This window comes from Oncorhynchus masou, chromosome 33, assembly GCF_036934945.1.
Source record: "Oncorhynchus masou masou isolate Uvic2021 chromosome 33, UVic_Omas_1.1, whole genome shotgun sequence".
In the NCBI taxonomy this organism is placed as follows: Eukaryota; Metazoa; Chordata; class Actinopteri; order Salmoniformes; family Salmonidae; genus Oncorhynchus; species Oncorhynchus masou.
The window spans coordinates 32,384,810-32,528,385 of NC_088244.1; the positions used below are offsets into that span (position 1 = coordinate 32,384,810).

Genomic DNA, 143,576 nt, shown 5'->3' on the forward strand with positions numbered 1-143,576 from the left:
GGGTCCAGAGTAACGCCGAGGTCCTTCACAGTTTTATTTGAGATGACTGTACAACCATTAAGATTAATTGTCAGATTCAACAGAAGATCTCTTTGTTTCTTGGGACCTAGAACAAGCATCTCTGTTTTATCCGAGTTTAAAAGTAGAAAGTTTGCTGCCATCCACTTCCTTATGTCTGAAACACATGCTTCTAGCGAGGGCAATTTTGGGGCTTCACCATGTTTCATTGAAATTGAAATTGAAATTACAATGAAGGCCTACCCCTGCCTAACCCGGACGACGCTGGACCAATTGTGCACCACCCTATGGGACTCCCAATCACGGCCTGATGTGATACAGCCTGGATTCAAACCAGGGACTGTAGCGCATTAGACCACTGCACCACTCGGGAGCCCATGTCTCCTGGTACAGTCTGTAATTATACTGACACCTACTGGTGGCAGGGGCAGACTAGGTGATTTGGAGGCCCCAGGCAGAGGCCAGGCAGAGGCGGCTTTCCCATTCACCCTCTGAATGGCACACCATGTCTCAATTGGTTCAAGGCTTAAAAATCCTTCTTTAACCTGTCTCCGCCACTTCATCTACACTGATTGAAGTGAATTTAACAGGTGACATCAATAAGGGATTTTATCTGTCACTGGATTCACCTAGTCAGTCTATGTCAAGGAAAGAGTAAGTGTTCCTTAAGTTTTGTGCACTCAGTGTATGTATCCCAAGTATCTGATGCTGTACATGTCCTCTGCTTCGACAACAATGGCAGTATTATCAGCAGCACCTGTCTTTTTACTAAAGAAATGTGTAATTTTTCTGTTCAAATTAAATCTTTATTTTTCTTTTCTCTGCCCCGCTCTGAAAGCATCTCATTGCTGCAACTTAATTCCAATCAAAGTCACTTTTACAATCATATCGTATGAAACAATGCACGCAAACTCTTCAGGGTAGAATAGTATAATATTATAAACCAGTCCGTGGGTGATTCAATCGCAGACGGACATCAGGATATGCTGTGTCTCTTTTTACTGAGACATGGCTTACATACACTTGATTCTTCTATTCTGGTAAATCAGGGTGAGAGGCATGTTTTCTCATACAATTCCTGGTGTATCAAAGTTAAAAACATTGCAACTGCTGTTCGCCCAGCCTGGAGTTTCTTGATGTTAAAATGCAGAACCCACTATATGCAGAGGGAATGAATGTGTTATTATCATAACTGTGTACATACCGCTACAAGCAAACACCAAGGCGGCACTCAATGAACTTCAAGATTAGGCACACTGGGCCCACTCCAATTTGCCTACATACCCCAACCAAAACCCTTGGATAAACGGAGATATCTGTACAATGTTGAAAGCCCGTACTTCAGCATTTAATGTCAGCAGAATCAATCCAAATGATTATTATTGGCTCCACATCCAAATCACACATCTGCACAAGAGAAACACCTATGTGAGAATGCTGTTCATTGACTACAGTTCAGCATTCAACACTATTGTTGCCAAGCCCTGAGTCTGGACACATCCCTCTGCAACTGGATCCTGAACCTCCGAACGGGCAGACCACAGGCTGTGAGGATTGTGAACACTCTTAACACAGGGTTCCCCCAGGGGTGTGTCCTAAGTCCTCTACTCCCTATTCACCCACGACTGTGTGGCTTTGCACGACACCAACCCCATCATCAAGTTTGGTGATGACACAACGGTTGTAGGCCTGTTAACCAACGAGTCAGCCTATAGCGAGGAGGTAAGAGAACTGGCATTGTTGAATCATGACAACAACCTTTCCCTCAACGTCAGCAAACCAAGGAGTTGATAGTTGATTTCAGAAAGCCGAGGAGGGAACATGCCCCATTCCACATCAACGGAACTGCAGCAGATACACAAGTTCCTCGGAGTCCACATCACAGAGAACTTCTCATGGACCAACACCACCACCACTCACCAAGAATACACAGCAGCGTCTCTACTTCCTAAGGCCGCTGAAGAAATTTGGCATGCCGCCCCAGGTCAATCAATCAATCAATCAAATGTATTTATAAAGTCCTTCTTACATCAGCTGATGTCACAAAGTGCTGTACAGAAACCCAGCCTAAAACCCCAAACAGCAAGCAATGCAGGTGCAGAAGCACGGTCTTCCTCAAATACTATTGCTGCACAATCAAGAGCATCCTGACTGTCTAGTATGGGAATTGCTCCATCAATGTTGTCCTAATAAAACTTTAAACTTGTTTCTACTATTTTGAGAAAATATAATCACAGTTTAATATGAAATATATACATGGAGAAAAAAAGTGATCCATTCTGAATAATTATTCAGCTGATTGGATTAATTTACTTCTTTGGAGGCCTTTTTTGTCAACAATGTGGCCTCATTAACCTGGGCACAGTGGCCAGGTTAAACACCCTTCCTCCCCCATTTCCTTTGCAGCCTCCCACAAATTTAGCTGCTTTTGAAGCGAGAATAAGAGTGCCAAGCTGAGCAGCCCACGACAGCGGGTCGTTTGTTTGGGGGGGTTGTATTTGATTAACGTTTATTGAAAAAGTATGGATTTCTGCTAACAAAGGCATTCAACCACAGAGGACAAACATAGGTACAAGGTAAGCATTTCATAATTAAACATTTTTTAAGTATTGAGCTTGGGCGAATTGATGTAGTCGGAGCTGAATTCCACAAAGCCTGGAATCTGCTCAACCCCATTGGTGGAGTTCATCAGTAACTTCCTTCACCATGGAGTTGAGTTTAGTCAGCTCGGTCTGACATTTGACACAGCCGCGGAAGCGAACCCTGTTGCCGTTGCAGAACAATAACAGGTGACCTGTCTGCCTTTCCGCTCAGCAAGACTGGCACACACCCTGCACCTGCTTGGGTGGTTCCTCATAAGCCAAGTCGCAGGCCTTTTGCTGTGGCCACGTCTCATGTGGAGCCACTGCTGTTGCATTTCTCCAATTCCAGCATGTGAACATCTCGAGCTTGTCTGCTGCATCGGTCATTTTCTAGGATAAGTTATCAGGCTTTTAAATCATATCATTTAAAAAAAGGAAACTCTAAATCAGGCTAAAAATAATGGGCCTGAATTAGACAGGATGAACTGTGACGATTGGAGGCAACAGTTGGCACATCAGTAACGATGCGACATGGCTGTATTTCAGAAAGGCGAGCTGTCTCATTCTAATTCTATGCCAACAATCATTTAATGTTCCCGCAAAACACTAGAGACTTGCAACAGGCAACAATTCTTCACAACTATTGATTATCATCATGTATAGAGAAAATAAAATGCATTGACAAAAGATAATGAAAATGTACATTTTTTATCATTCATAAAAGCTGGAAAATCATTTGCGACAAGGTAACAAGACACAATAGAGTTGGTTTAGTACAACATATTTTCAACCTCAAGACAGAAATCAAGTCTCCTTATTTCCCCTATTCTATAAAACACACTCCCCACAGCTTCATTATTCAAAAAAACAAAACAAGAATATATTATGGGAAAGGCGAAAGCATTGCAGCTTCCCATATAAAACAAAGTCACTTAGTAAATATGTTATTTGATGAATACAACTTCTTAAAAGTAATAGGAGAAAGAAAACATGGAAGTTGATGCATTACTGTTGACACAATTAGTGCAGATGGGTAAGGTAATGAAAAGGGCCAATATTTACCATGATTTATTTTGCAAACATTTTGTCATTTTGAAATGAGCCAAAGATATGAAAATATCTGCAAACAAACAACCTAATTGTCCAAACCCACAATAAATTGCTTGGTAGTCTTCTTTGTTTTAAATTGTAATTTATAAACCAGGGGAAAGGGAAAACTCTTCATCACAAGGCTGTCCCATTGACAAAATTAAAAAGAGAGAAAAAGGTCTGGATTTCTTAACCATTACAAAGCAAAGAGTATCCATGAAGAATCCTCCATTAATATGTGGTGAAGTAGAGAATTACTTTTCTGCTATTGTCAAACATCTCCATTCGTTATTGAAAGGGCTTGAAATGCTGGCACGTTCCAACTGGGCACCAGTATTGTATTGCAGCTTCCTACAGGTAGAGACAGAGGACATGTTACTCCACAGGTACTTTTTTTATTCCTTTTTTCAGTTTATTCGGACAGAAAACAAATATATCAATGCAAGTACATTAGCTGGTGCCATACTCATGGGACGATGATAACATTAGACACAGATTCCATATCACCCATTGGATCCCATCTTAGCCCACTCACTTGGCTCAGAGCTGCTGTAAGGGGGAGCTTCAGAGCAGTGTGCAATTTGACTTCTTTTCCTTCTTCCTTTCTATCGGTGTTTTCCTATTGATCTGTCTGACCAGGTCATAGAAAATCTAAAGCAGACCAAAGGAGCCAGTAGTTAGAGATACATCTGTTATAAGCCCCAGATAATCACACTTGTTTACTTGATGAGATGTATATTCTTATTGCAATTCTCGTCAACTCTGAGACGTAACATACATTCATTCAGTTCAGGTGACTGGAAATGAAAGCGGTGGGCCTTACCTCATTAACGTTGATCTTTGATTTAGCTGAGGACTCTAGAAAGGCACAGTTGTTCCACTGTCTGGCCAGGTTCTGACCCTGCTCCTTGCCCACCACACGCTCATCCTCCAGGTCACACTTGTTGCCCACCAGGATCATGGGGACCTGATACAAAATAATGAGAAATAGATAGAAGACAATGAGAGACTATAGCTCTTTACCCTGTTGCTTTCCAAAGCAAAAACATAGGCCATATAAGTCTCCATAACGTGACAACAAATCACTAATGTACAAACTCTGCATGTGGCAGAAATAAGAGCTAAACTGAAATTGGCAAACATCTCTCATGACATTTCTACTTTGTTATTGCTGTGCTATTCCCGCACAGAGAATAACCTATTGAGAGAACCTATGGCTCTCAGAGCAGTAGGATTACAAGATAAGAGCCAACAGACTCCTTAATTTAAAACACCATTAAAATTGCATATAAATCATAAACGTATCATAGATTTCATAGCAGCTGTAATAAATGCATTGACAACGAGGCCCAAGTGTTGGAAGCATGTCAATGACAGTGACTGAGCCCTGATAAGCTACAATACTCACATCCTCAGTGTCCTTTACTCTCAGAATCTGTTCCCGAAGGTCCTGTAGATCATTAAATGTGGACTGCGCCGTGATGGAGTATACAAGAGCGAAGCCTTGACCGTTCTTCATGTACAAGTCCCTCATCGCTGTGAACTGCTCCTGTGGAACAGCAGTGGAAAGACTCCATGACACACTGGTCATATTTACTGTTAAAATATGTCACCATGGCAAACATGGACACATTCTACCTACTGTTCCAGCTGTGTCAAGGATTTCAAGCATGCACTGCTGCCCATCCACTTCAACTTGCTGTGGGAGAGAGGGAGTAACATTTAGTAGCATTTTGACATCAGTGGTGGCAATTGAAAAGTTGGTAACTATAGGGCAGCTTACCTTTCTGTAAGAGTCTTCTATTGTGGGGTCATATTTTTCCACAAAAATACCCTGTACAAATTGGACAGTCTGGAAGAGAAAAGGCAAGGGGAGGAGAACATGAATGTAGAGAGTGACTCGTACATTCTCCAAATCAAAACAGCAACTCAATCAGGGCTCTAAATTAAACATTTTCATTGGTAGCATAACATGTGCTTCAAAAATAAGTCATATTGGCCCAATAAAGGCTGTACCTAAATCGTATTTTCTGGAAAATAAGACACCAGAAAATAAGATTTTTTAATTGATTTAGATACAGCGTTCATTGAGCCTATATGACCTGTCAATATTTTTGAAGCACATGTTGTGCCCAGGAAACTAATCTGTTTCCAGGGTACAACATCTGTTTATTATAAAAGTTAAAAATGTGGATACAAATACCTGTCATTGAAATTACAAAGTAATTTGTGGAATATTAGGTTAGCTAACATTGTGAGCTGTATAATGCGGTAACATGACTGAACAAGTTGTTAACGGCCCACGACATGGTTTATGAATGGAAAATTTGGCCCGCGACATGGTTTATGAATGGAAAATATGGCCCGCGACATGGTTTATGAATGGAAAATACGGCCCGCCAATGGAGACGCATCCAGCTGCAGCGCCAATGGAGACGCATCCAGCTGCAGCGCCAATGGAGACGCATCCAGCTGCAGCGCCAATGGAGACGCATCCAGCTGCAGCGCCAATGGAGACGCATCCAGCTGCAGCGCCAATGGAGACGCATCCAGCTGCAGCGCCAATGGAGACGCATCCAGCTGCAGCGCCAATGGAGACGCATCCAGCTGCAGCGCCAATGGAGACGCATCCAGCTGCAGCGCCAATGCGCAATAGAAGGGGGAAAAATCGTAGTGCCGGTAATATGGTCACAACTTTTCAGCGGTTTGGGCTACAGACGAGCTGTTTTTTTCTCTAGGGCAGCTTAATCATTACAACAATTATTATCTGGCTGATTTTTTGTTCTAGGTGCACTGGTGCTCCCAAATAGCAATTCCAAGTCACAGAGCAAAATATTTAGGGGCATATGCGACCAAAATGGTCACACTTTAAAGCCCTGCACTCAATGCACCCAGAATGACTCAAAACAGAAACCTTTACTACTAACCAGTGCAGATTTGCCTACACCTCCTGAGCCTAAAACCACTAGCTTGTATTCACGCATGGTGGGGTTACTTCACTCGACGGCACAAAAGTCTGCAAGAGATGAGACAAGAGAGAGAACATTGGTTAGGCCTACTTACGTCACTATTTATATCATTTTACACATTGCAGGCCACACATGAGGAGAAGCCAATAATTCCCTTCGGTTTTCATCAGCTCTAGACGCCACATTGTGGGCGGTTCCCTTGGCTCGTCCATTATCGAACTACTTCAGTTATACATAGCCAAGCCTAAACATAACTGCCTTGTCGCGGTAATCCCCTTTGACAATACATATTCAGAAACTGAAACTCCCATCTGCCAAAAGAAGGATCTCTCTTTCCTACCCACTATCCAGGTACATCTGCCGGCATGACAAGGCCTTCTTTTCAAAAGAAGGAAACAAATAGAGCCAAGATGACCCAGAGAATTATTTCCCCCTTATAAAATGACACCCTATAACACTTGAGTGACAGTGAATTGATGCTAATTGTCAAACAGCTCAGTCTCTATGGAGACGGTAGGCAATAGCCATAGTGCCACAAATAGCTTAATCTAATTAGCATGCATAGGAGAAGGCCATGTGGGGTGAGGCGTCACCGCCTCTATCAGCTTGGCAAGGTGAGAAGTGAGGCTTGTTAAAATAGCACAACATTATGAAAAAAAACACATCCGTTTTTATGGCTTGATATTACAAAGCTATCCCATAATCGTTTCCTGTTCTGTCTTGGAGCCAGCCATGGAAACGTGAGGCACCTGCCAAGAGAAACTTTTCTCTACAGAATATTATCCCCATGACACCTTTGTTATTGTTTTGTCTGTATTCCAACGGGACCACGTTGAAAATAAGTGGGATCGCTTCAACGTGTTGTCATTGATTTATTGGAGGAAAAGATGCAATGTCTCTTTATGTCCAATAGGAATTACTAACAGGCATAGGCGAAAACTCCTCCATGAGAAAATACATTTTATGTGCTGTGCAGAGACACAATCCAAACCCACTATCATTATCTAGCTATGCAAACCTAACAAATTCCAAGCGGCAGCAGCATGAGAGTTGGGCGGTATGCGGGATGTTACAAAGGTCCATTCAATCCTCAGGCCATTGCGATACACCCCTTCCTCTGTGAAAATTATGTGCATATAGAAAAAAACAGAACAGAGATCATAGTAAGAGAATGACAATTGCTCTTCTTAAATAATGACCAGACCAAGAAAGGACACTTCTGTGTTTGTTTCTGATATTAGCCCATTTTTAGAAGCAGAAGTTAAACCTACAGCTGCAATAAGAATACGAAACAAAGTGTGTGTCACAAAGGTTTCAGAAAGACATTTCACTTTTATCTGATGACCTTTAGTTGACTGATTACAGGTGAAACATCTGGAGAAGCGCTTAAGCAAATACAGTGAGCTCCAAAAGTATTGGGACAGTCACACATTTGTTGATGTTTTGGCTCTGTACTCCAGCACTTTGGATTTGAAATGATACAATGGACAATGAGGTTAAAGTGCAGACTGTCAACTTTAATTTTAAGGTATTTTCATCCATATCAGGTGAACTGTTTAGAAATTGTACATAGTCCCCGCATTTTAGGGGACCAAAAGTATTGGGATAAATTCACTTATACAGTGGGGAGAATAAGTATTTGATACACTGCCGATTTTGCAGGTTTTCCTACTTACAAACAATGTAAAGGTCTGTAATTTTTTATCATAGGTACACTTCAACTGTGAGAGACGGAATCTAAAACAAAAATCCAGAAAATCACATTGTATGATTTTTAAGTAATTAATTTGCATTTTATTGCATACCATCAAATTAAAGGAGAAGTTATTTTTTACATCCAATTCTCTACTTTGTATGTCAATGGCATGTTATAGAAAGGTCCAGACAAATGTATTGTGATTTCACGTTTTTGAAATTGTCCTCATCCTCGTTGTGTACTATAGTGGCCCATAAAATGACATGAACAAAAGCTCCAAAAACACCCAGAGGCTCCAAAACACCCAAATACATCCTTTTCGAAACAGCAAAGCTCTCAGTATAGTGATGCAAGTCTTTAGATGTTGTACAAATGAAATTGTGTCAATCCAAACTTTACCCGCAATGTTATATTCCATTTTGTTGTGACTCGAGCAATACCCCTCTGTCTATTTTACAGACAAAATAAAGGAAACAGTAAATGAGAGATACAAAGTATATTAAAAGCATGGGGTGCTTCCACACAAGAAGTTCCAGACACTTGTAGAATCTATGCCAAGGTACATTGAAGCTGTTCTGGCAGCTCGTGGCAGCCCAACGCCCTATTAAGGCACTATATGTTGATGTTTCCTTTATTTTGGCAGTTACCTGTAGCAGCAGACTACACAGTAAATGGAACCACCCGAGACGGCTTGCAAAAGGGACTATAACATTGTCGATAAAGTTCGGATTGACAACTTCATGTGTACAACACCGAAAAACCTGCATCACTATACTGAGAGCTTTGCCATTTGTAAAAGGATGTTTTTTGGGTACGTTTTTAGATTTTTTTCAGGGCCCCCATACTACACAATAAGGATGAGGAAGTGATTTGCGGTTTGGGGTAAGTTTCTCTAAAACACGTCATCACAAAAAAATGTGTATGGACCCTTCCACAGTATAACATTCCATTTACACCAAAAATAGACATTTGGTTGTATATTTGTCTGCAATTTAACCTCAGTCATTGTACCATTTCAAATCTAAAATGCTGAAGAACAGAGCCCAAATAACAACAAAGTTTCCCTGTCCCCAATACTTTAGTAGATCACTGCAAATGCCTGTAGAACTTCACATGGTCAATCCCAATGTCAGTATTCCTGCAAAACACAGCTGATATGGTGAGTGTCTCCATGTTGACAGGCATTTGGCACATCCACCATGCCCACTGCACACCAGCACAGTGAGCACACTAGCCTCTTGATATGTTATAAGTCAGTGAGGGTTCAGAACCAGTATTCTCTTAACATAAGCCTACATGTTATTTTATGTTTTACTAATGCTCTGTGAGTGGTGTGTTCCCAGTCAGCATAGAACAGCCTAGTTTCTGCACTGAAACTCATTTTATAGCAAAAACACCCACTCTAAGGACATAACCTACTGTGCTCAAGGCTGGAAACGACAACTCCCCACTACATCTAGTGAGGGAAGGCTAGCAGTTCCCAGGACACACTGACATCTGTGGGCAGGTGTGGATGCTGTGTTGGGAGCCAAAGGAGCTAGGCTACTCCAAAGAATCCCCACAAAACTAGGAAAAAGACAGAAGAAATATATAAATTGCATTTAACTTTTTGTGAATAATCTTAGGCCTGCACTTTGACAGAGTTGGGAGTGGGACACACATTGCCAAACAGTAGGTGTACATTAGCCTGAAGCATCTACTCATCGGTAAGTATGTTTACATGCACACTAATAATTCAATATTAAACTGATTATGACAGAATGCCGAGTATGGCGTTAAGCAGAGTAAGGTGTTTACGTGACTATCTTAATTGGCGTAATGTCATAATCGAGGTAATCTTACGCCGATTAAAACACCTGGTTTTCTGAGCAATCTTTCAAATGATGAGGACATGGTAACAGCTTAATCATCACTCCAGCTGAATATTTGATTTGCACATTTGCCAGTGTGTGGTAGCGCAAGCATCCCTCTTATGTACGAGTGAAGTGAGTTCTGAAAAACTGAACGTATGCATCATCTTATAAATATTTTTCACATGCAAACTTTTCGTCAGAACTCAGAATCAAAAAGTCTTGTCAAAAATAAGTCAGTGGTAGAACGTTTATTTTGATTGGGTATTTCCTACATTGATCAAAAGTCCCATCAGTAGCCTGATTTCATGTGTCCATGTAAACGGGACTATTACATTAACCTGACTATCCACAATAATCACATTATTGTGTGCATGCTACCGTGCTGTGTTGGGGAAGCTTCTCTGAAAATGGAGTTTACCAAGCTACCAATTACTTCACATTGGAAGAAGTTACACTAGACTAAAGCTACTCTTAAGAAAACTATAGTTTACCTAACTAAAGTTACTTTGATGAGGTAGTTCATCCAAACTACGTTGTGAAAATGTGTCATCAGTAAATCTGTATTGTCAGACTACAAATTGCAAGAACAAATCACTTTGGGGTCATATGTTAACAGAATGTTAAACGGATTTATGGAATTTAGCCTATTAATTAAACCCCAAAATAGCTTCAAGTGAGAATTAGGCAAGTCCGATACCGAAAAAGTAAATTTTACAAAGTTGTGTAGTTCCAGTAGTTAGCCTAGCTACACGGCATAAAAGTAATTAACTACTGAAAACTGGACCTAGATTTTAATTTAGTTCAACTACCACCAGGCTACTGGAAAACGTAATGATTTACTAGCTAGTTGAACTACTGTACGTGTACACTGAATGTACAAAATATTACGAACTCCTGCTCTTTCCATGACAGACTGACCAGGTGAATGCTATGATCCCTTATTGATGTCACTTGTTAAATACACTTCAATTAGTGTAGAAGAAGGGGAGGAGACAGGTTAAAGAAGGATTTTTAAGCCTTGAGATGGATTGTGTATGTGTGCCATTCAGAGGGTGAATGGGCAAGGCAAAATATGTATGTACTAGAGGTCGACCGATTAATTAGGGCCGATTTCAAGTTTTGATAACAATCGGAAATCTGTATTTTTGAACACCGATTTGGCAGGTTTTTTTACACCTTTATTTATCCTTTATTTAACTAGGCAAGTCAGTTAAGAACACATTCTTATTTTCAATGACGGCCTACGAACGGTGGGTTAACTGCCTTGTTCAGGGGCAGAATGACAGATTTTTACCTTGTCAGCTCGGGGATTCAATCTTGCAACCTGACAGTTAACTAGTACGACGCTCTAACCACCTGATTACATTGCACTCCACGAGGAGACTGCCTGTTACGCGGATGCAGTAAGAAGCCAAGGTAAGTTGCTAGCTATCATTAAACTAGCAGAAAACAATCAATCAATCACTAGTTAACTACACATGGTTGATGATATTACTAGTTTATCTAGCGTGTCCTGCGTTGCATATAATAGATGCGGTACGTATTCACGAAAAAGGACTGTCTTGCTCCAATGTGTACCTAACCATAAACATCAATGCCTTTCCCAAAATCAATACACAAGTATATATTTTTTAAACCTGCATATTTAGTTAATATTGCCTGCTAACCTGGCTCGTTGCGAACTCTGAAGACTATTTCTTCCGTACAAAGACAGCCAACTTCGCCAAACGGGGGATGATTTAACAAATGCGCATTTGCGAAAAAAGCACAATCGTTGCACGACTGCACCTAACCATAATCATCAATGCCTTTCTTAAAATCAATACACAGAAGTAAATATTTTTAAACCTGCATATTTTGCTAAAAGAAATCCAGGTTAGCAGGCAATATTAGCTAGGTGAAAGTGTCACTTCTCTTTCGTACATTGCACGCAGAGTCAGTGTATATGCAACAGTTTGGGCTGCCTAATTTGCCAGAATTTTACATAATTATGACATAACATTGAAGGTTGTGCAATGAAACAGCAATATTTAGACTTATGGATGTCACCCGTTAGATAAAATACAGAACAGTTCCGTATTTCACTGAAAGAACAAAAGTCTTGTTTTCGAGATGATAGTTTTTGGATTCGACCATATTAATGACCTAAGGCTCGTATTTCTGTGTTATTATGTTATAAATAAGTATATGATTTGATATTTGATAGAGCAGTCTGACTGAGCGATGGTAAGCACCAGCAGGCTTGTAAGCATTCATTCAAACAGCACTTTCGTGCTTTTTGCCAGCAGCTCATCGCTGTGCTTCAAGCATTGAGCTGTTTATGACTTCAAGCCTATCAACTCCTGAGATTAGGCTGGTGTAACCGATGTGAAATGGCTAGCTAGTTAGCGGGGTCCGCGCTAATAGCGTTTCAAACGTCACTCACTCTGAGACTTGGAGTGGTTGTTCCCCTTGCTCTGCAAGGGACGCGTCTTTTGTGGAGCAATGGGTAACGCTGCATTGAGGGTGGCTGTTGTCGATGTGTTCCTGGTTCGAGCCCAGGTAGGGGCAAGGAGAGGGACAGAAGCTTTACTGTTACACTGGCAATACTAAAGTGCCTATAAGAACATCCAATAGTCAAAGGTATATGAAATACAAATCGTATAGAGAGAAATTGTCCTATAATAACTACAACCTAAAACTTCTTACCTGGGAATATTGAAGACTCCTGTTAAAAGGAGCCACCAGCTTTCATATGTTCTCATGTTCTGAGCAAGGAACTTAAACGTTACTTTTTTTACATGGCACATATTGCACTTTTACTTCTCCAACATTCTTTTTGCATTATTTAAACCAAATTGAACATGTTTCATTATTTATTTGAGACTAAATAGATTTTATTGATGTATTATATTAAGTTAAAATAGGTGTTCATTCAGTATTGTTGTAATTGTAATTATCACAAATACTTTTTTTTAAATTAAAAAAATATATTTTTTAAATCGTCATCGGCTTTTTTGGTCCTCCAAAAATCGGTATCGGTGTTGAAAAATCATAATCGGTCGACCTCTAGTATGTACTGTCTGTATAAATTGTCAAACGACCTAAAAAGAGTGACACAAATATGAGCATACTTTACATTTCAAAGTCATCGAATATTGAGTGTTCATTTGATGTTCAAAGCATTCTGAATTCATCTAACGTGGGCGTAGGCCTAAGCCATGTCAAAATACATAGAATTAGCTTTAAAACAGCACAAGTACCTTCCCCAGACGCCCGTCTTGGTCAAATAACCTGTGCGTAACAGAAGGGGGCCACTAGAAGTTTGATCCAACCGTAATGAAGCCGGTAAAACAGTGTACAATAAGTGTGTATTTTGCATTTGACAATCGATTCAATCGATTAGATGGCGTAATTTGGCAATGAAAATAACATGCAAGGAGCTTAGTTGGACCTAAAGGAGCAACGGTACAGTTAGGTTCCTTTAAGAGGACATATTGGGCTACACTCTTAAACTTGACATATGGTCTAAAAATCCTGACTTGAATGCATACAAAAGGAACACCTGATGGGAAATTGCTTTTATTGCACATGGGTGTGCTCCTGAATGTCAAATCACGTGTCAAATCTTACATTCTCAAAAGACAACACCAGCCACCCTTATTTACATAAATAAAGGTTGCATTTAGCAACTAGTTAACTAGGCAAGTCAGTTAAGAACAAATTCGTATTTACAATGACGGCCTAGGAAAAGTGTTAACTGCCTTACCAGGGGCAAAACAACAGATTTTTACCTTGTCAGCTCTGGGATTTATCCAGCAACCTTTCAGTAACTGGGCCAACGCTCTAACCACTAGGCTACCTGCCGCCCCTCAATCTATCCATCTCGATCAGCCTTTCCCCAACTCTGCGGTCCTCGGGATCCCACGTTTTGATTTTTGCCCCAACACTACAATGCGGATTCAAATGATCAAAACGTGATGATTCGTTGATTATTTGAATCAGCTGTGTAACGTTTATACTGTACTTAGGTCAAAAACCAGAACGTGCACCGAGTTTGGGAAACCTCGACTAGTTGGCTAACTAGCTAAATAATAGGAAACATAACTTGCAACTATGTGTCTGACATCACTTCGACAAAAGAACGTTTCAGTGTAACGTTAAAACTCAGAGGAAGGGATCAGCTGTACCTAGCCAGTCAAGTTAGATGGCGAAGTTTGCTAGCTAAGCTAACGTCCCCCCGGTCCGATTCAAAGTTATAGCTAACAACTAATGTAGCTAGGCGAGCCAACCGGGTAGTGCCTGGCTAAATTCTTAATAGTTAGTCAATTAATGTTCAACTAGCCAACACGGCTAGCTAACTAAGGCGTGTGAACCACTGGTGTGAACTAGCTCCAGACAACTCCCTTCGGCTTGTTGTGTTAGCTAGCTGCTTCGCTAACGTTAGCCTCCCTTAGACGTTCCATCCGGCCTGAACGTTAGCTTGTCCTACTTGGCCATCCGACACGTTTCTAACATTTTCACGACCTATATACATGTTCGAGCATTGGTTATCCCCAAACTGTTGCTATGACCAGAGATAATCGTTACTCACCGTGTTTTGTCTCCCCGTCACCTCACTGGAGTCGCTGACTTCAATGAACCTCCGCAAACGTCAATCCCTAGCTAGCTAGCCTCTCCCACCATAAATGGCAACGAACGGTGCACACTAGCTACTGTAGTTTCAAGGCAGCCTGACGATTCACAATGTTGTAGTTCATAAAACCATAATGGCTCATTTTAGTATCATGGCAACCATGCACTCACTGAAAGTGCAAATGTTATTAAATAAGATATTACAATTTTATTTCCATAGTATTCGCGTTATAAACTTGAGGACTGACAAAAACTATAAAGTAGGCTTACTGCCATACAAAATCTGTTTGGATAATGTGGGCATGCAGAATACTGTAGTCGTGTATGCAATTAGAAAGCATACTTTCCACTTGAAGTCCCAGAAATAAGCCATCTCAAACATATCAGAGGAAACAGTCAAACAGATGCAAGGAAACAGCAAGGGTCTTCAACTTCAAGCCAAACACACACACGCACACACACACAAACACACACACACACACACACACACACACACACACACACACACACACACACACACACACACACACACACACACACACACACACACACACAAATAAAGGGAACACTAAAATAACACATCCTAGATCTGAATGAAATATTCTTATTAAATACTTTTTTCTTTACATAGTTGAATGTGCTGACAACAAAATCACACAAATATTATCCATGGAAATCAAATTTATCAACACATGGAGGTCTGGATTTGGAGTCACACTCAAAATTAAAGTGGAAACCACACTACAGGCTGATCCAACTTTGATGTAATGTCCTTAAAAAAGTCCAAATGAGGCTCAGTAGTGTGTGTGGCCTCCACGTGCCTGTATGACCTCCCTACAGCGCCTGGGCATGCTCCTGGACAGTCTGTGGTGCAACGTGGCGTTAGTGGATGGAGCGAGACATGATGTCCCAGATGTGCTCAATTTGATTCAGGTCTGGGGAACGGGTGGGCCAGTCCATAGCATCAATGCCTTCCTCTTGCAGGAACTGCTGACACACTCCAGCCACATGAGGTCTAGCATTGTCTTGCATTAGGAGGAGCCCAGGGCCAGCCGCACCAGCATATGGTCTCACGAGGGGTCTGAGGATCTCATCTCGGTACCTAATGGCATTCAGGCTACCTCTGGCGAGCACATGGAGGGCTGTGCGGCCCCCCAAAGAAATGCCACCCTACACCATGACTGACCCACCGCCAAACCGATCATGCTGGAGGATGTTGCAGGCAGCAGAACGTTCTCCACGGCGTCTCCAGACTCTGTCACATGTGCTCAGTGTGAACCTGCTTTCATCTGTGAAGAGCACAGGGCACCAGTGGTGAATTTGCCAATCTTGGTGTTCTCTGGCAAATGCCAAACGTCCTGCACGGTGTTGGGCTGTAGGCACAACCCCCACCTGTGGATGTAGCACCCTCATGGAGTCTGTTTCTGACCGTTTGAGCAGACACATGCACATTTGTGGCCTGTTGGTGGTCATTTTGCAGGGCTCTGGCAGTGCTCCTCCGGCTCCTCCTTGCACAAAGGCGGAGGTAGCGGTCCTGCTGCTGAGTTGTTGCCCTCCTACGGCCCCCTCCACGTCTCCTGATGTACTGGCCTGTCTCCTGGTAGTGCCTCCATGCTCTGGACACGACGCTGACAGACACAGCAAACCTTCTTGCCACAGCTCGCATTGATGTGCCATCCTGGATGAGCTGCACTACCTGAGCCACTTGTGTGGGTTGTAGACTCCGTCTCATGCTACCACTAGAGTGAAAGCACCGCCAGCATTCAAAAGTGACCAAAACATCAGCCAGGAAGCATAGGAACTGAGAAGTGGTCTGTGGTCACCACCTGCAGAACCACTCCTTTATTTGGGGTGTCTTGCTAAATGCCTATAATTTCCACCTGTTGTCTATACCATTTGCGCAACAGCATGTGAAATTTATTGTCAGTGTTGCTTCCTAAGTGGACAGTTTGATTTCACAGAAGTGTGATTGACTTGGAGTTACATTGTGTTGTTTAAGTGTTCCCTTTATTTTTTTGAGCAGTGTATATATATATATATATATACACAAAACAATAGCAATATTTATTGCCAACCCAAAGCTTCTAGATACTGTACATATGTACACTATCAACAGCTTGCAGTGTTGTGAGAATGCCCTCTATAAACTAAAGATTTGTGACTCTTACTGAGGTCCTTGTAGCTTTAGTGTCAGGAGAGAGTAGAGAGCATTGTCATCTATTTTCAGTGGGGGTTCTCCTAAATGTGCGGTGCAGTACAAGTCACTGTCTTCCTGGGGAAGAATGTTGGAGCTTTTCATAATTATCTCATCATACACATGACAAGTGTCCTCTTCACCCTGAGAGAGAGGAAGAGAACAAGAGAGAGCGGGAATTGGGTAGAGTTTATTTGTTGACCGAGTTGGTGCAGAATGACGGCTGTCTGATGAGGACATGCAAAATCTTATTCAAACTATGATAAAGCATAAAACAAGATCCAATTCACCTGTGCAATGGCTACAGGAGCTGATACTTTAGATGCTGGAAATGCTGAGGGACACAAATTAGAGGCTTCAACATATCATAAACAAATAATATTATCGTACCTGCATTATATGTAGGTAAGATATCAAAGAAAGGGAACTTGGTCTTACTCAGTGAGCACGGCATTGATCGGCATTTTCTAAAGAATACACAAAGTGCAACCACAGTGCAACACATCAACAGTCCGACAGCTCCCACAACAACATGGACACGTACAAAACCTAAAGGAAAGAAAGAGAATAATTCAACAAAATCTCAATCAAACCCATTTTCCAGTGTTTCTAGAACAAAATAGAGTAGCCTAAAGTTAAATTACCTGTGCTGTCAATCAGAATGGATGAGGATGTTGGTGCGACATCCCAATCTGCAACCGGTAACTTTTTGCATGGCACCATTAAAGTGACATAACAAAAGCATACAGAAGATAAATGGAACATTTATTAGAATAAAAAAATAATTGTACAATAGGAGCTTATTTTTTAAGCTATTTAAAGTTATATCAACCTGCGTAAATGTGGGGACCTCTGGGGACACATATCTGTATGTTTGTGTGGTGTCCTTCCTATCAGGTGTAAACAGTGAAGTGACCAATGGAGCTGTGGGTAGAAACAGTAGAGGGTAGACCGAGTATGATTTTTGTGCATTCAAAGACAATCAAATGGGATAAAAGCAAAACAATATGCGTACCTTTACTCACAGAGACATCTACTTTTGTTAAAACATCTCTTCCCCACTGACCAAGTCCACAATAGTAAAGTCCAGAGTCCTGTAATTTCAGGTTTTTGATGGTGGCAATGAAAGTATGTCCATGGACATTGTCATACACAGAAAATCTTCCTACGGTGACAAATGTGTCCGCTTTCACACTTCTGATGAGAACGTCACTGTAGGAACAGGGGTGGCGACACAAATATTTGGGCTTATATTGATATCCATCTGGATATGAACACTTAATGTCTAAAGATCCACCTTCATTTCCATGCTCTCCAATTTTGCTCCTTTTTGCATAACAGCTTAAAACTTGATAAAAGAGAAGACAATGTTATTCTTTATCATAATAACAAATAATAGTTGAAACGTGAAATAAACAAAAACTATGTGGAATTGTTCGGCAAAAGTATATTCTATACAATTTGCACTATGCAGGAGTCTCTTTCACAAAGAAAATAATCAACAACAAAAATGGTCTGCAATTGTAATCAACAACAACAACAAATCAACAACAACAAAAATTGTTTGTGTTAAAACTCACCTGGCAAGTAAAGGAGAATCATCAGATAGAATTTCATGTTTAAATGTTTTTCTTATTTCACCAGATCCCTTTTTCTCTCAAATGATCCTACTGTCACTATATCAGTCTCTACCCAGCAGCATCACTTGCAGTGGCTTTGGGCTGTTTTTGCCTTATTACAGGAAGTGAAAAAATAAACTGCTTGCAATGTTTCAGGAAGGAAGTGCTACAGACAAATGCTACTTTTGTTAAATCAAAAGCCTATGAGGCAGACGGAGACATCAAAGACAGACGAAATATCCCATAATTGTTCATCTGGAGGAATTAAATGACCTGGTTATTAGCTATTAGATGCACTCTCGAAACCAGACATATGAATGTGTTTTGTTTGGTTCTGTAAATACATTTTATAATTTGCACTTGAACACAATAGGTAACACCTGTGGCCTGACCGGTCAACCGCAGTGCTTTACTGTCCTCTACTAGTAGTTAAAAATCTTTACTTGTCTTGGTATATTTTAATGTCATAAAACATCTGTATAATACAGTATGTACCCTTCATGAGTCAATTCTAAACAACACAACATTCTCAAAAGCATTCTCTAAATATATTCTCTCCCTCTCAGGACACAATCTATCACAGTGAAATGTTTGCAAAGGTCAAGGGGTCTCCTGCCATCTATAGGGAAGTCCTCATACTTTCATGTTGTAAGCAACTGCCATCCCGAAAGACAACTAATAGCGATTAACTGCTATTATATTACACATTGACTAGATTAAGAACCTACGCACACTTCAGATACAAGTTGTGTGTTGCATACTAGCTATGTGTTTGGTTAAATGTTTTATTTAGCTATACTGAACAAAAATATAAACACAACATGTAAAGTGTTGGTCTAATGTTTCATGAGCTGAAATAAAAGATCCCAGAATTTTTTTCCATATGCACAAAAAGCATATTTCTCTCAAACGTTGTGCAGAAATGAGTTTATATCACTGTTAGTGAGCCTTTCTCATTTGCCAAGATAATCCATCCACCTGACAGATGTGGCATATCAAGAGGCTAATGAAACAGCATGATAATTACACAGGTGCACCTTGTGCTGGGAACAATAAAAGGACACTCTAAAATGTGCAGTTTTTCACACAACTCTCTCGGCCTTGTCCTCTTCTGAGTCCGTAGGGGAGTTGCAGCGATGGGATAAGACTAACTACCAATTGAATATCACAAAATTAAGGAGAAAAGGGGGTAATATTTTTTTTATTTTTTATTAATTGTTGCATGTTGGGTTTATAGTTTTGTTCTGTATATAATATCCTTTAATCGTGACACTGGAAAATGATCTTTAAAAAAAAACATTTAAAAAATGTCTTTGTTCATTCCTCTTACGGCTACTTAACTGTCTAAAAATACAAAAAAATATGGTGACTTGCAATGTGTAAGCCTTTCCTTTCAGTTGTTTTCCCCTTTGAACTTTTCTGTTTCCACTGTGCAACTCCCCCATTCTCCCCATCTCTTAGCTGGACAAAGCCTCACATGAAAGAGCAGAACATCCAACTGACCATCCAGTAATTAAAAAATAATTAGAAATGATTCTTACGTCATACTGTGTCTTCAATGCAATGACCAAATATGAACATCTAAGGAGAAAAGGAGGGAGAGATTCAACTGAGGGAGATGGAAGTCAACAGGCCTAACAGTGTAGCCTAAGGTGGTTTCACCAACACCACATTCTGACTCACAGTACCCACTGCATTAGATATCTCTCCATATCTCAGCAGCAACAACGGAAGCAAGGCTTCACCCCAGGTACTACTATAAGACAAAAGCAGTTCTGTTTCTGTATCAAGTCCAACTTCTTCCTGTGATCCCCTGCCCATTACTGAAGCAGCTCTGGAACATCAACCTGTAAGAGGGTAAAAGATTTAGATTAGATTTATTCACCAATATTCTCCCTGAATGTAAATTCAAGTGGGGAGAACAAGTATTTGATACACTGCCAATACACTGCCAATTTTGCAGGTTTTCCTACTTACAAAGCATATAGAGGTCTGTAATGTTTTATCATAGGTACACTCAACTGTGAGAGACGGAATCTAAAACAAAAATCCAGAAAATCACATTGTATGATTTTTAAGTGATTAATTTGCATTTTATTGCATGACATAAGTATTTGATACATCAGAAAAGCAGAACTTAATATTTGTTACAGAAACCTTTGTTTGCAATTACAGAGATCATACGCTGCAAGTCCATGTTCCGACTCAGGATGTCGTTCATGGTCATCCTTGGGCCGGCCAGCTCAAAGCCGTAGCCCAGCTTCATCAACCTGGTGTTGTTTCTCAACGCATTGGCCATCTCCGTCTCTGTCTTGTCTCCACAGATGTGCCGCTGGTTGTGGAAGCGCAGCTCAGTGACGGTTATATTTTTCTCTAAGGCATGTACTACAGCCAAAATTCCCTTGCCAGTGAGGTGGTTGGAGTCAAGGATTACGCTGGTCAGAGATGTGCTGTTCCACAGAGTTCCGGCAATGGCATAAGCCTCATGGTCGTCAGTCCAGGTGTTGGCTCAAGCAAACATCTTGACGTGTGTTGCGTTGTAGTGCTTCTGCAAATTGGATGAGAGTGTGGGTCTTGATGACATCTGAGTTGTTGACATTGAGCTCCGTCATTAAAGGGTAATCTTTTCTGACCTGCTCAAGGAGCTCATCAAACATACTGACCTCCTCGTCTCCCTCCATGACTTCACCAGCCAGGCGTTCATCCCTACTGCTGTTCTCTAGGTTTACAGTGTTGACCTTACTGTATTTACTAGGATTCCTTTGTTTCCTTTTCACTGTCGCTCTGTCTTATCCTGGACACTACTTGGTTTCCTGAGGGATTGGGTGTTTTCTCTCTCTTTGTCCTTCTCATCATTCCTCTTTTTCTTTGTCTCAGTACCTCTGAGTTCTTTTTGCTTTTCCTCTACTTTAGAGAACATTCCTCTTATCTTGCTATCCTTCCTTTTTTGAGAGTTCTCTTTCTTATCTTTCTCCTTACTATCGTCTTTCTCAGCTTGCCCTCGAAGCTTTGAAATCAGGTCCTTGGTTTTAGAGTCTGTCTTTGTTCTGTTTTTTTCCTCCTTTTCTTTCATATCCTCTTTTTTTGTTTGCAATTTTGAGATAAGGTGAAGGGTTTTGTTACTACACTTATCCTTTTTGTCCTTTACTTTAACCTGTACTTCACTGCTATTTTCAACAATCTTATCTTCCTTTTTTTTCCACTGTCTTTGTCCTTATCTCCTCCTAACCTACTATGTGCTCTTTCCTCATTTTCCTCTCTACTCCCTCCCTCACCCTTCAAGTTCTTGCTCTCTGGTTTTTCCTCTTTGTCCTTGGATATGTCCTCCTTCGTGGTCTCCACAGCAGAGAAGTTTAGGTCTATGACATCCTGGTCATCCGGGTCATCTGACTTGAAGTAGAAGAAACGAGCACAGCTCTTCCCCATCTTCTTCAGGCGTTCCCATTTCACTCTGTCAGTTGTTGGCTCCTTAAGTATGAAGTATTTAAGAAAAGATAGTTGCATGAATCATACAAGTATGAAATGCAGTATTAGATGAATCATTATTTAATAATGTACTGTATGTTCATTTCATATATTTTCTGAATGCTTCTGGAATGTCCATAAGTCAGGACACAGCCTATGTAAAACCTATGAAACTTTGCCTCTACGAGCACCCTCTGTAAAACTGTATATCTTGCATATAGCAATCAGGATATTTTCATCCCTTACAGGGCGATGCGTCGGTAAGGATCTGCGAGCCACTGTGTAAGTAACTCTGGCAGATGTTTCCTTAAAAGGCAGTATGGGGTCAGAGCGTTCTGCTCTGGAATTTCATTCGTCTAAGAATTGGAACCAGCATTAAACCAGACTCATTATTCCATGAGCCTGTATTTTATCTTGTTCATCAAAAACTTTTCCAGATCTCAAGGGTCTTTGTGAAAACAAGACAACATGCAAACACCCTACAGATGGCCAAGTACAGCTTTGTAGGATGGAAATTAAGTATTGATAACTATACTACTGCTACATAATTGGTTAACATTTGAATACAGTGTGAATCACATATCCTGCTATTTATACATGTTCTCTTTATGGCTCAGGGGTTCATTTCTTAAGGATTTAAAAAGAAAAAAATGGGGCTGCCTAGCAACTCCTCAGATTTATGATGCCCCAGTGTGTAGGTGACATTTTGCCCGTTCACAAGACTTCTCTATAGTCTCTCTACACGCAGCTGTTTCAACATAGCTCACAATTCCTTACTTGCAACCTGTTGGAGCCTTTATCCAACAGCCGAGTGTCAACATACTCTGGGTCTCTAAAGATAAAGAGAAGCTTAGACAGTGGGCTTATTAATCATTAGGATATTATTGTATCATCTGAAAAAATAAAGTTAATTTACAAAATAGGACACTGGTATCGTCACAGTCAAGATCTGAGACTTGTGTAATATGTCATATTTATATTTTACACTAATACAATTGCTCAGAGAAAGATTGATTAACAAGTAATTTTTTTTCTCATAAAAATAGGTAGGGTTCAAAATGACTGTTTTCAATGCCTTTCACCTTGCGAGGATAACGGCACTGAGCCTTTAAAAAGTGTTTTATGAGTTGGGAGGGATCTTAGACCATTCCTCCATACAGAATCCTTTCTAGATCATTGATATCATTAGTCTGCACTTATGGGCTGCACTCTTCAATTCAACCCACAGGTTTTCAATGGGGTTCAAGTCCGGAGACTGATAGCCATTGCAAAATTTAGATTTTGTGGCCAATTAACAATTTCTGAGGATTTTGATGTGTGCTTGGGGTTATTGTCTTGTTGGAAGATCTACTTGTGGCCACGTTTCAGCCTCCTGGCAGAGGCAACCAGGTTTTGGGCAAAAATGTCCTGGTACTGGGTAAAGTTCATGATGCTGTTGACCTTAACAAGGACCAGTGGATTCAAAATAGCCCCATCAAAGACCCACCACCATATTTTACATTAGGTATGGGGTTCTTTTCTATTTATGCACTCATTTTGACACCAAACCCACCAATGGTGTGCTTGGCCAAGGATCTGGAAGGATTCTGTATGGAGGAATGGCCTACGATCCCTCCCAATGTGTTCTCAAATGCATTTTAGGAAAAGGCTCAGTGCAGTTACCTTCACAAGGTGAGGTATTGAAAACAGCGGTGTCAATAATTTTGACCCCTACCTTTTTGAGAAAAACAAAATATTACTTGTTAAGCAAAATGTTCTTCTCTAAGCAATTTAATTAGTATAAAATATAATTCCCCTTTTTGGGGGGTTGCGTACAATACAGCTCAGTATTTCAGTAAACTATTTTATAGTCATTTTTGCTAATCTTAGCAAGGGTGTCAATCATTTTGGGACCCCACTTTATGTCTGTATTCCTATTTCTGTCAAACGCCAAACAATTATAGATTTATTTCTAGTAGAGACACTAACAGCAGCTATATTTGAAGTTAGTGGGTGAAATATTGCCCACAAAAGTATTCATCATCCCTGGTCTTGAATCCTGAAATTACTACACAATGTCTGGAATCCAGGGTTGACAGGGTGAGGGTCCTGATATACTTGGGCACTTGAATAAGGTGTCAAATTGGTAGGCCAACTTAAAGTACTCAATTGACAGCTGTTCATACATCTAGGATACACTATTACTACTGTAATAACACCATTTCAGAGTTCAACCAGCAAAAACAACTTCTAACTATTGTATTTTTTATTGGTTACAAGCTGTCCTTTACGCAAAACTAACGACATTGGCATCATACCTCAAAGGACAGCTCCCTTTGAATGAGTGTCTTGGTTTCGCGCTCACAGTAGTCAAGCATCGCCCCCCTATTGTATTTTATTGACGGCTGCTTGTCTGTCTGGTTCCTCAGCCGGAGCCCGACTGGCACAGTTGGATCCGGGTCAATAACGGTCAGTTCGCGCTGCAGCTCATCCACCTCGGCGGATGTCAGAGCTGCTAACAGTTTGTCAATATCGGAATCCTCCTCGCTCACCACGGGGCATTGATTCTGCACTTTCCACATTATTTCCCACGAAAATGTCCTGTTACGCAAACCGGTGCGTAATTGGTACGTCCGGTCTCCAAAAGTCCTTTGATAATAATAGTTGTATTGGAACACTAATCTCAGGTTCATTGACCTCTCCAGTCTCTCTTTGAAATGGTCTTTTAGTGCAATTGAAATAAGTCAGTACCATCTCCTTGTCCAAACTCTCAGGAGGACTGCCTGGGCCGCCTCTCGAATAACTGTTTAGCTCAAAGCCCAATTTGAGATCAGCGCACTGGAGCTGGACTGGAGTCATATGACAACACAAGGAAAAATGCAAATTGATAGCTATTAAATCATCTATATTTTGTATGGGGCTATTATAAGTTTGTGCATGATGTCATCAAGAGATTTATACTTTTGTAGCCTATTATGGCCATTTAATTCAAGGTTCTTTTGACTAACACCAATAATCCTTATGCATTCATCACGCAAGAAACCTGCTTCTAGGATAGTGGTACAACACAAGTGTTGATATTACGACATCTAGTGGACCAAATTAAAAGATGAAAACCGTCCCTTTGATATTAGGAGAAAATGTTTTTATTCCACAATATAAACTGCAATGTCTCAAACTACCTCTCTCCATTCCTTCCCAAAGTGACCCACCCAAGCACATACACTACATGACCAAAAGTATGTGGACAACTGCTCGTCAAACATCTCATTCCAAAATCATGGGCATTGATATGGAGTTGGTCCCCCCCTTGCTGCTATAACAGCCCCCACTCTTCTAGGAAGGCTTTCCACTAGATGTTGGAACATTGCTGTGGGGACTTGCTTCCATTCAGCCACAAGAGCATTAGTGAGGTCGGCACTGATGTTGGCCGATTAAGCCTGGCTTATAGTCAATTCATCCAAAAGGTGTTCGATGGGGTTGAGGTCAGGGCTCTGTGCAGGCCAGTCAAGTTCTTCCACACAATTTCGACAAGCAATTTCAGTATGGACCTCGCTTTCTGCACGGGGGCATTGTCATGCTGAAAAAGGAAAGGACCTTCCCCAAACTGTTGCCACAAAGTTGAATGCACAGAATTGCCCAGAATGTCATTGTATGCTGCAGTGTTAAGATTTCCCTTCACTAGAACTAAGGGGCCGAGCCCGAACCATGAAAAACAACCCTAGACGACTATTCCTCCACCAAAATAAACAGGTGGCACTATGTATTTGGGATCGGTAGCATTCTCCTGGCATCAGCCAAACCCATATTTGTCAGTCAGACTGCCAGGTGGTGAAGCGTGATTCATCACTCCAGAGCAATGTGTTTCCACTGCTCCAAAGTCCAATGGCGGGGAGCTTCACACCACTCCAGTTGACGCTTAGCATAGCGCATGGTGATCTTAGGTTTGTGTGCGGCCGCTCAGCCATGGAGACCCATTTCATGAAGCTCCCAAACAGCAGTTATTGTGCTGACGTTGCTTCCAGAAGCAGTTTTGAACCCTGTCGCGAATGTTGCAGCCGAGTACCGACAATTCTGACACACTATGTGCTTCAACGGTACCTTTCTGTGAGCTTGTGTGGTCTACCACTTCACGGCTGAGCCGTTGTTGCTCCTAGATGTTTCCACTTCACAAGAACAGCACTTATAGTTGACCGGGGCATCTCTAGGTAGAAATTTTACGTACTGGCATGTTGAAAGTCATTGAGCTCTTCACTAAGGCCATTCGACTGCCAAAGTTTGTCTACGGAAATTTCATGGCTGTGTGCTCGATTTTATACAGCTGTCAGGAACGGGTGTGGCTGAAATACCCGAATCCACTAATTTGAAGGTGTCCACATACTTCGGTATGTAAAAGAGCCTTCGGAAAGTATTCAGACCGCTAGACTTTTTCCATGTTTTGTTAGGTTACAACCTTATTAATACACACATATACATACATATATATTAATAAAAATTCTACACATAAATATCACATTTATATAAGTATTCAAACCCTTTACTCAGTACTTTGTTGAAGCACCTTTGGCAGCAATTACAGCCTCGAGCCGCCTTGGGTATGACACTAGAAGCTTGGCACAACTGTATTTGGAGAGTTTCTCCCATTCTTCTCTGCAGATCCTCTCAAGCTCTGTCAGGTTGGATGGAGAGCATTTCTGCACAGCTATTTTCAGGTCTCTCCAGAGATGTTCGATCGGGTTCAAGTACGGGCCACTCAAGGACATTGAGACTTGTTCCGAAGCCAGTCCTGCATTGAACCTTCGCCCCAGAGCAGGTTTTCATCAAGGATCTCCGTACTTTGCTCCATTCATCTTTCCCTCCAGTCCCAGCCGCTGAAAACCATCCCCACAGCATGATGCTGCCACCACCATGCTTCACCGCAGGGATAGTGCCAGGTTTCCTCCAGATGTGACGCTTGGCATTCAGGCCAAAGAGTTTCATTAGACCAGAGAATCTTGTTTCTCATGGTCAGAATCTGCCTTTTAACAAACTCCCAAGTGGGCTGTCATGTGCCTTTTACTGAGGAGTGGCTTCCATCTGGTCACTCTACCATAAAAGGCCTGATTTGGTGGAGTGCTTTAAAGATGGTTGTCATTCTGGAAGGTTCTCCCATCTCCACGAGGAACTCTGGAGTTCTGACAGAGTGACAATCGGGTTAGTGGTCACCTCCCTAACCAAGACCCTTCTCCCTCGTTTGCTTAGTTTGGCCGTGCAGCCAGCTCTAGGTAGAGTCTTGGTGGGTCCAAACTTCTTCCATTTAGGAATGATGGAGCCCACTGTGTTCTTGGGGACCTTCAAATGCTGCATACATTCTTTGGTACCCTTCCCCATACCTGCGCCGCCACAATCCTGTCTGAGCTCTACGGACAATTCCTTCGACCTCATGACTTGGTTTTTGCTCTGACAACTGCGGAAGCTTATACAGACAGGTGTGTGCCTTTCCAAATCATGTCCAATCAATTGAATTTACCACAGGTAGACTGCAATCAAGTTGTAGAAACATCAAGGATGATCAATGGAAACAGGATGCACCTGAGCTCAATTTCAAGTCTCATAGCAAAGGGTCTGAAGTCTTATGTATTTTTTTAATACATTTGCTAAAATTTCCCAAAACAGGTTTTTGCTTTGCCATTATGTGATATTGTGTGTAGATTTGAGGATTTGTATTTATTTAACCCATTTTAGAATAAGGCTATAATGTAACAAAATGTGGATAAAGTCAAGGGGTTTGAATACTTTCCAAAGGCACTGTATAGTGTGTGGCAGTTGATCCAGGTCCTTCTGTCTGCTACATTGCTAGTCTACAACTGTAACTTACCCCAGTCGATACGCTTTCTGTTCTGTACATCAAACCATTGCTGAAGCATCAACACGTAGTTCAGAGGAGACCAATCCATTGAATTCAATTGAGACAAACATTATTGCTCAGATAAAATAAACTTAGTCTACTGATATAAGTCAGTATGATGGAAGTACTAAGTATTGGGTTTCCCAGAAAATACAGTTCTCTCCATCACATGATTTATTACGGGGAAGGAGGGGACCTTAACCATCTGTCTCTGGTTTTGCATGCAAGGAAGTTCAAGATACCCTTGGATCTTTAGAGTGCCTTATTGTTTGACTCCTTTGCACCACCCATTATATGGAAACCCATGCAGCACACTGACTCCACATCATGTCACAACCACAAACAGTTCAAAGGAGGAAAGAAAAATATGTAAAAAATACAAAAAAAAGTAACAAACAGTATAGTTCTGGACAACAACCCAATAAAGAGGAGGAGATAGCACCGTTGTCACAAAGGGGATGAGGACAAGGGAGGGCTAGGTCTGTGACATCCTGACTTGTGTGGCCAGGTTGCTAACGGAGTAGGCCGAACACCGTCAGACTTTCCTTCCAAAACTCCATCCATTCTCTCCTCAAATCCTCAGCGGCCATCGCTTATTGTACAGCTGACACACACATAGTCCTCTTTCTCAGCCAACTCGGCTGTCACACCCACACAGACCTGGTGGAACCACTGGTTACAGCTGCCGTCACACTGGACCCAGTCCACCTGAAATTAAGTCAAAAACACCAAATAAAGAAAACTCAAGTGACATAAGACAGACAAGGAACTGAACATTCAGTACATTTGACAATTTCTACTACTAACAAACTGCTAGGCATTCTGTCCCTCTCTCCTTTATTTGAACTCCAACACTAGCAGCCAGTCAATCAGGTTTTTCGCAATTAATAAAATATTACTCATTATTTCATGTTTTCTTATCAGTGAGTGATTTATTTGACCTCATCTCCTTCTGGCTGCTGGCATCCCTCTGCTGGACACATGGCCATCTCCTCTTCAGAGTCTTCTGACTGGGAGAAGTCGGAACGAGGAGATGAGGAGGTCGAGGCTGCCCTGCGTTCCAGGTTCTTCTCCTTGTTCATTTTCTGTCTCTTGTTTTGGAGCTTCTTGGCCTTGTCCCTGCGCTCTGTCTCCAGAGCCTCCCTCTCCAGGCGTCGCTTGGCCTTCTTCTCTGCTCCGTTAACTACTTCCTTTTTCAGGCCATCCTGAAGAGATAAATAACACAACATCTTAAAGTAAGTAAACTTTATTATTTTCATCAGTGATGATACGGTAACAGTAATAAACTAAATGCTTTTATAGGCCAATAATAAAAATACATACAATTTAATTTAATGTATTTGTATGAAAGGCTGTGGAGAAATGGTAGTCATCAAAGTCGAATAGATAGAAGTTGGTCATATCAGAGCTGTAGCTCCGCCCACCAGTGAAATGGAGAAAAACATGCTGGGCAATTCCAGCTCAGAGAAGTCAAGTGAGAGAAAGTTCCAGCCAATCTGTGGTTTTCCACAAGTTAGCTTCATTGTGTTAGCCAAGGCCAGTGTGCATCCTTGTTGATATGCAAGTACATATTTAATATCCTTCAGGTGTTTGTCTAAAGACGCAATTGGGGACAATATTGTCGTTTTATGGATACGCTAATTATGCGTTTCTACTGCGAGCCATCAAGAGCTAGCAACTGTAACAAAGCTTGCTTGCTAGCTCCATCTCGCCGATCATATTATTTCTGACATTTATCCTAGAATTTGTATTGTGTAATGTTCCTTAGTGCCTTTTTTACATACCCTGTATAGATGTCCAGAAGATGGCACCGACAGACATGGAAGCTCTGCTTCTAGCTCCTAAGCAACTTTTCAGTATTTCGTTTTTTTTGTGTCATTTCTTACATTATTAGCCCAGAACGTTTGTGTTGTTACATACAGCCGGAAATAACTTTTGGATATCAGAGCGGCGGTAACTCACCAACATTACGATCAGAAATACGACTTTCTCGAATTTGAATCCTTTGTTCATACCCCACAAGGCAATTTTATTTATTCCTGATGCTGCTCCAAGATGCCACCGGCGGAGGAGAGGTATTCTGAGTAGACATCTTTTCCGACTCAGGAGGCGTGAACACCATCCACCACTTCCGAGTATATTACTCGATAATGTTCCGTCGCTGGACAAAAAAGTAGACGAGCTCTGGGCAAGGATCTCCTTTCAGAGAGATATCAGGGACGGAATCATGGCTCTCTCTGGATATACTGTCCCCGTCCATTCAGCCACCTGGGTTCTCAGTACACAGTGCAGATATGAATAAAGAACTCTCCGGGAAGAAGGCGGAGGGCAATTTGAACTTATTCCAGAGGCTGCTCAAAGACGCCGCCGGCAGAGAAGAGGTATTCAGAGTGGACTTTGAGTCCATCCACCACTTCAGAGTATTTTACTCGCTAATGTTCGGTCCTTGGACAATAAAGTAGACGAGCTTAGGGCAAGGATCTCAGGAACTGTAACATACTGTTTCACAAAATCATGGCTCTCTCCAGGTATACTATCCCCATCCATACAGCCAGCTGGGTTCTCAGTACATCGCGCAGACAGGAATAAAGAACTCTCTGGGAAGAAGAAAGGCGGGGGTGTATGTTTCATGATTAACTACACATGGTGTGATTGTGATAATGTACAGGAACTCAAGTCCTTTTGTTCACCCAACCTAGAATATCTTAATCAAATGTCGACAGTATTAACTTCCAAGATAATTAACTTTGGTTATAGTAAGAGCTGTGAAAATTCCTCTCAAGCCGATACCAGGACAGCCGTCAAGGAACTACACTGGACTTTTCTGCAAACTGGAAATCACATATCCTGAGGCCGCACTTATTGTAGGTGGGGATTTAAAACAAAACGGAATTTGAGAACACACTACCGAAATTCCATCAACACATTGCCTATAGTACCCGTGCTACAAAATCTCTCGACCATTGTTACTCCCCCTTCCGGGACGGCTTCAAGGCCCTCCCCCACTCTCCCTTCAGCAAATCAGATCGACTCTATTTTGCACCTTCCTTCCTATATGCAGAAAGTCAAAATAGGAAGTACGCGTGCTAAGGTCTATTCAACGCTGGTCTGACCAATCGGAATCCATGGTTCAAGATTGTTTAGATCACGGCGACTGGGATATGTTCCGGGTTGCCTCTGAGAATAACATTGACATATACACGGACACGGTGACTGAGTTCATCAGGAAGTGTATAGGGGATGTTGTTCCCACTGACTTAACACCTACCCAAACCAAAAACCGCAGATAGATGGTAGCATTCGCGCAAAACAGAAAGCAACCACCACGGCAAGGTAACTGGGAATATGCACGAATATAAACAGTGTAATTATTCCCTCCGTAAGGCAATCAAACAGGCAAAACGTGGAGTCGCAATTCAACAGCTCAGACCCGAGACGTATGTGGCAGGGTCTACAGACAACCACAGACTACAAAGAGAAAACCAGCCACGTCGTAGAGACGGAAGTCTTGCTCCTGGATTAGCTAAACACCGTCGCCCGCTTTAAGGATAACACAGTGGCACTGACGCGGCCTGACCCCAAGGACTGTGGGCTCTCATTCTCTGTGGCCGATGTGAGTAAGACATTTAAGAGTGTTAACCCTCGCAAGGCTGCCGGCCCAGACGGCATACCTAGCCGCGTACTCTGAGCATGCGCAGACCAGCTGTCTGGAGTGTTTACGGACAATCTCTCCTTATCCCAGTCTGCTGTCCTCACTTGCTTCAAGATGTCCACTATGGTTCCTGTACCCAAGAAATGGTAACTGAAGTAAATTACTATCGCACCGTAGCACTCACTTCCGTCATCATGAAGTGCTTTGAGAGGCTAGTTAAGGATCATATCACCTCCATCTTACCTGATACTCTAGACCCACTTCAGTTTGCATACCGCCCCAATAGATCCACAGATGACGCAATCGCCATTGCACTGCACACTGCCCTATCCCATCTGGACAAGAGGAATACCTATGTAAGAACATTATTCATTGACCATAGCTCAGCCTTCAACACCATAGTACCCTCAAAGCTCATCATTAAGCTTGGGGCCCTGGGTCTGAACCTTAGTGGGGTCATGTTGCATGGCTCCGTCTTGCCTTGTATAGCATTAAGCCATTATAACCACGTTATTATTACAATGCATATTGTTTATAGTATCGTGAACTAGAGATTGTATTATATATACACTCTACATCTGGCATTCAATATTGCATCTTTATTTCTCTCTTTACTTGCAGACCACGTACACACTTCTTGCAAGGTGCCATACCACTAAGTGCCTTGGCCCATCCATGCTACATACACGGTGCTGTTCCGTGCCCGTACTGTGAATCTTCAGCCTCATTAAACCACCTAGACCGCACTCCTCCGTCTTGTCATCTGTGCCCTTATCATCACACGAGAGCGAACATAAAGTAGAATATACAGTCCACCAAGTACTCCGTTACAGTACTTGATAGTTAGCAGGGTGACACACACACACCTCTTTTTGTGGAGAGCTTCTTCCCTGAGAGTTGCACTGCTTGCGTTTGTCACAGTCCGAGGGGTCGTCCTCTTGCTGTGACGTGCGTCCGTGGGTGTGATGCGTTCCCAGCCCATTCAGTAACACGTGGTAGAGCTGTGTGATCTCTGGCAGAGACACCTGTAGCAGGAGCCCTTCCACCATCAGCTCCTCCAGCTCCACACTCAGACCTGCAGCAGCACAGCACACATCAGGTTATTGTAAAAGACAAATGTTCTCAATCAACTACCGTGCTGGTTAAATAAATAATCAGTAGTCATCAGTAGAGCGCTAATCAATATAATGATGTTGTCAAAAAGTCCAGCTGGTAATAAGAAAGACAAATGATTCTACAACACTGCTTTGTAACACAGAACTGACCCTGCAGAGGAATGCATCGTTGCTCGGTGTAGAAGACCATCTGATCATGACTTGTCCTGTTCCACTCTGGAGTCAAACATGGTGGCTGTTTATATATATATAACAAACAAAAAAATATATATATATATATCAAATTCATTACTAATCTGGTCATTAACATAACTCTGAATTATATCACTTTAAAATGGATAGATAACTACATTTCAGAGAAGGGGTGTGACTGACCTTTCCAACCGCAGATGGTGAAGTTCTAAAGCTCTCCTCCAGGTCTGGAAGGCCGCAGGAGGCAGAGACCTGTCGCGCTCGCTGTTGCCAGCTGACTGTTCTCTCAACCAAATAGTGAAGTGCATCGCCTTCCGGTAGACGCACCTGGATACGCTGCAGCGACGCCAGCAAGGACAGGACCTTGTCCAGGGAGGGCTTCTCCGAGCGTCGGCAGTCTGGACACAGCCAGGCCTGGGTTGAACGGGAGTCTGAGGGAGCCCTAACACACACGCTGTGGAAGGCGTCCCGGCAGAGCTCACACTGTAACATGGCTCCCATGGGGGGATTCTGACACACACACACCTTCAGGTCCATGCAGTCTGCCGTGGGGAGGAGCTTGGACTCGTTAGCTGCCCGGAGGGAGGAGATGGCCCACATCTCCCGTAACCGCACTTCCCCGAGAGTTGCCAGCTGGTAAATAAACGTAAAATCATTTCAATTTATAGAATTTGAATGCAAGTTAATGTCCAACATGCATTGAGATACAATACATATCCAGTACTAGAAAGAAGTAGAGAAAGCCAAGGTCCGCATTTTGAACTGAGTTGAAAAATAAAATATGTATTCAGTTTGAGACATGGCCATTGTCGGTGTACTTACAGCTGAGGTAGTGTCCTTGGTCTCTAAGAGGGCTTTTTCCACATCACTGAGACAGTCTAGCTTCACCACCTTCTTCTTACTGCAGTCCTTAGCTTTTTTCGACTTCCTTTTCGGAGACCCTGCTCCAACCTCAAATCTTGGACACAGAACCTGTGGACAAGAACAAAATTGTGAATTCTGGTGAATGAAGCCCTGGGAAATAAACTGCTTTATATTGTACATCACTCATGGAACATTCATAGGTGGTGCATTGCAGCCGATTACCTCAAGCAGAGTGAAGTGAGAGTTTTTCATGAGGAAGGTTTTAGCTGCAGACTCTTTCCAGGCCTGCAGCTCTGTTACCAGAAACTCCAGATGCTTTAGAGGGTCCAGCTGGACTGGGATGGCTTGTCCTCGTAGAACCATATCAGAGAGCTTGTCAAACAATGGAATGGACTCTCCATCCTAGAAAAGTACACAGAATAGAGGTTTTCTATACATAAATGGTTCCACTTTTACATGTCAACCTGGGAGCATTGTTTCTATAAAAATCATGTATAACACCATTGTGAAAACGTGGAGTTTTATTCTTCCGTACCTGAAATGCCTCTGCTTCCTGAAGCCACTGCCTGGCCCTACTGATGGAGTCCTTCAGCATCAGACAATTGGGGAGGTAAGCAGGTATACCCACCACCTTCTCAGCTGCTTCAGAGAGGACTTCTATAGATGGGGGGGGCCTGGTGGAGAAGAAAACAGTTAGGTCAAAAGACTGGTCAGTCACCAGCACACGGGGGGCCCAGTTATCCGGCTGACAGGAAGCATACATTATCATATTTATCCATCTGTATGGACTATGGAGAAATGTCCTCAGGTGTGTGTCAATCATAAAAATATGAATATACTATCATGAAAAAAAACCTTTGACAATTCCTAAGACATTTCACTTCCCTTGTTGTTCAATATTTGTTGCTATTCACTCCGTCTTTCATAAACGGTCAATTCAAGATCTTTCTGATGTAAGCAGACATCACTGTTGTGAGGGTTGTGAACCATGCAACGTTTTTCCTCTGACGGCTGATGGATTGTTTAGTGTTAGTAGCTTTACATCGGCATCTATACTGACCCCTTGCAACCATGATACACTTTCAAACCATTGGTGACATATACAGTTACCGTGGTCTGGGCTGTGCACAATTCTATAATAAAGAAAATGTTCAACATACTGATAAAGTCATAAAGAAACAAACTATCCATCCGTCCTTGAGGAGATAAAAAGAAAAGACACTTCTCACTATACTAAGCACTAAAATGACAGAACATTTGAATGAGAACTCTAGCTCTAGAAAGATGCAGACAATTAAAACTGGACTGAAAAAGACTGCTAAAACCGTGGATATGTGGCGCGCACAGAATAGATGCACATTCCTTGGAGAGCCATGCCATTAAAAAAAAAGCTGTTTTGAAAAAAAATGCCGGTGACAGTGATTATTAAAATGCACTGGGTACCAAATGGGATGAAAGCAGAACTAGATATGCATGCTCACTTGTTGTAGATCTTGTTGAATATTCTAGCAGCAGCATTTTTGCACTAGCTGGAATTAAAATGAAGCAAAATCAGGGACACTGACATACTGTAGTTCTGCTAATGTACAAATCAGTAATCCCGTATGTTTGTACATTCGTTAAAGAGAAACCTCACTAGCTTTAATATAAGTGCCATAACCACATGGCTCATTTTGGCTAAGAGTAGAGAATGTTCAAATTCAAGACCCAGAGTTGAATCTCTGAGGACACAATTATTGTAATTCAGGTCTAAATGATCCAGAATAACAAAGCCCAGAAGATGACCTATTGTTAAAATCCACTCATCTAAAATGTTGGCCTGTCTTCTTTGACATCGGATTCCTAAAAAAAAACAACAACCCTGAAATACCTGGTTTACAGTTTAAGATTACAGATGTAAACGAGAAATCTTCGGTGTGTGCGACCTTCACCTGGCCTTGAGGAGGATGCTGGTCTTTTCCTCCCAATGTTCAGACACCGTGAGCAGCTCCTGCAGATGAGCCATGCCCTTCTCCACGGAGGGGTGAGGGGTCAGGCCCACGCCCTGGTCTATCAGCCTCCGCATGGTCTCCAGGGTGAGGGTGGAGGGCTGGGCGCTGGTCTGCTGCACACCCTCCAGCCAACGGGCTTGTGCCAGCCTCTCCCGTAGTATTGGAAGTTCAGGCAGCTCCACATCAAAGTCAAAGCTAACGTCTAGAAGACTCTGGATCACGGCTGTGCTGGTGGCTTCATCCATCAGAACTTTCTCACTGTGCTGCTGGAAGTCTTCGATGCAATTCAAGAGATCCTAAGGAAATAAACGTCATTCATATCATTATGAATACGATTCTACAATGATTGAGGATTCAGATGGGTTTTATTTGGGTTTATGCTTTAACCTTGAGAGGAATACTTTCTGATTAGGGATGTTAACGGTTAACATTTGATCGGTCATGCACATCGGTCAAAAGGTTAATTTGAATAATGTAATGAAATTAAATTGGCGCATGTGTTTTTGTTAGTCGTCATGCATTTTATTTATCACACTCGCACAGCATACAGACCCTAGTTTGAGTGGAATATCACCTGTCGAACAGCGCGAGAGCTGCAGCTGCTCCTCAAACAGCTAGTTTCTGCTGGAGTGAAAAGCCCAGTCATTGCGCAACAATTCTAAACGCAATCACGTGTTGAAAAACAAAGTTTTGATGGCCACGATTAAAAATAGGGGCCCCAGCTTTTCATTGATACTATTTTACTTCCTCAACTCGTAATTGAAGCGCACTTCCCATTCAAGTGCATAGGATTAGGCAACGGTAGGCAGGCTATTAAGCGCATCACCCACCACTTTGCAATCGGAGCTGGAGGCTCTATGCAATTTGGTAAAATATACTTCATTTATTGAAACCTGAATATTTTACTTCCTATTATGAGGCATGTCTGACCTTGCTTCAAAGTAGCCGAGCCAAAATCCGACCATAGAAACATGGAATTTATTTTCCATGTCAACTTTCTTTCGTTGTCCAGAAGCCAAAGGCACCATCCCACTCATATTAGCAACCCATCATAGTTGTTGCTATTGGATTCCCTCTCTTTCCATGTTTCTAACAGAAATGTTGATCTCTGTCATATGGAACCGCTCACATCAGGTGTGCTGTTAAGAACTGTGTTTGACAGACTTACATTCTGGTGAAAGTGTGAAAATGTTGTTTTATTAGCTGCTTCATTACAATAGTTGCATGTTAAATATAGCCTTTTGGCTGTGAGCCAAATGTCTGTTCCTTGTATGCATGCATAACATTTTCTGTGTCATGTCATTTTACTGTTGGGATTTATTTTTGCAGTTGGTTAACTGGTTAATGAGGGTCGGTTAAAATTGGCAGGAAAATTGACCGAAATTTGCATTCCATCTCTGACCAATCGCGTTAAACATAGTTCCACAGTCATCTTAGTTAGGTCTAATCAATTCCAATGACATTTCCTAATGGCTGCAATATCATGGCATTTAGATATTGAACTTCCTCATTGCATGGCATGTAGTATCTATTGGACCTTTAATTTGGGGGCTTGAGGAAGGCTGCAAGGGATGTTGTAAAGCTGCCTGACAAATGACCTCAGCTCCTGCACGGTCAGCTGGCTCTGGGTCTTCCCCCCACCACACCGATACCTGAGAGAGAATTATCACAACAATTGAATCAAACTGCATCATGCAAACCCTTGAATCAAACTGGTAATGAAATTTAAATAAACAGTTGGTTGGTTGAGGAATTGAATATTCAAGACATAGTTGATCATGTGTGGGCAGGGGAGGGAAATGATCCAGTGCTGATACTCCTGTTACATCTGACTGTGTTAGTGGTACCTAGTCTGCCTTTTGCCGTTGAGTAGCTGCTGGGCCACTGAGAAGCACTTCTCTGCATCCTGTGTGACTAAACGGAGCTGACGCAAGAGGTCATTGTCAGGGAACATCTTGGACTCTGATTCGTTAATGAGGGAGCGGAAGACTGACAAGCCTGGGGAGAGAAGGTCAACATTTCAACCAATAGGTTATGTGAGGCCTGATTCACAACTATACGGAACAAAAATATAAACATCACATGTAAAGTGTTGGTCCAATGTTTCATGAGCTGAAATATAAGATCCCAGAAATGTTCCATCCACACAAAAGCTCCTCTCAAATGTTGTGCACAAATTTGTTTACATCCCTGTTAGTGAGCATTTTTGCTCTGCCAAGATAATCCATCCACCTGACAGGTGTGGCATGTCAATATGATGATTAAACAGCATGATCATTAACAGATGCACCTTGTGCAGGGACAATAAAATGTCACTCTAAAATGTGCAGTTTTGTCACACAACACGATGTCCCAAGTTGAGGGATCGTGCAATTAGCATACTGGCTGCAAGAATGTCCACCAGAGATGTTGCCAAAGAATTGAAAGTTAATTTCTGTACTATAAGGTGGCTCTAACTTAATTTGAGAGAATTTGGCATTGGGTTTGCAAAACCTAATCATTTCTGCGTGCTCGTCGTCCTCACCAGGGTCTTGACCTAACTGCAGTTCGGCATTGTAAACGACGCCAGTGGGCAAATATTAACTTTCGATGGCCACTGGTACACTGGAGAAGTGTGCTCGTCACGGATTAATCCCGGTTTCAACTGTACCGGGCAGATAGCAGAAGTTGGGGCAAACGGTTTGCTGATGTCAACGTTGTGAACAGAGTGCCCCCTGGTGGCGGTGGGGTTAGGGAATAGGCAGACAGAAGCCACGGATAACGTATACATTTGTATTTTATCGATGGCAAATTTGAATGCACACAGATAACGTGATGAGATCCTGAGGCACATTGTCGTGCCATTCGTTCTCCGCCATCACCTCTGTATCACATCCAGCTGTCATTGGGAGTCCCATAGGGCGGCGCACAATTGGCCCAGCGTTGTCCGGGTTTGGGCGGGGGAGGCCATCTTTGTAAATAAGAATTTGTTCAATTTAAATAAAGGTTAAATAAAAAATCGAAATGGTTCAGCATGATAATGCATGGCTCCATGTCGCAAGGATCTGTACACAATTCCTGGAAGCTGAAAATGTCCCAATTCTTCCATGGCCTGCATACTCACCAGACATGTCACCCATTGAGGATGTTTGACAGCACGTTCCAGTTCCCACCAACATCCAGCAGCTTCGCACAGCCATTGAAGAAGAGTGGGACAACATTCCACAGGCCACAATCAACAGCCTGATTAACTCTTTTCAAAGGAGGTGAGTTGCGCTGCATGAGGCAAATGGTGGTCACACCAGATACTAACTGGTTTTCTGCTACACGCCCCTACCTTGTTTTGTAAATTATCTGCGACCAACCGATGCATTTCCGTATTCCCAAATCATGTGAAATCGATAGATTAGGGCATAACGAATTCATGTGAATTGACTGATTTCCTTATATGAACTGTAACTCAGTAAAACCTCAGAAATTGTTGCACGTTGCATTTATATTTTTGTTCAGAGTGAATACAGTTCAACTCTAAGGGGCGGTTTTCCAAACCCAGATTAAGGTTCATATAGACAAGCGGAATTTGTCTCTCACTTTTTTTCTTGTCCAACTTAGCCTCCAGAGTCTCCGTCACGCGGGATGCCCACTCGTCGTAGGTCTCAGCTCGCTGCTTCACCACGTTCATCATGGGGTACAGATCATCCAGTGTAAATCTATAACTGAAAGTGGAAAAGGGAACAATATCAGTAGAGGTCAAAGCCAGAGCAGATGAGCCATCTGAGGACACCGGGGACTACAGATATGTAATTAAAGGAGCTGATGTGCCTCCTTATTCTACATGTCAGAGGCATGTTTGTTCTACACAACTTACACTACATGAACAAACGTATGTGGACACCTGTTCGTCGAACATCTCATTTGCATTAATATGGAGTTGGTCCCCCCTTTGCTGCTATAAACAGCCTCCACTGTTCTGGGAAGGCTTTCTACTAGATGTTGGAACATTGCTGCGGGGACTTGCTTCCATTCAGCCACAAGAGCATTAGTGAGGTAAGGCGATTAGGCTCGTAGTCAGCATACCAATTCATCCCAAAGGTGTTCGATGCCGTTGAGGTCAGGACTCTGTGCAGGCCAGTCAAGTTCTTCAACACCGATCTGGACAAACCATTTCTGTACGGACCTCACTTTGTGCACGGGGGCATTGACATGCTAAAACAGGAAAGGGCCTTTCCCAAACTGTTGCCACAAAGTTGGAAGCACAAAATCTTCTAGAATGTCATTGTATGGTGTAGTGTTAAGATTTCCCTTCACTGGAACTAAGTGGCCTAGCCTGAACCATGAAAAACAGCCCCAGACCCTTATCCCTCCACCAAACATTACAGTTGGCACTATGCATTCGGGACAGGTAGTGTTGTCCTGGCATCTGCCAAACCCAGATTTGTCTGTCGGACTGCCAGGTGTTAAAGTGTGACTCATCACTTCAGAGAACGTGTTTCCACTCCTCCAGAGTCCAATGGCGCCGGAGCTTTACACCACTCCAGCCAATGCTTGGAATTGAGCATGATGATCTTAGGCTTGTGTGCGGCAGCTCTGCCATGGAAACCCATTTCATGGAGCTCTCGATGAGCAGTTATTGTGCTGACTTTGCTTCCAGAGGCAGTTTGGAACTCTGTAGTGAGTGTTGCAACTGAGGACAGATGATTTCTACATTCTTCAGCACTCTGCAGACAAACTGACTTGTTGGAAAGGTGGCATCCTATGATGGTGCCATGTTAAAAGTGAGTCTTCATTCAGTAAGGCCATTCTACTGCCAATGTTTGTCTATGGAGATTGAATGGCTGTGTGCTCAATTTTATACACCTGTTAGCAACGGGTGTGGCTGAAATAGCTGAATCCACTACTTTGAACACATGTTTTTATTTATATAGAGTATTTCTATTTGAACGTTTGACAACATTGTGCCCTGTTGAATGCACCCCGGGACTCACTTCAGTGTGCAAAAGGGAAAAAAATCTGTGGAGATTAAAGCCAAACGGGTGTGGATAGACTAGATGCGTCGGTGGACAGGACATGAGACATGACTCACTTCAGTGTGTAGTTGGTGAGGGGACAGGAGCAGAGGTCCTGGATGTGGTGGAGACAGACCAGCTGGCCGGGGCTGCAGGGGCAGGTGATGGCAGACAGGAAACAGGTGGTCCTACATTTGGCACACTGCCGCTCATCATCCTGCAGGAGATCGTACTCCGCCTGCTCACAACGCAACACCCCCTTGGGGAGAAAGACACAGACCCAATCATGTTATAAACGAAGACCCGAGAGACGGGGGAACCAGACAGCTGTTCTCCTTAATTGGAGTGAACAATATATCATTAGTGTTTGATAAGCCTCTAAAAATGCAGACATCAAAATGATCTGTTTAGGTCTCGTTTCCCTGCCTATCAAAATAATATATTGTGATATATTATGACCTGAAAAATACAGAAATATAAAGCAATGATATAATAATATTGCTTATTACTCACTTATTTTTTAGAAGAAAAAAAATACTTTAATTGATTTGAAAAGTGAAAAATGTCTGTTGTAGGTGCACTTTACCATCTTGCGGACTTTATCTCGTAGGTCCTGTTCCTCTCTGACCATATCCTTCATATCCTTCTGGACAGCCGACGCCAGGACCACGTCCAGACTGTTGGCCTTGGAGGCCATCTGGCAGATCATCTCGTCGTGGGAGAAAACACAGTACCGATGCAGTAGTCTGTAGTGGTCAACGCATTGGCGGCCTAATGCCATCTGAGATGAACCAAAGAGAGACTATATTAGTAAACAGTCCACTTCACATAAACTAACCCCTGCAATATCAATGAGGAAGACAATGAGTATCTTACCCAGTCCACAGTACAGAAGTTGACAGCCTCAGCGAAGTTAAAACCTTGGTTAAAACCACTGTGATAGGCTCTGGGGAACGTGATGACAAACTCACCAGCACACTGATTGGTTCTGTAAATCTGGGGACACAGAAAATATCGCTTTCAAGATGATGTCTCAGTTACTGAAATGATATAGTATTCTATGGAAATACGTGGGTGTAAGTCTAGTTACATTGAGGGAGACACTTACCGGAACCCCGTAGGACATGAGGGTGTTAGGGTTCATGATGGTGACCAGCTGGTGGAGGAGATCTGGCTGAATCTGAAACAGCTCTGGAGCTAGTTTCTTCATCACAGCCTCCAGCTGTTCCGCAGCAAAGCCAGGTGCTCCATACCATGTCTTTGGCTCCCCCCTTTCAAAAACAAAAAACTTGATTCTTGAACATCATGCAAATAAGGTATCCAAGGTGATATTAATAGCTTGAAAATATTGTCCTGACTCCAAACAGAAAATGTGGAAAACTAAAAATCCCTGATCATAAGCTAAAGGGCACTTTGTGTTATGATTGTACCATGTTACTAATTACTTAGTTTCAACATCCCTAAATAAAGAGTGGTTGGACAACATCAGTACCAGTGCAGGTAGTTGATGGAGTAGCTCCAGTGGTCCTCGATGTGCCAGCAGAAGGAGGAGAAGCACATGCCTACATAGAGCCAAGGTAGAGTCATCCCACAGATGTCTGCTGTGACATGAGTCAACACTGACGGGTCCATCATCGCCATGTTGTTCAGGTTCCAGCCACACTTCAGGTACTTCTGTAAGAGATCATGAGAAAGAGTGTAGCCATTTTTTAAATCTATTTTTATTCCAATTCAAAATGGTACATTGGCAAGACATTAAAATTGAAAGACACGTTTTTTCCATTATATCGTGAGTCTACTGTGTGATATACTGAATTGGTTTGGTTACCCATTAATTTGAATACAGCTGCCTACCTCATCCTTTTCTGAAACCTTAAATCTTCCATTCTTGATGGGGAATCCGCTCCCAAACTCCTTGGAGGCTATATCTGCTCCGTACTCCACTGTGACGTCCTCTTCGATGGTGCTCACCAAGCGCCAGAACTCTTTTTCCACCAACTCTGTGGGAACCATCTGAAACAAACAATACAAATTTTTAAAAATGCCATTTCATGACAGTTGTGAATCAATTTACAACAGGTTAAAATTGTAAGACCTTCCTTAATGGATTAGACACATTCTACTTACATGAACTGGCATGTTGAAGTAATCAGATTTGAAGGAGTCTGCCATTTCACCAAAAGCCCGCAAAGAGTAGTCCCTGTATGCCTGCTCAAAGCCAAATGCCTCCTGAGGTTTGCTGCACTCCTGTTCAAAAGAAGAAGAAGAAAAAAGGGTAGAAATCACACCTTAATAACAGTTTTCTTTTCACAGACAAACACATTCCGCATAGAGCTTTTAAATGGCTTTTTGAGGAGGAGTGGAAGTGAAACACTGGAATGCAAAGAACTTGCATTTGTAAACAACAGCTGTTACGTTGTGGCTGCATGGATAGCAAGGTTAGCAGCAGGTGACGCGAGGATGATGTATAGCACACGGTTAAGTTGTTTATCACGGCGGTCTATCCTACATAGGATAGACAGCCATCAAATATATAGATTTTTTTAAATGACACAAAAGTTAGCTTGACCTGCTAAAAACAACATTAGCTACCCAAATAGTAGCTAAGCTAGCTAGCTAATGAATAGATTTCCAGTCCCAAAGAGAGAACTATGATAATACAAAAACACAATTGCAATGAAACATATCATATTTTATATCACTTGAGAATAACAAAGAAAGCCGTAGTCTAAATGTCCATGTTTCCTAACCTCAGATACAGAGATCAGTGAAAGCTACTAAACCCAGTCTGCAGATGAAAGTCCCAAAGGAAGTCCCAAGTCCTGGAGAGACTGAAGGGTCTCCAATGGGTAACAGATGCTACTGGTTTACTGTTAGAATTGGTTGTAGGACTACAAATATACTATTTAAAGTAACAATGCGTAGACCTAGAACATGTACGGCCAACCTTGCGCCTAGAGATCCAGCTACTGGGTGTGCAGGTTTCTGTTCCAGCCCAGCCCTGACATTCTGCTTATTATTTGTATTCGACACTTTTCAAATGACTATTCTGTTGTTTTGGAGTAAGATGAATGTCTAATCCCACTAACCATTTACATAGGCGTTCTTTGTACGATATGAAATAAAGTGTTGATTCTTTGAATGAAGCATAGTGTATTTTTGGGTCATTAAACATTCCGTTTGTCGGTTTTATTTCGTTGTCACTTACTCTCTCACTTTGTCTGATGATATTGCACAGATTTGCAGCGGATGTCCTTGATCACTGGCGTGGGTGTAACAATCCCTGTATGGCTGACATAGGACACAACCCCTGTCCATAACAGCACTTCATACCCACAAAGTAACATCCATTATCCTACCAAAACCATGATCTTGGTTGGGCTAGAAGTGGTTCCCAACCTTTTTTTTGTTGGTTACTGCACCACCAAGTATATTTTGCTCTGCCCGGAGTACCCCCGAAGTACTCCCTCATGTCCATTTTTACCAGTAAGCCTATGCTCTCAGGAGTCTTCTCATGTACCCCCTGTGGATAGGCCAAGCACCCCCCCACGAGTCCTATTAACCCTGGTTGGGAAACACTGGGATAGAATAACAGTACTTTAGGTCTCAGAGCAGGTGACATCACCACACTATGCCTACTAGGGCTTTGTCTCACTTTGTTTTTCCTTGATTAGTCGTGTGACTGTAGCAGAGGTGAGCTCGAGTGGCAACTGTGATGTGATCCCCTTGAGACTCGAAGAGGTGTCTCCTCCAGTCTATCATAAATATATCTATATTTTAATACCGTAAGCATCTCAGCTGCGGGAGGATCTCCTCCTGCAATTTTGGGCCAATTTGCTCCATTCTGCTACACTCACTGTCCTCCTCCTCCTGTGGTTGACATACTAGCTTCAAGTGTAATTGAATTAGGGTTTACGTCCCGGCACCGGGCAGCCATATGAGGACGAAACTCATACATTACATGGCTACTTTGCAGCTCATATAAAAAAAAAAAAGTGGCCCTTCAGGGTATTTCTCTCTTGCCTCCACTATCCGCTCTACCCTTTTGGTTACAGCAGATGTGAGATTATTTATTGCATGCATGCCCAATGCAGACTTATGATGGGATTAGTATTAGCCTCGTGGGTATGTCTAATGTACTTGTACATGTGACTTGTCATTTCTACACTGAAACAAGATCAGCAAACCCTCACGCATTGTTTACATTTTGTCGAGACGCTTTCTCCATTTTAAATGATACTATTAGAAAAGCACTCACATCCGAGAATTTGTATGTGGGAATAATTTGCTAATAATTTACTCATACTGGCAAGATCAGTGTGTGGGTTTTTCTTTTTCATTAGACAATTAATGAGTCTAACCATGCTGAAGGTTACCAGATTTGATTTATACTGCTACTGTATATGCCGTCATGAAATGGGTTAGTGCGAGCCCTACCCTTGTAATGAAAGTAGGCCATAAGGATAACATACAGGAGAGAGACATTATTCGCAAATATCACTATCATGTGGGTGTGCAGAAAGTTATATTTTATGGTTCATTTGGTTTAATTAAAATACATCTTGCTTGAAATAAAGTTGAAATTTGTGTGCTTCATGGGTCGGCAGGTAGCCTAGTGGTTAGAGCGTTGGACTAGTAACCGAAAGGTTGCGAGATCGAATCCCCCAGCTAACAAGGTAAAAAAAAATCTGTCCTCCTGCCCCTGAATAAGGCAGTTAACACACTGTTCCTAGGCCGTCATCGAAAATAAGAATTTGTTCTTAACTGATTTGCCTAGTTAAATAAAAGGTTAAAAAAAGTAATATCCTGGTGTAATTAATATGCAGTTCAACATTATCACCACAAGATGTCAGCGCTAGCATTTGTTATATAGTTTAGCCTTACTACTACAAGGTCGCGTAACGTGAAGTGAATACAGTACGTTTCTTAACTGAAACAAACTGGGTAAAATATAGTTGTATTTTGGGGACGAAGCAAACGAAGGGGGGGGGGGGGAGGCTGATAGTAGGGTAATTGCTGCTGCTAGCTAACTTCTGATGTAAACAATGCGGTCGTCAATAATAGCTACATTTAGTTGGCTGTTGTGAGAGAAATTCATATATCTAGCTGGTTAACAAGGTAAGCGGATCTTTCTCTACCAACACATCACACTAGTTCTGTGGTTATGTGCTGTGCTAGCCAAATGTAGCCAACACCACCAGAGCAAATGGAAAATAAACAGGAAATAAATGTCTGATATTTTTTAGTGGATCTGGTAGCAACAAGTCACTGTTTGTTCCGTTTTTTGGTAGGTTCAAGAACAACGATCTTGTCATTTTGTACAATTATGGCATGCTGCAGCGCCGGCTGTTTATTGGGGAACCCCTTGGTTGCGTGTGCATATGAATGTGTTATTGACAGTTGAAAAGGTCTATAGCTAACACATATAGGTACCACTAACAACTTTGGTACTCTGTGTAAGTAACAGCGCTGAACACATTCATATTATACACTCACAGGAGCCAGTACAGAAGCCAGTACAGACTTTGAACTGTGAATGTGGTTATTTATTCTGTCTTCTATACATTTATTATGGGGTAGATCAGCTTTATTATTGCAGATAGATTGTGGCTTCCATCAATGTAATTGTCTGCATAATTTCCAATCCCCCAAACATGTTTTTTGTAAATATAGACAATATATACAGTGCATTCCGAAAGTTTGTCCCCCCCAATCTACACATAATATCCCATCATGACAAAACCTGTTTTTGCATTGAAATGTACACATTTATTTTAAAAAGGAAATATTACATTTACGTAAGTATTCAGACCCTTTACTCAGCGATTACAGCCTTGAGTCTTCTTGGGTATGATGCTACAAGCTTGACACACCTGTATTTGGGGAGTTCCTCCCATTCTTCTCGGCAGATCCTCTCAAGCTCTGTCAGGTTGGATGGGAGCGTCGCGTCACAGCTATTTTCAGGTCTCTCCAGAGATGTTTGATCGGGGTCAAGTCCGGGCTCTGGCTGGGCCACTCAAGTACATTCAGAGACTTGTCGTGAAGCCACTCCTGGGTTGTCTTGACTGTGTGCTTAGGGTCATTGTACTGTTGGAAGGTGAACCTTCAACCCAGTCTGAAGTCCTGAGCGCTCTGGAGCAGGTTTTTCATCAAGGATCTCTCTGTACTTTGCTCTGTTCATCTTTCCCTTGATCCTGACTAGTCTCCCAGTCCCTGCCACTGAAAAACATCCCCACAGCATGATGCTGCCACCACCATGCTTGACCGTAGGGATGGTGCCAGGTTTCCTCCAGACGTGACGCTTAGCATTCAGGCCAAAGAGTTCCATCTTGGTTTAATCAGTCCAGAGAATCTTGTTTCTCATGGTCAGAGTCCTTTGGGTGTATTTTGGCAAACTCCAAGCGGTCTGTCAAATGCCTTTTACTTAGGCATGACTTCCGTCTGGCCACTCTACCATACAGGCCTGATTGATGGATTGCTGCAGAGATGGGAGAACCTTCCAGAAGGACAACCATCTTAACAGAGGAACTCTGGAGCTCTGTCAGAGTGACCATTGGGTTCTTGGTCACCTCCCTGACCAAGGCCCTTCTCCCCCGATTGCTCAGTTTGGCTGGGCGGCCAGCTCTAGGAAGGGGCTTGGTGGTTCCAAACTTCTTCCATTTAAGAATGATGGAGGCCACTGTGTTCTTGGGGACCTTCAATGCTGCATAATTTTTTGGGTACCCTTTCCCAGATCTGTGCCTCAATCTAATCCAGTCCCGGACCTCTACAAACAATTCCTTTGACATCATGGCTTGGTTTTTGCTCTGACGTGCACTGTCAACTGTGGGTCCTTATATAGACAGATGTGTACCTTTCCAAATCATGTCCAATCAATTGAATTTACCACAGATGGACTCGAATCAAGTTGTAGAAACATCAAGGATGATCAATGGAAACAGGATGCACCTGAGCTCAATTGTGTCTCATAGCAACGGGTCTGAACACTTACGGAAATAAGGTATTTCCGTTTTTTTAATACATTTGCTACAATTTCTTAACCTTTTTTCACTTTGTCAATATGGGGTATTTTGTGTAGATTGATGACGAGAAATAGATATTTTTTACAGACATTTTTTACATTAGTTATTTTTAGTCCCGTCCTTCAGCTCCACTCATCCCCTCCCATCCATCTCTGAACATCATCCAGTTTGGATTTCTACTTGCCATATATTTTTCAATTGTGCAGTTTCACAAAAGTTCTGAACCTTTCTATTCTCATTTTCTCCAGATTTTATTTTTTATTTTTTTGCTAGGAGTATTATACTGAACCAAAATATAAAACGCAACAAGCAACGATTTCATTGACTTTACTGAGTTACAGTTCATATGAGGAAATCAGTCATTTGAAATAAATTCATTAGTCCCTAATCTATGGATTTCACGACTGAGAATACAGATATGCATCTGTTGGTCACAGATGGGCCTCACAATGGCCCTTGGGATCTCTTCATGGAATTTTAGTGCATTCGAATTGCCATCGATAAAATGCAATTGTGTCCGTTGTCCGTAGCTTATGCCTGCCCATATCATACCCCAACCATGGGGCACTCTGTTCACAACGCTGACATCAGCAAACCGCTCCCCCACACAACGTCATACACGTGCTCTGCTGTTGTGAGGCCGGTTGGATGTACTGGATGCCAAATTCTCTAAAACAACGGAGGAGGCTTATGGTAGAGAAATTAACTTTCAATTCTCTGGCAAAAGCTCTGGTGGACATTCCTGCAATCAGCATGCCAATTGCACACTCCCTCAAAACACAAGACATCTGTGGCATTGTGTTGTGTGACAAAAATGCAGATGTTAGTGGCCTTTTATTGTCCACAGCACAAGGTGCACCTTTGTTGAGATCATGCTGTTTAATCAGCTTCTAGATATGCCACACCTGTCAGGTAGGTGGATGGATTATCTTGACAAAGGATCAAATGCTCACTAACAGGGATGTAAACTAATTTGTGCTAAGAAAATGTAGATACGCTTTTGGTGCGTATGGAAAATGTCTGGGATGTTTTATTTTAGCTCATGTAACATGGGACCAACACTTTACATATTGCGTTTATATTTTTGCTCTGTATATATTATTGATCGGTTGATCAGTGCTAATTTGCAGAGTTAGCTCCAGGTAAATGTTGCAATTCTTCAGCCATTCCTGAACCTGCGACCAAAATCCTGCTTCTTACAGACAGTACCAAAACAAATGATTGAATGATTGTCTCTTCGCAGCAAAATCTGCAGCGCTGGGATGGTTGTATCCCTTATATACTGTATATAACATTCTATTGGTCGCAACAAAGTTGACGCAATCTATATGGCAATATTTTTTGGTTCTTAAACTGGTTTTCTTTTTTATTTATCACAATTTTCTTTAACCAATTTTGTTCTTTAATGCAAGGCCAACAGACAAGTTCCTTACTTTCTCCCCCTTCCACTTGAATGTGGTTATTGGTGTGATGAGGTAACTCGACATCACTACTCACTTGAGCCAGGCACTTGGGGCACCTCCAGTCTCCTTTGGGGATGTCGTGCAGAGGGGGTATGAGACAGAAGGTGTGGTAACTGGCGTCACAGCCATCACACAACAGAAGACGATCCTCGTCACTCCCGCTGCCACACACCAGACACATATACAGGTCCACCTACAGAACAGAGGGAAGAAAGTTGTTTAATATAAAACTAATGAATAACCAAAGGGAAAAACCAAGGGTTTTTCTTAATTTTTGTATTATTTTCTACATTGTAGAATAATAGAAGACAAACTATGAAATAACACATATGGAATCATGTAGTGACCCAAATAATTGTTAAACAAATCCAAATCTTTTATATATTTTAGATTCTTCAAAATAATCACCCTTTGCCTTTAACAGCTTTGCACACTCTTGGCATTCTCTCAACCAGCTTCACCTGGAATGCTTTTCCAACAGTATTGAAGGAGTTCCCACATATGCTAAGGACTTGTTGGCTGCTTTTCCTTCACTCTGCGGTCCTACTCATCCCAAACCATCTCAATTTGGTTGAGGTCAGGTGATTGTGGAGGACAGGTCATCTGATGCAGCACTCCATCACTCTCCTTCTTGGTAGAATTGCCCTTACACAGCCTGTAGGTGTATTGGGTCATTGTCCTGTTGTAAAACAAATTATAGTCCCACTAAGGACAAACCATATGGGATGGTATGTCGATGCAGAATGCTGTGGTAGCCATGCTGGTTAAGTGTGCCTTGAATTCTAAATGAATCAGTGTCACCAGCAAAGTACTCCCACACCATAACACCTCCTCCTCCATGCTTTATGGTGGAAAATACACATGCAGAGATCACCCATTCACCCACACCGCGTCTCACAAAGACACAGTGGTTGGAACCAAAAATCTCCAACTTGGACTCCAGACCAAAGGACAAAATTCCACCGGTCTAAAGTCCATTGCTCATGTTTCTTGGCCCAAGCAAGTCTCTTCTTATTGGGGTCCTTTAGTAGTGGTTTCTTTGCAGCAATTCGACCATGAAGGCCTGATTCACACAGTCTCCTCTGAACAGTTAATGTTGAGATATGTCTGTTATTTGAACTCTGAAGCATTTATTTGGCCTGCAATTTCCGAGGCTGGTAACTCTAATTTATCCTCTGCAGCAGAGGCAACTCTGGGTCTTCCATTCCTGTGGCGGTCCTCATGAGGGTCAGTTTCATCATAGCGCTTGATGGTTTTTGCGACTGCACTTGAAGAAATGTTCAAAGTTATTGAAATGTTCCGTATTGACTGACCTTCATGTCTTAAAGTAATGATGGACTATCATTTCTCTTTGCTTATTTGAGCTGTTCTTGCCATAATATGGACTTGGTCTTTTACCAACTATGGCCATCTTCTGTATACCCCCCTACCTTGTCACAACACAACTGATTGGCTCAAACGCATTAAGGAAAGAAATTCCACAAATTAACTTTTAATAAGGCACACCTGTTAATTGAAATGTATTCCAGGTGACTACCTCATGAAGCTGGTTGAGAGAATGCAAAGAGTGTGCAAAGCTGTCATCAAGGCAAAGGCTTGCTACTTTAAAGAATCTAACTTGTAAAATATATTTTGATTTGATTAACACTTTTTTTGGTTACTACATGATTCCATGTCTTATTTCATAGTTTTGATGTCTTCACTACTATTCTACAATGTAGAAAATAGTAAAAATAAAGAAAAACCCTTGAATGAGTAGGTATTCTAAAACTTTTGACCGGTAGTGTATGTTAGTAAAAATGTTTTCAATGTGTTCTGGTGTAAATACATTATACTGTTGATAATCAATTTAATTGTATTCTCTCTCAAAGGAATGGATTAAATAAAACCACACTTACTACACTCACTGCAGGAGGTGGGGCATCAATACTTGTTTTTTTCTTATATCGAGACTTGTTTTTGTCTGCCTCGCTCACCGGCTCGATGGGTTCTTGTTTCACTAGAATGGGAATGTCTTTTTATGTAAAGAAAAATGAGATATGATGAGCATAATGAGGAACATCAGAGGATTTAACTAATGAATTACCCACGGTGTATCTTACACCCTCGCCTGAACATCATTCATTAACTTCCAATATTCACTCTTAATGCATGGCCCAATACATGGATTGAGTAGTATACAAGTGTGTAGATATTGACACAATATGTGTGATCGGTGCCAACTCTTCTGTGGTTAAAGTAAAGCCTCGTCAGTACTGACCTGGCTCGGGCTTGGCAACAAAAGAGCCCATCCTCCTCCTCAGATTTGGTCTGTTGTTTTCACAAGGTTCCGTTCCTGGTTCTGTCTTCACACAACCCGACTGTGGGTGGAGAAATAGAGTTCTACTTAACTACAGTAAATACCACTAATGATCTTAACGTTTATATGCAATAGAGAGAAATGTGCCAATGCATTCATGAATAATTGAGAACACCCATAAGGCTTTAGGCAAATCACATTCAAATTGGCTTTCTTATGCAACTCCTCCATTTTGTGACTTAAGGATTTGAAGGGGATAGAGTAAAGTAGATGGATACAGGGTAGTTGTACAATCTGAATTACTGGTTTTAAGAGGAGTTCTTCTGACAAGTGTGTGTGGCTCTGTGCGACAAGGGCATCCACCTCAGCTCTCATCCGCTTTGCTCTGTGGGCGCTGTTGCAGCAGGACTCGGTTGGCTCAACAAAGTGCTGCCTCTCGGTCAGCACAGGGGGTTTACACTCCTTGTCACTCGTGTCAACTGGCAGGGTTGGCTCCCGGACAAACTGCAGGCATATACAATGTAATGTTATACAATATATAGTTAATCCATTACAAAATGTAGAATAAACGTACAACCAACAACAAATCAAAAGACATGGCACACATCTATGGCAGCAAGGACACCCAGACTATGGCAGTGGTGCACAGACAAAGCACTATGAGACCATTTTAAACAAAGAATGTTTGTATTGCAGTCTAACATGTCTGTGTAACCAAAAATGTGCTATCTGTTAATTATTAGATAATAACCATGAGGCAGACATACCGTGTCAAGTTCAGGAGCAGACACTAAGCGCATCAGCTTGGACGCAAGCTCTGGTGCCTAAAGCAAGAGAGAGCTTCCAAAGTTAACAACAACTACCCAATCTATGTTCACTCTGTATGCTTTCTCTACAGTGTTCAATAAATGTATTCAAAATTGAAAACGATCCTCACTGGACATTAGACAAACATACTTCCCGCATAACAGCAGTAAAACTGTTGTTGAACAGTGCTCAACTTGCCTACAGATGAGCCAACCAAGTGCTTAATAAAGCATAAGCTGATTCATAAAGCTCTGAGTGCAATGCGAATAGACACAGACAGATTAACCATGAGTGTTACGCAGGGGTTGGAACCGATTCAGGGAACAGAACCGAAAACCAGAAAAGAATGACATTTTCTGAGGAACAGAACAGAGAACAAAAGTGATCTATACTGTTCTGGAACAGAAACGTTAATTTAAAAGCATGTGAACCGGTTAATAACGTTCTGGCCCTTTTTTCCCCGCACAGTCCCACAAAAAAAAATAATAATCGCAACTCAAACTTTTTCCAGTGTTTGCCTGCCAGCTGAAAATGTTTGGCAGTGTGTGTGTATATGCTACCTTCCCCTCCCTCTGAAGCATGCATAGTCTACTGTAGCTACTGACATTAGAAGCGTGATTCAGAAATAAATGCTAGTTAAGGATACTAGTCTTCCTGTTTCACAATGGATGTATTAACTACAAAAAGACGTATTTTTAATTTGTTGCCGCTCTGCACACACAAGCTTGTTAGCTAGCTCTGGTCTAGCTCTTGAAACCTCTAGGCAGCATTATGTGTAATGTAATTGAACCAAGATTCATGACCAAGGGCACACTACACTTGTCTGTCCAATGCATGTACATAGCTTGCCCGCTCCATAGAAAGCTGCTCTATCCATTGGTCAACTAATTTAAAGTCGAGTGAAATGTAAAAAAATAACAATATAAACTGTTACTTTTTGGGGGGTTTGAATCAATTCAGAACTTTATTTTGCTGGTCGGAAACAGTGGAATGGAACGTAAAAATATAATGATTATGTTCATAACAAAACCATTGGAAAATAATTGGTGTTGGGGCATCTGTCCAACTTACCAGGAGGTTGGCTCCGCTCTGGAAGAGGTTGTATGGGTAGAGAAGTCTCTCATAGTGTGACCGTAAGTGAGAGCCAACAGCCTTGCCAGGAGCAAAGCCCATCTTAAGCGCAATCGCCGTCCATCGTCTATCGCGACACACAATATCAAATCCGCCCTCATCTGCAACATTCTGAAATAAAATGTGTAAAAGTTAGGTAGAGTCAGTGGATTCTGTGCAATGCTATTTAAGATGGAATAAATGTATAGTAGTTTGAAACAACGCTAAACACTAGTGATGGATAAACAAAGCTTCTTGAAACATTAAGGCTTTCCAGCCAATTGTGTCGAAAATAGTTTCATTACTCAAGGCTTTGGTCAACACAGCGTACACTAGTGGTACCTTCTGTTCAAAAGAATTTAGAGCAGCCAAATGATTACACATATAACGTCCCACATGCAATAGCGTGTGCGCAGGGTAGCCTTTATGTCTTCTACCGAAACCGTTGCAAAGCCAATTAGGTAGTTGTTTGATGAAACAAAGCTTCAGACATTGACCATGTGATCATTGATCCTGATAAAATGATAATCGGCACACTGCTTTGAAGAAAACTGCTTAACGATTTTGACCCATGCCTCGGAGCTCTGGTATCAAATCTATCACTACTAAACACCCAACCTTGTTGAGTTGATACAGGTCCAATATCTTCCTTTCCACATGAGGAATCTTCAGAGAACACCCCTGCAACTCCCAGAACTTTGCAATCTGGTCCAAGAAGTTAAGCTTAACTCTGGTCTGTGCCTAGGAAAGGGAAAGGAGGGTGATATATTAGTCACTGAAAATTAAATGTTTCTGCTGACCGGCTCCTGCGCAAGCAACCTTTGCCTTTCCTTTCACCAAAGTTTCTGAAGGGGGTGATTAATAAATGGTTGGCAGTAGGCACAATAGAAAACCTTTAGTGCCATGTCAACGAGACAACTGCATTGACAGGGACCCTGACCGATCAGTTTAATTCCCCTTTATAGGCCAAGGTGTCAAAGTGGTGCACATCTTCAAGGGTATTGTTTATTAAACTAAAATGTAGGCTACACATCATGCAAAGTGACTTCCTTACCAATTTTCCCTCTAACCAGCGCGAGTTTGTGGGCCCGCAGAAGAAATATCAGCCCGCACAGAGAAGCACGAGATTGATAGTGTTAACTAAGGGGGAAAAGTTCAATGTTTCCCTTTACTCTGGGAATTGTGATCGAATCAACGCAATATTAGCTACCTTCAATGCAACATACCGCAATAAAACAAACTGAGCAAGACTTAGTATGTAAAACTAACTATGCAAGAGATTTTGTTGTAGGCAGAACACATCGGATTAGGATTCTATTGCATTGACATGCAAGACTCTACACAGCCAGTACTCTACACAGACCGGTGCAGCATAACCAATCAGAGCTGCAGTAGGCCTATATGCAAATAGACCATTGCCATATATGGATCTGTGCAATTCACTTTGATATGGACTGTGTTTACAGCATGAGGTTGTAAGTTTTTAATTTAACTAGTAAATTACAAATTCCTATTTATAATGATGGCTTAGGAACAGTGGGTTAACTGCCTTGTTCAGGGGCAGAACGATAGATTTTAACCTTGTCAGCTCGGGGATTCGTTTTTGCAACCTTCCAGTTACTAGTCCAACACTAACCACCTTCCTTACATTGCACTCCACGAGGAGCCTGCATGGCAGGCTGACTACCTGTTACCTTGGCTTCTTGCTGCCCTCGCGTAAGTTGCTAGCTAGCATTAAACTTATCTTGTAAAAAGAAAAAATAATCTTAACATAATCACTAGTTAATTACACATGGTTGATGATATTACTAGTTTATCTAGCGTGTCCTGCTTTGCATATAATCGATGCGGTGCCTGTTAATTTCTCATCAAATCACAGCCTACTTCGACAAACGTGTTATGATTTAACAAGCGCATTTGCGAAAAAAAGCAATGTCGTTGCACCAATGGACCTAACCATAAACATCAATGCCTTTCTTTAAAATCAGTATACAAGTATATATTTTTAAACCTGCATATTTAGTTAATATTGCCTGCTAACGTGAATTTCTTATAACTAGGGAAATTGTGTCACTTCTCTTGCGTTCCGTGCAAGCAGTCAGGGTATATGCAGCAGTTTGGGCCGTCTGGCTCATTGCGAACTGTGTTAAGTCCATTTATTCCTAACAAAGGCCGTAATTCATTTGCAAGAATTGTACATATTTATAACATAACATTGAAGGATGTGCAATGTAACAGCAATATTTAGACTTTGGGATGCCACCCGTTAGATAAAAATACGTAACGGTTCAGTATTTCACTGAAAGAATAAACGTTTTGTTTTCGAAATGATAGTTTCTGGATTCGACCATATTAATGACCAAAGGCTCGTATTTCTGTGTGTTATTATGTTATAATTAAGTCTGATTTGATATTTGATAGAGCAGTCTGACTGAGCAATGGTAGGCAGCAGCAGGCTCGTACCATTCAAACAGCATTTAGTGCGTTTGCCAGCAGCTCTTCGCAATTCTTCAAGCATTGCGCTGTTATGACTTCAAGCCTATCAACTCCCGAGATTAAGCTGGTGTAACCTATGTGAAATGGCTAGCTAGTTAGCGGGGTGCGCGCTAATAGCGTTTCAAATGTCACTCGCTCTGAGACTTGGAGTGGTTGTTCCCCTTGCTCTGCATGGGTAACGCTGCTAACTTAAACGTTAGCTTCTTTAAAATAAGTGTACATTCAGTATTGTTGTAATTGTCATTATTACAAATAAAAATGTGGTTTATTACTAAAACATTTTTTTTTAAATAGTCTGATTAATCGGTATCAGCTTTTTTTTGTCCTCCAATAAATCGGTATCAGCGTTGAAAAATCATAATCGGTAGACCTCTACTAGCAACATTTCGGTTACTGGCCCAACGCTCTAACCACTAGGCTACCTGCCACTCCAGGTAGATACGCTTGTTTTGAGATCAAAGTGAGAGCTGCATGTAGCAACCTTTGCACATTTTGTCATCATTTGCTAGTTAGTCCTAGTGAGCCCAGTTATAGATCATTTGTAGTCAGCAATGGGGGAGTGATTGCTTCCTTCAAGAGCACAAACCTGTGCATTTCGAAACAACATTGAAAAGCGAGGCAGGTGAAGAGCTTTTTTTTTTTTTACTTTAAAGGCGCAGTGTTGTATTTTGAGACAGGCTTTTTTTGAAACCTTTAATTAACTTGGCAAGTCAGTTAAGAACAGATTCTTATTTTCAATGACGGCCTAGGAACAGTGGGTTAACTGCCTGTTTAGGAGCAGAACGACAGGTTTGTACCTTGACAGCTCTCGGGTTTGAACTTACAACCTTTCGGTTGCTCGTCCAATGCTCTAACCACGAGGCTACCCTGCCTCCCCTGCTTGAATAAGCTAAGGAGCCTATAGGCAGAGGGTAGCATAATCTGTCTGATTCTCTGTAATAATGGTATGGGAATCACACCACAAAAACATTTCCAGTCACCTTGTCTGAAGGACAAGTGGATAAACAGGTTAATGTCAAGCCCTGCATGTTTTTTTTCAAAGGTCTCATGGAATGTAGGCCTACATTGAACACCACACGTTGGCTGCTACTGTAGGCTGAATGATAGATCAGCTATTTCCATGGTAAAATGTTATGGGATGCATTTTGGTAGGCCTACATTATGATCAAATAGCCACAGTAGCCTACTTGACCACTGTCTGAAACTAACTTAAAGCAGGTACAGCCTCAGTGTTCATAGTAAACGCAAGCAGGAAGTTGCACATAATTTCCACAACGTTCAAGTTTGCGCTCAGCAGACCTGAAATTTGCTCAGTGCTGAAAACATTGAGGGAAAATTGCTCCCTACCTCCAGTTCATTTAGCCTCTGTATCCGAGGAGTGAAGTGCAGTCTGTCAACATCACATGCAAATGGAGGCTGCCAGTCCTATGAGGACACAATAAAATATTATTATTAGAATGACTTAAATATTACACATAATATCATAATAAGTAGGTATATCGCACAGCTGAAAAGATTATTCAAAGAACCACATAACACCCAGCAGTAGGGAGGCAAAATACAATAAACCAGTCCTTGCCATGTATGGGACACTGATCAGTAACAGATGTTTAGCCTACAACTCTAAGTCTTATCTATTTGTCTACCGTGGTCATGGAGTTACAGTTGAAGTCGGAGGTTTACATACACCATAGCCAACTACATTTAAACTCCGTTTTTCACAATTGCTGATATTTAATCCTAGTAAAAATTCCCCGTTTTAGGAATACCGCTTTATTTTAAGAATGTGAAGTGTCAGGATAATAGTAGAGTGATTTATTTAAGCTTTTATTTCTTTCATCACATTCCCAGTGGGTCAGAAGTTTACATACACTCAATTGGTATTTGGTAGCATTGCCTTTAAATTGTTTAACTTGGGTCAAACATTTTGGGTAGCCTTCCACAAGCATCCCACAATAAGTTGGTTGAATTTTGGCCCATTCCTCCTGACAGAGCTGGTGTAACTGAGTCAGGTTTGTAGGTCTCCTTGCTCGCACATGCTTTTTCAGTTCTGCCCACAAATGTTCTATAGGATGGAGGTCAGGGCTTTGTGATGACCACTCCAATACCAAGACTTGTTGTTCTTAAGCCATTTTGCCACATCTTTGGGTGTATGCTTAGGGTCATTGTCCATTTGCAAGACCCATTTGCAACCAAGCTTTAACTTCCTGACTGATGTCTTGAGATGTTGTTTCAATATATCCACAATTTTACTTCCTCCTAATGCCATCTATTTTGTGAAGTGCACCAGTCCCTCTTGCAGCAAAGCACCCACACAACATGATGCTGCCACCCCCGTGCTTCACGGTTGGGATGGTGTTCTTCGGCTTGCAAGCCTCCACCTTTTTCCTCCAAACATAACCATGGTCATTATGCCCAAACAGTTCTATTTTTGTTTCATCAGACCAGAGGACATTTCTCCAAAAAGTACGATCTTTGTCCCCACGTGCAGTTGCAAACTGTAGTCTGGCTTTTTTATGGCAGTTTGGAGCAGTGGCTTCTTCCTTGCTGAGCGGCCTTTCAGGTTATATCGATAAAGGACTTGTTTTACTGTGGATATAGATACTTTTGTACCGGTTTCCTCCAGCATCTTCACAGGGACCTTTGCTGTTGTTCTGGCACTGTTGTTCTGGCACTTTTCGCACCAATGTACGTTCATCTCTAAGAGACAGAACGCCTCTCCTTCCTGAGCGGTATGACGGCTGTGTGGTCCCATGGTGTTAATACTTGCATACTATTGTTTGTACAGATGAACGTGGTACATTCAGGCATTTGAAAATTGCTCCCACGGATGAACCAGACTTGTGGGGTCTACAATTTTATTCTGAGGTATTGGCTTATTTCTTTTGATTTTCCCATGATGTCAAGCAAAGAGGCACTGAGTTTGAAGGTAGGCCTTGAAATACATCCACAGGTACACCTCCAATTGACTCAAATGATCTCAATTAGCATATCAGAAGCTTCTAAAGCCATGACAATTTTCTGGAATTTTCCAAGCTGTTTAAAGGCACAGTCAACTTAGTATATGTAAACTTCCAACCCACTGGAATTGTGATAAATTATATAATCTGTCTGTAAAGAATTGTTGGAAAAATTACTTGTCATGCACAAAGTAGATGTCCTAACCGACTTGCCAAAACTATAGTTTGTTAACAAGAAATTTGTGGAGTGGTTGAAAAACGAGTTATAATGATTCCAACCTAAGTGTATGTTAAACGTCCAACTTCCACTGTACATCATTACTTTTTTCTCAATACAATTTTCTAGTCATTTTAGGGCTACAACATGAGCATTGTAGAGCATACAGCACGATTGATTCCTTATCTTAAACCCACTAGCCTAACTAACATCACCTAAAGACCAACAAAATGGCTAGATGGAATTCAACAGCCAAGAAATGGTCAGGGCTACTGAGTTAACATTCCATTCCACCAGGATATTTACATCCATCAATGAAATTACTTATCACTAATTTTAGACTACATCCAATTTTGATGGATAGTTATAACCAATACTTGTCTCTTCTTTTTTTTTTTTTAACTGTACTGTTGGAGCTCGGCGCATAAGAATTTCAGTGTACCCTAGGATTACATCTGCAATCCTGTGCATGTGACTAATATACTACTATCTAATAATATATATGTTATTTGACTGATGCCTATTATTTATTTATGGATTCCATCTTTTTGGGTTCAGGGGGCCTTTTTATTTCAGTTTCCAAAAAGGTCACAGTTATAAATAAGTTTAGGCTACACCAAACTGGAGACTAATAAATACAGGTGATCCTTAGTTGTGGGAAGTTAGAAGTTTGTCTGAATTACATTAAAGACATAATTCATAGTAACTAATCAACCAACATTACCCATCTCTGTAAAGTTACAGCTCTTTGGCATTACCAGTGACTGGGGTTGCAAAATTCTAAGCACTTTCAATAAATTCCCTGGTTTTAACAAACCCCTGGTTGGACAAATTATTAATCAGTAACCAGGATTTCTAAAAAACCTGGAAATGTATTGAAAGTTCACAGAAATGTTGAAACCCTACCAGTGACTATGGTCCGATAATATCAAAAGGTTGCCTATTATTTTTTAATCTACCAAGCTAATCAATTAAAGACAAAAGTTTCCAGAAGATACCGACCCTAATGTTACGCTTGTTTACATCGAGCTGCACTGGGGTGAAATGAAGACACCGTGGAGGCAACATGAGGTATGGGTCAGAAAATGTACCTCAATGCAGGGATGTGTTATGCCACTGTACTCCAAATTATACCTTTATCCACACTGATACATCAACTGGAAGATTGAAATACGTATAGTTCTCTCAGAAAACTGCTCTTTTCATCCTCATCACATGCTAGCTTGCAGTAGCCATTCTGGAATGGCAATGTCAGCCAATCAACTCCGTATGCCATTCCATAATGGCTGCTGTTATCTTGCATGAAAACAAAAAGGGCAGTTTTCTGGGGGGAGAAAACAGTATTTCAATCTTCTCAATGGGGAAGTGTGTTTATAGGTACAATTTGGAGTACAGTGGCATATCCCATCCCTGCATTGAGCTAAGTTATCCGACCCATATTTCATGCTGGCTCCACAGTGTATTAATGTAGCCATGATTGCGTTCAGATCCCAATGCAGCTCAGTGTAAACAAGCATAACGGTAGGGTCGGTATCTTCTGCCAAAAACAAATGGTGTATGCGTGTGTATTGTTTTCTCGCCTGATGACAAAACTACGCTGATCAGTCTTGGTAGCAAGCGGCCCAGCTGTAAATCTCCACGTAAATTCAATTGACATAGCGAGCTTTTTTGTTTATTGAATGCTGTTTGTTTTAAGTAACGTTAACTAGCTAACGTTAGCTTTTACTACTAACGTTGGCTGATTTGTCGTTTTACACTGAACTGACAGACTTCACTGTCGGTCATCGCACTAGCTAGTTTAACATCAGTCGTTAACGAAAGGATAATCTCACGATTTGTTAGTCAGCTAACGTTAGCTAGCTAGCTCAATTAGCTAGCACGACGATTTCAGTGATTGAAGAAGCAGTCAACATTGTCTTAGCAGGTTACGTTAGCAAGCTATTTTCATTAACGTTGCCTGCTGCAGTTACACAATGCCACTAACGTCAATTCAGCTGGTCAGGTAGCTAACGTTAGCTATTAAAACTAGCTTGATTATGTAGTTAGCTAGCTATATAAACATTAATGATACACAATAATCAGCAGAACCTTCATCCGCCATGTTGAAAAGGTCCCTTTAACCCCCGTGTTTGTGGTTGTCAGTTTTGTTAAAACGGTTTTAAAGAATCTGTTCAACCATTCAGCAGCTCGACCACACTTACCGGAGGCGGGCGGACCTTACAAATACCCGTTTTTTCCGCAATTGGACGAATCTTATTTATATAAGCAAAAGGATCGGCAAATTCCTCCCAGCTTGGTTCGAAGACTGGGCACTCCTGAGGCGGCTTGAACTCGTCCGGCCGAGGCTGGGTCATGGTCTTGATCCAATCTTAGAGCTCAGACAACACAGGTAGCCTAGTCACAACAGTGTGTCACCTAACTTATGGTCTGTCCGGAGGTATATCCTTCTAATTTCCAATGTCAGGGTCTCTCGAAGTCAATCGGGATCAACAATACAAGGCAGCTCAGCCAAACACACATACACACACAGTGAAACGAATGTTCTAAGGCAGTGACTACGTCCGCCTAAAAAAGTAGATACCATATAATTTTTCTAAAACCTCTTATGTTTGCAAACTCATTCTCTGACCTTAGACATCAATCGTACTGCATGTTAAACATCGTAAATCAATATAAATTATAGGCTTTTATTACATGGATTGTGATTATTGTCGATTTCACCAATATATTTCTAAAATTATTCCTAAATATTTCGATTGTTAATCACATACATACATACATGAATATGTCAATATACAAATACCCGTTTGTTTTGACACACCATTGTCGTGTTGAATTTAGTGTAATTTACACCGAATTATGTTGGAAAAGATGGAGTATAAACTACGCATAAATTACTATTTTCTTTAGTAAGACTAATCCATTTTTTTAAAACTAAATTGTAATGAAACGTATATAGGCTATGTAGAGGCCTATTATTAAGTCACAAGATTGAATGCACCCGACTGATGTGCTCCGTGAAGTACTGTAGCACACAGTGCATTTGAAGCCTATGCTACATCCAAACCAGCATCTTCATTATAGTGTCAAATATTGTTCGTCTAACAAAACATCGTCTTATTGACAAGTTGAATATACGTAATTGTGCACCATTTTGATTGGTAAAATTTGATTTCAGAGAATTCATTCTTGAAAATGCTTTTCATTGTATCCTCACTGGCTACTGTTTATTATTGCGGAGGGATATTTTCAGGTGACACCTTCACCGCTGCCGGATCTTGTTCTTTAAATAGCCCCGATGGGAGTATTTTGATTGGATGTATCTGCTTTGCAGGGGGCGAGCATTGATGAGTTTTAATATGTAACACAGTTTGAGGCTAGTCGCAAATTACATCGACGCGCTCCACAATAATGATCCAGAGACCATAGCCCAGTAGCAACAGTAATCAGCTCACTGAATGCAACCAGCAATGGGTTACAACTGGTTATTACATAATTAAAAAATATGTATACATCTATAGACTCATAATATACTGTTAGTAACCTAAATATAAATCCTCAATACATTATTACTGAAACAGAACATGACAACAGAACGTGGGTAAGGTTCTTCAATCTACTCCTGGTTGAGTTTGGCCCTACCTGTAACATGCTAGGGCCAAACAAAAAATATATTTTGCAATGTTGTACTCAAGACCGATTTTATTCAGAAGCTGAAAACTATTGCAATTGCAAAACATGGCACTTTGAAACATACCGATTAACAAGGTGTTAATAAACCACAAAAAAAGTGCATCTGGCTGTTTATACAACTTCAGATGTTTTTGTTCAGGGCAGGCAGAAACAACAATATATTGTTACAAGAAAGAATACAAAGACAGAATATTACATTTTTAATAGACAGATTGGACATCATGGTTATTTGGTTCTTAATATTCCTCACCCGCTTCATCATCATCAGATTCTGTGCTTGTTCTGCCCAGCTCTTCATAATCCTTCTCCAGGCAAGCCATGTCTTCTCTGGCCTCAGAGAACTCTCCCTCCTCCATGCCCTCACCTACATACCAGTGCACAAAGGCACGTTTGGCATACATGAGGTCAAACTTGTGGTCCAAACGGGCCCAGGCTTCAGCAATGGCAGTGGTGTTGCTCAGCATGCACACAGCCCTCTGGACTTTAGCTAGATCACCTCCAGGTACGGCAGTCGGGGGCTGATAGTTGATCCCAACCTGGTGAGATAGAAATAAAATAAACGAATGACCCCTTATGCCGCGAAATAAATATGGTGTTCATCTCAAATCGCAATATAAACCATATACAGGAGGCAATCATGTTACTTACCTTGAAACCGGTGGGGCACCAATCCACAAACTGGATGGAACGTTTGGTCTTGATATTTTGAATGGCAGCGTTCACATCTTTGGGCACCACATCGCCACGGTACAGCATACAGCAGGCTATGTACATGCCATGGCGAGGGTCACACTTGACCATCTGATTGGCTGGCTCGAAGCAGGCAGTGGTGATCTCAGAGATGGTTAGCTGCTCATGGTAGGCCTTCTCAGCGGAGATAATGGGCGCGTAGGTGACCAGGGGGAAATGAATGCGGGGGAATGGGACTAAATTGGTCTGGAACTCTGTGAGGTCAACATTCAAGGCACCATCAAAGCGTAGGGAGGCAGTGATGGAGGAAACGATCTGACCGATCAATCTGTTGAGGTTGGTGTAGGATGGGCGCTCAACATCAAGGTTGCGGCGACAGATGTCGTAGATGGCCTCATTGTCCACCATGAAGGCACAGTCAGAGTGATCCAGGGTGGTGTGGGTGGTCAGAATGGAATTATATGGCTCTACCACAGCTGTGGACACTTGGGGAGCTGGGTAGATGGCAAACTCCAGCTTGGACTTCTTACCGTAGTCAACAGACAGGCGCTCCATCAGCAGAGAGGTGAAACCAGAGCCAGTGCCTCCTCCGAAGCTGTGGAAGATGAGGAATCCTTGTAGCCCTGTGCACTGGTCAGTCTAGGGAGAAAAACAATTGACCAACACCAGTGATGCACATATATATTGGCCTTAGCCTATATTATTACTACATTATGACTCAAATCCTTCCTTTGACTGTATGACCAAGATCTGGTCTTAATGTGATACTTACCATTTTACGGACACGCTCCAGAACCCCGTCAATGATCTCCTTACCCACGGTGTAGTGTCCACGGGCATAGTTATTGGCTGCATCCTCCTTTCCAGAGATGAGCTGCTCAGGATGGTAGAGCTGCCTGTACATTCCCGTCCTGACCTCATCTGCAGGGAAAACAATCACTCATCAACAAATATAGGACATCAACTGGAAATGTCACCTAAATTACCACAGTAGTATCAATTAATTGTTGATTTGCTCTTGGTTGGCAGTCCTGTGCATTGATATTATGTAGCCTATAAAGCTGTACTTACATCCACCCACAGTGTAATGTAGATTCACAATTTGAACAATCAGATTTTTTTGCATTTATTAATGTGCAGTAGTAACACTTCTAGAACTGCTACAGTAGTGTTAGTGTTTTGATTAATGCACACTACTTAACATACATACTGCAGTTCATTAGAAGTAACCTTGCATTTTATTCATTATTACTTGGCAAGGGCTACTTGTGTGTACTTTGGAGCAGCATATGCTGTGTGTGGGCTTTCTTTATTCATTCATTGTTTTGTTGTTGGCCCAGTTGTTATTGTTGTGAAAGTTTGGGATGTGTATCACTAATAAACCCCTCATTTATTCAACATTTAATTATTTTACCATCTCTTCTTCTTTGTATCAATATTCTACACCACCACTTACCAATTACATCTGGCTAGGTCCACAAATTACAGCCCTTTGTACAAGCTTTCCTGAGCCACGCTCATTGAAGAAAGTGTAAAAGGGGTCATCACCGCCACCACCAATGGTCTTGTCTCTTGGATACCATGCTCCATCCAGCACAGGTCCCCGCATGCATTCCCAATTAGCACTCCTGCCTGGCCCATGAGGATGGATATGCATTTACACTACACATGTGCAATCACACACACAAACATGAATGATGGGTGGAGAGAAACAAAATGTTACAAATGAAATTGCTTACCGACCACTGTTGGCTCCAGGTCCACAAATATGGCCCTGGGAACATGGCGGCCAGAACTTCCTGTGTTAAAAAAGGTGTTGAAGGGGTCAGTCCGTGAATTAGGCCCCTGGTCCTCTTCATTGAACACCCCGTCTGGCCCCACACCGTGTTCCAAGCAGAAGAGTTCCCAGCATGCATTGCCAGTCTGAACTCCCGCCTGGCCCACGTGGATGGAGATACACTCTCTCTGTTGGCAAAAAACGACAGTATGACTACTTCCTGTTCCTCAAACCATCCGGCTGAAGTGGAAAATACATAAACAGCAAAGCCCATCTGATACACAGATACTGTAAATCGGACTATATTAACACACAATGAATTAAACTATGCTGACATCTAGGATTTACTAATAACATTTGTGTATGTTATCTTTTCTGCTTTGGCTGGTTGTTTACACCTCAGTAAGCACTTTCAACTGAAGAGGCCAAAATTAAAAGTTGATAGAAAAGCAAAACCGGATATAGAAAAAATCAAGAAATACATTACCACGTGGTTCAAGTATTTAAATATAATGCCAAAAGTAGAGAGCATTATGGTAGCTCCATATTTAAAGTAACTATGTCAACTCTAAATAATGATCCCCAAAGATCCTGAACTTAAATCTGGTCAAATAAAAATGATTTATTCCTTTGATAGACAGTTTCCCAGACACAGATTGACCTTAGTCCTGGACTTGAAATCTGGGTGCTTTTTTTTTGTCCAGAACTTTTTTGTCCAGAACTAGGCCTAATCTGACTCTGTGAAACTGTACCTTTAAAGAATATATTTTAGGCAGACTGCCAGACACATGTTTCAGCAGGTCCAGATTCTTAGTCTTGGCACTTGATCTCAGGGGGAGTGAATTCTAGGTTCTCACAAGGTGGTAATAAACTGACATTTGAAAAGGAAATGGCATCTGGAAAAATGTAAAACTAAAATGCTGTGTAATATGCATGATACAATAAGTCACAAAGACAAATATTACTCCTAAATCAGGAATACAAAGTAACTTATTGTATGATGACTTGAAAGGGGCTTGGCATGCTTGTTATATTTTTTTAATGGCTGATTCTTTAAAAAGCACAAGGTATCATAGGCCCATAGGCTATGTACTAGACTACATGTTTCGTTGATGTACACAACTGATATTGGAAGTTACTGTACCACAGTACATTACTTTCTTAGACTCCTGCCTAAATACAGGTATAGTAAGCTAATATTTTAACAGATGTATTTATCATTTGAAAGTTGAAAACCTCATGAAAGTTTGTCAAGCAAGTGACTCAATCTGCTGCGTCTGCCCCCTACCAGAGACGGAAGACAACTCGCTTTTTTGTTGTTGTTGTGGATCAATGAACTAAGTAGACCAGACTCAGCTGCTATTGCATTGGTGTCTTTAGGACACCCAGTAAAGTAGACCGGAACTGACTCTTTTTTAAATGGTAAAAGGCCTGAGTGAACTATCTTCATTTGTCCACCATCTTTGCCCACACTATACCACTTTCCGCTTCCGCACACAGGCTCAACAGATTCATTGGATTCCACTCTTTCAGACACAGACAGTATACATTCCCACGCATACAGTATTACCACAGTTTCTAAATCCAGAAGCCCAACAGCGCAAGACTTCCGCATACGCATGCCGATCTACAGTTTCAGTGTTTAATTGCTATATTGTAATTACTTCGCCACCATGGCCTATTTATTTCCTTAACTTACCTCAGTTGCACTCACTGTATATAGACTTTTTGTTTTCTTTTGTTATACTGTATTATTGACTGTATGTTTAGTTTGTTCCATGTGTAGCTCTCTGTTGTTGTATGTGTCGAATTTCTACGCTTTATCTTGGCCAGGTCGCAGTTGCAAATGAGAACTAGTTCTCAACTAGCCTACCTGGTTAAATAAAGGTGAAATAAAATAAAAAACAAAGCAGACCAGGCCAGGGTTTGAGAAGTCAATGAGAGAGAGTTCAAAAAATATTCCCTATTTCTTAATTTTCAAAAAATCTAAAGGCACAAGCTAGATTCGAGACAATGTCTTAAGTAGTTGAACATGTTATTGGTCCAACATCGTGAAAGTCACACGTTTTCATTTTCCTAAAAATCAACTACATATCGAAGGAGTGCGGTCCGCACATGCGCAGTTCGGTGCGAGACGACCGTTTGACATGACATATTTCTGCGCAGGAGTTTAGCTTGCCGAAGTCGCCATGACATCGCCTTCAAGTGTGATTGGGAATTTCTATTGGAGAAGCAGTTTCTGCCTATCTTCATACTATAGGCTACTCACTGTCTTTTGTATTACATTGTTGTAAGAACGTAGTAACAAAGTATCAACTTTCATACTAATGGATGCATTCAATGGATAGGGGTAGGGCCCTACGCACAGCCGAGGCTATATGCATAAGGCAATAACAACTTTGGTTCAAATGAAACATCTGAAATAGTTGAGTGGTCCACATTTTCAGACTGCATGAACAATACATTTGCCTTTGAGGGTGGCAAATATTAATAATAACACTGAAAATTGGGGGAAATGCACTAACCCCATTTAGAATTTCAATGCAAAAAGATAAAAATTAAATAGTTATGTATAGTGCGGGCATACCATTTCCTCCTGTCAAGATTCGGATGATTGAAGACGCGTAAAAAAGGGTATGAAAATTAATACAGTAAAAGGCGCAAAAAGTTTTGCTACAGCTCCGTCGACAATGGTCACAGCCAACACAGGAATGTGGACGGGGTCTGCGCTGCACTTTGAGCACACCGCCTTGCACACTACTAAAATACCTGAGCACTCCAGTCGAATTGTCATTGGATCCCAGTGGTGACGGTGTAGGTATGATGATGTTTCAAAAATGGATTTACATACAACCTAAAATATGTGATTTGGTTCATACTCCATCTACATGTAGATATTGTTGTGATTTTGGGAGGTAGCCAGGTTGGAACTGAACCAGGCTCTGGCCTTGGGTCAGTCTGCTCTCAACAAGGATCACAAGATGACACCCTTATTTGATAAACTGACTACAGTATTGATGTTTGAACAACATAAACAAATATTTACATATACAGTATATGTGATTTGGTTCATACTCCATCTACATGTAGATATTGTTGTGAATTTGGGGGGTAGCCCGGTTGGAACTGAACCAGGCTCTCGCATTGGGGCAGTCTGTCATAAAGCTCTTATCAAGGATCACAAGACCACCCTCTCTTATGGGAAACACATCCCTGCCCCTCCAAACATCCATCCGCACCCCTGATAGTCCCACAGTGGTGTCATCCCACTTCTGACTATTCAGTTCAGGGATTAGCCCAACCTGGACTCAAACCCAGGTCCCTGCGAGTGCGACTGTCAGTCCAACACCTTAGCCATGATACCAAGAGGTCCGAACCCCTTGACAAAATCACTAGGCTTGTACTAAAGGTCACCACAGTACACATCAGCATAACATTCTGAATTGCCTTCATAACTGAATACAAATATAAAAGTGCTAAATTATCACAATGTTTATTCACTTTGCAAGTAACAACAAAAGACTAGTCAGTATTTTGTACTTGCCCTGGAGAATAGGAGTCAAGTTTTTTTCTTGTCCAAACAAATCCACTGTGTATAAATGCATGCACCATACACACATCAAAAAAATGCGTTTTGCTCTTTTGCTTTATTGGCAGTGTTCTTCAGTCTGTTGCTGGGGGACAAAGTGATTTTGACAAGATGACAGAACAGCAAAAGAGCAAGGAATCATGTGCGATTATGAACCGCTTTCCCTAAAATGTAATTCATTTCAAAATGTCTTTGATACATTGAAAATAATGACTGTGTCAGGCAAATACCAATTATTCAAAAAGTGATTTGTTTCTAAAAGCACTTTATACATAATTACAAAATCTACAAAGGGTTTTCTAATTGATAACCTGGCAAAAGCTAAATAATCATCATACTTGATGGTATGACAACAATCATCACAGTCCTAATGAGGCATCATGGTTGTTAGGTTCAATGTGGGCCACAGGGGCATAAGGCATATAGCAGCAGCAAACTGGAGTCTCCTGTGTTTCTTCTGCTCCATGGTTCATAACAGAAGTAGGGACATATATTACACTTTAAAAGATGAGTCAAAATGTACCTCACTGGTAACCACTACAACGGGAACCACTAAAAGAGTGTCATGCGATCGAGTGGGTTGGGATGGATGTCTTCTTGGATGCCACAACTGTTGATGAGGAGACTGAAATAACTCATCTCTGTTATACACCCCCTGTCCCTTATCCATTGAATGCCAAGGGTTTTCCCATAGAAGTAACCAAACTCAGATGAGAAAGTCTGATAAATAATCAATCAAGAGACTTCGGGGAGGGCATATAGCACACTGGCTGCAAGTGAGTGATCCCTGTGTCACTCCATAGTTGTGGCACATAAATATCAAATTCAGGTTCAGGACTAGCTGCCTGCCCTCTTCCGCTTCATCCAACTTTTCTGAGGTAAATCTCACTTCTCTCGCAGGACACACACTCCTGCATCGCAGCGCTGTGTGGCCATGGAGGTGACCACCTCCCAGTTGTCAATCACTGGGTCGTAACACTCGATACTGCTCAGAAGGGAGTTTCCATCATACCTGGAGAGAGGACAAAAGAGCACAGGGGAGAATGAACAACATCATATAAATGGCTGTGTTCAGTCACATCCTCATAATCGAAGACTGGACCATAAGAGAGGTTACTTTTATGATTCAGATATTACAATGTTATCTAAGCAAGAAGAATATAAATCAATGAAAAGAGTTGTCATACATAATTTATATGAATAATCCCAACCAAAATGCATCTATATCTCTGTCAATACTGAAGTTGGGTACAGAGTCGTGGTCGGATGGTAACACTCCTGGCTCTATGCACATGTACAACTCTCAGCCGGAGACCGGGGTTCAATCCCTGTGTCCTCCCTTGACTCTGTATCTCCTCTTCACCTGTCTCCCCCATTTGTTTCTCATCTGTCTGTCATTAAAAGCAATAAACATATGAAAGGACAGTGAATTTCCACTCCTTTGAAATATTGGATATTTTAAATATATTAAAGTCGGAGAGGGGTTGGGATGTTTAGGCTTACCCAGCTATGGCGTAGAGTCGTCCCCGGAGGACAGTAGCTCCCACGTAGCAGCGGGGAGTGGTCATACTGGCTACCGTGGTCCAATAGTCTGTCCTAATGTTGTAAAACTCCACAGAGTCAAGATGCGCTGTTCCATCAAAGCCTCCCACCACATAGATGTGGTCGTTGAGCAAGGCTACACTGGCCCCTGCAACAAAGATTATAGGCCCTTTAGACATACTAACCATAGCCATATGTAGAGAGAGCCATACTGTATATAGTCTATATACAGCCCTGATACTATTATATTGTCATAGTCTGGAGTACTGACCTGAGCGTTTGGTAGCCATGGGGGTAACATTAGTCCAATGTCCTGTGTGAGGGTCATACCGTTCCACTGAATTGAGGATGTTCAATCCGTCGTACCCACCTGCAACAAATTACATACATCCTTACTAAGGTCAGGGGGAAAACAGATGGTATTTTACATATTTATACATCAACACCATTACAAACTTAAATAAAACATCTTTAATACCCACCTAGACAGTATATGAGTCCACTAGCCACCACCAGGCCAGCCCCTTCCCTGGCTGTCTGCATGTCCCCCAGCATACTCCACTGGTCAATATTGGGGTCATATCGTTCCATGCTGGTGTGACGGCGACTACCATCAAAGCCTCCAGCAACATAGATCATATCTGTGGGCAGAAAAGTGAGAAAATAAACATTCCAACAACGTTTTGGAAGTCTGCTTTAGATAACACTTACAGGGTTTTGTAACACCCGAGGACAGTCATTCTCTTCAGTGCTATTTGCTTTTGTAAACCCCGTGACAATGAGGACTGTCAATCAGACAAGATCCTTTACCTCCGAGTGTTGTCGCCCCGGCAAGGCCCCGCCGTACATTCATAGTGGCGACGTTGTACCAGACACCATCCTCGTCTGCCGTGTAGTCCAAGCACTCCACCGAGCTAAGCCGCGACCGACCATCGTAGCCGCCAATCACATACACGCGGTCATTGAGGGACACGGTAGCCACGTAACGCCTTTTCCGAGCAATGTTCTTTAAAAATATGCTTGGGATAAGTTAACCATGATCAGAGAATAGTCAAAATGTCTAATAAAAAAAAATGCTACTTACAGGTAAAAAGCTCCACTCCTGAGTTTTAGGATCATACTTCTCAACAATATCTATAGGGGATTGTTGACTGCCGAATCCTCCAATAACGAGCAGGACCTCCTTGGCACCTTGAAGGACACATCAATAACAAGGTGGCAACTCCCACTAAGCTTGTATTGTATCCCTATTATTAGGACAAGAAAAGCACCTCAAAAAAGGGAGGGCAGTGCTGTACCTAATCTGGCTTGGGTGCGTCGCCCCTGCATCTCACTCCTCAGCTCAGGTCTAAGGTGAAATTTCTTGGCCTCATCCACAAGGTCTCGACAGGGAAGACTGCATCGAATGAGGGGCTGGAACACGTCAGAACATATACAGTACTTTATCCAGACATTAATAACACATAAAACACCACAAAATGTTATTCCCCTGCTCAACACTTGCAGCCTGTTTTCCAGGCTCACACTATTAATCATTCTCAATGGAGAATCTTTATTGAAAGTGGATTTTAGGCCAGGATTAGGCTTAATTTATGTACGGGAAACTGGCCGTTGATGTATTACTGCCTCACCTCTGAGTCGATAACGTCTGTGATATAGCGCGGAGTGAGCAAAGGCATCCGCACATGCTCCAGCATCTCCGATAAATACGTCTCCCTCTCTTTCCTATTGTGTTTAACCCAATTCAACACTGCCTCGAATACAGGCTCCTCTGAGTCCACCTGCAAATAGAGAAAATATGTATTGACAACCACACCCTGACAATAAAACCAAACATGCTTGTTGTAAAAATGGTAATCCTCGAGTATAACCACCCAAGGTCAAACATACATTCAATCACCCTGATTTCTTCACAGTAAATTCTCCAGTTTTAAATCAACACGGTATTACATTTAGTAGTGTTCCAGTGTCTATAAGTGTCCATACTTTTCAGTTATAATTAACACACTGCCCAGTGTAAAGCCTTATTTGCATATTTCCCAGTGTTCCTTGCCTTTCTAGTGAATTGTGTTTCAAGACCGTATTTGTTAGTGACAGACACACATGGTTGTTGCATTCATTCATTTTCAGTTCTGTGGCCTTCACCCAGTGAGATTCTAAGCGAAAATGCTTTCATAATACATTTTTTTGACAATACAATAGGTATTTCATAAGGCCTTATACTGAGGGCCTGGTTTTACCCTAATACAGTGGTATGAAATTCACAGTTTACAGGCCATATCATGCCTTCAAGTCCACTTGTCCTGGCTTGCAAAGTGATATGTAATTCCAATTGGAAGAGTGGGGATATTCAACATTTGGAATTCTTATTCACCCACAACCTGCATTCAGAATGACTGCCAGGGTTGGGAAGACTAAGATATGAGACTTCCTAAAGCATATAAACTTTAAAAACCATTTCAGTAACGTGTGCAATGAGTCCAAGTAACAGATTGGATTAGTTTAGAAACATTTGTTATTTATATTTAAGTGGCATAAGATTAATTAATCAATAAATCAACGTACATGCAAAACATAGATATTGAAACAAACAATTCTAAAAATCTACCTGAAATAGAGCATTCTGGGAAATATGATAATGATGGGCGTGGTTTTGGTTCAACTCTGATTATTAATAGTGAAGGGAAACTGAGGCTTTCTGAAATTGTTAATTACTCTGCGCTTCGACTATCTGTTCACAATGCTCATTAGTGACATCAACCGGTCAGCAATAAATAGCAGCATGTGATTATCAGATATACATTTTTACTCCACTGTTTTCATTAAAACTCTGTGGTGCAGCGGTAAGTTGTTAGCTTTAGTAGCCTATAATCAGTTGGAATACCAGATTTGAACCTTTATATCATACTTCCCTTTTTTGCTTTCCAGTTTACTTTTTTTCAAAAACTGAATCTATGGCATCATTTAGGATGCTTAAAACATAAGCTTTTACTATACTAAATAAAACAAAAATTAAATCAAACAAAAATTTGAACAACAATGCAGAAAGTGTGGTTTCACATAAAACTATTTTCAAAACAGTAGGTCTTCAACGGGATTCGACCTCATAACCTCACACCTTCACATCCCTGAATGTTCCATACTCTACTTGCTAAGCTACTGGTCAGGTGAACATTTTTGTACAAAAAAACTATAAAGTAAGTATGGTGTCCAGTAGAGGTCGGTGTTTGAAAGCCACTTAGAATCTAAGAAAGCACCGAAACCACAGCCAAATCAGTGGGATCTCGCAACATGTTTTGAAAAAGCACATGATCAAATGAAGCTTCGGCATCATTGATGTTTTGATTTGACTTCTGATAAAGTGATGTACGCATCGACACACACATTCCTCTGAGCTCCTGTATCAAATGTAACATCACTAGTTATTAACACCAACACTGGAGTTATTTTATACCAATAACTGTTCATTTAACACAGAGTTCATTTAACTCATTTAAATCAACACTATACATTTTAGAACGAAAAATCAACACTAGGTAACACTGGCCAATTTTCTGTGTCCAAATAACTGAGATCAACTTCACTTCAAGAGAAAAGTCAAAGTCAGGTTTTCATTTATGATGTAGATACAGTCAACTAGGGCACAGTTACAAAAATAACAGGAAATTGTGCCTGATTTAACTAAGTGTACAGTGCATTCAGAAAGTGTTCAGACCCCTTCCCTTTTTCCACATTTTGTTACGTTACAGCCTTATTCTAAAATGGATGAAATAAAAAAATGCCCTCTTCAATCTACACACAATACCCCATGACAGTGAAAACAGGTTTTAGACATTTTTGCAAATGTATTACAAATAAAAAACAAACACCTTATTTACATAAGTATTCAGACCCTATGCTATGAGACTCGAAATTGAGATCAGGTGCATCCTGTTTCCATTGATCATGCTTGATGATTCTACAACTTGATTGCAGTCTACCTGTGGTAAATTCAATTGATTGGACATTCTTTGTAAAGGCACACACAGCTGTCTACAGTATATAAGGTCCCACAATTGACAGTGCATGTCAGAGCAAAAACCAAGTCATGAGGTCAAAGGAATTGTCTGTAGAGCTCCGAGACAGTATTGTGTCGAGGCAGAGATCTGGAGAAGGGTACCAAAACATTTCTTCAGCATTGAAGGTCCCCAAGAACACAGTGGCCTCCATCATTCTTAAATGGAAGAAGTTTGGAACCATCAAGACTCTTCCTAGAGCTGGCAGCCCAGCCAAACTGAGCAATCGAGGGAGAAGGGCCTTGTTCAGGGATGTGACCAAGAACCCAATGATCACTGTGACAGAGCTCCAGAGTTCCTCTGTGGAGATGGGATAACCTTCTAGAAGAACAACCATCTATGCAGCACTCCACCAATCAGGCCTTTATGGTAGATTGGCCAGACAGAAGCCACTCCTCAGTAAAAGGCACATGACAGCCCGATTGGAGTTTGCCAAAAGGCATCAAAAGAACTCTCAGACCATGAGAGGCAAGATTCTCTGGTCTGACAAAACCAAGATTGAACTCTGGCCTGAATGCCAAGCATCGCGTATGGAGGAAACCAGGCACCATCCCTACGGAGAAGCATGGTGGTGGCAGCATCATGCTGTGGGGATGTTTTTCAGCGGCCGGGACTGGGAGATTAGGCAGGATTGAGGGAAAGGTGAACGGAGCAAAGTACAGAGAGATCCTTTATGAAAACCTGCTCCAGAGCACTCAGGACCTCAGACTGGGGTGAAGGTTCAACTTCCAACAGGATAACAACCCTAAGTACACAGCCAAGACAACCCAGGAGTGACTTCGGGACAAGTCTCTGAATGTCCTTGAGTGGCCCAGCCAGAGCCCAGACATGCACCCGATTGAACATCTCTGGGGAGACCTGAAAATAGCTGTGCAGCAAGGCTCCCCATCCAACCTGACAGAGCTTGAGAGGATATGCAGAGATGAATGGGAGAAACTCCCAAAATACAGCTGTGCCAAGCTTCTAGCGCCATACCCAAGAAGTCTTGAGGCTGTAATCGCCTCCAAACGTGCTTCAACAAAGTACTGAGGAAAGTGTCTGAATACTTGTGTTAATGTAATATTTCTGTTTTTTTATATACATTTCTAAAAACAGTTTTTGTCTTTGTTATTCTGGGGTATTGTGTGTAGATTGATGAGGGGGTGAAATTATTTAATCCATTTTAGAATAAGGCTGTAACGTAACATTTACATTACATTTAAGTCATTTAGCAGACGCTCAAAATGTGGAAAAGGTCAAGGGGTCTGAATACTTTCCAAATGCACCGTATATTACAGACATTTGATCACGAAAATCATGACAAACAAACATACTTTGAATTCATAGGTAAACTATAAATAAAGTCCCATGGTTATAATTATGTTTTTATAAAGGAAGATATGCGCTGTGCAGTTAAAGACAGGAATTTTCAGAGCACAAAAGCATACTTAAATCAAATTGTCTTCCCTATAATTTCAGAGCCAGGAAAATCTGCACAGGGGGCCCCATTAATGGAGATTATTGCAAGTCTACACTTGCACTGTTCCTTTCCAATTTGAAACTTGGGAAAAGTGACCCCACGCTTTCAAAGACGACCCTGAATGGAGATCAGAAATGCACCCGAGGCAGCATGACTGTGTGCTATCTGAATTCACAAACAAATTCAGTACACTATTCAACTTTGGTAGCACTTTACATCAAGTTTCTCTTATAGCTAAGTAACATCATAATTACACCAGTAACAACATTGTATTAACATGTTGTTACTTAGTTCTTCAGTAATTGTAGTTTAATTGCATAGAACTTGAGTTGTAATTACAAAAGAGGAACAGTGACTTTTCCTATTACAAAAACCATTCAACTCCATTAATTCGCATTTACAAAGGCTACCTAATGGCTACCTAATTTACAAAGGCTACAATGTAACAACAACAATATTACAATCCAATTAGAGCTTTAAAACACAGGTATAATACCTCATCAAATCCACCTTTGTTTACCTGGATTTCATCGCATTTAACTAGTTTTTCAACCTCGTTCTGGCAGAGCAGCATAAACTCCTCATGTTGAACAACCTCAGGGAAGTGCTTCTGAGAGAAGAGCTCAGCGGCCTGCATCAGGTCAAGGCAATTGTGGGTCTCAGCAAAGTCCCGAATGCCCAGGCAGTTTGTGGGATCAAGCTGACTATCCAGAAAGTCACAACATGCTCTTTTCACTCCTGAGGAATACAAAGAAGTGCAGGACATTAATTTGTGAAATAATGTTGAAATATTTAAAACTGCAATATGTAACTTTTTGGGCAACCTGACAAAATTCAAATAGAAATGTGTGTTATATTTCTGTCATTCTTATTAAAAGCAAGTCTAAGAAATGGTAGATATGTTCTATTTGTGTCATTTCTTTGCTTCCCGTTGTTTTTGTGTCTTTCACTTTTGGTTTTGTACACCAGCTTCAAACAACTGAAAATACAATATTTTTGGTTATAGAAAATATATTTCACAGCGGTGTAGATGGTACAATGATTCTCTACACTATACCTGCTTGGTTTTTTCACAAACTGAAATTTGTACTGTAGCAACCTGGAAATGGCAGAGCGATTTCTGCCAAGTGCATCTTTATTTTGCTAAAAAACTTGAGATAAATTAACAATATTTCAACTATATTATCAAATTAGCAACACATTAGTCAATCATATTGCACAAACTTGATAAGGGGTGCTGATGGGTGTGCATTACCTTTTACAAAGGAGCAGATTTAGATTTAACTGTCATACAGCTGTTTTGAAAGCCAAGAACAAAAAAATCCAAATTGAGTACAATACAATGATATATTTTACTTTATTGGGACAGAACGCTTAGTTAAGGCTGCCAAGCTTGCTAGGACAGAACAAATACAACAAAGGCCAAAGCCTTTGAGCCCAACAATGGCAGGAGTCTCTCACAGCCTACCCCACCCAAATCGAGGCCTTTGAAGCCCCCTCCCACTGTTCAGTCCATCCACTGGCATTTTGTACCAGAAATCTGCCTCCAGAAAAAAGCTTCTCCCAAGTGGGTGTGACATCTACTATCAGTCTCCCCCTGTCTGGTACAGATACCCTCGCTACACTCCCCCCTCTCTCCCGAGCTATCGCTCGCCTTCAGCACACACGCATTGTTGTGGCGAGTGACTCTGAACTTACAGTGGCTAGCCCCAAGTCATTATCCTCTACGGGATCAGTGTCCCTTCACCGGGATGATTGAGCTAACATGTGCTAATGTGATTAGCATGATGTTGTAAGTAACAAGAACATTTCACAGGACATAGACTTGTCTTATATGGGCAGAAAACTTAAATTATTGTTCATCTCACTGCACTGTCCAATTTACAGTAGCTATTACAGTGAAAAAATACCATGCTATTGTTTGAGGAGAGTGTACAACAACAAAAATCTTATTACGGCAACTGGTTTGTACATTCACCTCTGAAGGTAAATAATGTACTTACATTCAGTAATATTGCTCTTATTTGTCATCCTGAGGGTCCCAGAGATACAATGTAGCATAGTTTTGTTTGCTAAAATCTAATTTTATATTCAAATGTAGGAACTGGGTTCTAAAGTTTCTGTGACTGCACTTGTGAAGGTGGTAAATGACCTTTTAATGGCATCAGACCGAGGCTCTGCATCTGTCCTCGTGCTCCTAGACCTCGGTGCTGCTTTTGATACCATCGATCACCGCATTCTTTTGAAGAGATTGGAAATCCAAATTGGTCTACACGGACAAGTTCTGGCATGGTTTAGATCTTATCTGTCAGAAAGATATCAGTTTGTCTCTGTGAATGGTTTGTCCTCTGACAAATCAACTGTAAATTTCAGTGTTCCTCAAGGTTCCCTTTTAGGACCACTATTGTTTTCACTATATATTTTACCTCTTGGGGATGTCAATCGAAAAACATAATGCTAACTTTCACTGCTATGCGGATGACACACAGCTGTACATTTCAATGAAACATAGTGAAGCCCCAAAATTGCCCTCGCTAGAAGCCTGTGTTTCAGACATAAGGAAGTGGATGGTTGCAAACTTTCCACTTTTAAACTCGGACAAAACAGAGATGCTTGTTCTAGGTCCCAAGAAACAAAGAGATCTTCTGTTAAATCTGACAATTAATCTTGATGGTTGTACAGTCATCTCAAATAAAACTGGACCTCGGCTTTACTCTGGACCCTGATCTCTCTTTTGACTAACATATCAAGACTGTTTCAAGGACAGATTTTTTCCATCTACGTAAACATTGCAAAAATCAGAAACTTTCTGTACAATAATGATAAAGCAAAATTCATCCATGCTTTTGTTACTTCTAGGTTAGACTACTGCAATGCTCTACTTTCCGGCTACCCGGATAAAGCACTAAATAAACTTCAGTTAGTGCTTAATACGGCTGCTAGAATCCTGACTAGAACCAAAACATTTGATCATATTACTCCAGTGCTAGCCTCCTACACTGGCTTCCTGTTAAAGCCAAGGGCTGATTTCAAGGTTTTACTGCTAACCTACAAAGCATTACAGGGGCTTGCTCCTATCTATCTTTCCGATTTGGTCCTGCCGTACATACCTACACGTACTCTACGGTCACAAGACGCAGGCCTCCTAATTGTCCCTAGAATTTCTAAGCAAACAGCTAGAGGCAGGGCTTTCTCCTTTAGAGCTCCATTTTTATGGAACGGTCTGCCTACCCATGTGAGAGACGCAGACTCTGTCTCAACCTTTAAGTCTTTACTGAAGACTCATCTCTTCAGTACGTCATATGATTGAGTGTAGTCTGGCCAGGGAGTGTGAAGGTGAACGGAAAGGCTCTGGAGTAACGAACCGCCCTTGCTGTCTCTGCCTTGCCGGTTCCCCTCTCTCCACTGGGATTCTCTGCCTCTGACCCTATTACAGGGGCTGAGTCACTGGCTTACTGGTCCTCTTCCATGCCATCCCTAGCAGGGGTGCGTCACTTGAGTGGGTTGAGTCACTGACGTGATCTTCCTATCTGGGTTGGCGCCTCCCATTGGGTTGTGCCGTGGTGGAGATCTTTGTGGGCTATACTCGGCCTTGTCTCAGGATGGTAAGATGGTGGTTGAAGATATCCCTCTAGTGGTGTGGGCACTGTACTTTGGCAAAGTGGGTGGGGTTATATCCTGCCTGTTTTGCCCTGTCCAGGGGTATCATCGGATGGGACCACAGTTTCTCCTGACCCCTCCTATCTCAGCCTCCATTATTTATGCTGCAGTAGTTCATGTGTTGGGGGGGCTAGGGTCAGTCTGTTATTTCTGGAGTACTTTTCCTGTCTTATCCGGTGTCCTGTGTGAATTTAAGTATGCTCTCTCTCTCTCTCTCTCTCTCTCTCTCTCTCAGAGGACCTGAGCCCTAGGACCATGCCTGAGGACTATCTGGCATGATGACTCCTTGCTGTCCCCAGTCCACCTGGCCGGACTGCTGCTCCAGTTTCAACTGTTCTGCCTGCGGCTATGGAACCCTGACCTGTGCACCGGACGTGCTACCTGTCCCAGACCTGCTGTTTTCAACTCTCTAGAGACAGCAGGAGTGGTAGAGATACTCTTAATGATCGACTATGAAAAGCCAACTGACATTTACTACTGAGGTACTGATTTGTTGCACCCTCAACAACTACCCTAATTATTATTATTTGACCCTGCTGGTCATTTATGAACATTTGAACATCTTGGCCATGTTCTGTTATAATCTCCACCCGGCACAGCCATAGCCTGGTTCCTCTCTAGGTTTCTTCCTAGGTTTTGGCCTTTCTAGGGAGTTTTTCCTAGCCACCGTGCTTCTACACCTGCATTGCTTGCTGTTTGGGGTTTTAGGCTGGGTTTCTGTACAGCACTTTGAGATATCAGCTGATGTAAGAAGGGCTATATAAATACATTTGATTTGATTCAAAGTTTGAACCCCTGCTGTTTCTGGATTTGGGTACATCATTTTAGGCAAAAATTGAAAAAAAAGCGTCCATTCCTTAATCTTGTTCTGCACACCTCCACAACTAAGGTCATGTGGTTTGGTAAGAAGAATGCCCTTCTCCCCACCGGTATGATTACTACCTCCTGAGGGTTTAGAGCTTGAGGTAGTCACCTCATACAAGTACTTGTGAGTATGGCTAGATGGTACACTGTCCTTCTCTCAGCACATATCAAAGCTACAGGCTAAAGTTAAATCTAGACTTGGTTTCCTCTATCGTAATCGCTCCTCTTTCACCCCAGCTGCCAAACTATCCCTTATTCAGATGACCATCCTACCCATGTTCGATTACGGAGATGTAATTTATAGATCGGCAGGTAAGGGTGCTCTCGGGTGGCTAGATGTTCTTTACCATTCTGCCATCAGATTTGCCACCAATGCTCCTTATAGGACACATCATTGCACTCTATACTCCTCTATAAACTGGTCAACTCTGTATACCCGTTGCAAGACCCACTGGTTGATGCTTATTTATAAAACCCTCTCAGGCCTCACTCCCCCCTATCTGAGCTATCTACTGCAGCGCTCATTCTCCACATACAACACCCGTTCCACCAGTCACATTCTGTTAAAGGTGTGCTCCCTCTCCAGCCTCTAGGTCACCAGGCTGCTCATTATGGTGCACACCTGTCACCATCATTACGCGCACCTACGAGTCATCAGACTCACCTGGACTCCATCACTTCCCTGATTACCTTCCCTATATATGTCACTCCCTTTGGTTCCTTCCCCAGGCGTTATTGTTTCTATTTCATGACTGTGCGTTGTTCATGTTTCTTGTTTTGTATTATGTTGCGTTTATTTATTAAAACACTCACTCCCTGAACTTGCTTCCCGACTCTCAGCGCACATTGTCAAAAAAGGTCGCCAAAGCACACACATCCCTGGATCGCTCGTCTTTTTTCATTTTAATGGCAGCTAGCGACTGAAATGAGCCACAATAAACACTCAAACTGGACAGTTTTATCTCAATTTCTTCATTCAAAGACTCAATTATGGACACTCTTACTGAGAGTTGTGGTTGCTTCACATTATGTATTGTTGTGTCTACCTTCTTGCCCTTTGTGCTGTTGTCTGTGCCCAATAATGTTTGCACAATGTTTTGTGCTGCTACCATGTTGTTGTCATGTTGTGTTGCTGTCATGCTGTGTTATCATGTGTTGCTGCCATGGTATGTTGTTGTCTTAGGTCTCTCTTTATCTAGTGTTGTGGTGTCTCTCTTATTGTGATGTGTGTTTTGTCCTATTATAGATATATATATATATATATAAATTACTTTTAATCCCAGCTCCCGTCCCCGCAGGATGCCTTTTGGTTGGCCGTCATTGTAAGTAAGAATTTGTTCTGACTTTCCTTGTTAAATTTTTTTTAAATGTAAAACAAAATGGTACTTTATTCCGCAGAGTACATACCGTGGATGTAAAGTATAGTGCACATAGCACACCCTGTCCAAGGGTTGTCATATTATTTTTTGACTTCTCAATTTACCTTTGAGCTGCAGCAGACAGGCAGCAGGAAGCAGTTCCTGGACATTCTCCACTGTGACCAGAACTGTCTCTGTGTAAACAAAGTCCAGCAGGATCTCCATGGTGGACGCAGTCAACCCCTGAATGTCTACGAAGGATTTCCCTTTCTCTGACAGCTGCAAAAGAACAACAGCAAAGACAGACACGTCAGCTTAAATGACTAGTTACTAGTAGTACTAGTTAGTAGTCTCTCTCGCCAGACCCTGGATGCTCCGCACGCTCCATCTGGCTGTGAGAAGAGACTAGACTAAAGGGGAATACGTCACACAAAAAATATCAATTGTTTATTATTTGTCATACATGTGTAGGAAGCAGTGAATTATAGTCAGCTTTGTTAGTAAAAGAGCAATGCTCACCTGATGATTCATAGAGAGCTAAAAATGTTAAAGGAAAGAAACTAGGTCAACTGAGCTGTAGAGAAATAATTAGCATTGGACTATTTCTGCTATGCACTTTCATGGCTTTTTCGTGGTTGTGAATATGATCCATGCAATTTAGTTCAAGTTTTTATTAAATGAATAACCAGATGGCAGTCCGATAAGACACCGAAAGACATATTTCTCAAAAAATGAATAGCAGTTTAATTTCAGCCTACACAAATCTTAGCTGGGTTCTAAGCACAAGGGATATGTAGAAACTATTTTGGTAATGTCAACCTCAGAATCAGTTAATCAATTATTCCCTGTCCCTTTCTGCATATAAAGAGAACCACCAGCAAAATAATTTAGAAAGTTATTATTGCTGATGACACTGGTGATCAGTCTGGTTAGGATTAGATTTCCGGGCAACCTTTTTTTGTCCTGGTTTTGTGAGGAGTCACCTCTACATTATCGGCAGTCTTGTGCTTACAGTTACCTCGCTGGTGAACATGGCGCAGAAGTAGTCACTGCAGGCTGCCAGGACAATGCGGTGCACAGGAAAGTCAGTATTCTTCACTCTCAAAGTGATGTCACAGAGTGTGTTGCTCTTACGAAGTGTGTTCATGGCATTGAGGATGGATTTGGCATGGGAGTTGGTCATGATGTCTTTGGGAGCCATGGTACTGTACTTGACAAGAGGGCCTCAAGTTTCAAGAATCTCAACGTGCTGCAATATCTGGCAAAAACAGAAAAGCGCGATTGAACATAGTTTGCAGGCAAAGATGACAAATGATGATACATTACATGAGACCTCGACCACTGAGGTTCACAGCTGTTTAATGTGCAGGCAAAATACATGTTTTTATTTCACCTTTATTTTACCAGGTAGGCTAGTTGAGAACAAGTTCTCATTTGCAACTGCAACCTGGCCAAGATAAAGCAAAGCAGTTTGACACATACAACAACACAGTTACACATGGACAAACATACAAGAGAGCAAACATACAATCAATAATACAGCAGAAAAAGTCTATATACAGCATGTGCAAATGAGGTAGGATAAGGGAGGTAAGGCAATAAATAGGCCATGGTGGCAAAGTAATTACAATATAGCAATTAATAAACACTGGAATGGTGGAATGTGCAGAAGATGAATGTGCAAGGAGAGATACTGGGGTGCAAAGGAGCAAGATAAATAAATAAATACAGTATGGGGATGAGGTAGTTGGATGGTCTATTTAGAGATAGGCTACGTACAAGTGCGGTGATTTGTGAGCTGCTGACAGCTGGTGCTTAAAGCTTGTGAGGGAGATATGAAATTGTGTGCCAACATAATGTGTAACGTAACTTATATGAAAAGTAATTACTTATATGTTGCACCATTTTCTTCAAACCTGAAAATGCTGTGAAGGCACACCCATTTTCTGAAGAATTGCATTATGGGCCCTCAAAGCACGGCAATCCACTGCTTTTTTAGGATTTTAATTTTTGTATTATTATTATTTTATTTTACATAGGGGAACACAAGTACATATAAAGAATATGCAAAGGACAATTGGGCTAGGGGGTACACAAGGACCTCAAGGGACATACATACATTTATAATTCTAATAGCTGTTTTGTTGGTAGAGTATTTAATTGTATTTAAAATATAGTTCAATTTATTTTTGTAAGGTAAGAAAATGTGTTTTATTTGTAAATTTACATTTATAAATAATAATTTTGGCCAAAAGAATAATTACCTAAATTAAAATTACGAAAACATTGTTTCAACTTATTTCTATCATAGGTAAAGAACCAGTGTAAATCTTCATAAATGTGTTAATTATAAATCTACTGATGTCTTGCCACAGATTTCTTACATGAATACAATGCCAATAAATATTCAACACTGTTTCTGGGTGATCACTACAATATATATTTTTTTTAACATTTTTTTTTTACTAATTCATATAGTGAAAAAAAAGAAGAAACTTCCTTCATTTTGTTAATAAGTATGTATGTGTGGCAACATCCAGCCTTTTTTCCAACCGATATTATCAATAAAACCATTCCAATAAAGCATGACATAAAGTATAGATACAACAACCTGTTGAAAAAAGGCTTGTATAGCTCTATTGTTGTTGAATGGACCAAAAGAAAAACAAATCTTTCCTACCAATGAGTCAACAGGGTTAATCATAGGTATGTTTTTATTTAACCTTCATTTAACTAGGCAAGTAAGTTAATAACACATTCTTATTTACAATGACGGCCTACCAAAAGGCAAAAGCCCTACTGCGGGGACGGGGGGTTAAGGTCATGTTCTGAGGATCAGGTCTTGACATTTTCCTGAATAATAAAGCAACACCTGAGGGAATGGCATCTTAAACAATTGTAAAATCTTTAGGCGTGACAGGGATCTTGTAAAGTATACTTTTATGAACTGGGTGGTTTGAGCCCTGAATTCTGATTGGCGCTGAAAGTCATGGCGTATCAGACAGTATACCACAGGTATGACAAAACATTTAGTTGTACTGCTCTAATTATGTTGGTAATCAGTTTACAATAGTAATAAGGCTCCTCGGGGGTTTGTGGTATATGGCCATGGTCAATATACCACAGCTAAGGGCAGTTTCCAGGCACTCCGCATTGCGTTGTGCATGGAACAGCCCTAGCCGGCATATATTGGCCATATACCACACCTCATCGGACCTTAATGCTTAAGAATACTTGTATTTTGGCGAATGTAGTATGACATCCGGGAACTTTTGGCATACTAACTATATCCATACTATGACCAATAATCATACTACATACTTAAGTACGAGTATTCGAACACAGCTGGATTCCGATAGCTCGCTAACGTTCCATTTCTTTGGCTAAACTGGTGTAGCACATGGGGATGTGTGGAACTTACTCCTCAGTCTGAAGTGTCCCCACATGCGCCAACAAATTGCTAGATTTTCGCGTGGCGCCGACTGGCTCGCTTTAGGAGGGGGTCACGTGTGCCTGCAAGGCAGCGGTTCTGAGCTCGTGCCAGGTATGGGCCGAATTGGAAGGAAGTTGTACTCGTTAAATAAGCGACGCTACACTGGCATACGTCCAATTTGAGTTGAATTAGATTTACTCAAAGCAAGGATTTTAAATAAGATGTCACCTTATGACGTTTTCCAACTCCAAATAGCTAACTAACTAGCAGGTGGTTATGCCAAGGCCAACTCGCCGCAGATAACCGTTGCTAACTACGAGTTAATGGTTTGCATGAATATGACAGACAAACTACCAAATAAGGAACACGAATGGCACACACAGTATCAAGCAATACAACTACCCACCACCTAGCTAGATAGCATTAGCAAGCTAACTAGCTAACTCCAATGCAATGATGGCAGACGTCCAAGTCACAGTTGAGGATGCCAAATGTGATCCATGGTAGCGTGTGCTTTCCTGCAATAGTGTGGGCTATTGCGAATGAGTTTTTCAAAGTAATTACTAACAAAATATTAATTTCAAGGATGTCGCAACAAATCTTGCTGGAAAGCCTTCCGCAGTCAGTGTAGCCTTTGACAAAAACAAGATGACTATACGTCACGACTCACATACGCACAAGCAGACCTCTAATGTGAATGTGCATGTTTTTACTATTGAAAGTAAACACTGAACCAATGTAAACACACCCGCAAAAACTCAGAAACAAAGCAATACATTTTTTTCTCCCTTTTTAACAAATTTAACAAGTTTTTTTTGTTTGTTTATTGTTGTGACCGCCTGCTTGAAATCGAAGGCGCACGGTCGCTGGAGTTCGATTTCTTATGAATGGTGCCAAAAGCGCAACATCGTCAATTTGGCGCACACCGGTGCTCATCCACAAGAGTATATTTAGTCCCTGGGACATCATTCCTACTATATATACAGTACCAGTCAAAAGTTTGGACACATCTACTCATTCAAGAGTTTTTCTTTATTTTTACTATTTTCCACATTGAAGAATAATAGTGAAGACATCAAAACTATGAAATAACAGCTTCTATCTCAAGGCCATCAGACTGTTAAACAGCCATCACTAACATTGAGTGGCTGCTGCCAACATACTGACTCAAATCTCTAGCCACTTTAACAATAAAAAATTGGATGTAATAAATGTATCACTAGTCACTTTAAACAATGGCACATTACTCATCTCATATGTATAAACTGTACTCTATACCATCTACTGCATCTTGCCTATGCCATTCGGCCATCACTCATCCATATATTTATATGTACATATTCTTATTAATTCCTTTACACTTGTGTGTACAAGGTAGTTGTTGTGAAATTGTTAGACTTGTTAGATATTACTGCATGGTCGGAACAAGAAGCACAAGCAATTCGCTACACTCGCATTAACATCTGCAAACCATATGTATGTGACCAATAAAATTTGATTTGATAACACATATGGAATCATGTAGTAACCAAAAAAGTGTTAGTAGCCACCCTTTGCCTTGATGACAGCTTTGCACACTCTTGGCATTCTCTCAACCAGCTTCATGAAATGCATTTAAATTAACAGTTGTGCCTTGTTAAAAGTTATTTAATGCATTCTAGCCAATCAGTTGTGTTGTGACAAGGTAGGGCTGGTATACAAAAGATAGCCCTATTTGGTAAAAGACCAAGTCCAAATTATTGCAATAACAGCTCAAGTAAGCAAAGAGAAATGACAGTCCATCATTACTTTAAGATATGAAGGTTCAATGAAGGTCCAATCCAGAAAATGTCAAGAAATTTGAAACGTTCCTTTAAGTGCAGTCACAAAAACCATAAAGCTCTATGATGAAACTGGCTCTCATGAGGACCGCCACAGGAATGGAAGACCCAGAGTTACCTATGCTGCAGAGGATAAGTTCATTCGAGTTACCAGCAAGAGTTACCAGCAAAATAAATGCTTCACAGTTCAAATAACTGACACATCTCAACATCAACTGTTTAGAGGAGACTGCGTGAATCAGGCCTTCATGGTCAAATTGCTGCAAAGAAACCACTATGAAAGGACACCAATAAGAGGAATAGACTTGCTTGGGCAAAGAAACACTTACAATGGACATTAGACCAGTGAAAAGTTGGTCTGATGAGTCCAAATTTTTAGATTTTTGGTTCCAACCGCCGTGTTTTTATGAAATGCAGAGTAGGTGAACAGATGATCTCCGCATGTGTGGTTCCCACTGTGAAGCACAGAGTAGGTGGTGTGATGGTGCTTTTCTGGTGACACTGTCTGTGATTTTATTTAGAATTCTAGGCACACTTAACCAGCATGGCTACCACAGCATTCTGCAGTGATACAACATCTCATCTAGTTTGCACTTAGTGGGACTATAATTTGTTTTTCAACAGGACAATGACCCAACACACCTCCAGGCTGTGTAAGGGCTATTTGACCAAGAAAGAGAGTGATGGAGTGCTGCATCAGATGACCTGGCCACCACAATCACCCGACCTCAACTCAATTGAGATGGTTTGGGATGAGGTGGACTGCAGAGTGAAGAAAAAGCAGGCAACAAGTGCTCAGCATATGTGGAAACTCCTTCAAGACTGTTGGAAAAGCATTCCAGGTGAAGCTGGTTGAGAGAATGGCAAGAGTGTGCAAAGATGTCATCAAGGCAAAGAGTGGCTACTTTGAAGAATCAAATATAAAATATATTTTGATTTGTTTTCAACATTTTTGGTTACTACATGATTCCACATTAGTTATTTCATCATTATGATGTCTTCACTATTATTCTACAACAGTAAAATAGTCAAATTAAAGAAAAACTCTTGAATGAGTAGGAATGTCCTTTTGACTGGTACTGTATGTGAATGTGATATTTCAGTGTTTTATATTTTATGAACTTGCAAACATTTCTAAAAACCTGTTTTGCTTTGTCATTATGGGGTATTGTGTGTAGCTTAATTAGGGGGGACATAACAAAATGTGAAAAAAGTCCAGGGGTCTGAACATTTTCCGAATGCACTGTATTTTACAAGATTTTATTAGGATTTAGTCAGAATAAGGACCAAATACTGTTATTTTCCTTTATCACCTAAAGCTCAATAAGTTAATCTCAAAACAATGAATGACATTTACACATGTAATGATTTCTTAAGACAGAGATTTAACTTTGACTTTAATCATTGTGTTATTTGTAACTCTATTGAAATGGCAAAACATATTTTTTCACGTCAACTCACTAAAACCTTTTGGAATGAATTTCAATACTGAATTATATTATAAAGATCTTATTATACCCACTTTAACTTATAATAATGTTAGATTTGGTTTGCTATTGGAGGACATACATGATTAATGTATGTACAATTATGCTAAATATAGTAGTTTCTTAAAAACTACCTCTTTGTTTGTAATCTTTTTGTTATCTTTTTGAATGAGGTTAGGCTACATTGATCAAGATATCTTTGAAATTAGTTCAATCTAAACAAGCACTACGTCTTTATAATAACTTTTGTACTCTGATCCCTGATTAGACCACTTTGAGTCTTAGTTTTGTTTATTTAAGTAAACTAATATTTTCTATTATGAATTATGCATTTTTTAGTTGCTGGGTCTGTTTATTAGAACAAGTGTTTATTTCTTGTACGCAAAATGTTCCTATTTGTTTGTGAAAATTCCTGAAAAAATAAAACAAGTAAGATTAACCCATAGGTTTTTGGGGCCTCACCCCCGTTATTTGGACTGGACTGGTTGGCCTCGTTCCTGACAGTTCCGTAAAATACGTTACTCGATTGGCCAATATCAAGAAATGAAGGCGGGGATTAGAACCACCCAAGGACAGTCTTGATAAGGAGGAGCGTAACGGCGTGTTTCCGGTAGAACCAGGCCGAGAGAGAAAATAGTAACAGTAATCTATGTAGCTACTGAAAATAAAAAAACAGTATATAAAGAGTTGTCCACTTTGTTGGACAACGTCTGTCCAATTTGCCTAACCTTTACAAATAGATATCGATTGGTCGTCGGGAAAAGAGTCGGCTGTAGCAAGGCAATGGAAGCCGAGTTTCGGAAAATCGATGAACCCGGGAGTTGGAACGCCATTTACCAGGTAACGTTAGGTTCGTCTTGGCAAATCAAGGTGGCTTTGAAGTTACATGTTCTGTGCCTAGTCGGCTAGATGGTAACGTTATGGGTTTACAACGACTTTATTACACGTGTGTCGTGGTTATAAAGTGTTATTTCAGATGTATTATGTACCAATTTTGATACCATAGCTAGATTACCTTGTTCCGATTTTTTTTTAATGACCAATCTCCTCGGTGCTGTCCTAGCAAGCCCCACTGTTTCGAATGATAGTTGTAAAATCGAGTAGGCCATGTAGCGCAGGTTGTCACATTTGTAACGTTTACCTGCACGTGGTTGAAACCTTGTAGAAGATTAGTGTTATTACATTGGCAGTCATTGACGGAGTCATCGATAGTTAAATGTAGACAGATTCCCCTACTTACTCCATGCCACAGTTCAGACATCATGAATGTTACTACAAAAAGGGGCACACCACAATTTCAATCAAATTTATCTAACACATCTATTAACTATTAAAATACTCTGCATTACAGACATTGCCTAAGCGTGACTGTGTGGCCAAGATGTGTCATATTTGAGAATAATGTGGGGGATGACAATTATCTCTTATAGTGTCAGCATAATTTGTGTAACTGCAGACAAAAGTTTGGTTCAGGGAAATATCCTTTAGATGTCATACTAAGAGTAGATACCACAAGTACCCTTTTATTGTGTTGTAAAGAACAACCTTAGTTTTAGAAAATGGTATTTGAACATCAAGAAACACAGAATCATCCAGACACACCATACATCTGCACAGTAATACATGCTCATTAAGACCCAGCTAGAGTTTAAACTAGTTGTAATAAACAGAGCACCTTTTGGGGAGAATACCAGTGAGAGTGCAACCATAGGAACAACCATTTGCCTCCCAAAACAAAGATATCTCCCAAGTTAAGAAATCAAGTTTGAATGTATTGTTGTTTTTTGCTCTCAGGAAATCCGTCAGCAATCAAGTGAGCTGCCCTGCAAACTTGCCAAATTACCTGAAAACAAAACTCGGAATCGCTACAGAGATGTCAGCCCATGTAAGTTTTGTACTCTTGACTCCATATAGAGGAACGAGGATTGAGCTGCTGAGATTCCTCGTTCTAGATACAAATAAAATAAAATAGTATTAGTCACATGCGCTGAATAAAACAGGACCTTACAGTGAAATGCTTACGTACGAGCCCCTAGCCAACAATGCAGTAAAAAAAATAAGAATAAGAAAAGTAATTAAAGGGCAGCAGTAAAATATATAGAGAGGTCCTGGATGGCAGGAAGCATGTCCCCAGTGATGTACTGGGCTGTACGCACTACCCTCTGTAGTGCCTTGCAGTCAGAGGATGAGCAGTTGCCATACCAGGCAGTGATGCAACCAGTCGGGATGCTCTTGATGGTGCAGCTGTAGAACCTTTTGAGGATCTGAGGACTCACGCCAAATCTTTTCAGTCTCCCGCGGGGGAATAGGTTTTGTCGTGCCCTCTTCACGACTGTCTTGTTGTGCTTGGACCATGTTAGTTTGTTGGTGATGTGGACACCAAGGAACTTGAATCTCTACAGAAGCATAACATAAGATAAAAACATGCCAATAACACAATAATAACAGGCTGACACATTTGATAAAAGTACAGTTTATAATAAAGTTGATGCATTATGCAGGACAGCTTTTGATACCTGCACAATTTTCTCTTCAAAATCAACACTGTTTTTGTATTTAGGTGCTATATACTGTGACTGAACCATGTTAAGCTGTAGACTTTGAAACATCTCATGTATGACAACAGATGGATCTTTCAAGGTCAGATTCCTCAGAAGCAGTTCAACAGAACAAGCTTTTAAAGTATATATTTTTAATCTTCCTTCATGGTAATTCGACACAGCAAAGCTGTTGTGGTTTCCTCTTTTCACAAAGATGCAAAAACCAAACCTAAACCCTATGGGACAGACCAGTCACGTCAACCAGGGTGTCCATATGTTCTTGTTTCCTGGTTTGAGGTAAAGTGAAACAACCATACACTAGACTTGAAGTATTTTAAATCTTGGTTATTTACTTTAGTCCCATTCCAACTCTATCTTTTGATTTAGATTAGAAGAAAGAGATAGTATTTCCTGTTTAGTTGAATGGATTAGAACATGGGAGAAGAAATAAACACTGCTGTGTTTCAGTCACAGATAGACCTCTTGGATGTACTGTACACATGTCTCTTGAGAACTGAATCTCTAAACAGAAGTCCCTTAGGATATTACAAATTGCAAAGTCAAAAGGGTTTTCTTTTCATCAAAGTTCTTTCATTCTCTGCAGTTGACCACAGCCGAATCCGCCTGCAACTGGGTGCGAACGACTACATTAACGCCAGCCTAATTTCTGTAGACGAGGCACAGAGAAGCTACATTCTTACTCAGGTTTGTACTCTGGGCTAGAAGGTTGTGGGAATAAATTGTTGTCTTTATGTCAAGAGATCACAGCAATTTTACCTGGTTCAGAATGTCCAACTTCTAATTCATACAGACAACAGCACAGTGACAACAAACACCCAAACATGACAATAAACAACATCTAGCAAACCCTTCAAAATCAAGCCGGGCATCCTGTGTGACCTGGCGTGGGGGGGGGGGGAGTTCATAAACATGTATACAATTGATATAGGGCGCGTTTGTAAATTCACTCTGGATGTCTATACACTCTCGTGTGAGTGTGCCAGAGCGCAGAATAACTGGCCGGTGTCAGTAAACATTGGCAAAAAAAAGCTTATTTCAATTGTTGCCAGCAGCACAGTTACAGTCACCAACTCTATGGATAACATGATTACAGCCTAACCAGCTCTGCTAGGCAATTAAAATGGTTAAAGTGAGGTGTTCTCTCATTTATGTCTGAAAGTAGCTAACAAGCTAGCTAACTTTAGGATCAACCCTACTCCTCTGCCAGAGCGTCAAGTGTGCGCTCTAAACGCTCCGAGATCGAAACGCTCTGAAGTTACCAACGGACAATCTGACAAAGCTCTGAATTTATGATCGCCCTGAGCGCACTCTGAGTGCTTTCTGGCACTCAGAGACAATTTATGAACGCACCCACAGTAGGCTATGCTCTCTGGTTTATATATTTTCTTGTAATGTCCCAATGACCATCTAGTCCATTGTAATAGTCCTGGAGGTCTGATTCTACTCATTCCATAGTCATGAAGTCCTTTTACCAAATGTCAATGCTGAAGCACTGAGGTTTACATACTTACATACATACCAGTTTATCAGTATTGTCCGTTTTGCTGATAAAGAATAAATGTTTTATCATATTATCATCACATGGGTTATTTTCTAAGATGTACACTCACTGAGGTTTAATTTTAGGATTGTGTAAAAGTGTCACTCTGTCTTGAGTGTCATGATGTCTATATCAAAAGTGGGTAACACTTCATTTGAATCTTCACCGACATGCTCCTTCTACGGGTAGCCGGTCACATTTATTACTGATTGACGTAAAAAGAACGGATGAGAGGTGCTTGCAGCATAACTTGGGGCTATTTCTAACAATACCTCCTCCTCCTCTTCTTATTCTAAAGGGACCCCTTCCAAACACATGTGGCCACTTCTGGGAGATGGTTTGGGAGCAGGGGACCATGGGAGTGGTGATGCTGAACCGTGTCATTGAGAAAGGATCTGTGAGTATATCAATGATTATTATTAGTATTTCATTCATATGATCTGCCTTAAATATTGAACTTCATTAACTACTATGGGCCTCCAGTTAGAGAGCGCTACTCTGTTTAAGTAAGACAGAGGGGCAATGAAAAGTGGTTCACATAAGGGCCTTTCCTCTTCCTATCTCAAAATGTCAATATTATACAGTACCAGTCAAAAGTTTGGACACACCCACTCATTCCAGGCTTTTCTTTATTTTTACTATTTTCTACATTTTAGAATACTAGTAAAGACATCAAAACTATGAAATAACACCTATGGAATCATGTTGTAACCAACAAAAATATATATTTTATATTTGAGATTCTTCAAAGGAGCCACCCTTTGCCTTGATCACAGCTTTGCACACTCTTGGCATTCTGTCAACCAGCTTCATGAGGTAGTCACCTGGAATGCATTTCAATAATTTTGAAAGTTACTTCAAGTGCAGTCGCAAAAACCATCAAGCGATATGATGAAACTAGCTCTCATGAGGACCACCAGAGTTACTTCTGCTGCAGAGGATAAGTTCATTAGAGTTAACAGCCTCAGGAATTGCAGCACTCAGACCAATCAACATCAACTGTTCAGAGGAGACTGTGTGAATCAGGCCTTCATGGTCCAATTGCTGCAAAGAAACCACTACTAAAGGACACCAATAACATTTAGACCGGTGGAAATCTGTCCTTTGGTCTGATGAGTCCAAATGTGATATTTTTGGTTCCAACCACCGTGTCTGTGAAACACAGAGTAGGTGAATGGATTATCTCTGCATGTTTGGAGGTGTGATGGTGTCGGGGTGCTTTGCTGGTGACACGGTCAATGATTTATTTAGAATTCAAGGCACACTTAACCAGCATGGCTACCACAGCATTCTGCAGCAATACGCCATCCCATCTGGTTTGCGGTTAGCAGGACTTTAATTTGTTTTACAACAGGACAATGACCCAATACACCTCCAGTCTGTGTAAGGGATATTTGACAAAGAAGGAGAGAGATGGGGTGCTGCATCAGATGACCTGGCCTCCACAATCGCCCCACCTCAACGTAATTAAGATGGTTTGGGATGAGTTGGACCGCAGAGTGAAGGAAAAGCAGGCAACAAGTGCTCAGCATATGTGGGAACTCTTTCAAGACTGACGGAAATTTATTCTAGGTGAAGCTGGTTGAGAGAATGCCAAGAGTGTGTAAAGCTGTCACCAAGGCAAAGGGTGGCTACTTTGAAGAATCTCAAATATATTTAGATGTAACACTTATTTTAGTTACTACATGATTCCATATGTGTTAATTCATAGTTTTGACATCTGCACTATTATTCTACAATGTGGAAAATGGGGAAAAAAATAAAGAAAACCCTTTGAATGAGTAGGTGTCTAAACTTTTGACTGGTACTGTACATATTCAATGTAAATATCCCTATCAGATGTATGCACTTCTGTTTTCAGGTGAAGTGTGCACAGTACTGGCCACCTAGAGCGGAGAGGGAGGCGATCTTTGAAGACACAAATTTCAAGCTTACACTTGTTTCAGAAGACATTAAGTCTTACTACACTGTCCGTCAGCTGGAGCTGGAAAATCTGTCGGTAAGACTCCTCTTCCTCATTGTGCCCTCTTCTGTTCTCCTCAGATTTATCCACCCATAGAACCAGTGGATCCCAACACAGCATCCTATTATAATTTTTGATGAAATACTTTTACATAAAAACAAACATTGAACAAATGGTTACACTTCGTGTTACAGTGCTATTTTCACTGATCTACAGTGCATTTTTTCTTTTTTTGGCTGTATACTTCAAACATTTGTATTTGTAACCAAACAATGACTATGAGGTTAAAGTGCACACTCTCAGCTTTAATTTGAGGGTATTTTCATCCATATCTGGTTAACCATTTATAAATTACAGCACTTTTTGTGCATGCCCCCCCCCCCCCCCCCCCATTTTAGGCGAGCAAAAGTATTAGAACAAATTCACTTACAGTACCAGTCAAAAGTTTGGACACACCAACAGTACTCATTCCAGGGTTTTTCTTTATTTTTACTATATTCTACATTGTAGAATAATAGTGAAGACATCAAAACTATGAAATAACACATATGGAATCATTTAGTAACCAAAAAAGTGTTAAACGAATAAAATACAAAAATTGATTCTTCAAAGTAGCCACCATTTGCCTTGACGACAGCTTTGCACACTCTTGGCATTCTCTCAACCAGCTGCTTAACCTCTCTAGGGAACGTGGGACGGTAGCGTCCCACCTGACCAACATCCAGTGAAATTGCAGAGAGTCAAATTCAAAAACAGAAATACTGATTATAAAAATTCAGAAAACATACAAGTGTTATACATAGGTTTAAAGATGAAGTTCTTGTGAATCCAACCACGGTGTCAGATTTCAAAAAGCCTTTACGGCGAAAGCATACCATGCGATTATTTGAGAACATCGCTCAGCAGACAAATCATTACAAACAGTAACCAGTCACACAAGTCAGAAATATAGATAAAATTAATCACTTACCTTTGATGATCTTCATATGGTTGCACTCAGAAGACATTCATTTACTCAATAAATGTTTGTTTTGTTCGATAAAGTCTCTCTTTATTTCCAAAAACCTCTGTTTTGTTCGCCCGTTTTCTTCAGTAATCCACAGGCTCAAACACAGTCACAACAGGCAGACAAAAAAATCCAAATTGTATCTGTAAAGTTCATAGAAACATGTCAAACGATGTTTATATTCAATCCTCAGGTTGTTTTTAGCCTAAATGATTGATCATATTTCAACCGGACAATAACAGCCTCAATATAAAAAGTAAACAAGAAAGGCGCACTCTCGGGATTGCGCATGAAAAAGCTCTGTGACACTTCAGGTTCCAGTCATTCAGACTGGTCTTACTCCCTCATTTTTCAGAATACAAGCCTGAAACAATTTCTAAAGACTGTTGACATCTAGGATCTGCAATTTGAGTCCTAAGTCAATGGATACTATAATGGCATTGAATAGAAAACTACAAAAATATAAAAACCCTACTTCCTGGATGGATTTTTCTCAGGTTTTCGTCGGCCAAATCAGTTCTGTTATACTCACTCACAGACATTATTGTAACAGTTTTGGAAACTTTAGAGTGTTTTCTATCCAAATCTACCAATTATATGCAGATCCTAGCTTCTGGGCCTGAGTAGCAGGCAGTTTACTTTAGGCACGCTTTTCATCCAGAGGTGAAAATAGTGCCCCCTACCCTAGAGAAGTTAAGGTAGTCACCTGGAATACATTTAAATTAACAGTTGTGCCTTGTTCAAAGTTAATTTGTGCAATTTCTTTCCTTCTTAATGTGTTTGAGCCATTAAGTTGTGTTTTGACAAGTTAGGGGTGTTATACTGAAGAAAGCCCTATTTGGTAAAAGACCAAGTCCATATTATGGCAAGAACAGCTCAAATAAGCAAACAGAAACGACAGTCCATCATTACTTTAAGACATGAAGGTCAGTCAATCTAGAAAACTTCAAGAAATTTGAACGTTTCTTCAAGTGCAGTCGCAAAAAACAAACGCTATGATGAACCTGCCTCTCATGAGGACCGCCACAGGAATGGAAGACTCAGAGTTACCCCTGCTGCAGAGAATAAATTGATTAGATGTAACTGAACCTCAGATTGCAGCCCAAATAAATGCTTCAGAATTCAAGTAACACACATCTCAACATCAACCTTTCAGAGGAGACTGTGTGAATCAGGCCTTCATGGTCGAATTGCTGCAAAGAAACCACTACTGAAGGACACCAATAATAAGAAGAGACTTGCTTGGGCCAAGAATCACAATCAATGGACATTAGACCAGTGTCCTTTGGTCTAATGAGTCCAAATTGCAACCTTTGTGTCTTTGTGAGACGCAGAGTAGGTGAACAGATGATCTCCGCATGCGTTGTTCCCACAGTGAAGCATGGAGGAGGAGGTTTGATGGTGTGGGGGTGCTTTCCTGGTGATACTGTCTGTGATATATTTAGAATTCAAGGCACACTTAACCAGCATGGCTACCACAGCATTCTGCAGCGAAATGCCATCCCATCTGGTTTGCGCTTAGTGGGACTATCATTTTCCAACAGGACAATGACCCAAAACACACCCCTGTGTAAGGGCTATTTGACAAAGAAGGAGAGTGATGAAGGGCTGCATCAGTCACCATCAATCACCTGACCTCAACCCAATTGAGGTGATTTGGGAAAAGCAGCCAACAAGTGCTCAGCATATATGGGAACTCCTTCAAGACTGTTGGAAAAGCCTTCCTCATGAAGCTGGTTGAGAGAATGTCAAGCGTGTGCACAGCTGTCATCAAGGCAAAGGGTTGGTTCCTTTGAAAAATCTAAAATATATTTTGATTTGTTGAACACTATTTTTGGTTACTCCATGATTCCATATGTGTTATTTCATAGTGTTGATGTCTTCGCTATTATTCTTCAATGTAGAGAATTGTAAAAATAATTAAAATAAAGAAAACCCTTGAATGAATAGGTGTGTCCCAACCTTTGACTGGTACTGTATATATGTGTTGAAGTAGTAAAAAGTTAAGTATTTGTTCCCATATTCATAGCACGCAAAGACATCAAGCTTGTGACAAATTTGTTGGATGCATTTGCTGTTTGTTTTGGTTGTGTTTCAGATGATTTTGTTCCCAACATAAATTAATGGTAAATTACGTACTGTGTCATTTGAGTCACTTTTATTGTAAAAAGGAATAGAATATGTTTCTAAACACTATCATGATAACGGATAATCCTGAATAAATGAGAAAGTTACAGATGCAGAAATATCCTACCACCAAAAACTTACCCTGTTATTGTAATGATGAGAGGTTAGCATGTCTTGGGGGTTTGGTATTTGTGTATATACACTCAGTAGACATCATTAGGTACACCCATCCCCTGAGCTACACCCATCCCCCAAGGCACCTAATGTGTGCCAGGAAAACATTCCCCACACCATTACACCACCGCCACCAGCCTGTACCGTTGACACAGGTACGATGGGGTCATGGACTCATGTTGCTTATGCCTAATACTGACCCTGTCATCAGCATGACGCAACTGGAACTGGGATTCATCGGACCAGGCACCCCCCCCCCCCAATTGTCCAGTGTTGGTGATCACATTCTCACTGGAGACGCTTCTTGTTTTTAGCTGATAGGAGTTGAACCCTGTGTGTTAGTCTGCTGCAATAGCCCATCTGTGACAAGAATCAATGTGTTGTACGTTCCAAGATGCTGTTCTACACACTATTGTTGTGCTGCATCGTTATTTGCCTGTTTTGTGGCCCGCCTGTTAGCTTGCACGATTCTTGCCATTTCTCTTTCGATATCTCATCAACAAGCTGTTTTCGCCCACAGGACTGCCGCTGACTGGCTGTTTTTTTGTTTGTCGCGCCATTCTCTGTAAACCCTACATACTCGTGCGTGAAAAGCCCTGGAAGCCGGACATTTCTGGGACCTGACGATCATACTATGCTCAAAGTCGCTTAGGTCACTCGTTTTGCTCATTCTGATGTTCAAATGAACAATAACTGAATGCCTCGACGCCGATGCCTCCTGCTTTATATAGGCTCACGGCCACGTGGACCATTTTTGTGAATGGGGGTGGTGTACCTAATAAAGTGTTTAGAGGCAGCTTCGGTGGGTTTATGACATCCGTATACAAGCAACGGGTTTATGACTTCCTTCTTCAAGCAACTCCAGACTATCACGTTCCAAAGTCATTTATAACATTACATTATTTTTTATTTTTTTTAACTTGTTCATACTTGTTATGATAGGGCAATACAGCAATCGATATCTCTGTTCTATTTTATGCTTATTCTGTTTTATTTGTCCTTCTTATAGACTCTGGAAACTAGAGAGATCCTACATTTTCACTACACCACCTGGCCTGACTTTGGGGTGCCCGAATCTCCAGCCTCCTTCCTCAACTTCCTGTTTAAGGTGCGGGAGTCTGGGTGCCTCAACTCTGACCAGGGGCCTGTGGTGGTGCACTGCAGCGCAGGCATCGGCCGCTCTGGAACCTTCTGTCTCGTCGACACCTGCCTCTTACTGGTCAGTACTGGACTGGGAATTCCATTTAAAATGTCAAACTTTATTCCACCTCCCTTGGGGAAATTGTGCAAATGTGGTATTGAGAATGAGTTGTGCATTCTCTGACTTTATGAAGAGTCATAACTTCATGCCAGGTTATTATTTATTGTTTTGTAACTAACTTTCTGTGACATTTCTGATTGCAGATGTCCATGCGCAAAGACCCATCAACTGTGCGTATTCGTGACGTGCTGCTGGAGATGCGACGCTATCGGATGGGCCTGATTCAGACCGCTGACCAACTCAGATTTTCCTACCTCGCTGTTATTGAAGGTGCCAAGTGCATCATGGGAGACACATCGTTGCAGGTAAATTAAATTTCTCTTTTAGTTGCTGCCACGAACCAAAGTGTTATAGTAGATCATGCAAGCACATCCAAATATGGTCTCCTCGTTGGCCATATCAAATCAAATTTTATTTGTCACATACACATGGTTAGCAGATGTTAATGCGAGTGTAGCGAAATGCTTGTGCTTCCAGTTCCGACAATGCAGTAGTAACCAACAAGTAATCTAACTAACAATTCCAAAACTAATTTCTAATACACAGTGTAAGGGGATAAAGAATATGTACATAAAGATATGAATGAGTGATGGTGCAGAGCAGCATAGGCAAGATACAGTAGATGGTATCGAGTACAGTATATACATATGAGATGAGTATGTAAACAAAGTGGCATAGTTATAGTGGCTAGTGATACATGTATTACATAAGGATGCAGTAGATGATAGAGTACAGTATATACGTATACATATGAGATGAATAATGTAGGGTATGTAAACATTATATTAGGTTGCATTGTTTAAAGTGGCTAGTGATATATTTTACATCCTTTCCCATCACTTCCCATTATTGAAGTGGCTGGAGTTGAGTCAGTGTGTTGGCAGCAGCCACTCAATGTTAGTGGTTGCTGTTTAACAGTCTGATGGCCTTGAGATAGAAGCTGTTTTTCAGTCTCTCGGTCCCAGCTTTGATGCACCTGTACTGACCTCGCCTTCTGGATGATAGTGGGGTGAACAGGCAGTGGCTCGGGTGGGTGTTGTCCTTGATGATCTTTGTGGCCTTCCTGTAACATCGGGTGGTGTAGGTGTCCTGGAGGGCAGGTAGTTTGCACCCGGTGATACGTTGTGCAGACCTCACTACCCTCTGGAGAGCCTTACGGTTGTGGGCGGAGCAGTTGCCGTACCAGGCGGTGATACAGCCTGCCAGGATGCTCTCGATTGTGCATCTGTAGAAGTTTGTGAGTGCTTTTGGTGACAAGCCGAATTTCTTCAGCCTCCTGAGGTTGAAGAGGCGCTGATACTCTCAAACTTCCGGCGCCGACAGAGATGGCCGGCTCGCTTCGCGTTCCTAGGAAACTATGCAGTTTTTTGTTTTTTTACGTGTTATTTCTTACATTAGTACCCCAGGTCATCTTAGGTTTCATTACATACAGTCGAGAAGAACTACTGAATATAAGATCAGCGTCAACTCACCATCAGTACGACCAAGAATATGACTTTCGCGAAGAGGATCCTGTGCCTTTCAACCAGGACAATGGAATGGATCCCAGCCGGCTACCCAAAAAAACGACTTCGTAAAAGAGGGAAACGAGGCGGTCTTCTGGTCAGACTACGTAGACGGGCACATCGTGCCCCACTTCCTAGCATTCTTCTCGCCAATGTCCAGTCTCTTGACAACAAGGTTGATGAAATCCAAGCAAGGGTAGCATTCCAGAGGGACATAAGAGACTGTAACGTTCTTTGCTTCAATCTACCAAGATAATTCTCTTCGATTATAATCACAGCCGTATATATTCCCCCATAGAATGCTGTTATACTTGTCCTCTAATGAAAAATTGAAGAAGGCTAATTAGGTCGTGTTTATTTGAATAGTTTGGATTTGGGCAGCCCTAACTAGATGTAGAGGTCTCCCCTCATAATATACTGTAAAAGGTCATAGCTATTCTCTTCTCTGTAAAGCCTTTGAATGTTTAAATAATACCCACATCAATCCTTAAATGTTTACGTTAAGGAGTCGTGGAAAGAGCTCTCCAACGAAGAGGACGTTCCTCCAGAGTTCACCCCTCCCCCGCCCCACTCCCGACCCCAAGGTCCAATCAACGGCACGGTTGAACCTTCCTTCTTTCCTGAAGAGATTGTTGTTGCGCAGAATAATTTCCACACTCGCAGGTAAATAAGATCAGCTCAATTAGTCATTTCTAGCAATCTAGACTTCATATATGCAATATTTAATATCCCCTATCTCTCTGTTGTTGCCCCCCCCTGAATATCTCTCTCCTATGGTAGTGCCCCACCAGAAACTGAACTGCGATGGAGGGGTGGTGGTGATGGTGCTACCTCCCAGTCTCCCACTGTCCATGCTGATCAACCTGGCTGCCAGGTGGGAAGCAAAGAACCAGATCCCAAAGCTCTGATGGAACCACACCGGCTACATGAGACTGAAACACAACAGGGGCTGAACCAGGACCAGGCAACAGCAGCAGGAGACGACAGCCTTGAGGCTCAGGGTACCTGGACCCCCCTGCTGGCCAACATGTGCCTCTGCACTGCCCTGGCCCTGGGTGCTTACATCTGTTACCGGGCCTGTTTCCACTGATCTCCTCTACCCTCCTCCCTCTCTTGCTCCTCCCTTTCTCTTGTCTGTTTTTTTGCAGGGTGAACTGGGCGAGTGGATTGTTTGGATTTCAGCAAATTGATTCAGACTCGCTCACTTGTTTTCTTAACAGAGTGTGAGTGTGGGAGGAAGGACTGCCCCTTTTCGCTTGTCACCCACCGTAGCTCCCATATGAACTGTCAGTTTGGACTCTCAGGACCTCAATTTTCAGGTGTCACATCCCAAATACAGGTGTTGATTTAAAAACAAATGAGTGAGCAACAATTTTTCATCATAGTCGTCAGTAAAGGAAGATTTTTGTGTTTGTTCCTGTGTTCTATGAGCTGAATGGGTTACTAGTTGACCCTACCTACACACATGCACCCTCCATTCAGTTACCAAATGGCACACTCATAAGTGTTCTTCCATTTCAGCCTTTGCAAATAATGTCCATTGGCTATTCACCTTTCTCTACCAAATAGTTATTTCAATCCAGCTCTTCAAATAAAAAATTGGTCAAGAGGAGTTACTCAGTGCTTGATTTGTGGCAACCCTGCAGTGCCAACATAATGATTTGCTGCGGAGACGTTAGTAAAATGAAAACAGACATATTTTTCTCCTTGAGATGATTGGGCAGTATTATTCCCAGGAGTAAACTGAGACGAGGGGGTGACCACTGTCTGAGAGAGAGACTGCCCTCCCTGCCTTCCACTGGTTGAGTGGTGCATACAGTGGGTAATTTACAGGCCATAGGAGAGCTCCCTACCACTGCCCTGTTTAGGGCCTTTTGGCTAGAGCTGAGTGAGAGGGCAAGCGAGCGAGTGTTTAGTGGGAGTTAACAGCTTTCTACTGATGCTTGATTTCTATCTGCTGTCTTAGTGGAAAACATCACAAGTTAATAATACAAGTCAGATTTGAAATGTATTCAAGATTGATTCCTGGCCCTTTTCTCTCCCACCGCGTATTCGTTCCTAACTTGACATTTAAGCAGGGGTGTCTTGTTGATAATGTGCTTTGAATGGAAATGCCGCACACATGTATTGAGCTGTTCTGGCTGGCCTAGTTTGAGACGCTGTATTCACATTTAGCCTGTTTCAAAAAGTGGTTCCAGCTAACGCTGATGTACAAATTCCAAAATGAGTCTCCAATGATTTCGCAACAAGTTGTTATTGTTGTCAAACCTATTAAATATATCATTCAGGGATAGTAACTTCTTGCTGTCACCACATTGGATGAATAATGCAGAAGCTTTTCATGCTAAAGAAACAAAGTGAATGTGTAAGGAGGAGGGGAATGCATCAGGTGAGCGTTGCATAGTAATTAAAGAGCAGGTATCTGAACACAGGAGGCTGCATTAACGCACAAAAATGCCAGCTCAGCCTACTATATGGAGACACAGACAGCAGCTAACCCTACGCTCCCTTCGCTAGCAATACAAATACTTTATATTGACCTTTATTTTCCCCATCCTCTGACAGCTAAACCCATCCTGCCTGTATGGACAGGGAGCCTGGGGTCTCAAACCAACCAACAAACACCAGCACATGGAATAAAACACTGTAGTGGTGATCAGTTATATTATGTTATGGCATGGGACTGTGCTGTTAAGTTTGTTCTTATTACTTTTTTCCCACATAAACATCCTGCAGTTTTGAATAAACAGGTTTTTAATGAGATTAGTTCAACTGCTAGTTTAATTTACTTTAGTGACTCAAAAAGAACTACTTACTTCCTGAGTCCAACAGCTGTACTTTTTCTCTAGAATGTATGAAAGCCTACCCAAGGACACACCTTCTTGATACTTTTTTCAGATCAGGTTTCATTGTGCTGGCTTTTTTTTTCTTTTTTACATCCATCATTGTACTCCTTTTTTAATAAAAAAAATGTACTGCTGATTTGTTCTAGTTTTTGGATCTGAGTCAATTGTAAGATTTTATTTTATCAGACTGAATTCTGAACAAAGGCTGTGGTAATAAAATCAGTCTCTGTACTTTCCTTGTAATCTATTTTTTTTTGTATGAGATTGAATTATGATCATATTGACATCACCAATATGAAAAGGGCGTTAGAAGAGAATGTCTCACCTAAGAATGGTCATTGAAGCTAGGCTTAGCCTTGCCAGCCATACTAAACGAGCATATTGATCAGACATCTCTTTGAGCTACTGCTTCTCCCCAGAAGACCACAACGTACCAATAATCTTGATAGGTGAGATAGGCCTTTCTGTTCCTCAGACATTAAGCAGCTAAATCAGTAGACTATAAAGAAGTGTCCAGCATACAGCGGTATCACAGATAGAACAATGAGACCGATATTTCAGCGGATGTATAAATGTGAAGCATCGGCTTGGCGTTTCCACTCACTACCAAATAATGGCCGGCAGTGGGAGATGATGGAACGAGATGGATGTTGGCCGAGATTCTGCTAATTATCTAATCGATTAAACATTTGATCTCAATACAGTTTTCTGTTCCCAAAACTGGAATTTGTTAAGAACAGAGTGGACTACGTTTTGTAGACTTTACTTTTTAAATCTACAAAACGATTCGAGTTATTGCACACGCGCACTTCACAGAATAGGAGTTCCCTAACAGAAATATGCAAATATTGCTAGAACGCGACAATAGGATCTCGCTAACTCGTTCTTGGCTCTACCCACTTCGTTGCTTGTTCTGCCCAATTTTGACTGATTTGTTCTCGTTTGAAACGACAGACTGGTCTATCTTGGTTTAATAATAAAACTCTTTGGCAGTATGACACTTGTGGACTAATTGTGATTTAAAATCTAACCATTGACAGATAACGCTGACCTGGCAAAGAATACCGACATTTAATAATTTCTTATTATATCTCTGTGTTATTTACTGTGACAAACTTTGTAGGCTGTGCAAGACCAGAGTTTTGAAGTTGCCACAAGGGGGCTCTTTAGTACACGCAAACAGCCCAAGTTTCAACATAAACAGACAAGTCAAGTTTCCTTGTGTCATCATACAAACGTATGACTCACATACCTGGGCACATTGTGTACAGTGTAGCCCACACGTTTCCTGTTTTCCATAACTGTATTCATCAATAATAATCTTACTGTATGTATAAATACATGTCAAAATAAATACATATAGTTTCCTGATCTTTTTTATATCTCTCAGATATAGGACAGACACTTCAGAACATACTTCGTTTAAAAAAAATACTTTCTGTTGTTATTCCTTGAGTTTCTATTGGCTAATAGCAGCCATGTCAAATTCAACGTTTCATCAAATCACGTTTTAAAAATAAATGATATACCATAAGGCAGGGTTCCCCAACTGGCCCGAGGTTGGTTTCATTTGGCACCCCAAGTTTTATTTTATGTTTTATTCTTCTGATTTTGGACAAAAAAGACTAGAATAACACCATGAAATCATCTCCAAGTGATTTTAATTTAAGAAATCTGTTCCCGTGTTTCCCCACACATAATGGAGAGACAAGTGATCGTATACAAATGTAAGCAATGCTGGAAAGTATTATGTTTTAATCAAACATTATTTTTGGGCTTCTTGCGGTCAATTTGCAGTCTACAAATTATCAACAAAATGTCGTCCCACGGCTGCATCTAGTTGACAGGGCTTAGACAGAACTTAGATTCTAGAAGGTTAACCATCATTTCAGTCCTTGGTTAGTACCATTATATTACGGAGGCAAAGGAGACAGAAGCAAAACTGCCTCTTAAGTGTTGACATTGTGATTGTACAGATGAATTTTATAGTTATTTTTGCCACTATTGTCCAGCTTGTACAACTTCCACATGGGAAAACAAACATTGTCTTCCTCTTGATGTGTGTTGCCATGTTTTGCGGCCTTCATGTCCACATGATATGCAAGCCATGGCTTAGTGTTCTTCATGGTTATACACTACTCACACAACTGTTGTGGTTTATCATTAGGGACAATGAGACCAAAGGTAAAATATCTGTAAATACTTCAGGCATGTTTTAGTGCATCAGGCCAAATGTGGGCAGGGCTGGCTGTAGCCTTTCGGGGGCCCTAAGCAATATTTGGTTGGGTGGTTGCCCATGTTGCAGCAAAACATTTTAGTGGCCCCTCTCTTGACGGTGGAGAGAACATTTTTTGTTAATTTAACACTTTACTATTTATATTTCTGACTACTTCTACTCTACTACATTCCTAAAAAAAAGATGTACTTTTCACTGCCATACATTTTCCTGACTCCCAAAAGTACTCGTTACATTTCGAATGCTTAGGCAAGACAGCAAAGCGTTGTCATCCCTACTGCCTCTGATCTGGCAGACTCACTGAACACAAGTACTGCGTTTGTAAATTATGTCAAAGTGTGGGCGAGTGTCGTCACCCCCCCCCCCCCCCCCAAAAAAAAATGCTTGTGGCGTCTGGTTCACTTAATTTAAGGAATTTGATGTATAGCATTTACTTGTACTTTTACTCTAGTATGACAATTTAGTACTTTTTTCACCACTGTACTTAAGTACATTTTAAACCAGATACTGTTAGAGTTTTACTTAAGTAGTATTTTAATGGGTTACTTTTACTTCAGACATTTTGGTATCTTTACTTCTACTCAAGTATAACAATTGAGTACTTTTTCCACCACTGGAAAATGTTGCAGTTTTAAAGCAAGTTTTCTGCAATTGTACACATGTGGCTATGGGGCTGAGAGAAAACGTGTATATTTATAACAAATTTCATGCACTTAACTAATTTTGCCATGGGGCAGAAAGAAGCACATTTTCTGCTATTCTACCAATTGTGATATGGGGTGGAGAGACATTTTTGTAATTTTAGAGCTGATTTCCGTCAATTCAATACATTTTGTAATGACTTATGCCACGTTAATATGATATCTGAGTGAGAATGACTAACAAAATCAATGGGGGTCCCCTGGACACGTGCCCTGTGTGCCCAGTCAGTATTCTGACATTATTAATACAACTTTAGATAGCTGGCTAGACTAACTACCGCTCTACAAATTGTTAGTTGACATGGCTAATTCAGTAACCATCAGTGACTGACATAACAAGAGAAAAATTGCTGATGCACAACCAAATTTCGAAATTGCATCTGGTTTATTCTACTATTCTTACTCTAAAGTTCATTAAAAAAAAGTCACCAGGGCACTAAGCGACTGCTTATGTCGCTTATGCCTGGAACTGGCCCTGAATGTGGGTAACAACACTGTTGTTGCCCAGGACTAATAGATTAACTAACAGCACTAGGAAAAACTAGGGGGTAAGTGAGTGTGTGTGTGTTACATGCATCAGAGGAATGCAACTAAAGAATGAGTAATAGCACTCCCAAACCTCGAGGCTCTGCTGACGTCAAGAGACAGGATGGAACAGGCAGCACCAGTCGGCATTGGGACAAGTACTGCCAAGGCATTTCCAGAGATAGGAAGTGGTCTTAAAGGCATAGCTGCTCTATTCAGTACAAACTGTACTATGCAAAAAGTTTACATTAGCAGGATTGTTTAAATGTTTATGGTGCTCCTGATGATGCTGCTGATAATGATGATGATACAAGAAGCACCGTTTATATGATAGGATCAAAACAATACACTATGATTGACTACCTGATTAATTAAGAAGATTATTAAAGAATAAACTTTTGTATTTATTTTGTATTGCATATTGTATATATTCATGGTCTGCTGTGAACAATGTTGCTGAATGTTGATTCATATGTATTTGCCTTTTACTAGGTGACTTAATTGATCAATGTAGTCATAATAAAAACTTTCAGTGACAAAATGGGCAAGAGATTACATTTGACAATGAATTGACATACATAGACCCTATTGGTTCTTTGCTTAGCCTCCTCTGCTGAACCTGTGACTTCAGTACAGTACTAATCAGAAAGGGAGTCGACCCTGCCCTACAGGGTCTTCTAATGTATGTCCTGAGTTTAGTCATTAACCTGGAACTTCCCAATGGCCAGCCAGCCCTGAGAGGCCCTTAGGGTATAAAAGCGAAGTCTTTCTCTTATACTCTGAATTACTTCATGGGGGCCATATGGGGTTCTGGAAATTCCAGAAAACGAAACCATCTGAGAAATGCTTAATAACTTGTGGGAGCTGGAGTCAGTAGAACCTAATAGACGGATGCAGACACATTTGTCTTGTCATGTACTTACACAGTACTTGGTGGTCATGCATGCAAGTCATGCAGCGTGTGATGTCTCATAATACCTCCACCAGAAGTGTTTCACTGAATGAAAGATCAATTCACTTCCATTATCTATTTTTCTGAGAACATTATTTCCTTGGATTTTTTCATTACTGAACGTCAAAGTGTGACAAATCCTCTGTAGGTTTTTTCCTTTTATTTTAAAATGTCGCCAACAAAACAACAAACGAAAAACAACCGTGAAGCTGGGACTGGGTACCCTCATTGCGGACTCCGGACTGGGGACCCTCGCTACGGGCCCCGGACTAGAGACCGTCGCTGCTGGAGGTTCCGGATTGGAGACCGTCGCTGCTGGAGGCTCCAGACTGGAGACCGTCGCTGCTGGAGGCTCTGGACAGGAGACCTTCGCTGCTGAAGGCTCCCGACTGGGACCGTCGCTGCTGGAGGTCCCGGACTGGAGACTGTCGCTGCTGGAGGCCTCGTGCCATGGATCATCACTGGAGGCTTATTGCCATGGATCATCACTGGAGGCTTCTTGCCATGGATCATCACTGGAGGCTTCTTGCCATGGATCATCACTGTGCTGGAGAGACACACAGGGTACACTGGGCCGCGGAGGCACACTGGAGGTCTCGAGTGTAGAGCCTGCACAACCCGTCGTGGCTGGATGGTGACTTTGGCCTGGAACGTGCGGGGCGCAGGCCCAGGATGCACTGGGCTGTGTAGACGCACCGGAGACACAGTGTGCAGGATATCCTGGGCCGTAGAGAGGTACAGGCGGCCATATGCGCTGAGCCGGCACCCTCCTACCTGGCTGGATGCCCACTCCAGCCCAGCTGATACGGGGAGATGGAAGGTAGCGCACCTGGCTGTGAATGTGCACTGGAGACACCGTGCGCTCCACCGCATAACACGGTGCCTGACCAGTACGGCGCTCACAACGGTAAGCACGGGGAGTTGGCTCAGGTCTCCAACCTGACTCAGCCAAACTCCCTGTGTGCCCCCCAAAAAATGTTTGGGGGCTGCCTCTCGGGCTTCCTTACTAGCCGTGTTCCCTCATAACGCTGGGCCCCTTTACCAGCTGCCTTCGCCTTCCTCTCTGCTTCTACCTGCTCCCACGGCAGGCGATCCTTTCCGGCCAGGATCTCCTCACACGTCCAGGAACCCTTGCCGTCCAGGATGTCATCCCATGTCCAGTCCTCCTTTTTACCACACTGCTTGGTCCCTTTCTGGTGGGTAGTTCTGTCACTGCCGTTGAAAGAAGTGGACCAAAGCGCAGCGTGGTGCGAGTATATTTTCCTTTTATTTTAAAATGTCGCCAACAAAACAACAAACGAAAAAAAACCGTGAAGCTTACAGGGCTAAGTGCCACTAACAAAGTTAACTACCCACACTGAAAGGAGGGAAAAAGGGCCACCTAAGTATGATTCCCAATCATAGACAACGATAGGCAGCTGTCACTGATTGAGAACCATACCCAGCCAAAACATAGAAATAAAGAAACCTAGAAAACAAAACATAGAATGCCCACCTCACATCACACCCTGACCTAACCAAATAGAGAAATAAAACGGCTCTCTAAGGTCAGGGCGTGACACTCCTAAACTGAGTGTGCATTCTTCACTTTCATGGTAAAACACTGTTACTGGCTTATTGCTATCCCGACCACGCAACATAGTTTCTGAAGTTGATCTCTTTGGTGACGGTTGCTATGACACTAACCCATGAGCATTAGTACTGGTTGCTGTTCCTGTCCCCGTTTGCTGATGGTGTCGACACCCTGTCACTGTCAGGGCTGCTACGGCTGAGATGTCACATGCGGTCTTGCTTGGTGTTAAGAGGTTCGGTTAAGGCATGTAGGTCACAGCAGCTTGCTCTTTGTTTAAACATACATATTTCTGAGTTGTATAGCTGGTGTTTTACCCCTCCAATATGCTCTGAATCTCCCACTTCCTTCCTCTGTCCCAGCGCTCATCGAACACGGCAACGACTGATAAAGTTAACAAGAGGGTAATAATGAAAACAAACTTAATTGAGCTGACCTCCCTGGGCCTCCGCCACCACAACAGTTGACACTGCTGTATTGCTTTTCATATTGGTGACTGTTATCATTATATGCAAAGTTGTACATACTTTGGTAGTGGCAGAAGAAATTGTGAAATATATTGTTTTTTTGTAGATATTTACCCAATGCATTACATACTGTATATACTGATACAAATGTACTGTTATTTGTTATCATTTTTTACATTTATCAATATCAGCTACACCCAATTATGGAAATAAGGGGAAAGGTTCAAATGAATGTGAGGTTGGCACATTTTGCTTGATGTGGGTGGTGTGTTCATCTATTCAAACAATCTGTGCCAACACACCCCATTTCCTGTTGAGTAGCCTGTGTGGGCCGGCTCACCTGTACATGGATGAGCGTGAGACATTGTGTAGCTAGACGATATGACTAGGACCTTATTGCGCAACTATCCACTAATCTGGTGCAGTAGGCACCAGAAAAAATCACTGCCAGTTGCAAAAAACATACCTCCCTTTCTTCAATACTAGATTTTTTTTTCATGACTGCAAAGTAAATGGTCTTGTAAAAAATTACAAGACAATAAACACAAGACAATTGCTTCCGGGTTGGATGTGCCCTGTTTTAAGATGCAGTGCGGCTTGGTTGGGTTGTGTTTCGGAGGACGCATGGCTTTCTGCCAGCTCCCCGTATCGGCTGGGCTGGAGTGGGCATCCAGCCAGGTAGGAGGGTGCCGGCTCAGCGCATATGGCCGCCAGTACCTCTCTACGGCCCAGGATATCCTGCACACTGTGTCTCCGGTGCGTCTACACAGCCCAGTACATCCTGGGCCTGCGCCCCAGGCCAAAGTCACCATCCAGCCAGGACGGGTTGTGCAGGCTCTACGCTCGAGACCTCCAGTGCACCTCCGCGGCCCAGTGTACCCTGTTTGTCTCTCCAGCACAGTGATGATCCATGGCACGTTGTAGCGATGAGACAAGACTAACAATACTAACATTTGGATACCACGAAATTGGGGAGAAAAGGGGGTAAAATTTTAAAAAGAAATTTAAAAAAAGAAATTATAGACTGATAATTTCTTTGTCAGTGGGCAAACGTACAAAATCAGCAGGGGATCAAATACTTTTTTCCCTCACTGTATTTAATTAACCTCTACAGGATTGGTGGGTCCCCTCGGGAGTCAATATTTGCAGTGTTGACCCTTCTTTTTCAAGACCTCTGCAATCCACCCTGGCATGCTGTCAATTAACTTCTGGTCCACATCCTGACTGATGGCAGCCCATTCTTGCATAATTAATGCTTGGAGTTGGTCAGAATTTGTGGGGTTTTGTTTGTCCACCCGCCTCTTGAGGATTTTGGTCAATCAATGGGATTAAGTTCTGGGGAGTTTCCTGGCCATGGACCCAAAATAACGATGCTTTATTCCCCGAGCCACTTAGTTTTCACTTTTGCCTTATGGCAACGTGCTCCATCATGCTGGAAATTGCATTGTTCGTCACCAAACTGTTCCTGGATGGTTGGGAGAAGTTGCTCTCGGAGGATGTGTTGGTACCATTCTTTATTCATGGCTGTGTTCTTAGGCAAAATTGTAAGTGAGCCCACTCCCTTGGCTGAGAAGCAACCTCACACATGAATGGTCACAGGATGCTTTACTGTTGGCATGACACATGACTGATGGTAGCGCTCACCTTGTCTTTTCCGGACAAGCTTTTTTCCAGATGCCCCAAACAATTGGAAAGGGGATTCATCAGAGAAAATAACTTTACCCCAGTCATCAGCAGTCCAATCCCTGTACATTTTGCAGAATATCAGTATTTCCCTGATGTTTTTTTCTGGAGAGAAGTAGCTTATTTGCTGCCCTTCTTGACACCAGGCCATCCTCCAGAAGTCTTTGCCTCACTGTGCATGCAGATGCACTCACAGCTGCCTGCTGCCATTCCTGAGAAAGCTCTGTACTGGTGGTGCCCCGATCCCGCAGCTGAATGAACTTTAGGAGACGGTCCTGGCACTTGCTGGACTTTCTTGGGCACCCTGAAGCCTTCTTCACAACAATTGAACCGCTCTTCTTGAAGTTTTTGATGATCCAATAAATGGTAAATGGATTTCGGTGCAATCTTACTGGCAGCAATATCCTTGCCTATGAAGCTCTTTTTGTGCTAAGCAATGATGACAGCACCTGTTTCCTTGCAGGTAACCATGGTTGACAGAGGAAGAACAATGATTCCAAGCACCACCCTCCTTTTGAAGCTTCCAATCTGTTATTCGAACTCAATCAGCATGACAGAGTGATCTCCAGCCTTGTCCTTGTCAACACTCGCACCTGTGTTAACGAGAGAATCACCGACATTATGTCAGCTGATCCTTTTGTGGCAGGGCTGAAATGCAGTGGAAATGTTTTTGGGGAGATTCAGTTCATTTTCATGGCAAAGAGGGACTTGCAATGAATTGCAATTCATCTGATCACTCTTCATAACATTCTGGAGTATATGCAAATTGCCATTATACATACTGAGGCAGTAGACTTGGTGAAAATTAATATTTGTGTAATTCTCAAATCTTTTGGCCACCGACTGTATATATGTATAGGTATGTCATTTTAGGTGAAAATTTAAAAAAAGGGTCAGATCCTTAAGAGGTTTAAAGAACTTGAAGGTCATGTCAAAAGGAAACCGGACCTTCGCTTTAGTACTTGTAATCTAGGAAGTTTTCAGGGAGTACATTGAGGAACAGAGCAATGACTTGATAGATGCTTCAACTTTCTAGTTCAGATGTTCAACACTCTAAGCTTTGCTGTGTCTGATAAAATGTGACTAGAAACTCAATTCACAGATCAAATATCCTTTTGTGTGTATTTAAGGCACACTTTCATCACTTATGACAATACAATAACTGATTTAATGCATTCTCTATCTGATCAGAAAGGTAAAGATGCCATATCTCGCATGTGGGCTCATTGTCAGAGCCATTGTGAGTAGTCTGACACCACACCAACGGTTGATTTCCATCCCTTCAGGTGGTGGTAGCTTTTTCTGCCCCTGCCTACCTGCATATTGCCAATGTCAGGTTCACTTGCAACACCAATCTCATTTTTAAGTAGTTTCTATTTGTTTACATACGCATCTATGAATTGTAATACGGTATTATATAACATAATTGTTTGAGAAAGTGATCAACTTAATTTAATTGTACTGTGTAATTGTATTCTGGGTGGTATAGAGGCCTGGCTTGCATCTCTGACCTCTACATACAAATTACAGTATGACACTGTAACCAAAGGTAAACTAAATTGACACCTACATACAGTATATGGTTGTTTTGTCACCTGCCAATGTTTTCCCTTATGCAAGAGCAGGATGGCGTTCTGTTTCACAAGACCCGTAATACTTGCTCTGCAGTGACCACAGGTCCCTGCTACTGCACGTCAGTGCTGCCTCTTTGCAGTCGTTCACAGTAAAATAGGAGAAGTAAAGAAGCTGTTGAAATCTGGGTTCACTCCAAGCCAGATCATCCTCCTGCCTCTTACGGTATCTCAGCATTTCTGAATTCCCGTAGCAAGCCCATGTTCCGGATATCCGAGGAGCACATCTCTCACATTACTGCCATTTTTATCTAGGCTAAAGGGATAGTTCACCCAAATTACAAAATGACACATTGGTTTCCTTACCCTGTTAGCAGTCTATGGACAAGGTATGACAGCATCCATGCTTTGGTTTAGTTTCCCTGGCACTGTTTCCACATGCTAACATTTTAGCATTTGTGGCACGAAATCAAATTCAAGTCATGGGACCGATATTAGCATTTTTCACGCATCATGTCCAAATCATCTAAAAGTATCTCAAATTGATTGTGAAGCTCAGCAAATTCACTTATGGAGGTTTTAAACATGATGTGAGTAAGAAATGCTAATATTGGTCCTATGACTTTAATGTGATTTGTGTCACAAATGCTAAAACATTAGCATGTGGAAATAGTGCCAGGGAAACTAAACCAAAGCATAAACTGCTGTCATACCTTGTCCATAACCTGCTTACAGGGTAAGGGAACCAATATGTCATTTTGTAATTTAGGTGAACTATCCATTTATTGGCATGTGTAAAATCGAAATCAGTTATTTGGTCTGTAGTAGTGAACTGTTCGTTAACATACAATATAATCAGATACAGTGAGTATCTGCCTGACAATATATTATATAAATATATTATGACAGGTCAACCAATAGAGGCCAAGTCTTTGAAAGCTGCATCCTCTGAAGATGGAGAGGGTCAGTTCATGGCTTGAGTGAAGGGAGCTGGTCAGAGGATGGTAGACGAAGGTGATGGAGTCTGCTGATGATATTGTAGAGGGCAAGTCTGGGAACCAGTCTTATAACCAATGTGTATAAATAATATTTATAAAAAAGAGTTACACCTAATGTATAGTTTATAAATGTGTTATTACTTCAGTATAATGCAACTGTTTTGACAGAGCAATATAATTTAGTTTCCCAAAAAGTGTATACCATACACACAATTTGGAAATGAATATGATTCAAGAAAAGTCAACTTGGTACATTTCCTGGTCAGTGTTCATTATTGTCCCTATACTTATTTGTTGCATATTGATATCATGTTGAAATGCTATGGTGTCCAAAAAAGTCACAGATATGTTGAAATATCACTGTTTCATGTGTCTTCAGGGAAGAGTGTTTTGAGGGAAGTCTCACATGGAACATAAATAGAAAGAAAGTACAAGAAAGGCTATAATTTATCTAGCTAGATCTCACTCTAAATAAACAAAACTAGTGATTCATAGATGTGAGGGATAGCTTACCATTTTACCATGTCCTGTTTAAAGTCTCAAACACAAGGTGGGGCTGCTCTATTTGTATTGCTCTACCAGAGGAGTTTTTAGGAGGGCTATTGGTCTGCAGTAGGTATGATGCAATGTGGAGTTTACGGACAACCACTGCTCATTGACGGTAATATGTGTGGGAAATTCCCTCTCCTCAGTCTGAAACAGGCACTAGCAGGAATCCGGGAGGCTCCAGGAGCTGCAGGGGCCAGGACTACAAGGTCACCCCAAGTAACAAGTTTGACCACTCTGTGTGTGTGTATGTGTGTGTGTGTGTGTGTGTGTGTGTGTGTGTGTGTGTGTGTGTGTGTGTGTGTGTGTGTGTGTGTGTGTGTGTGTGTGTGTGTGTGTGTGTGTGCGTGCGTGCGTGCGTGCGTGCGTGCGTGCGTGCGTGCGTGCGTGCGTGCGTGTGTGTGTCAGACTGAGAACAATAACCAAAGCCAATTCATTTAAACTGAGGGTAAAACTCAATGATGTTAATGCTATGCTGCAGCTTAGAAAACAAACCCAACCAAGACAATACAGTGTGCACTACTTTTAGGAATCAATCAAATTAAGTGAATGTACAGTATAATTTGGGTGAACTATCCCTTTAAGTAGTACAACCTATTGCTAGATTTGTCTTGTAAGTTCAAATTGCATAGAGGATTTTTTTTTTCATTGGGTGTGACATTTTAATTCACTGATGGAACAGGAAGATGTTGTTGAGCAATATACGCTGTTTCCATGATGGGAAGTTGTGTTGTGAAATCCAGTACGTTAAAAACATTGTATTTTCTATTTTGTGTGATACAAGGAAGAATGACAGTGTGAAAATGTTCTTGGACCTATTGGGTGCAGTAACAAAGCCTCATTGAGAAATACATAAAGCACACATACACAATTTGCTCTCTCTCCTGAAACTGGCATCCTTCCCAAACCTCCGCCCTGCATTGTCATGGGTATACAGTAGGCCATGCCCATGTCAAAGATGTTCTTATGAGTGAGGTGGCAGGGTGGGGGGTTATATAGAACCTGAAAGGGTTATTCGGCTGTCCCCATAGGAGAACCTTTTGAAGAACCCTTTTTGGTTCCAGGTAGAACCCTTTTAGGTTCTATGTACCCTAAAACCCAGAGTGTTTTAGATACACCCCCAAAGGGTTCTACCTGAAACCAAAAAGGGTTCTCCTATGGGGACAGTTGAAGAACCCTTTTGGAACCTTTTTCTTTCTTTCTAAGAGTGTATTATTACGGCAACTCGAGGGCCAAGTTTGATAGTATTTTAAGTAATTTCCACATTCATGTGTAGAAATGGCAACTTGGTATTATCGACTAGTTTCACTGAGACTAGTTTTTAGTTGAAACTAAAACTGAACTTGCTTATCTAGTCCTACTGATCATTATTATTATTATTACTATTTCCACATCCAAAATCACTCTTCTTTTTGGGTCGTCTCATAGGCTAAATATTAAAGTATGCCACTTGATATTTGAGGCTGGCAGGTTATATACGTTTAAAAAAAACTGTTAGCAGGACTGTGGTGGTGTGTTTGGGCAGGAGGTTAGTTGCTGATTAATCTTGGTTTGTGAGGCCTTGAACCCCTCTGTGGGTCAATGAACCCAACAGACTATTGACAGAGGTGTGTGCTTAAGATAATGGTGCCATTGGATAAAAAGACTCAGTTAGTATGTCTTCTTTTACCAATACACTGCTGAGTTGTTTAACTGAATCACGCTGTAGTAATACTGGTATTTACATTTAGGTTCTCAATATCATAACTTATCATTTTGAATAACTATCATTAGATGCAAAGTAGTCGTCATATTCCAAATCACTTGCCCACGGGTCTAAAATAAGAGATATAAGCTACCTTATGTTTGAGTTTATGTACACCTATATTGTTATTCCTTGAGTTATTTACACCTTGAATTCTTACACATGTATGTGAGAGAAAAGATACATAAATTGTTATATTTAATTCTGTGTATGTGTATGTATGTGTGTGAAAGAGAGAGTGGAATACACCAGTCAAATGATCTACTACCTTTTTGAAATGTCACAAATAAACAACATACAAATGAATAATATCAAAGTATAAATCTGTTTAATTCAATAAAATATCAAGTACCATTAAAACATGTGTACATTTTCATCATATTAAGAGATTACTTAATTCATTGGCAATACTGTTACAAAGAGTTGCATCATACCTCTGCAGTGGGCTACAACACTTCCCTTGACAACCACTGCTCCAGATAAAGAAAGGTATTTTTAAATAACAGAATATGTATCAATATTCTATATAAAATACAAAGCCCTTACAGAAATACTGCATACACAAAATGAATAAAGATAGAATGAAGGTGACAAGTCAAGAATCATGAATGGTTGCACATTCCATGCACCTTCTGTGCTTAATCACGACGTGTCTTGTAAACTGTTGGGGGCTTTTTCCACATATAGATTCTGTACACAAATGTAACATATTGGAATCACCTTTTCAGAATTATGGCACAGCGATACATGGGTTTTTAAGTCAGTGCCTGATAAAGTACCGGTTTCCAGCGGTGTGTGGGCACTCCGGTGTGGCTAACACTAACCAGTGGCAGAAAGCAAGTTACGCAGGGTGGCAAGTTCTCTTGACAGCTGCTCCACGCGTTTTTGTAAACGATCATTCTCTGCAGCCAGTTCCAGCACTTTGTGTTGCGTCTCCGTATTGCGCATTTTGGCTTTATCCCTGCTCTTTCTAACAGCAAGGTTGTTCCTCTCCCGCCTCTGCTTATATTCCTCACTGTTCTTTTCCAGTCGCTTCTTCCCCTTGACACCAGACGACATTTTCCCGCCCCGCGAAGGCGACGTGCATTTACCTGACAGTGCAGGTGTACCGGGTGGACTGGAGGAAGACGAGGATGCAGTGGAAATGTTACCAAGGCTGCCACTTGGAGTCGACTGGTAATGAAGATACCTCATGTCGTAGCCAGTTGAACCGTTGTCCATTCTTGGGTCCTCTTGAGACTCGTCTCTTTCACCGGATTTAAAGTGGTTCCCAAGAAACTCCGGGCTGAACACGGTGTCCACACGGGTCTCCTGCAGTTCAGGATAGCCCAGGTCGTATGGCTCTCTATTGTCGTGCACACTTGTCTCCCGCTCGTTGAGAGATATGTAGTTTCTGTAGTTTTGTTGTAATGATGAACGTCTCTTTATCCTGCTTTCCTCGGCAAGGAAATCTGCGAATATGTCTACCCCTCTCTGATGAGTTTCGTTTTGTGTTGCCAGTTGTTGACAGTGCGCAGCAGGAGGATCCAAGTAGACACTGAAATCTATCGCTTTCTCGTTCTCGGCAATGCCAAGCTCCGTCATCGAGCCGTCAATGGGCTGCTTGCAAGTGCTGTTATCGCTAATGGGCCTGATAATGTAGTTTGTACTCTGGAAAGCAAAGCAATCCCTTTCGTAGAAACCGGCCACTTCCATGGATCTTAACACCCGCTGGATTGCGGGAACATCGAAACCAGGGGCAGACGCCCGGGAAATTGGCTACGCGAGTAGGCCTAATTCCTAATTCTGAAAAAACTAACGTATATTGTCACACGACTGAATGTCACTGTGACAATATTGAGTTATTGAAGAAAACAAGAAATTTGAAGAATTAGCTATTACTCAGCAGAAAGTTGTTGTCAATGTCACCAGAATGACGAGTTAAGTTGATGTCTATTGCAGCAGTGAGAGTCTAGGAAAGTTTTATATAGACTGAAAGAATGGGCGGAGCTGGTGTGATATGTTCCCCTCCTCTAACTAACCTCTTCCGTCTTGATTTCATGCTCTGAATTGAAATTAGGATCCCCCCCTTACCCCCCAATTTTCGCCTAAAATGACATATCCAAATCTAACTGCCTGTAGCTCAGGACCCAAATCTAACTGCCTGTAGCTCAGGACCCAAATCTAACTGCCTGTAGCTCAGGACCCAAATCCACCTGCCTGTAGCTCAGGACCTGAAGCAAGGATATGCATATTCTTGATACCATTTGAAAGGAAACACTTTGTAGTTTGTGAAAATGTGAAATTAATGTAGGAGAATATAACCCATTAGATATGGTAAAAGCTAATACAAAAAAAAAAACATGCTTTTTTGGTGTTTTCTTTGTACCAATTTATTTTTTACCTTTATTTTACTAGGCAAGTCAGTTAAGAACAAATTCTTATTTTCAATGACGGCCTAGGAACAGTGGGTTGACTGCCTGTTCAGGGGCAGAACAACAGATTTGTACCTTGTCAGCTTGGGGATTTGACGCTCCAACCACTAGGCTACCTGCCGCCCCCGCCAGATGACAGTTTTAGACTGATCGAATGAGCCAATGCACATTTGTTCAACATGTTGTATCAAGACTACCCAAATATGCCTAATTAGTTTATTAATACATTTGAAGTTCATAATTGTGCACTCTCATCAAACAATAGCATGGTATTCTTTCACTGTAATAGCTACTGTAAATTAGATTAACAAGAATGTAAACTTGGGGGGGGGGGGGGCTTAGAAAGGGAGAATTTCACAACTAACCATACTACTAGTATTATAGGCAACACTGGTTGAATCAATGAATCAATGTGGACTACATGTTGAATTGATGTCTGTGCCCAGTGGGAGCCTACAGAGCTGGGTTCAAATCCATGTGTATTTGAGTCTATTTAACAAATACATGTGTATTTGAGTGTTTGTATTAAATACTTATGTGCTGTGTATTTTAGTGTTTGTTAAATAATGTGACCAAATCAACTAGTTCTATTTGTATTTTCAAATAATTTTCTATAAATAGCCTACTATTAGAAACTATTTTCAAATACTTGTTTCCATATACATTATCTTAAATACCGCTAGGACCAAACAGACCCGGGTGTAAATGCATGGAGTATTTAAATATGTGTATTTTAAAATACACTTGTCTGTAGTAATAGCCTAACTATAATATCCTACTAATAAATTATATTCTATTCTAAAGACACTCACAGATTAAGGTTTTGCCACTGTAGATTTGAAACCATTTGTAGAGTTACTTGAAATATCAAATCACACATTTTAGGGCAGAGTGTAAATCCATTACCTACCATATTGTAACCTACAGAGTCAACACTTTCCATTGAGAAGACTGGGAAAAGGAACAATTGGTGACTTGTGGTTCAATGATTTTGGAAAATTACATTTAGTCTACACTGCCATCTGGCGGTATTGTAAGATACAATTCACTCGACTGTAAACTTCAGGAGATCTCTGACTAGGCCTTCTATTAGGCTATTAAAAGTTTATGTTGATTGTGACTTGCATTACTTTCTTTGGGGCTATCACCCCAATAGTTTCCAGCAAAATGATCTATTGTGATAATTGTTTGATTTATGATCTCAAATAGGCCTAACACAGGTCAGTGAGAATTAAGTTAAATTACGAAATTGTAAAAAGTGTAGTATACAACCATAAAGTGTTTTGGCCTAAACATAATTTCAACATCGTTGACATGCCATGACTGTCTTTAAATTAAAGGCCCATCTCTCTTCTAATTTAGCATTAGGTTTGCCTACCACGTAAAACTTGGAAAAGCTGTCTGACGTGTAAAGGGGCAATCTGCAGTTGTTACATCTACTTTTGGACTTGTAAATTAATATTTACCCATTATTTATTGAAGAATTTAACTTATAAATGCCTGATGAGTTTAGGTCAACTCTCGTACCCCATCATAACCCAAACTGTAAGCTTGTTTTACTCCAATGTTTAAAAACAAAGTAACTGTAAACAAAACCTATTCAGCCTTAAATCATGGTTAAAACTATACTTTTGGTATCATGGATGGTCAGTCCAAGAATCCATAGCTCGATCTATGAATTTGAGAACGATTACATTTCTCCTGCCCCCTCCCTCAGCTTTTTACTGAAACAAGGGCGGGTATTGTATTTGTTATTGTTGCAACTGCTGATGGCCGCTTTAACAGCCAAACTCACATGCTCTGATTGGCCACTCAAGGGTGGGGTCAGGCAATGCGTTCGTTCTCCTCACTACCTAATTGGTTATTCGCCTGATTACGGAACGAAATACGAGTCCATAATTGGCTGCTTTAGATAGCAGGCTCAATGTGATAGGGTTAGAAAGGCAACGCAGTTTTAAGGCAAAAAATCCCGCATTATTTTCACCCCGGGATAGCCTGATTCTTACCAGAGCGGACCGAGATAGATATCAGATTCATGAGCACCGAAGCGTACACCTTTGCCAGGCGCAAGCGGCTTGTAAAACGAGCGCGCTCGATCATTCATAAAGGCGTGGATCTTGTTATGTAGTTCCTCCCTATATCTGTTGGTTTCCTGGCTGTGGAAAGGGGTTGAACCAGAAGTGGAACATGGCGAGAATGGTAAACGAAAACGGGTGTGGACAAGAGTTACAGAGCACAGAGCTAAATGGAGCCGGTCGAGGTACAGCGCGGTGGGGTCCCCAACACGCAGGGGCTCTGGAACTTGCGAATTTGTATTCGCCAGGTGAGGAAACAGCTCTCTCTTTTGTCAACGCCACTCAGGAATGTCGTAGCCTACTAACGTTACATTTATACAATACTTACGCATATCGATCAGCCAATTAAGCTTCAGGATTTTACTAATTAGGATCACGGGAAAGAAGTTAGGCATTTTAATATCAGTATTTTCAGTTCAGGTACAATTCCGGAATACAGAAATGATATTACAACTGTAACTATACTATAAAAGCCATACACAGAAAGCTCCACACGCACACTGGGAGGGGCTTGCTTGACCTTTCAAAACAATTTGCCCTAATTGCTAAGTGCGTGTTGTCAGGAACGGACCAAAGCTCCGTCATAATAAATTAATGGTGCAAACTTCAGTTTAACTACACAAAGTATTTAATAAAAGATTAATGAAAGCTAGCCTAATGTATGAGGACAGATCACTGTACCAATTGTGCATTTCCTTCTTTGAGTCAGTTGAACTCTAAACACAACCTATTTGTATGTTACCTTTTTGTACTTGATGCTTTTGAAAGTTTTTTTTCTTTTCTGCTTGACTCTCATTGAAAGACACTGAATGCATAGGTGCTGCTGTGTCCAGAATACTCCTCTGTCAGCCCTAATAGCACTACAACTGGTCAGGCTCCTCATTAGCTCTGGTCCATGGTGTTTATGTGCAGTTGATCCTCCGCTGTTGAGGCTGAGCTGCATGTAAACGCCCTGGAACAGAGCTCTTTACTGGCACAGCATTGCTCTGGTGTAAGGATACTAACTTACTTTGCAGGGTATTGCCTGGGGTGTTGAGCTATAAGACTGCTTGGCTTTGAACTGTTTTTGAGCTGTAAGAATCGGCTCAGTGTTTCTGTCCCAGCTGCTTCGCAATGAAATGAGTAGCTACAACAGCAAAGCATGTAGCGTAAGAAAGCCTTCTAAGGTTATCGGTTAAGTGACTGCACATCCATTAACTTGTTGTACCCTGTACCTGCGAGTTATGTCATGAAAGAAAGATGCTCACTAACTGTTGAAGACAATTGGGTCGAAACGTTGCACAAAAAACTGCAGGAGCATTCAAGTGTATATAGCTTTTCCTTCATTCAGAGGTTATATCATTGGCCATAATATTGTCTAACTATGTTGAAGATCCACCCCTATGCCTTTTCTATGGTTTTACAGTTCTTTAATCATGGTATGTTAATTTGTCTGTCTCCACAGGAAAAAGATGTCAGGAATGGATAAGTGTTGTCCTCTGCTTCTCTCTCATGGCCTTCAACTTTTGTCACCTCCTTGTTAACTTCCACCTGGGTCATATGTGGTACATCCTTTTGGGCATTGGTAAGCACAGCTGAGGCACCGGTCATTAGAATAGGCTTACATCCCATGTTATGTTTCTCATTGATTTACACGATTGTTTGCTTACATGTCCCCTCCATCTCTTCCCTCTCTCTCTCTCAGTGGCAGGAATACTGACTGCAGACTTTGCCTCTGGTCTAGTCCACTGGGGGGCAGACACCTGGGGATCTGTGGAGCTACCCGTCGTTGGAAAAGTAGGAGATGCATTTGCTAACGTGACTGGATTTGACAAGATATTGTCCCCAAAAATGTGTGTTGTCGAATTGTTGTCTTGACTTTTCTTGCCCCAGGCCTTTATCCGACCATTCAGGGAGCATCACATTGACCCTACAGCCATCACCCGCCATGACTTCATTGAGACAAATGGTGACAACTGCATGCTGACCCTGGTCCCATTAGCACACATGGCTTTCAATTTCCTCACCCTCTCGCCTGGTGAGCTACTGTCAAACATGGCACAATTATCATTCAACTGAGCCAATGCTCTGGCATCTGAATACTTTAGGACTCTAGAAAAGGAAGTTGTCTTATTTCGCTTTCCCGCTCTCTCTGTTTCTCTCTCTCGATCCACATATAGCGGAGCACTATCACAACTACCCCTGGCACTGCTATGTGATGGCACTGGCCATTTTCGTTACCCTAACCAACCAGATTCACAAGTGGTCGCACACATACTTCGGGCTGCCAGGCTGGGTGGTCTTTCTACAGAACTGCCACATCATCCTGCCCCGCAAGCACCATCGCATCCATCACGTTTCCCCCCACGAGACATACTTCTGCATCACCACAGGTCAGTGCTTGTGGGTATGGGCTTTGTGTGTATCAGAATATGTCTGTCAGGATACGAGTAAGGGGAAGATATCATTAAACTAAATCGGCAGCCAACTATCTTTTCCCCTTTGGCTGCATTTATACAGCTCAATTCTGATTTTTTTTTTCTTCCCCCCCCCACTAATTGGGTCTTTTGACAAATCACTTTTGACATCAAAGCTGATCTGATTGGTAAAAATACCAATTAGTGGAACAAATATCAGAATTGGGCTGCCTGTCTATGCAACTGGGAAATGAAATGGCATACCCGGAATCCAATATTTAACAATAATGCCTTGCAATCTGGAGGACAGCCTACACATTGCCCCAGTCATCCAAATGTGTTATCCTCGCCCTTGGCGATATCATGGATAGTAATGGTTTGAGGACATTCAAAGATCTGAGAAGAAGCATTTATATTACCAGGTAACTCTTTTTTTTTTTTTTTTTTTTTTTTTGAGTTTATTTATTCTTGCTCACAGATAAAACCTAAAATCTTCATACAATTGGGGGAATGTAAGTGGAGACTCAGGATGGAGGGGGTAGATTAACATGTTGAAACATTGTTTCCGGCGGGGCGCATGGTTGGGGAATGGCTGGGGGGGTGCTTTGTTTCTTTTCCTTGGATACAAAATATTACTAAACTATTGATACTGTTCTTTGTATGCATTCCTGTTTTTTGAGTGGCAGCCAACAGTTACAAGAAAATGTTAACTCATTAATTCAGATATATTCAGTTTTGATGTTATACCTGTATCTGTAACCCTCTCTGGAAAAAAAACAAAATAGTTGGTCAAAAAGAAATTGTGCTGTCTGTCTAAACGCAGCCATAATAGTCTTATCTCCCTAGGCTGGCTGAACTATCCCCTGGAGAAGCTGGGGTTCTGGTCTAGGCTTGAGGATCTGATCCAGAGTGTGACTGGGGAGAAGCCCAGGTCTGACGATCTGAAATGGGCCCACAAAACCACGTAACCATGCAGACTGGCTGCATCGCTACCTCAGGAGTATTCAGTCTCTTTCTTGCCTAAGTCCAGCTGTAATCAATAGGAGACGCCAACATAAGGATCTGGTTTCAGAGATGCCATATAGCTTTAAACCTTGCACATTTTGTCTGGTTCTAACCGTGAAGCGTTTTGTCAAGGGCCCAGGGGTGTTTTCTTAACCCACTGTGGAAATCTGAGTGGGAAGTGCTTTTTGAAATAACATTTTGAAAGCACTAATACATTGCAATACTTTCTCAACTCCTCATCTAGCTCTTTATTTCTGATCGTGTATGTCTAACTTGACTCAACCTTTCTTGAGGTGTAACTCTAAAGCCATTGTCCCCAAAGGGACAGTCAAATATTTTTCATCCACTTTACAGACTGAAAATGCTAAAAAAAAAAAAAAAACTTTAAATGAAAACTCAAAATATCCCAACCAGAAATACTTGAAGGAAACAGTTTGCTTTTTTTCAGCATTTCGTGATTGTTATTCGTCACTGTTTTAAAAAATAAATAAAAAATCTGGTCATCTCTCACTGGGTAGCATGGACACAGTATTTTGTGTCAAGGACTGCCTATTACCTTAATTTCCTATTCATAGTTGATGCTGGTTAACAATAATTTGCCTCCCTAAGATATTTTTGCTTAACCTTATAGTGCAGTGCTGGCTTACATTTAGTCTTCATCCAATCGACGTAACTGCTATGTTCGTCCAGACTTCTCAAACAGCCTTAACAATCACAGATGCAGTCATCTCCTGCCTTTCATTTCACTTCTCTATTACAGAACCTATCATGTAATGCTTCAGTTCTTTTCAACCAGTGGTTTTCTGTCTTGAATTTGCAAGTATCCATACAGTCTTTCTCAAGTAATTTGCCAATCTTTTTTTTTTTACACACCACACACCATTTTTAAATCCCAGAAGCATGGAAGTGGTGAAACACATTACCCTTCAGCGATATTGCCAATATATCTGCCGTCTAACAATGCCAAGCAGGCTGCAGTGATGGCCTAATATTTTGAGTGCAGTAGAAGAGTAATCAAAAGTAATGAATCATCATATTTAGCAAAATACCTGAAACGAAAGTGCTTTGTGTGTATGCTCTAGTAATCATGTTTGTAAATTAACTGTGCAGCAGATACCTATGCAGTCTGACTGGTGGTGAACCTGAACCTTGTGTCTTAACTATCTTAACCTAAAACAAATTGTCTGGTTGGCTAGAAATGCTATTTATGTTCTTAAATTCCCTTAACATAGACATTCTTTCATTATAAAAGGCACACTATTACCTCTCTGCGTGTGATATTTATTGTCTTTGTCACAGACCAAACTGTTGACGTACAAAATGAACGACTAAGGTAATTGCGTTGGAGTTCTTTCATAATGAATTCAACTCTGGGGCTTTTATTTCCAGTACCAAAAACCAGTGACCGTGTGGTGGTGTGCGTGTTATTCTCCCATATATGAATGATTTCCCAATTTAATATTTGAAAATCGTTCAGCTTGGGAAGAATAAAGGCTGTACACAAGAACACTGGTCTCAAATTCTCTATTCAAAGGTGTGTGTCACACTGACTTACATACTGTATACATGCATGCAGGTTGGCTTATGCAGGCAATATGTAGGATCACCAGCCTTCCTCACTGTTCTCATGTAACTAATTAATCGCTTGATAGTGGAATGAAATCAACCTGCTGTATGTGAGCACTTGAGTTTTGGAAGTTTTGCTATTGTTCAGTAATGTTTTTTTTGGGGAGGGGGGCTGTATTGGAACAACCCAAATTGTCAATTAATTTTAAGTGCTAGGCTTACTGTAATGTGGCATTTGCATTCATAGTTATGAAGTTTTTTAAAGTGTCATAAAAATAGCTCCTGTTTTATTCAGAAGTCAAAATTACTTTACTGAAAGTTAACAAAGGTCCTTATTCTTCTGACTCAGTTCATATATTTCTCAATTGTAGGTCAGCAGAAAAATCCCTGCAGAGTTTGTTTTATTATAAGTAGGATATTGTAAAACCTGGGAAAGTGATGACATTTTGTTTCACTACCACTGGTTCTATTGGGAGTGAATAATTTCAGTCAAACCCAACCAGGTTGATGTATGAATATCTTGTTATCATCCTTCAAATTAGTATATTGTTGGCCAGGAACATTCATAGATCAATCATGAAGTAACATTCTCAAATGTGTTGTTTTGGTGCATTTAATGGATATGGTCTTATGGGTCCTATTAAAAATAAATGGCTGCCATTATCCCCGTGGAACCAGAAGTAGTGACGCAAACTATGGATAAATTCCATTGCTTATTACTGTTCTGCTTTGTCTAGGCTAGGTAATATTAAAGCAGGTGTGAGTTTACATATTAACTACAACGTCATTTATACTTTCTTTCTTTTACTAAGGATACTAGTAAGTATTTTATAGAAGTAGGGAGAGGATAATAGTAAATAAGCAGCTCAATCAATAATTATGACTACGGCTTCACTAGTTTAAATAATTCAGTTGAGGGGAAGAAGTTTGAATGGATAAACTGAAATGGCTTTTCATATTGTTGAAATTGTAACCTCTTATCAGTTGTCTTTCAGATCATGTTGCTATTGGCCAATGCCAAACTTCACTTGATTGATGGATAATTAAAAAATGTGTCAGTTTATAATGTAGTATATGCAATATTATCTGTCATCCTTTTGCCATTGCAGATTTGAAGTTACAGGGTATGATATGATGCATTAAGCCATGTGTTTAGTACAAACTATTGCCTAGATGTAAATGTGTGATTAAGTTATTTTAATGACCTAATTGCTTTAATACAATACTTTTTCAATTAATGGATTTAGGTAAGGCGCTTAAGTGTAACATTTGGTTTGTCTAAATGATACAAGAATAGAGATGTTGCCTAATGCACTTATTTTTCAAAAGAAAGATCAGTCATGTTATATAAATGGTTACTGTTGATTGTTCGGGTGTGTTTCTGACATGAGATTTGTAGTGCTCCTTGGACCTCAAAGGATGGCCTTAGCTTACCGGTACAATATTGTTGGCCTACTGATGACTTGCAACCACACTATACTATTCAATTGATTCTGCTCTTAAAAAAACCTTAAGGATCTACCCCCTTTTTTCTCTCTCCAATTTTCACCTAAAATGACATTCCCAATCTAACTGCCTGTTGCTCAGGACCTGAAGCAAGGATATGCATCTTCTTGATACCATTTGAAAGGAAACACATTGACGTTTGTGGAAATGTGAAATGAATGTAGGAGAATAACACATTAGATCTGGTAAAAGATGATACAAAGAAAAATATTTTTTTTTGTACCATCTTTGAAATGCAAGAGAAAGGCCATAATGTATTATTCCAGCCCAGGTGCAATTTAGATTTGTCACTAGATGGCTGCAGTGTATATTCAAAGTTTTAGACTGATCCAATGAACCAGTGCACATCTGTTCAAAATGTTGTATCTAGACTTCCCAAATGTGCCTAATTGGTTTATTAATACATTTTCAGGTTCATAATTGGGCACTCTCCTCGAACAATAGCATGGTATTCTTTCACTGTAATAGCTACTGTAAATTGGACAGTGCAGTTTGATGAACAAGAATTTAAGCTTTCTGCCAATAATAGATATGTCTATGTCCTGGGAAATGTTTTTATTACTTACAACCTCATGCGAATCGCATAAGCCAACATTAGGGTAACCATCCCGCGGGGTATCCACCGATCCTGTAGAGGTTTTAAATTATCCAAAATTCATGTAATCTTTTCTGATATGAATCCTGTGGACGTTAATAAAGTATGGTTGTAATGGAATTTTAGATATCAAACCATGCCTTAATGCCTTTTTGTTGTCTTCCATGTGGAAGACTTACTGTGTGTGTGTTCTATTTATAAAGAAACTAAACACCAATATATTACATGGTTGTGTTCATTATTCCTATTATATCTAACAAAGACCTTCCATTAGCATAATTGCTATAGCACAGATTATTCATTATATTGACCAGATACTTAATTGGCCGCCACAGTGAACATTTTTGAAGGCATTTATTTAAGGCAGTAAAATCAGGTGGGAACATTCTAGCCGATGAGAGGGCAGATACGAGTGTGACAACAGGCACAATTCCAGTAGTTTTTTTTCTTCTCAAATTGCCGGGATGTCACGTGTCATTCTTATATTGGTACATTTAACAACCGAAGCGTTACAAATTCCTATTAGATCAAATACGCCATTATATTTCTTTGTTAACCAAATTCTACTCTCATTAACCATGTTTCCAGCCTCAGTTTTTATGCAAGTAAAGCCATATGGTATAACAAAAAAAAAGCAGGACATCTGTGATGGAAACAGGAAGTTTTGGTACAATTTTATCAAACATTTGTTTGACATTGTGGGATATTTTTATAATCGCTAAAATCAATTATGCGAAAAATGGCGGAAACGGCTTTATACGCAAATATTGGTATAATAACCATATCAAAGTAAACTTGAGGTCGTGATGGCTTGGTTTGTAGTCCTCCCACTACTACTCGGGAAACTATGCAGTTTATTAGGCTACAGATTAAGTTATGAAAGTGCACGGTAGGAGCTTGATGCTCCTTTCCAATAAAATGTTGAGGGTCTTATTCTGGTGACATGATCGATGCTTCGCTGCCGTTTGACAAATAAAAATATTCTAGCTCTTATGCATAATAATATCATGTGTTGTTGACTAAACAACCAGCAGAGCCTACCTGTGAGCTATTTATTTTTATTTCACCTTTATTTAACCAGGTAGGCCAGTTGAACAAGTTCTCATTTACAACTGCGACCTGGCCAAGATGGAGTAAAGCAGTGCGACACAGACAACACAAGAGTTACACATTAAATTAACAAACGTACAGTCAATAACACAATAGAAAAATATATATACAGTGAAACGTTGGCTAGAGCACATGTGCCAAGACCAGAGTAGGCACGTTTGCTTTGTAACGTAACATTTTTTTGTGACAAAACATTGAACATTCGATTTTTATTCAGTACATGAAAACTGTGCAATACGTCATCACGCACTGCTTTTTATCCTCCCAAAAAATTGTTTGGTGGAAAAACGTACCACTGTTGGGAAAATGCACATTTTCTTTATGCATAATTATAGAATATTTGCATGAAAACTTGTCAATTGGATGGAAACCTAGCTATTGACCTCCATAGAGTACCACAGTATGAGTTATAATACCTATAAAACCTAGCAGTCCTAACAGGAAGTGGTTCCAATCATTTTTCCCAGAGAGGATTTTTAGAAACACTTAAAATAAGGGCTGTGTTTTGTGTAGGCTTACAATTGCGTGATGTTTTGATAACCGTGTGAATCTCTATGACAAAGTCACATCAATATATTCACCTGTATTTACCCCCCAAAACATTTTTAAACGCCAATTAGCTGCTAATGTGGTTATCATAAAGAACTACAAATGCCATGATGATCTGGACGAGACTGCCGAATCCGGGCAAAGGTAAGGCTCTGTTAGCTAAATGTAGTAATTAATACGTTTTGGGGAAAAAATTGTAAATTGACACGATACCTGTTAACAAATGCGTCAGCAAGATATGACATGCAGGGATTTGTAGTCTTGCATGATGTCTACTTTGCTGCTAAATAGCATTTTCAAAACGGCAAGTAAATAGAGATTAATATATTGATAAAAGTCACCTTGTCCAAAAGAGATTTACCTGGTTATCAAAACGTCACACCAGGATAAGCCTACAAGAAACACAGCCCTTATTTGAAGTATTTCTAAAATTCCATGTGGGAAGAAACTATGGTAAAAAAACGATTGGAACCATTTCCTTGTTTGACCTCTAGGTTTTATAGTATTATGATACCTCCACAGAAACTCCTTGCTTGGTGAGCGAAAAAATGCGAAAAAACGCTACCTGCTGGAAAATACAGTTATCGCTCTCACTTCCTCTTCCTCTCTGCTATTAGCTTTTATTTATTTTTTAATTTTGTTTTAAATATGCCATTGGAAAATGAACTACCATTGTCTGTAAATATATATATATTTTTTAAACGCCTCTTTCGTTGCGTTATTATTGGGGGGTGGGTAAATCTCGAGCAAGCGCGTTCCCATCTCTCCGCTCCCCTTTAACCAACCATGGTTACGTGTGCGCTCCCGCTACTAAGCGACAAGATGGCGGTCGCCGCCGGATCAGGTAAATTATTCAGATAAATAAACGACTACCACATTACCTATTCCATGTAACAGTCAATAAACGTTTGTTTATGAAGTGTACAAGCGTTCCATGTTGCAATATATCTTAAATAAATGCTCAAGTACGGCTTCTTTTTTTCAAAACATTGCTATACATAGCTAATAGTTAGCGAAATTAGCAAGCTAGCACCTGGTATCTGCCAGCTGACAAGGGCTTTTTTGTCTTGTAATTTCCATTGCCATAGTGAATTGAAGCTAACAGGACATGTCAAATTCCTTTGGAACCTATCCATGCATAGTTACCCATACATTTAACGCTAAATCTAACTCATTAACATGGCAAAATAACTCGCCAACCTGTGTCGACTGATCAATTGCCGCGTCATTCACCAGGCGTTGTTTTTAGCCTGTAACTAGCTAACGTTTGCGAACCACTCTAGCTCGTGTCACAAACTAGCTAGCTGCTCACATTAACTTCCACATCCAGAACGTCATTAGTAAGAAAGCTACAAGCTAGCTCATTATTCGCTCGTCGCAGGAGTAGGTCGAACTGGCTGAGTTGTCTTGAGGTAGTTGGCTAACTATATATGCACTGTTTCAGCACACGTTAGCCTGAACGACACGATTTGTCAGTGATTTCGTGGGTTAACACCAGCTAACTTGTCAGCCACATTGACTTGTAGTAGTTAGCTATCTTAAGTTATGTTGGAAATATGGCTATATTGCATTGTATGTAGAAAATAGGCTTTCTAGTTAACTATGATGACATCAATCCGCTAGCAAACGTTAGCTCACTCATCAGAATTTAGGCCAGACCCGTTTTGGCCTATGAACTAAAATGGCTAGCAAACGTTAGTAAGAATTGTCTACCCACACATTTCTTCGGATTGCTTTACAGACCAGTGAAGTTACAAATTGAATTAGCTAGCTCTATATATACGCCTAGTTGATAATCAATTAAGAACCCAAAATAGTCAGGGGTTTTATTGTACTAACTTTGGTTGGGTAGTGATAGTGGGGTAATTGATGCAGTGGTCTCTATAAACGTTACACGTATCTGATTAGCGTAATTATACACTAACTATCCGTTTTTATTACCAAAAACAATATAAGCATAAATGCTGTAATTTGTCAAATGGAAATTAAATGCCACACTACCAGATAGCTATGACTAGGAATTTAGCAGAACATTTCTAGAACCTCCGTGTCAGTGGCTCTACCCACTAAATCTGCCCGGACTTATTGCTCACCTCTGCACCCAATAATATAACAATGTCTAAACTTCAGCAAGGAGCCACGAGTAACCCGTTAATCAATCCCATTGATGTACTGTTTCCCCTGTGGTATACTCTGGTGATGGGAGACAGGCTTTTTGAAGTCTTTGTGGCGTTCACCAAATTGTGTTAAAAATGTTAATTCCTCTGAGCTTTTAACACAATGCGCATTAGTGACAGCTGCTGGTCAGTAATGAAAATCAGCATTAGATGTTTTATATATATATGTTTTCCACTATTCATCAAATCTTCATGTGCAGCGGTGAGTTGTGAGTCTTCATAGCCTACACTGAGTTACCATTGCAGGTTCGCACCTTTATCATGCTTCCAATTTTTAGCTGTGAATCCCCCCTTCTTTGCTGTCAAATGTAATTTTGGTCATTATTTAGGATGCTTAACTTGTTGACGCTACCCATCCCGGTAGCGGGATAACTGTCATCAGCAACCGCTGATTAGCATAGCGCCACAGGCAAATAATATTACTAAAAAATATTCATATTCATGAAATCACAAGTGCAATATAGGAAAACACAGCTTAGCCTTTTGTTAATCCACCTGTCATCTCAGATATTGAAATTATGCTTTACAGCGAAAGCAATCCAAGTGTCTAAGTTTATTGATAGCATAGCAATAGTTCACTAAGATATTAAGTAGCTAGGTCACGAAAATCAGAAAAGCAATCAAAAAAATCCACACCTATCCACTTACGCAATGTGATCCTTCACGCTCATTTTCAAAATAAAAGCCTGAAACTATGTCTAAAGACTGACACCTTAGGGAAGCCATATAAAAAGGAATCTGATTGCCTATCCTCCATTTAAAAGGGATATCGTACTCACAGACAATATTTTTTATAGTTTTGTAAACTTTAGAGTGTTTTCTATCATCTGACAATTATATGCATATTCTAGTTTCTGGGGCTGAGAAATAGGCAGTTTCAAATGGGTACCTTGTTTAGTCATAAATGAAAATACTGCCCCCCTACACGCAAAAGGTTAAGACTGAAATTATTTCCCCATGGAACTTTTTGCAGAGTGGCACCAGAATTCAATGAAAACAAGTCTTTTTGTAGTTAATAAAGCCAATGTGAAACGTGATAACTATAGTATCTTTAATTAGCATTGAAAAGGATAATCCATTCTTCTAATTCAACATCTCTCCCTTAATTCTGAATCACTAAGGGTGTGTCGATCTCGTCATACTCATTCTTAAACGTGTCCGTTTCTTCATACTTGATACTTGTAATCAGATTTACTCGTGTTTGGAAAACCCGGAAGTGCGCTTTAAATGCCGGTAGAGCCCATACCTTAAGTGTGCATTACTGTGCTATCACTCAGAGCACATCGTTATCTTCCTTCATTCACACACCGGCCAAACCTGGACGACGCAGGGCCAATTGTGTGCCCCCATATGGAACTCCCAATCATGGCCGGTTGTGATACAGCCTGGATTCGTGTCTGTAGTGACGGCTCTAGCACTGAGATGCAGTGCCTTAGAACGCTGTGCCACTCGGGAGCCCAATGTAGTGCCAGCGGCATTCAAACGTTGTAGTCAGTTGGAACTTGAGGTGACGAAGAATGTTTTAGGCCTTCCAAAGTTACTCCTAGAATTGAACAATTATAATGCTTATCTGTATATAAAATATTCAGATAGAAAATTAAAGAATTAGCCTCCTTCTGTACGCCTTTATAAGAAATGCATGTCGGTGTCATAGCATGCCACCGGCATATCGCTCTCTATGTGGCTAGGCCTAAGCGTCTCTAACTTTTTTAGATATATTTTATTTTAAAGTCCTACAGTAAATGCCTAAGCCTATACTTGCGATGCCCTGATGCATTTAGTGCTCAAATCTCTGACAGCTGAACCACGAGGTGGACCATTTAAGGAAAGTAAAAAATAAATTGGCTACAAAATGTTTAAACACAGTGTTTTTGTAATTTGTTAAAGGACACTTTCTTGTCTGCTTCGAAGTATCAGTCCTTGTACATAGCATCGCGCATGGTGGCGACACATTAGAGGCTCAGAGAGAATGCCACCGAATCGCCTGTTCACAACCTCTAGTAGAGTACCTTTGCAAGTTTTAACCCCGCGGTTGGTGTCCCCAGTTATGTTGAGCGGGCGTTTCAATGCCATGACAGAGGGTATCACGTCTTCTGCAGACGCAGTTGATGAGATTATTTCTTGAATCAGTTGTTTAAATCGAGCTAGGAGTGTGTTTGTTTCAAACATGTTCTCAAATGCCATTGATATTGCAGCACATTCTTGAGCATGAAATTTAGCTTTCCTCAGTACGAAATCCTCGATGACCCACTGTGCTGTCAGGGTAACTGACAAATGTATTGAATATACAAAACATTAAGAACACCATAGACTGACCAGGTGAATCCAGGTGTAAGCTATAATCTTTTATTGATGAAGGGGAGGAGACCGGTTAAAGAAGGATTTAAAAAAATATATATATATATTAAGCCTTGAGATAATTGAGACAAGGATTGTGGTATGTGTGCCATTGACGGTGAATGGCAAGTCAAAATGTTTCAGAGCTTTTGAACGGGTATGGTAGTAGGTGCCAGGCTCACCGATTTGTGTCAAGAATTGCAACGCTGCTGGGTTTCCCATTTGTACAAGAATGGTCCACCACCCAAAAGACATCCAGCCAAGTTGACACAACTGTATGAAGCATTGGCGTCAACATGGGCCAACATACCTGTTTAATGCTTTCGACAGTTTGTAGAGTCCATGCCCCAAAGAATTGAGGCGGTTCTGAGAAAAAAGGGGCGGGGTGCAACTATTAGGAAGGTGTACCCAATGTTTGGTCTTCAGAGTTTTTTTTTTTTTTTACCATCACGGGATGTGTACTGTTTTGTCTTGTATTTCAATCATGTCTGGTTTCTGTGCTTGTCTCACACGAACAGGCGTTAAGGTTCCTCGTAACTTCCGGCTGCTTGAAGAGCTGGAAGAAGGTCAGAAAGGTGTGGGGGATGGGACAGTGAGCTGGGGATTGGAAGATGATGAGGACATGACCTTAACAAGATGGAGAGGGATGATCATTGGCCCTCCTAGGGTGAGTAGGCTACTCTGATCCACAGACATCCACCAAGTTTGGTTCCCTGGCCTTGATCAGAAACGACCCCTAGTGCTGACCACACTATGCACTTGTGGCAACCTGAGAGGTTATGACAGATGTAAGCAATATGGAAAAAATTCCACCTAGAATATCAAAGAGCAAGGTGGAGTTATAACCATAATGCTAAATCTATCCAAACCTCTTGTTCTTCACAAGCTTCTAGGGAGTAGGGACTAGAGTTTGTTCCTGGATGAGGCCACTGTTTCCTATGTAGATGTTCTGTATAACCTGCTGTCAGGAACCTTTGTCTGGCCTGCCATTCTCACTGATGTCTTTTGTATGTCATTTTTCAGACAATCTATGAAAATAGGATGTACAGTCTGAAGGTTGAATGTGGTCCCAGATATCCAGAGGCACCACCGTTTGTCAGATTTGTGACTAAGATCAACTTGAATGGTGTGCACAACTCCAATGGCGTGGTAAGTAAACCTGTTTGGGTGGTCTTTTTTGCTGTTTCATAAAATGCTGTAAATCCTGCAAAATATTTCAATTTGGGAAGGAGGATATTGGAAAATATCTCCTTTCTGTTGTAGATATTTTTTGATGTATGTTTAAAGATTTGGTTATGTTAATTGAAGTGAATGACTGATTTTAAATTGCCCCTGGCTGCTATAATAAGATGGAGTTTAGTGCAGGGCTAACATGCAGTTGGGTGACTGGTACACAACACACACAGGTACACATGGGTTTTGTTGTAGATACGTGGTAGTAGAGTAGTGGCCTGAGGGCACACACTTAATGTGTTGTGAAATGTAATGTTTTTAATTATATCTGCCTCACTTTTCCTAGGGTCCAGCATAATTAACTGCTGCCTTGGCAGCTGCTAATGGGGATCCATAATAAATACAAATGCCCACTAAGTTTAGGTCACATTACAGACAGGAAATGTCACATGCAATATGAGTCCGTTGCCATTTCAGACGGCAGTACTTTGCTTGAACATACTAAATATAGTTATACATGATCATATATAATGTAGCTTCTGCAGGATAGGCTATTCCAGAGGTTGCATTAAAGTAGACTTACAGAGCCTTTGGGAAAGTATTCAGACCCCTTGACTTTTTCCACATTTTAAGTTACAGCTTTACTCTAATGTATTAAATCGTTTTTTCCCATTATCAACCTAGAAACAGTAACTCATAATGACAGAGCAAAAACAGGTTTTTAGAAATGTTTGCTAATTTATAAACTCAGCAAAAAAAAAAACGTCCTCTCACTGTCAACTGCATTTATTTTCAGCAGACTTAACATGTGTAAGTATTTGTACGAACATGAGATTCAACAACTGAGATGTAAACTGAACAAGTTCCACATACATGTGACTAACAGAAATGGAAAATGTGTCCCTAAACAAAGGGTGGTCAAAATCAAAAGTAAGTCAGTATCTGGTGTGGCCACCAGCTGCATTAAGTACTGCAATGCATTAGAGGTCTACCAATTATGATTTTTCAATGCCAATACCGATTATTGGAGGACCAAAAAAAAGCAGATACCGATTTAATCTGCCAATTTAAAAAAAAATATAAATATACATTTATATATTAATGACAACTACAACAAAACTGAATGAACACTTTGATTTTAACTTAATAAAATCTATTTAGTCTCAAATAAATAATGAAACATGTTCAATTTGGTTTAAATAATGCAAAAACACAGTGTTGGAGAAGAAAGTAAAAGTGCAATATGTGCCATGTAAAAAAGCTAACGTTTAAGTTCCTTGCTCAGAACATGAGAACATATGAAAGCTGGTGGTTCCTTTTAACGTGAGTCTTCAATATTCTCCAGTTAAGAAGTTTTAGATTTGTAGTTATTATAGGAATTATGACGCGTCAACTATTTCTCTCTATACCATTTGTATTTCATATACCTTTGACTATTGGTTGTTCTTATAGGCGCATTAGTATTGCCAGCCTAATCTCGGGAGTTGATAGGCTTGAAGTCATAAACAGTTCTGTTCTTCAATTGCGAAGAGCTGCTGGCAAATGCAGGAAAATGCTGTTTGAATGAATGCTTACGAGCCTGTTGCTGCCTACCACCGCTCAGTCAGACTACTCTATCAAATCATAGACTTAATTATAATATAATAAACACACAGAAATACGAGCCTTAGGTCATTAATATGGTCAAATCCAGAAACTATCATTTTGAAAACAAGATGTTTATTCTTTCAGTGAAATACGGAACCGTTCTGTATTTTATTGAACGGGTGGCATCCATAAGTCTAAATATTACTACTGTTACATTGCACAACCTTCAATGTTATGTCATAATTATGTAAAATTCTGGCAAATTAATTTAGTCTTTGTTAGGAAGAAATGGTCTTGAGCCAGGCGGCCCAAACTGCTGCATATAACCTGACTCTGCTTGCATAAAACGTAAGAGAAGTGACACAATTTCCCTAGTTAATACTGCTTGCTAGCATGAATTCCTTAACTAAATATGCAGGTTTAAAATATATATACTTGTGTATTGGTACATTGGTGCAACGTCAGTGCTTTTTTCAAATGTGTTTGTTAAATCACCCGTTTGTCGAAGTAGGCTGTGATTCAATGATAATTTAACAGGCACCGCATTGATTATTTGGAACGCAGGACAAGCTTGTTAAACTAGTAATATCATCAACCATGTGTAGTTAACTAGTGATTAGGTTAAGATTGTTTTTTTATTTTTATAAGATAAGTTTAATGCTTGCTAGAAACATACCTTGGCTCCTTGCTGCACTCGCGTAACAGGTGGTCAGCCTGCCACACAGTAATCACAAACATAATCGGCATCAAAATGCCTATTACCAATTATGAAAACTTGAAATCGGCCCAAATTAATCGACCATGCCGATTTAATCGGTTGGCCACTACAGTGCATCTCCTCCTCATGGACTGCACCAGAATTGCCAGTTCTTGCTGTGAGATGTTACCCTGCTCTTCCACCAAGGCACCTGCAAGTTCCCGGACATTTCTTGGGGGAATGGCCCTAGCCATCACCCTCCGGTCCAACAGGTCCCAGACATGCTCAATGGGATTGAGATCCGGGCTCTTCGCTGGCCATGGCAGAACACTGACATTCCTGTCTTGCAGGAAATCACGCGCAGAATGGCTAGTGGCGTTGTCATGCTTGAATTATGTCAGGGTGAGCCTGCAGGAAGGGTACCATATGAGCGAGGAGGATGTCTTCCCTGTAACGCACAACGTTGAGATTGCCTGCAATGACCACAAGCTCAGTCCGATGATGCTGTGACTCCGATGATGCTGTGACACACTGCCCCAGACCATGACGGATCCTCCACCTCCAAATCGATCCAGAGTACAGGTCTCGGTGAAACGCTAATTCCTTCGACGATAAACGCAAATACCACCATCGTACCTGGTGAGACACGACCGTGTCAGTGAAGAGCACTTTTTGCCAGTCCTGTCTGGTCCAGCGTCAGTGGGTTTGTGCCCATAGGCAACATTGTTGCTGGTGATGTCTGGTGAGGACCTGCCTTACAACAGGCCCTCAGTCTAGCCGCTCTTAGCCTATTGCGGACAGTCTGAACACTCATGGAGGGATTGTGCGTTCTTGGAGTAACACGGGCAGTTGTTGCCATCCTGTACCTGTTCCGCAGGTGTGATGTTGTAATACGTGGTCTACCACTGCGAGGACGAGCAGCTGTCTGTCCTGTCTCCCTGTAGCGCTCTCTTAGGCGTAGCACAGTACGGACATTGCAATTTATTTCCCTGGCCACATCTGCAGTCCTCATGCTTCCTTGCAGTATGCCTAAGGCACGTTCCCACAGATGAGCAGGGACCCTGGGCATCTTTCTTTTGGTGTAGGACGCTGCAGGCCGTTCTAAGTTTTAATAACTGTGACCTTAATTGCCTACCGTCTGTAAGCTGTTAATGACCGTTCTATAGGTGCATGTTCATTAATTGTTTATGGTTCATTGAACAAGCATGGGAAATAGTGTTTAAACCCTTTACAATGAATATCTGTGAAGTTATTTGGATTTTTACGAATTATCTTTGAAAGACAGGGTCCTTCCTGATAAAGGGCAGTTTCTTTTTTCACTGAGTTTATATATTAACAAAAACTATGACGTTTACTTATTTTTCAGACTCTTTACTTTGTTGAAGCACCTTTGAAAGCATTGTGTATGACGCTACAAGCTTGGCACATCTATATTTGGTGAGTTTCTCCAATTCTTCAACGCAGATGCTCTCAAGCTCTGTCAGGTTGGATGGGTAGTGTCGCTGCACAGCTATTCGATCAAGTTCAGGCTCTGACTGGGCCAAGTACGAGCTCTGGCTTCCGGACATTTAGAGACTTGTCTCGAAGCCACTCCTGCATTGTCTTGGCTGTGTGCTTCGGGTCGTTGTCCTGTTGGAAGGTGAACTTTAACCCGCTCCAGAGCAGACTGGGGCTTTCATCAAAGATCTCTCTGTACTTAATGTACTTCATATTTCCCTCAATCCTGACTTGTCTCCCAGTCCCTGCCGCTGAAAAACATCCCCACAGTATGATACATCCACCACTATGCTTCACCCTAGGGAAGGTTTTCATCCAGGCGTGATGCTTGGCATTCAGGCCAAAGAGTTGAATCTTGGTTTCATCAGAACAAAGAATCATGGTCTGAACTCCAAGCGGACGGTAATGTGCCTTTTACTGAGGAGTGGCTTCCATCTGGCCACTCTACCATAAAGGCCTGATTGATGGAGTGCTGCAGAGATGTCTGTTCTTCTCGAAGGTTCTCCCATCTCCACAGAGGAGCTCTGTCAGTGACCATCGGGTTCTTGGTCAACTTCCTGATCCAAGGCCCTTGTCCCCTGATTGGTGCTTCCAAACTTCCATTTAAGAATGATGGAGGCCACTGTTCTTGGGGACCTTCAATGCTGCAGCCTTTCCAAATAATGTCCAATCAATTGAATTTACCACAGGTAGACTCCAATCAAGTTGTAAGAATATCTCAAGGATGATCAATGGAAAGAATGCACTTAAGCTCAACCTCGAGTCTCATAGCAAAGGTTCTGTATATTTATGTAAATAAGGTAGTTCTCTTTTTTTATTTAGTATACATTGGCAAAAATGTCATGCTGGTTTCGCTTTAAAGTTATGGTGTATTGTGTGTAGATGAGGGAAAATAAACAATTTAATAAGGCTGTAACGTAACAAAATGTGGGAGTAGTCAAGGGGTCTGAATACTTTCCGAAAGGCACTATCTGCATTTTACACCCATTAAAAACAACTTTTTCTGACAGGTTATGTTAGTGTGATGGATGTGAGAGTGTGATTGAGGTGTGACAATGTTTCTCTCTCCTTGTTCCCTGTCCTGCAGGTTGACACACGAGCAGTGTCTGCGTTGGCCAAGTGGCAGAACTCATACAGCATCCGTGTGGTCCTGCAGGAGCTCAGACGACTCATGATGTGCAAGGAGAACATGAAGCTCCCCCAGCCACCAGAGGGCCAGATCTACACCAACTGAACCCATGTTACTACTCTCCTCCTTTTCCCCCTCTTGTTTTCAGTCATCCTTTCACCCCATCTACCACCTCCCTCCTTTTTTCATTCAGGTGCCTGCCAACACTCAAGCGTACATACATACATACACACACAGATATAGGGACTTACATGTATGCACGTGTACATAAACACATAGACATAGGAACATACATGTGTGCGAATGCATATGCTGACACACACAAACATGCAATCACTTCTGTATGCGCCATTCCTAGGCCCTGGCCCCTCCCCTCTTCCATCACTGGAGCTCTGGTTGGCCTAAAGAAGAGGAGGCAGGCGGAGTCATCGGTCCACACCAGACCTGATCATTCGAATACTGTACATCTTAATCTTTTTTATTATTATTTGTTATAAATGCAGATTGTACAATAACATAAATAATCTCGAGCGTACATTTTGTGTGCTGCCTTTTTGTAATAGAGAAAGAACCCTAGCCTGTCAACAGTTTCCTTGTTTATAATTATAATCCACCAATTATGCGAGTATTTGTGGATGTTGTTCAGTGCAATATATAAATGAGATACATTTTCTTATCAGGTTCTAAACATAAAGATCAACCAGTCAATTACCTTACCTCCCCATTGATTTAGAGAGCTTGACCCAACAAATATGTGAAAATATTTAGTGTTTTTCTGGGCTTTGTGCATGTTTGTATATAGTATAGCAAACTATTTGCCATATCCACTGGAAATGCATGTGACTGCAGCAGCTTATGGCAAGATGCCTGAAGTAGTAAGGCCTTCATGCTGTCACTTTGGTCAACACTTGCGTGGCCATGACAGAAGCAACCACTGATATTTCGCCTCCCATATCCAGTAATGTTTTAGTTCATAAGTGTAATTGAGTGTATAAACTCAATACAATAAAATGTGCCATTTGATAGGGTTCACACAGCAGAGAACTTGAGTTAGCTACCTCTTTCGGTCGTTAGTTATAGGAGTGTAGAATTTACCGTTTTCTTCCCTCATAAATCTTGCATCATGCCTTCACACTTGTATAGTGTCCAGAGTCCTATGGTTCTAACCCCTTGCTGCCATTTCCCATGTTTGTCTTAGCTTACTAGAGTCATTGGGTGTAAGGTCATTCATACACTGTTAGTATGGGTTATGAAACTACAGTGATTGTACTTTTACACTATCTTTGTCTGTACATGATCTTATGTATCGTGTTTACGTCTGTTCCCTTTGAGTGAGCTTACCTAACATGCAGTAAATCTCAGTGTGACCAGTTTTCTGACTATTTCTCATACAATATTACAATTATGCTCCTCTTGAAGTGGGATCGGAGGAAATGGTATACATCAAAAGGGTGCAGTCCTATTAGCTTAAGTTCAACATTTAAAATTCTGTGGACATTATTTCCCTTGTGCAAATTGTAAAATGGCTTACATTGCATTCAGAAAGTATTCGGACCCCTTGACTTTTTCCACATTTTGTTACTTTACAGCCTTATTCTAAAATTGATTAAATTGTTTTTATCCCCTCTCAATCTACACACAATACCCCATAATGACAACCTGTTTTTAGTTTTTCAGAAATGTTGGCAAATTTATTAAAAATAAAACACATCTATTTACATAAGTATTCAGACACTTAACTCAGTACTTTGTTGAAGCACCTTTGGCAGCGATTACTGCTTCTTGGCTTTGGCAGCGAGTCTTCTTCGCTATGACACTACAAGCTTGGCACACTTGTATTTGGGGAGTGTCTCCCATTCTTTTCTGCATATGCTCTCAAGCTCTGTCAGGTTGGATGAGGAGCGAAGCTGCACAGCTATTTTTAGGTCTCTAAAGATGTGAGATCGGGTTCAAGTCCGGTCTCTGGTTGGGCCATTCAAAGACTTGTCCCGAAGCTACTCCTGCGTCCTGCGTTGTCTTGACTGTGTGCTCGTCCGGTTGGAAGGTGAACCTTCGCCCAAGTCTGAAAACCTGCTCCAGAGCACTCAGGATTTCAAGGATCTCTCTGTACTTTGCTCCATTCATCTTTCCCTCAATCCTGACTAGTCTCCCAAGTCCTCGCTGCTGAAGAACATCCTCACAGCATGATGCTTGCTGCCACCTCCGTGATTCATTTTAGGGATGGTGCCAGGTTTCCTGCAGACGTGACGCTTGGCATTCAGGTTGAATATTGTTTCTCATGGCCTGAGAGTACTTTAGGTGCCTTTGGCAAACTCCAAGTGGGCTGTCGTGCCTTTTACCGAGGAGTGGCTTCTGTCTGGCCACTACCATAAAGGCCTGATTTGTGGAGTGCTGCAGAGATTGTCTTTCTGGAAGGCTCTCCCATCTCCAGAGGAGCTCTGTCAGTGACCATCGGGATCTTGGTCACTTCCCTGGCCAAGGCCCTTCTCCCCGATTGCTCAGTTTGGCTGGTGCTGCCAGCTCTAGGAAAATCCTTGGTGGTTCCAAACTTTTTTACATTTATTTGATATCACCTTTATTTAACCAGGTAGGCCAGTTGAGAACAAGTTCTCTTTTACAACTGCGACCTGGCCAAGATAAAGCAAAGCAGTGCGCCAAAAAGAGTTACACATGGGATAAACAAACGTACAATCTGTATACAGTGTGTGCAATTGAAGTAAGGAGGTAAGGCAATAAATAGGCCAATAGTGGTGAAGTAATTACAATTTTGCAATTTACACTGGAGTACACTGTCAACTGTGTGCCTTTCCAAAACAGGTGTGTGCCTTTCCAAATCATCCCCAATCAATTTAATTTACCACAGGTAGACTCCCAAGTTGTAGAAACATCTCAAGGATGATCAATGAAAACAGGATGCACCTGAGCTCAATTTCAAATCTCATAGCAAAGGGTCTGAATACTTATGTAAATAAGGTATTTCTGTTCTTATTTTTAAAAATTTGCAAACATTTTTAAAAACCTGTTTGTTTTGTCATTAAAGGGGTATTTTGAAGCTGAAAGCAAGGGCAAGTACAGTTAGAGAGAAAGATGAGTGGACAACAGTTTAGTCCAAGAATGGAACAAAAATGGCTAAAATTGTTGTGGAAAATGACCTGATGGATATTTCTTGTACGATTTTTGGTTAAGGATGTTTATTTGGGAAACCCCTTTTAAGTCACGGGG

The 143,576-nt window shown here is 41.2% G+C and overlaps 8 protein-coding genes and 1 pseudogene across 19 annotated transcripts; 2 read left to right on the forward strand and 7 right to left on the reverse strand.

The window, feature by feature from the left end:
* Positions 1–3,289: 3,289 nt before the first annotated feature.
* LOC135528299 (ras-related protein Rap-1b-like) lies at positions 3,290–14,905 on the reverse strand. 3 transcript variants are annotated; one of them, XM_064957283.1, is made up of 10 exons: positions 14,781–14,905; positions 9,774–9,920; positions 7,677–7,775; positions 6,617–6,705; positions 5,473–5,541; positions 5,332–5,388; positions 5,098–5,238; positions 4,513–4,656; positions 4,225–4,340; positions 3,290–4,040 (listed from the first exon to the last, which is right to left on the reverse strand). In XM_064957283.1, the coding sequence occupies exons 4-9, from the start codon at positions 6,671–6,673 to the stop codon at positions 4,254–4,256; spliced, it is 555 nt and encodes a 184-aa protein (XP_064813355.1). In that variant the 5' UTR covers positions 6,674–6,705; positions 7,677–7,775; positions 9,774–9,920; positions 14,781–14,905; the 3' UTR covers positions 3,290–4,040; positions 4,225–4,253. The 3 variants fall into 3 exon arrangements, with proteins under 3 accessions (XP_064813355.1, XP_064813354.1, XP_064813356.1); XM_064957282.1 differs by lacking the exon at positions 7,677–7,775; XM_064957284.1 differs by lacking the exons at positions 7,677–7,775; positions 9,774–9,920 and having other exon boundaries at positions 14,781–14,897.
* A 1,930-nt stretch (positions 14,906–16,835) lies between these two features.
* On the reverse strand, positions 16,836–19,374 carry LOC135527574 (CMRF35-like molecule 1). Its single transcript, XM_064956065.1, has 7 exons — positions 18,596–19,374; positions 18,031–18,363; positions 17,848–17,939; positions 17,660–17,720; positions 17,454–17,564; positions 17,306–17,349; positions 16,836–17,159 (listed from the first exon to the last, which is right to left on the reverse strand). The coding sequence occupies exons 1-7, from the start codon at positions 18,630–18,632 to the stop codon at positions 16,986–16,988; spliced, it is 852 nt and encodes a 283-aa protein (XP_064812137.1). The 5' UTR covers positions 18,633–19,374; the 3' UTR covers positions 16,836–16,985.
* Positions 19,375–19,504: 130 nt separating this feature from the next.
* On the reverse strand, positions 19,505–25,061 carry LOC135528302 (leiomodin-1-like; annotated as a pseudogene).
* A 151-nt stretch (positions 25,062–25,212) lies between these two features.
* On the reverse strand, positions 25,213–61,672 carry LOC135528301 (lysine-specific demethylase 5B-B-like). Of its 2 annotated transcripts, XM_064957285.1 has the most exons (28): positions 61,340–61,672; positions 57,309–57,386; positions 54,084–54,206; positions 53,427–53,597; positions 52,316–52,372; positions 51,852–52,052; positions 51,510–51,609; positions 51,148–51,263; positions 49,284–49,442; positions 42,892–43,011; positions 42,619–42,777; positions 42,257–42,438; positions 41,873–42,035; positions 41,641–41,760; positions 41,351–41,545; positions 40,842–41,023; positions 39,350–39,474; positions 37,627–37,777; positions 37,317–37,431; positions 35,720–36,075; positions 34,324–34,462; positions 34,011–34,190; positions 33,747–33,896; positions 33,108–33,557; positions 32,883–32,967; positions 32,484–32,692; positions 28,907–29,170; positions 25,213–28,673 (listed from the first exon to the last, which is right to left on the reverse strand). In XM_064957285.1, the coding sequence occupies exons 1-28, from the start codon at positions 61,490–61,492 to the stop codon at positions 28,545–28,547; spliced, it is 4,632 nt and encodes a 1,543-aa protein (XP_064813357.1). In that variant the 5' UTR covers positions 61,493–61,672; the 3' UTR covers positions 25,213–28,544. The 2 variants fall into 2 exon arrangements, with proteins under 2 accessions (XP_064813357.1, XP_064813358.1); XM_064957286.1 differs by lacking the exons at positions 25,213–28,673; positions 28,907–29,170 and having other exon boundaries at positions 32,604–32,692; positions 32,883–32,948.
* A 1,155-nt stretch (positions 61,673–62,827) lies between these two features.
* On the reverse strand, positions 62,828–68,021 carry LOC135528303 (tubulin alpha-8 chain-like). Of its 2 annotated transcripts, XM_064957288.1 has the most exons (5): positions 67,886–68,021; positions 65,261–65,486; positions 64,294–64,442; positions 63,480–64,160; positions 62,828–63,367 (listed from the first exon to the last, which is right to left on the reverse strand). In XM_064957288.1, exons 1-5 carry the CDS (start codon positions 67,886–67,888, stop codon positions 63,068–63,070), a joined length of 1,359 nt encoding a protein of 452 aa, XP_064813360.1. In that variant the 5' UTR covers positions 67,889–68,021; the 3' UTR covers positions 62,828–63,067. The 2 variants fall into 2 exon arrangements, with proteins under 2 accessions (XP_064813360.1, XP_064813361.1); XM_064957289.1 differs by lacking the exons at positions 65,261–65,486; positions 67,886–68,021 and adding an exon at positions 64,978–65,067.
* Positions 68,022–68,775: 754 nt separating this feature from the next.
* On the reverse strand, positions 68,776–85,900 carry LOC135528304 (kelch-like protein 12). Of its 5 annotated transcripts, none has more exons than XM_064957291.1 (13): positions 85,665–85,900; positions 83,219–83,272; positions 82,844–83,083; positions 81,951–82,104; positions 76,464–76,681; positions 72,061–72,210; positions 71,728–71,842; positions 71,514–71,620; positions 71,240–71,435; positions 70,912–71,070; positions 70,701–70,799; positions 70,391–70,577; positions 68,776–69,899 (listed from the first exon to the last, which is right to left on the reverse strand). In XM_064957291.1, the coding sequence occupies exons 3-13, from the start codon at positions 83,024–83,026 to the stop codon at positions 69,773–69,775; spliced, it is 1,695 nt and encodes a 564-aa protein (XP_064813363.1). In that variant the 5' UTR covers positions 83,027–83,083; positions 83,219–83,272; positions 85,665–85,900; the 3' UTR covers positions 68,776–69,772. The 5 variants fall into 5 exon arrangements, 3 of the variants coding, with proteins under 3 accessions (XP_064813363.1, XP_064813362.1, XP_064813364.1); XR_010453536.1 differs by lacking the exon at positions 83,219–83,272 and adding an exon at positions 70,075–70,278 and having other exon boundaries at positions 69,810–69,899; XR_010453537.1 differs by lacking the exon at positions 83,219–83,272 and adding an exon at positions 70,099–70,278 and having other exon boundaries at positions 69,816–69,899.
* Positions 85,901–89,155: 3,255 nt separating this feature from the next.
* LOC135528305 (tyrosine-protein phosphatase non-receptor type 1-like) lies at positions 89,156–103,684 on the forward strand. Its single transcript, XM_064957293.1, has 9 exons — positions 89,156–89,405; positions 90,360–90,450; positions 91,710–91,810; positions 92,965–93,063; positions 94,528–94,665; positions 98,946–99,155; positions 99,341–99,502; positions 101,208–101,365; positions 101,483–103,684. The coding sequence occupies exons 1-9, from the start codon at positions 89,349–89,351 to the stop codon at positions 101,790–101,792; spliced, it is 1,326 nt and encodes a 441-aa protein (XP_064813365.1). The 5' UTR covers positions 89,156–89,348; the 3' UTR covers positions 101,793–103,684.
* A 13,163-nt stretch (positions 103,685–116,847) lies between these two features.
* Positions 116,848–118,493, reverse strand: LOC135528306 (CCAAT/enhancer-binding protein beta-like). Its single transcript, XM_064957294.1, has one exon. It carries the CDS (start codon positions 118,234–118,236, stop codon positions 117,361–117,363), a length of 876 nt encoding a protein of 291 aa, XP_064813366.1. The 5' UTR covers positions 118,237–118,493; the 3' UTR covers positions 116,848–117,360.
* A 2,412-nt stretch (positions 118,494–120,905) lies between these two features.
* Positions 120,906–140,889, forward strand: LOC135528307 (ubiquitin-conjugating enzyme E2 variant 1). Of its 4 annotated transcripts, XM_064957298.1 has the most exons (8): positions 120,958–121,278; positions 122,475–122,594; positions 122,715–122,806; positions 122,903–123,047; positions 123,190–123,402; positions 134,790–134,938; positions 135,295–135,420; positions 140,313–140,889. In XM_064957298.1, exons 1-8 carry the CDS (start codon positions 121,143–121,145, stop codon positions 140,457–140,459), a joined length of 1,128 nt encoding a protein of 375 aa, XP_064813370.1. In that variant the 5' UTR covers positions 120,958–121,142; the 3' UTR covers positions 140,460–140,889. The 4 variants fall into 4 exon arrangements, with proteins under 4 accessions (XP_064813367.1, XP_064813370.1, XP_064813369.1 ...); XM_064957295.1 differs by lacking the exons at positions 134,790–134,938; positions 135,295–135,420; positions 140,313–140,889 and adding an exon at positions 124,273–128,322 and having other exon boundaries at positions 120,906–121,278; XM_064957297.1 differs by lacking the exons at positions 120,958–121,278; positions 122,475–122,594; positions 122,715–122,806; positions 122,903–123,047; positions 123,190–123,402 and adding an exon at positions 129,808–129,901.
* The last annotated feature ends 2,687 nt before the right edge of the window (positions 140,890–143,576 follow it).

Coding starts and splice junctions, on each gene's coding strand:
- LOC135528306 (XM_064957294.1), bottom strand. CDS start 118,236: ATGGAAGTGGCCGGTTTCTACGAAAGGGATTGCTTTGCTTTCCAGAGT.
- LOC135528299 (XM_064957282.1), bottom strand. CDS start 6,673: ATGCGTGAATACAAGCTAGTGGTTTTAGGCTCAGGAGGTGTAGGCAAA. Junction 5,239..5,331: donor TCCTTGACACAGCTGGAACA/GTAGGTAGAATG, acceptor GCTGTTCCACAG/GAGCAGTTCACAGCGATGAG. Junction 4,341..4,512: donor CAAAGATCAACGTTAATGAG/GTAAGGCCCACC, acceptor GGTCTGCTTTAG/ATTTTCTATGACCTGGTCAG.
- LOC135527574 (XM_064956065.1), bottom strand. CDS start 18,632: ATGAAATTCTATCTGATGATTCTCCTTTACTTGCCAG. Junction 18,364..18,595: donor GATTCTCCTTTACTTGCCAG/GTGAGTTTTAAC, acceptor TCTTTTATCAAG/TTTTAAGCTGTTATGCAAAA. Junction 17,940..18,030: donor AGATGTCTCTGTGAGTAAAG/GTACGCATATTG, acceptor TTCTACCCACAG/CTCCATTGGTCACTTCACTG.
- LOC135528303 (XM_064957288.1), bottom strand. Junction 64,443..65,260: donor CCTGGAGCCAACAGTGGTCG/GTAAGCAATTTC, acceptor TTTTCCCTGCAG/ATGAGGTCAGGACGGGAATG. Junction 64,161..64,293: donor TGGAGCGTGTCCGTAAAATG/GTAAGTATCACA, acceptor TTTTCTCCCTAG/ACTGACCAGTGCACAGGGCT.
- LOC135528305 (XM_064957293.1), top strand. CDS start 89,349: ATGGAAGCCGAGTTTCGGAAAATCGATGAACCCGGGAGTTGGAACGCC. Junction 90,451..91,709: donor CTACAGAGATGTCAGCCCAT/GTAAGTTTTGTA, acceptor CATTCTCTGCAG/TTGACCACAGCCGAATCCGC. Junction 99,503..101,207: donor TGGGAGACACATCGTTGCAG/GTAAATTAAATT, acceptor GTTTACGTTAAG/GAGTCGTGGAAAGAGCTCTC.
- LOC135528307 (XM_064957298.1), top strand. CDS start 121,143: ATGGCGAGAATGGTAAACGAAAACGGGTGTGGACAAGAGTTACAGAGC. Junction 123,403..134,789: donor ATACTTCTGCATCACCACAG/GTCAGTGCTTGT, acceptor TCACACGAACAG/GCGTTAAGGTTCCTCGTAAC. Junction 135,421..140,312: donor TGCACAACTCCAATGGCGTG/GTAAGTAAACCT, acceptor CCTGTCCTGCAG/GTTGACACACGAGCAGTGTC.
- LOC135528301 (XM_064957285.1), bottom strand. CDS start 61,492: ATGACCCAGCCTCGGCCGGACGAGTTCAAGCCGCCTCAGGAGTGCCCA. Junction 52,053..52,315: donor CTGCTCCTGAACTTGACACG/GTATGTCTGCCT, acceptor ATATGCCTGCAG/TTTGTCCGGGAGCCAACCCT. Junction 36,076..37,316: donor CTCAAGCCCCCAAATTAAAG/GTCCAATAGATA, acceptor TTATTTCCTTAG/GATCTCTTGAATTGCATCGA.
- LOC135528304 (XM_064957290.1), bottom strand. CDS start 83,026: ATGGCTCCCAAAGACATCATGACCAACTCCCATGCCAAATCCATCCTC. Junction 70,578..70,700: donor CATGGCTACCAAACGCTCAG/GTCAGTACTCCA, acceptor TCTTTGTTGCAG/GGGCCAGTGTAGCCTTGCTC. Junction 69,900..70,390: donor CGACTCTACGCCATAGCTGG/GTAAGCCTAAAC, acceptor TCCTCTCTCCAG/GTATGATGGAAACTCCCTTC.